This window comes from Lissotriton vulgaris, chromosome 1_2 (genome assembly GCF_964263255.1).
Source record: "Lissotriton vulgaris chromosome 1_2, aLisVul1.2, whole genome shotgun sequence".
In the NCBI taxonomy this organism is placed as follows: domain Eukaryota; kingdom Metazoa; phylum Chordata; class Amphibia; order Caudata; family Salamandridae; genus Lissotriton; species Lissotriton vulgaris.
In genome coordinates this window covers 364,380,710-364,524,888 of record NC_141686.1, presented here as the reverse complement: position 1 = coordinate 364,524,888, position 144,179 = coordinate 364,380,710, and the positions used below count along the sequence as shown (strand labels likewise).

Sequence of the window (144,179 nt, the reverse complement as noted above, 5' to 3'; positions counted from 1 at the left end):
CCCACGAAGCGGGACCCGCGAAGCGGGTACCGCGAGGAGTGGCGTGAAAGAACCAAGAGCGCCGAGTCCCAGCAGGTAACAAAAGATGCAGCACAGCGTCCCAAGTTGTGACCAAGGGCTAGGGGTTTTAAACACGTTTGGAGGGCGGGGAAAGCAGGGAGAGCGGCCCAGGTGCCGGTAATGCGGGCTGGCGGGTGATCCTGGGAGTTGGAGTCCAGGACCCGCTACTCGCTCGCAGCCCTGCCTGCTGTTTCAACACACCCTCAATCAGTGTCCAATGGCCGCCTCCAGCAATGGCCTCAGGTCGGACGAAGCACAGAAGTCTCCCCACGAAGCGGGACCCGCGAAGCGGGTACCGCGAGGAGTGGCGTGAAAGAACCAAGAGCGCCGAGTCCCAGCAGGTAACAAAAGATGCAGCACAGCGTCCCAAGTTGTGACCAAGGGCTAGGGATTTTAAACACGTTTGGAGGGCGGGGAAAGCAGGGAGAGCGGCCCAGGTGCCGGTAATGCGGGCTGGCGGGTGCTCCTGGGAGTTGGAGTCCAGGACCCGCTACTCGCTCGCAGCCCTGCCTGCTGTTTCAACACACCCTCAATCAGTGTCCAATGGCCGCCTCCAGCAATGGCCTCAGGTCCGACAAAGCACAGAAGTCTCCCCACGAAGCGGGACCCGCGAAACGGGTACCGCGAGGAGTGGCGTGAAAGAAACAAGAGCGCCGAGTCCCAGCAGGTAACAAAAGATGCAGCACAGCGTCCCAAGTTGTTACCCAGGGCTAGGGGTTTTAAACACGTTTGGAGGGCGGGGCAAGCAGGGAGAGCGGCCCAGGTGCCGGTAATGCGGGCTGGCGCGTGCTCCTGGGAGTTGGAGTCCAGGACCCGCTACTCGCTCGCAGCCCTGCCTGCTGTTTCAACACACCCTCAATCAGTGTCCAATGGCCGCCTCCAGCAATGGCCTCAGGTCCGACGAAGGACAGAAGTCTCCCCACGAAGCGGGACCCGCGAAGCGGGTACCGCGAGGAGTGGCGTGAAAGAACCAAGAGCGCCGAGTCCCAGCAGGTAACAAAAGATGCAGCACAGCGTCCCAAGTTGTGACCAAGGGCTAGGGGTTTTAAACACGTTTGGAGGGCGGGGAAAGCAGGGAGAGCGGCCCAGGTGCCGGTAATGCGGGCTGGCGGGTGCTCCTGGGAGTTGGAGTCCAGGACCCGCTACTCGCTCGCAGCCCTGCCTGCTGTTTCAACACACCCTCAATCAGTGTCCAATGGCCGCCTCCAGCAATGGCCTCAGGTCGGACGAAGCACAGAAGTCTCCCCACGAAGCGGGACCCGCGAAGCGGGTACCGCGAGGAGTGGCGTGAAAGAACCAAGAGCGCCGAGTCCCAGCAGGTAACAAAAGATGCAGCACAGCGTCCCAAGTTGTTACCCAGGGCTACGGGTTTTAAATATGTTTGGAGGGCGGGGCAAGCAGGGAGAGCGGCCCAGGTGCCGGTAATACGGGCTGGCGGGTGCTCCTGGGAGTTGGAGTCCAGGTCCTGCTACTCGCTCGCAGCCCTGCCTGCTGTTTCAACACACCCTCAATCAGTGTCCAATGGCCGCCTCCAGCAATGGCCTCAGGTCGGACGAAGCACAGAAGTCTCCCCACGAAGCGGGACCCTCGAAGTGGGTACCGCGAGGAGTGGCGTGAAAGAACCAAGAGCGCCGAGTCCCAGCAGGTAACAAAAGATGCAGCACAGCGTCCCAAGTTGTGACCAAGGGCTAGGGGTTTTAAACACGTTTGGAGGGCGGGGCAAGCAGGGAGAGCGGCCCAGGTGCCGGTAATGAGGGCTGGCGGGTGCTCCTGGGAGTTGGAGTCCAGGACCCTCTACTCGCTCGCAGCCCTGCCTGCTGTTTCAACACACCCTCAATCAGTGTCCAATGGCCGCCTTCAGCAATGGCCTCAGGTCCGACAAAGCACAGAAGTCTCCCCACGAAGCGGGACCCGCGAAACGGGTACCGCGAGGAGTGGCGTGAAAGAAACAAGAGCGCCGAGTCCCAGCAGGTAACAAAAGATGCAGCACAGCGTCCCAAGTTGTTACCCAGGGCTAGGGGTTTTAAACACGTTTGGAGGGCGGGGCAAGCAGGGAGAGCGGCCCAGGTGCCGGTAATGCGGGCTGGCGCGTGCTCCTGGGAGTTGGAGTCCAGGACCCGCTACTCGCTCGCAGCCCTGCCTGCTGTTTCAACACACCCTCAATCAGTGTCCAATGGCCGCCTCCAGCAATGGCCTCAGGTCCGACGAAGGACAGAAGTCTCCCCACGAAGCGGGACCCGCGAAGCGGGTACCGCGAGGAGTGGCGTGAAAGAACCAAGAGCGCCGAGTCCCAGCAGGTAACAAAAGATGCAGCACAGCGTCCCAAGTTGTGACCAAGGGCTAGGGGTTTTAAACACGTTTGGAGGGCGGGGAAAGCAGGGAGAGCGGCCCAGGTGCCGGTAATGCGGGCTGGCGGGTGCTCCTGGGAGTTGGAGTCCAGGACCCGCTACTCGCTCGCAGCCCTGCCTGCTGTTTCAACACACCCTCAATCAGTGTCCAATGGCCGCCTCCAGCAATGGCCTCAGGTCGGACGAAGCACAGAAGTCTCCCCACGAAGCGGGACCCGCGAAGCGGGTACCGCGAGGAGTGGCGTGAAAGAACCAAGAGCGCCGAGTCCCAGCAGGTAACAAAAGATGCAGCACAGCGTCCCAAGTTGTTACCCAGGGCTACGGGTTTTAAATATGTTTGGAGGGCGGGGCAAGCAGGGAGAGCGGCCCAGGTGCCGGTAATACGGGCTGGCGGGTGCTCCTGGGAGTTGGAGTCCAGGTCCTGCTACTCGCTCGCAGCCCTGCCTGCTGTTTCAACACACCCTCAATCAGTGTCCAATGGCCGCCTCCAGCAATGGCCTCAGGTCGGACGAAGCACAGAAGTCTCCCCACGAAGCGGGACCCTCGAAGCGGGTACCGCGAGGAGTGGCGTGAAAGAACCAAGAGCGCCGAGTCCCAGCAGGTAACAAAAGATGCAGCACAGCGTCCCAAGTTGTGACCAAGGGCTAGGGGTTTTAAACACGTTTGGAGGGCGGGGCAAGCAGGGAGAGCGGCCCAGGTGCCGGTAATGAGGGCTGGCGGGTGCTCCTGGGAGTTGGAGTCCAGGACCCTCTACTCGCTCGCAGCCCTGCCTGCTGTTTCAACACACCCTCAATCAGTGTCCAATGGCCGCCTTCAGCAATGGCCTCAGGTCCGACAAAGCACAGAAGTCTCCCCACGAAGCGGGACCCGCAAAACGGGTACCGCGAGGAGTGGCGTGAAAGAAACAAGAGCGCCGAGTCCCAGCAGGTAACAAAAGATGCAGCACAGCGTCCCAAGTTGTTACCAAGGGCTAGGGGTTTTAAACACGTTTGGAGGGCGGGGCAAGCAGGGAGAGCGGCCCAGGTGCCGGTAATGCGGGCTGGCGGGTGCTCCTGGGAGTTGGAGTCCAGGACCCGCTACTCGCTCGCAGCTCTGCCTGCTGTTTCAACACACCCTCAATCAGTGTCCAATGGCCGCCTCCAGCAATGGCCTCAGGTCCGACGAAGGACAGAAGTCTCCCCACGAAGCGGGACCCACGAAGCGGGTACCGCGAGGAGTGGCGTGAAAGAACCAAGAGCGCCGAGTCCCAGCAGGTAACAAAAGATGCAGCACAGCTTCCCAAGTTGTGACCAAGGGCTAGGGGTTTTAAACACGTTTGGAGGGCGGGGAAAGCAGGGAGAGCGGCCCAGGTGCCGGTAATGCGGGCTGGCGGGTGCTCCTGGGAGTTGGAGTCCAGGACCCGCTACTCGCTCGCAGCCCTGCCTGCTGTTTCAACACACCCTCAATCAGTGTCCAATGGCCGCCTCCAGCAATGGCCTCAGGTCCGACGAAGGACAGAAGTCTCCCCACGAAGCGGGACCCACGAAGCGGGTACCGCGAGGATAGGCGTGAAAGAAACAAGAGCGCCGAGTCCCAGCAGGTAACAAAAGATGCAGCACAGCGTCCCAAGTTGTTACCCAGGGCTAGGGGTTTTAAACATGTTTGGAGGGCGGGGCAAGCAGGGAGAGCGGCCCAGGTGCCGGTAATGCGGGCTGGCGGGTGCTCCTGGGAGTTGGAGTCCAGGACCCGCTACTCGCTCGCAGCCCTGCCTGCTGTTTCAACACACCCTCAATCAGTGTCCAATGGCCGCCTCCAGCAATGGCCTCAGGTCCGACGAAGGACAGAAGTCTCCCCACGAAGCGGGACCCGCGAAGCGGGTACCGCGAGGAGTGGCGTGAAAGAACCAAGAGCGCCGAGTCCCAGCAGGTAACAAAAGATGCAGCACAGCGTCCCAAGTTGTGACCACGGGCTAGGGGTTTTAAACACGTTTGGAGGGCGGGGCAAGCAGGGAGAGCGGCCCAGGTGCCGGTAATGCGGGCTGGCGGGTGCTCCTGGGAGTTGGAGTCCAGGACCCGCTACTCGCTCGCAGCCCTGCCTGCTGTTTCAACACATCCTCAATCAGTGTCCAATGCAGGTAACAAAAGATGCAGCACAGCGTCCCCACATCTGTGTCAATTTTTACAACTTAAAGAAAATTGACTTGTGGGGACCTGTATTTAACCAAGTGTGTTTATATTTGTGCTCAGCTCTGCCCCCGTAGACAGGTGACGGTACTGCAGTCTTAAATACACTGCATTTAAACACACTTTGTTGACCAGAATTTCATGCTAGAAGCAGAAAGGACAGACATTTCAAAGGGAAAGCTGCATAGTCCTGTAATTATTCAAATATTTTCATGAAAATTAACCTTTCTATTTATTAAAATTCATTTTTTATTTACATGAAGATATTTAATTTAGACTTTTTGTGTCTGAAAATAGTTTGTGGTTTATAAATATTGCTAAAAGCAATTAGGGTCAGGGTCGAAACCCAAAATACTTCACGATTGCCTTTTGATCCGTATCTGCAATTAAAGAATGATGGTGCACTGCACTGAAATAGGATATAAACTGATCTGTTTGTTTTTTGCAAATACCCCTGCAGCATCAATGCCTTTTGTTACGTTTTAATGCTTGTATCAGGAGTTCAGAAATGTTATGTTGCTTAGCCTTTGTTCACATACTAATATGCACTATGGAATATGTTCTTTTAGATAAAGGCTAGATGTGTGAGTGCCTAGAGCTGTATTGTGCTATGGACTACGTACTTGCAGACAGTGAACGGAAGCAATGTTATGCCCACAGCATGGGGAACTATATTTTTAACAGAAGAGGGATGTTCTTATAAAATTTGTGAACTTCTTAAACGATATATTCGAATATCACAATAATATTTATTTTGAGTGATTCAAAGAGCAGAACAATATGCAGAGAATAGAGCGAGCACCAGAAATGTGTGATATGGGACAGTGCGGGAGGTGCGGATTACCATTGTGCCAAGTTGCAGTAGGTCAGCGCACCGAGCATCTTTTTATGACTACAGAGTTAAACAGAATGTTAGAATTTCTGTCTTCACATGTATTATGTTAGAATTGTGAAAATTATGGGTTTCTTTTGAAGGAACTGATTTGATTATTTTGACTTAAACAAAGTAGGATTAAATGATGAAGCTTGGCTGAGTGTACCACATTTATGTTCAGCCAGACTAGAAACATGCACTGCTTTGTCATGATGACATATTCATACACAGACGCCAAGCTGTCGGGAGAATTTGACTCCTACTATGGCACTTAAACCTCACCTTGTACGAACACTGCAAATTATTTAACTAAGTTACTGTTTGCATAGCGACTGAGACTGGTGCACAATTAGGCTCCTACAGCCAGACACACAACTTTCCACCATAGTGCAAAGGTGTCTGCGTCATGTCTGTCACAGGTTTTTTTTCTGGAAGTGCAAAATGTTTGCCTAGACAAACTTAAAAATGTTTCCACTTTGGATGTGAGCTGCACTGTAAAGGTTTGGAGAAATAAACGCATTCCTCTTATTTACCCCTTCCTCCAAGATGCATTATTTGTTTGGGTAAACTCTGTCTAATATTGATAGCAGAGAGGGTTTTACATCAAAAACCATCTCCATGTACTACCCATGGCATGCTCCCTTGATGCAAAGTGATGCAAAACATTGCATTGTGTTACTTACAGGCAAAATTCCATGACAAATCACTTTTTGAGCAGGATAGTAAATTCAAAAAACTAATTTTGTACTGGATTGCATCATTGTTTGTGAAGCAAAGCCAGTGAAAAATGTTGGTACACCTGCCCATGTCTTCAAAAAGCAACATAGTCGATTTATAAAAAAAACAAATCCTATCCAGAGGTCTATTAGGATGGCGGTCGGAAAACCTCCCCGACGGCCATGGCAGCGGGAAAAGTTCGCCTGCAGGGACCGCGGCATAACCACTAGTCCATTTAGGATACTTCGCAGGCCAAATCCAACGGGGCGGTCGGATTCTAACGGTTAACATTGCGGTGGTCGCTGCTGCCAGCAGCACCGCCGCGTTGAGAAAAGGACCTTGTCCTGCATCACCCTGCCTGCAAGACAGGCACTGCACAGTGCCTGCCACCTGGCACAAGGAAATGTAGGGGGGGTCATGGATACCCCCCCAGTGCACCTACCCCTCCAACACATGGAAGGCCCGCAATGGGCCCCCGGAACATGCCTAGACCACCCTTTCCATGGCGGTCCCACCGCAGCGGAAAGGCTGGTTACCGCCGGCATCATAATCATGCAGGTGGTGCTTGACCCTGATCTGCCACAATTGTAGTGGTCCAGCTCACCCACCAGGCAAGCAGGTGGACTGCAACAGCTGGAAAACTGGCGGGCGTAAAATCACACCTCTGCGGTTACGACCGCAATACTAATCAGACCGGCGGTTTTCCGGTTTTCGATCACGGGTGGAAGGCCACCAGCGGTGGCCATCCATCTGCCATCCTAATAGACCCCTTAATCATTAACATTTTAACTAATACAGACAAAATTCCCCTTCAGATGATATCTTTATAAAGTTGCAAATTAGTCACAAACAGTAACTACTTAACCATGTCGGAATGAATGTAAGTATCCCTGCTTTAGAAATCGAGTTTTCACAAGATTTGTATACATTTTTAAGTTACTTTTGTCATTGGCTTCTTCCTCCTACACATTTATTGGTTATCTTTCCAAATGCGTTTGTTTCATATCATGAACCATAACATAAAATATCAAATGAAAACAAAATTACAAAAAAATGCTGTTTTGACGGTGCCTTTCACCTGTCATTAAAAAGATGGTTATAGCTGATCCCTGATTTCCCTCCGAAGAAGAATGCTGTTTGTAAACTTGTATTTCTTCTCAGGCAGTAAAGTCCACAGGCAGAATAGCCCTGATGTTTTCATTGAGATAAAGCACTGCAAACTCAAGTGATTTTGGTAAGGAGTAGACTACTTTGAGAATATCTGTCCTTTCCTTTAGTCAGTTTCACAAATAATAATGATTAGAATGGTGTGGGAGCTCAGAGGGTTAACATGCGCTCCAGAGATTCTAATGTAATGTACATTTCCAAGTGTACATGTGTGGTTGGGCTCACTCCACCCTTGTCCCCTTGATACCATTGACTTATGTCGCGCAGTCATGTTCATAATAGTGCTGAGAGCTGGATGCACTTTAGGTAAATATCTATTTAAAAAGAGGTATTAGTAATTATGTGAAAACATGATATTTCAAAATGCACTGTTCCTTGTAAACCTTGGCTGAGACCGACCACATTTTTAAAACCAAAAAACTGGGGCATACCATAACCATAAAAGGGGAGCTACAATTTAGCAGCCACCATTGTCACAGAATGGATTTCTGGGTAACACTCACCAATATAGAACACGGATGGCATGGAGGCACTAAGCATGAATTAAATGTAACTTTTACACACAGTATCATATTTAACGGCCTCATTTCTTATAAGGCCTCCTAACTCATCGTGCCCTGGTGCATGTTAAGCCTTCCTGTGTGTTTAGTTGACAATCTTTGAAAATCAGGACAGGAGCTGAATTCATAGATATTTGCCAGGACACATGCTGGAAAAACAGAACTTTCCTGGCAAATCTGGGATTTCTGGCACCGTCCCATACTTGAGCGAATGTTTCATACAATCTGACAGTTGTTCCTTCTTGCATAAACATTTGTATTCATAATAGATGCCACACTCTTCACTTTTGCTTTAGGAGCTCCCAGCTGTGAAGTTACTTTGTGCAGCTGCCTGTATACAGGGAAATGCAGAGCAGCCTCTCAGCTAAACTAACAGTTTCAGGCTGAATGAAGACGTGCGCTTGGTATCCGGTGCTGCAGGAGATAGTACGGGCTACATAGCACGTTGAAGATGTGGTCCTTCCCCCAGCAGACAACAGGTCTCATGGGATTTGTAGTCCCTTTACCAGGCAGCTACAGTGGCGTGGCATCCAGCACTGCATTTGATAGTCCGGCACGATATAGCGTGTAGAAGATCTTGCCCCTCCTCCTCCAACTGCAGACAAACAGGTCTCCTGGGATATGTAGTCCCTTTACCAGGCAGCTGCAGTGGTGTGGCATCCAGCGCTGCATTTGATAGTCCGGCACTATAGAGCATGTAGACGATGTGACCCCTTCTCCTCCATCAGCAGACAAGCAGTTATCATGGGACTAATAGTCCCTGTAGCAGGCAGTCTGTTGACTGGGTCCCAAACTGGGGTGGCGTGGTGGGCAAAAGAACAATGGATTTAACCCAGATCTTTTGACTGGGGGAGAATGGCTGCATTGACAGCATTCCGTCCATCATTTGTTTGCGTAACACTTTTCACCCTAAGTTGGATGGGTATGCCCAGACGTGGGTCCCTTGCTCACTGTGCCGCTAGATTCAAGCTAGCCTGGCTGAAGAAGGGTGACATACCTGAATCGGTCCCGGGTTGCTTGTTTCCGGTCCAGGGAGGACCTGACCTGGCAGTTCGGTCTGGATTGTTCCCAAGGGGCACAGGGTCAAGACTGATTTGCATATGAATAGGACTAACTAGGGTGGCATAGTGGGCAAAAGAACTATGGATTTAACCCAGATCTTTTGACTGGGGGAGAAAGTTTGCATTGTCAGCATTTCGTACATCATTTGTTTGCGTAAGTATGTTGACAGTTCGCATGACTCTTTGTTGATAATTAAAGCTTGGCACAGTGGGGTGCTCTCCAGATCAGGCCGAACAGGGTTTTTCAGGTGGTCAGTCATAGCTCCGATCCTGTGCTTTCCTGTCTCCTCGGATTCCATACTCTTGCATGGACACGTACTGACTGGGTTGTTAATACTTTGGCGTTTACCATAGGAGAGCAGAGCCACAGACAGCACAGTCCCTAGAGACTGCCCCTTCCCTAGGGGCAATAGCCAGGCTAAGGTGTCAAGCACAGCAAATACATGCCTATAAGAAATACTTTGCTTCGGCAGGCGTTCCTGATAGAGCGCGCAGGTCACCCGGGTCACTTAGTTTACCAAATTTCCACGCACTGGGCCCTGGCGTGCATATGACAGTGTTTTGCATGAACCGGGTGAAAACCTTTCCATGCTACTATGAGTAATTCGGGGGGTGACTCTTACACCACTTACTATTCATGTACCTGACTTACCACAGGCACATTACTCCTGATGGATACAGGAGCTAGCAGTGGACAGGCAACAAGATTCCTAAAAAGGGAGTAAAACTTTTATGTACTTAGTACATTTAGCCACACTTTATACTGTAAAATGACCACAGACACCTGATGGGTTTTTAAAGTTTATATAAGAAATTTCAGAATGAATATGCCAGGATAATGAGGCAAATACAAATCAGCACATCAATAATTAGAATTAATGCCACAATGTAACTATGGATTAGGGCAAGTACCATTAGAGTAATTGGGAACACTACGGGGTATGAGCATTGAGGAACAAGCTATTCAAACAAGTTTAAACTAGGACAAGGGACGTGGGAAGGACCTAACATGTGCACTTAAACTAGGCTTCTTATGCTATTCTTACTAAGTTCACTGCAACCATGCTAAAGGGAGGGAAAAAAGGAACACACCAATATAATATGACAGTTTAATAATATCCTACAGGTAGGGAGAGAAGTGGAACATCACTAATAAACAATTGCATATAAATCGCTTTAAGGTGGTAGGACAATATCACAGGCAAGAGTGCTTTATTAAGAAAGGAAAGGTAAGAGTATAGTCAGACAGACACCCACAGAAGATATTTACCTAGAACGAGAATGGAGACTAACCCTGGCCACGGGTCAGTTGGGACAAGATCAGGGACAGGACCCTCAAGGATTCAGGAATACCAGAAGGTGAGCAGGTACAGCTCACGGACAGTCAGGACAGGATACCCCTCAGGATTTGGGTCAGGACTGGGCTCACAAAAGGGCACGACCAACCCCGGCAGCTTCGGATGCAACGCCTGCGTTACCCCTTCTCTGCACAGAATCCGCCAGTAACCCCGATTGGGTTTTCGAATTTTCCCAGCAAAGTGCTTCGCCAGCACTTAAGACTATTTCCACCCCTTGGAGCTTGTGGAAAGTATGGACAGAGTGCTCCGCAGCTCTCTGTATCAATCACCTATAGAGTTCGTAGGGTCAGTGACAGGTCTGCTACTCGGACAAGTCGGACAAATTCTCTAAGCTATACTAAGCTAGTTATACTGTTTGGGACCCCTAGACCACCCACAAATGTTGCAAGTGACAAATTCCCACATTATGATTGGTCAGGAGAGGTGACTCTGTCATTGTCACCACCTATAATTCAGTGTTCCCACATGAATATTTAATTTTTCATACCCGCCCCTTGGGTTTACGTTCCCAGGCATAGGAATATGGAAAACAATGAGAGTGTACAGTATATAGAAACATTGTTGCACAGTCAAGGTGGACTGCAGCATCTTCTAGGTGGGTTCCCAGGCGCATCGTGCTTCGGGAGCCAGCTGGCTTGTTTCAGCTTCTGCGCAGTGGGGTTTCTCCCATGTCACGTGACAGGGTTTAGAAGAGCTTCAATATGGAGCGGCTCCCCGTCCCCAGGCCCATAGATACGCGGTACATGAAAAGTAAGCGAGAACAAATTAGAATCACACGTAAAAATGATTACACTGTACACCGTTAAAAGCTTCACTGCACCCCTTACTTTATAATATCTATAGCATTAAGGTTTAGTGCAAAAAGACAGATATGCAGAAGCAGCTTAAGCTAGCAGAAAGCATGGTTAGAGACAAGCGGCCATGTTTGCGACACTGCGCATGAGCAACGATATCCCTCCAAAATGCGAGTGCGTCACATCACGTGGGTATGACCGACGCATGCGCAGACTGGATTTCTGCGAAGCGGCCATTTCCGTAGTGCAAGCATGGTTAGGATGAAAAGACACACAGGCAAGCCTCCTAGGGACACCCGCGTGTTGGGGAAAATGCTAAATAAATGACGGACATGTTGAATTAATATTGTTACAAGTTGGGCGAGGTTCTTGAATCAGAGCAAGTCGCTTTACGTGCGAATCCTTGCTCCATCAATCCCCTCTTTGATGATATTTACTATCATCACTATAAAGGAAACAGATGCCAACTTCATTCTTCCATATCATCCATCTCAATTTCAACAGACTTATTGTTGAGTTTTCTTTCGGCTTCTCTATGAGAGTGGTGATTCTTAGCTTTCTTATAAATCTGGTTTCTCAATTCTTCTAATTCCAGCTCATCAATATTTCTCTTCACTCCTCTCTTATTCACAGTGTACTTCTTTTTGCATTTTTGACATTTACAGCAAATGAATATGATCAGTGCAACCACACCTATTCCAGCTATTGGCATCAGTATTTTCCATAGAAGATTTTTACCTAAGTTAGAAAACCAACTACCTATAGAGGAGAGACCTCCAGTCAGTCTCGTCCAGGCACTGTCAACCTCTAATGGTTTGAGTTCTTTTTCCAAATTAGTTATGTTCCTTACATATTTCTTAAGTTCGATACTTTTGTCAGGTATGTAGGTGCAACAATGTTGCGCCTTCAGCATCCTGCAGACTCCGCCCTCTTTTGCCAATAAGGTGTCAAGAGCAAGGCGATTCTGTAAAACCATTGATCTGATCGCAACCATTTCAGTATTGACCAGCAGGAATCCAGCAGCAGTGTCAGTTGTTAACCGATCCACTACTGTAGACAATTTGCAGATTCTGTGAGTATTCAGAACTACCCCCATTCCAGGTATCAGTGCACTAAAAATATCACCTATAATTTCTCCTACACTTTCACGTTTTCTACGCGCTAAGCCATTAGTCTCTTCATTGCTTCCAGCAGCATTATTCACATGGTATATTTTTGGGAAGACAATGCCAAAGTAGCAGCTTCCATACCAGTGATCCGGCAATTTGAAATAAGCCTTGTTCCCACATATATAATAAATTCCGGGAAACACAGGCTCTGACCCATTTTTGAAACCCCAACCTCCAATTACCTTGTAATTATGTTCACACTAGCAGGGACCGATGAATACATTGTTATAATAACTAGTCTTTTCTCTATGGAGACAAAGTTTCCCTTTCCGTTCAAAATCCAGCAACAAAGCAGGATTAGCTTCGCCTTGTGAGGTGTTGTCCATATGTTCTGCCCACCTAGGGACTCTATCCTTTTCGTCATTTGCCTTTTTCTGAAACTTTTCCCTCCTTCTATCTGCCATTTTTATAAACATATTTTCCTGCTCTTGCAAGGAACAGGTCAGATTAGCTTGTCTTGCTTCATTTAAGTCTATTTCGCCTATGGTCAGGAAATATTCTCCCATGTAGCGGGTCACCTCACTTCTAATATGTGCAAGGTTCAGGTTTCCTCGAATAGGGAGTTCTGAAAAGATTACGTCAGTGTTTGAGTAGTAGTACTGTAAAGTGCTTCTATAGAATAAGCTTGCTAAGATACTACAGGAAATTCCGTAGGTTAGGGGTAAATGGTGATATGTCACACCTTCAGCTACAGAAGTGGGTAGCTTCATGCAGACATAACAATCTTCTATTTCCATAGCTTCTACATAGTGCACTAAAAGGTTAGCAAAAACATTTAAATGTGTCCTGTTTCTCATTTTGTGGAAATGTAGTCCACCCTCATCTGATGCTTCTAATTTAGGTCGTGTGTGTCTCAGACTAACTGTATTGTCACGTTTTTCTAAACTTCGTGGTGTTTCTTCAGTCTGTACAACGTCTGTGTCTAGTATCTCAGGTTCAGTAGGGGACAAGTTAGGATCTTTACTTATCATAAAAGGTATAAAGACTGTTAGTCCTATCCATATCACTATCAACATAGCTATACTACATAAGCATATTTTACAGCAGGTTTTGCAACAACTAAATCTGGATCTTCCATTGACATTTGAATCAGACATTATAGCTTACAGGTGGCTTTTGCACCCCTCTTTGTCTCTTTACACCAAAGGCTCACTCGGGTTTGTCTCAAGGAGGGTCTTCGTCAGAACTCTGATCAGCAATGGACTCTTCGTCACTTTTGCCACTGTGATTGGGCTCATCAATTTCTTCCAATACCAAGTAAGTCCACTCAGGGCTCCGATACAATCTGTTCTGTTTCTTTACTCTGTCGCCTTTTCTGATAGACTTTCCTCGGGCTTCTTTCCTCTCACTTTCAGCCCTTTTTCGGTCTTTTAGTTTTTCTTCAACTGTTTTTATTCTAAGTCTCAGTCTTTTGATGTATCGGGGTTCACCCTTGTTCTTGTGGCTTTCAGTGGTCGAGGAAACTTGACCTTCCTCGTGAACTCTTTTGACTTCACTTCGTTTTTGTTCTTTGGGCTTGACAGTGTCTATTTCCCTTCCTGTCTGACTAGTTCCAGGTCTTTCATCTATTTCTTCTGCCTGGTTTCTAAGCTGGCCTTGTTCAGGTTGGGGTTGTATTTGTTCTTTACTTTCAGGCGATCTGGATTCTGCTTCCTGAACACGTTCGTCTATATCTATCTGTTCCTGTTCATGCACTTCGATTCCTTGTTTTTCTTCCGCATGAACTTCAGCTTTAATTACTATCTGACCCTTTCCAGTTTCTGGAGTTTCAGGAGGAGTGTCGATGATTTGATCTGTCCCTACTTGGCCTATTTCCTGGTCAGGTTTGATGTGAGTCTCGATGACCTGACCTTCGTCCTCTAATTCTGTCTTACCTGCACTGTCCCACTCACTATCTAGGTAGGAATATTTTCTGGTTCGTATTGGATCAAGAACCTGGTCGTCGGCAGGGAACCAATCAACGTCTTGACTTGTGCTCGGTAGTTCGATGTCAGCGAGATCCGGACCCTCTTCGGGATTCTCCTCAGCTGGACTGCCTTCAGCTTCAGTCGCGTTTTCTCCAGCTACCCGCTTCATGTGGCTGGCATGGATCCACTTCGGTACGCCAGCACACTTTACAGCAGTTGTGGTGACAAGGATCACTTGTCTTGGCTTTCCCCACTTTGGTCCAAGGCAACTCTTCCGGGTGTGTTTCTTTAACACCACCCAATCACCTGGTTTCAGTTTATGTGCTGGAGTCTTGGGCCAGTCGTCAGCTGTCTCTCCAATCTGGTGAGAGATAGAACGCACTTGGTCACCCAGCTGCTTGCAGTATTCTAGTTTCAAATCATCAGAAATACTTAGCAGTTTGTGTCCAGGTACCCATGCCTGTCGCATCACTCTCCCCATTAGCACTTCATGGGGGCTCAGGCCTGTTCTTCGGTTCGGAATACTTCTCAAACTCATCAGCACAAGGGGCAAAGCTTCTATCCAGTTCAATTTGGTGGAATCACACATTTTCGCCAGTCTGGATTTTATCGTGCCATTTATCTGTTCAACTATTCCAGAAGCCTCTGGATGATAGGCACAGTGCAGCCTTTGCTCCATCTTAAATGCTCTACAGAGTTCTTTTAGGACATCGTTGGCAAAGTGCCCACCTTGGTCTGTTTCAATAGTCTCTGGAATTCCATACCTAGGTAGCAACTCCCTGAGTAACAGTTTGGCTACAGTTATGGCATCATTTTTCTTTGCTGGGTAGGCCTCCACCCATCTAGAAAATAGGCAAACTATTACCAGGACGTATCTGTATCCCTTGCACATAGGCAACTGGATAAAGTCCGCCTGCATCCTGACAAAGGGACCTACTGCATTTCCAATTGTACTTTGTTCTACTACAGTCCTCTTTCCTGCGTTGAATTGCTGGCACACTAGGCACCTCTGGCAAAGCCTTTCCGCTTGGTTCCTGAATTTTGAATTATAGAATACCTTTTCAAACACACGACACATTGCATCCCTCCCCATATTTGTGGGTTCATGTATCATTCTGACCATTGGGTCTACCAGGCTGTCTGGGAGTACGGGCACACCAGTTTGGTTAACCACCACACCATCATTCCTGATTCTGCATTCGTTCGTCCTCCATCTGTCTTTTTCTTCCCTGCCTGTTGCCTGTTGTAAGTCTCTTAATTCTTCCCACGTTGATACATTTTCAAACAACATCAGTTGGCAGCTGTTTCTACCACCCCATAACCCAATTTGGAGGGACATTTTGTGTCGGGCACAAAACTGGGCGATTTGGTCAGCGTATCGGTTTCCGGCTGTCACATCATCATTTCCGGATCTGTGAGCCGCACACTTGACCACAGCCAATTCTTTGGGCAATTGAATAGCTTCCAGTAAGTTTTGTACCACCTTTCCATTTCTGATAGGGGTACCTGAGGAAGTCATGAATTCTCTTTGTAACCATAGTTGGCCGAAGTCATGAACAACCCCATAACAGTACTGGCTGTCGGTATAAACAGTTACTCTTTTGTTTTTACCCCGCTTACAAGCTCGTCAATGCGATTAGTTCTGCTACTTGTGCAGATTTCACTTCGCATAGGTAAGATGCTTCCAGGGTTGTCGTCAATGTGACTACAGCAAAGGCAGCACTCAGACCTCCATCCTCATGTCTTAAACATGAGCCATCCACAAATATTGTAAGATCCCCATCAAGTAAGGCTATTTCTCTGATATCAGGACGTGGCTTAGTGCTGAATTCTGTTAAATCGATGCAGTTATGCTCCATTTCACCCTCTGCTTCTACATCCAGAGGAACAGGTAACAGGGTTGCAGGGTTTAAGACATTGCACCGGGAAATAATTACATTTTCAACACCAATTAAAATTCTCTCATATTTAGTCAGCCGACTAGGTGTGAGATACTGGGTCTTGGTTCTCGTCAGTAGGATTACAACAGAATGTGGAACATATACAGTGACAGGATGTCCCATAAACAATATTCTCACTCTGTTCCAGACTAGTGCAAGTAGCAGCTACTGCCTTCAGGCATCCGGGTAATCCAGCGGCCACTGGATCTAAAGTGGCCGAAAAATAGGCCACGGGACGCCTGACCAGCCCATGCTCCTGTGTCAGGACTGAGAGTGCACAATTGTCTCTTGTGTCACAGAACAGTTCGAAGTTTTTGGAATAATCAGGCATTCCTAATGCAGGAGCTGTACATAGACAATTTCGCAATTTTACCCAAGCGGACATGCTTTCACTGTCCCAACTGACTGGATCTTCCACTCCTTTCTTGGTCATTTTTATCAAAGGTTTGGCTAGAGCTGCGAATCCTACAATCCATTGCCTGCAGTACCCCACAACTCCTAGGAACATTCTTACTTCTTTCTGAGTTCGGGGTAGGCCCATTGTTTGAATTATCTTGATCCTTTCTGTAGTGACTTTTCGGATCCCTTTTTCTATCTGGTGCCCCAGATATTTTACTGAGTTCCTACAGAACTGTAATTTGTCTGGTGAAACTTTATGTCCTCCCTTTCCTAGGTGATTCAGCAAGGCAATGGTGTCCGTGACACAGTCAGTTTGAGTTTTAGACGCCACCAAAAGGTCGTCTATGTACTGTACCAAAACGGACTCTCTTGGCAGTACTAAAGATTCAAGGCATTTCTTTAGGATCTGATTGAAAATCGATGGACTTTCAGTGTACCCTTGGGGGACACGATTCCAGACATAGACATGGCTGTCAAATTCAAAACTAAAAAGGAACTTGCTTTCTGGATGCAATGGGATGGAAAAGAATGCATGGCACAGGTCAATGGCAGTGAACCACTCCGCATTCCAAGGAATCTGATACAGTATCACTGCGGGGTTGGGCACAATGGGACAGCAAGGTACAACAATTTGGTTTACCTTGCGCAGGTCCTGCACTACCCGGTACTTTCCACTAGGCTTTTTAATTCCAATGATGGGCGAATTGCAGGGACTGCTCATTACTTCCTGTATGATGTCTGCTTCAAGTAACCTGTTTATCTCAATTGCAACTCCCGCTTTTACCTCTGCACTCATTTTGTACTGTCTTGTTCTGGGGTATACAGCATTTGTTTTTATTGCTATTTTAACTGGGTCCACATTTGCCATTAAGCCTACATCTCTTCCCGTGAAATCCCATACTTCGGGTACCACTCTTAACTGCAGTTCCTCAGGTAAGTCTTCAACGGACAAGGGTCTAATCTCGGTGTCAGGTCTTACTAACATCAATTTGTACAAGCCATCTTCATCTGGGGTCTGAATTTCGACACCATTTGGTGTGCAAAAGATGGTACAGTTCATTTTGCACAACAAATCACGTCCTAACAGGTTCACGGGACTGGAGTCACAGACCACAAACCTGTGCATTTCTTTGAAATTTCCTATGGAAATTTCCATAGGTTCAGTTACTGGAGTACTGATTATCTGATTGGAGACACCCACTACTTGGATTGCTTCTCCCGAGAGGGGTAGGTTAGGAACATCCACTGTTCTCACAGTGGACCGGGTAGCACCAGTGTCCAACAGAAAGGTGACGTCTTTTCCCTCAACCTTTCCTTCAATGTATGGTCCAGTCTGGTCTACCGGTAAGGAGGCGCCAAGTACGCACTCCTTGTCCTCCCCCCTCAGGCCCCGTCAATCTTGATCATCACAGAGGAAAGAATCATTCAACAAGTACTGTGGAATTGCTGCATTTCTCTCATTCTCTCCTTCCCATACCTCCGCCCTTTCATTCTGCTGACCCTGATTTTTATAATTCGATCTAGGAGCGCGAGGCACTGGAGGCAGCTTTACCTGTTGCTGGTTCTTTCGAGTCCCCTCTTTCTGCACCTGTGGATTTAAACCATTTACAGGGGCATTACCGGCCTGTAGGTGTGGACACTCGTCTCTCCAATGCCCTATCTGACCGCACCCGTGGCAGGGGAACTTCTTCATAGCCTCCTCCCGACTCATTTTTACTCGGGGCTTCCCTCCTCCCCCAGCATTGGTATTTTGGGCATTATTATTAGAATTCAATTTACTTAACTGTTTTTCTTGCTGTTCAGCCAATTTCACTTGTGCCCACATAACCTTCTCCTTGAGGGCTTTCTTCTTGTTTTCTATCTCATCCTCACAGTACTTCGCATACTTGAGGACATCATCTATGGGCTTTCCCTGCCAACTGATTTTATTATCTCGAATCCATTGGGATATTTCGGGCCTTAATCCTAGCACGAATCTGTAACTGAAATGGGTCATGTCCTTCATGTCCACATTATCGATTCCACTGTAAGTTTTGAATACTTGCAGCAACCTTTCATAAAAGGAGTGGACGGTTTCATCGCGCTCTTGGGTAGTTCTAGCTATCCGGGTCCAATCGGTTTCTTTTGCGGGCACCTTTTTCTTCAGGTATTGTATGACTTGATCATACTTCCTCATTACTTCAGGTGAGGGAGCTCCAGTTTTGGCATCCCTCGCATATTCGTCATTGGGCCAATCAATTTCAATTTTGCACTCGGTCCACAAATCTACAGGTACCACAATGTCGAAAAACCCATCCAGGTCTTTCAGGAGACATTTCTGAACTTTTATGAAGCGTTCGACCTGTCTGTACCAGTCGACTGGCTTCTCTCGTAGTTTTGGGAAGTCATTAGTAAATGACACTATGTCTTGTCGGCACCAAGGAACATGGACGTATTTTCCCCCAGGGACCTCTCTCATGGGACACAATTTTTCTGCGGGACCTACTTCTTTAAGCACGTATTCTGAAGTTTGGGATTTAGCCCTACTGTCTTCCTTTTTCTTTGCCCACCGGGTTTTCCATTTTTCTACACCCCCCCATTTCTGTAGGAGTTTCAGTAATTCTTTTATCTGGATTTGTTTTCCTACTACATTCAAGCTCTCTAAGTCTTTGTCGGAAAAATCGGCTCTGTAGGGTTTCTGAAGGACTTTGGAACGACTGACATCGATTCCGATGTCTGCGGCAGTGTCCATTAATCTCTCATGGAGCAATCTAGCGTTCCGGGTAAGGTTTTTGCTAATGAACAGTAACTCTTCTTCATTAAAGGAGTTGAACCGGTCCAATCCTACATTACCAGCCATTAGTTCCTCTATTTCTATCCTTAGTCTATAGATTTCTAAGGGTTTCGGTTGGGGTGTGGTCTCTTTCTCTAACTCTTTGGTCCATCTGTCCAATTCTTCTGGAGATACTACAGTGGCACTCCTAACCCCAGATGTGCTTTCAATCAGAACCTCCTTTGTCCTCGGTACACTGCTCCCATGTTCTCTTATGGGCAGATCCATTAAGACCACTGACTCACATTCACTTTCTTGATCATCGACTATGAGCGTCTCTTTTCTTGGGGGTGGAATACTTGGGGTTGGTATAATCGGGGTTATAACAGGAGGTCGTGGACTGGCCAGTCTATCCCCGTAAAGAGGAATAGCTGGGCCAATAGTTACTGGGATAGTCAGTGAATCTGGATGGGGATGTATCTGGGCTATGGTCCGTACTAAATCATCTCGCTGTCTAGCCAGGGCTTCCTTCTCTCGCTCACGCAAAGCCTTTTCTGCGGAATTGTCATGCAATACTTGGGGTACCAAGGGAGGGTAAATACTTGGGGCTGTCGGAGTAACTAACCGAGGTGGGTCTTCTCCAAATGGACGGTAATTCGGGACCGTAGAACTAGGTCTGCAAAACCCATCCCCATCACTGGTTTTACTATCCGTACCCGTTCCATCTGTCTCACTATCCCTCCGACATCTAGGATATTTAGAAAACGGGTTTGGTGAACTCAAAGGCTCTGACTCTGCAACATAGGGAGGGGGGTTTTTCATCAACAAATCCTCTAGGTGTTCATCTTCAGAGTCCCCCACGGCCATTAAGTGATGGGTCTTCTCTGTACGTTTCCCTTTCCCTTGTTCTAGTACCCCATCATTGGAAACAATCCCTCAACCATCATATTCTGTCTCCACTGTTTCATTTTCTGCTCTTTGGACCTTCGGATACCATTTGCTTACTCCCTTGTCCATTCGGGGTCTATCTCCCATTCTTCTAGGGCTTCGCACTGGGTTAATCTGGGTCTGGGATGTAATTCGTTCATGCGGGTTCTCAAGTTAAACAGGATTCTGCCATAAAAAGTACCATCAATAGGGAATGCTAGGACTCCGTCATCTGCAGTATACTTTGCCCAGTTTTCTAACCATACACAGCTATGATACCCTTTTTCAAACATCATGAAGGAGTCAGGAGTATTTGGTGGGGGAATGATCACACCCTCCCGAGTTCTAATGGGCTTGTCTGTTTAAAAAAAATTCTTTATTTTATCGGAAAATGACATTTTTCTTTTTACTCCATACATTATGCGCGGTCTACCTCGTAGAATCTGATCCTTATGAAATCCTAGGTACTGTGGATTAGGTATAAACTCGGGATACCACATACACCTTTCCAGACTAGCTTCTAACTCGGCTTGATTAATTTTGTTTACATTTGTGCTTCCAATGCTAGCGCGACTTTTATTTCGCGACAACCAATCAACACTGTGACCACAAAAATCCTTGTTCAATGGGTGCGCGGCCTTTCGCAAGACGAGGTCTCACGCTCCGGCACTCACCCCTCCCTTACAATTTCAGCTTCACTACACACCCGCTGTCTCGACCAATACCAGCGCGGCACGGAGTGACGTCAGAGCAGTCTTCCGACTGACTCCCTCCTTCACAAGGTAACGAAAACTTTTAATTTTTCCTAAAGTGCGAGGGCAAATTTTAGTTAACAACACGCAACGTTCGCCACTGTGTCTGAGTGTTCTAAATAGATAGAAAATGTTTTCTCACTACAAGTAAACCACTTCTGTCTACTTTTCATTCACTCCGGATAGACTTCTCTGCCTAACCTCCCACACGAGCAATATAGAACCTGCTACTCCTCTGACTTCTTTCTGGGATATATACTAAGTCAGGCTTTCACCAGCGGACTATTTTGCTTACCAATCAAGCCTCGGAGACCCTATTACTCCTTCCGCATGTGACCCTTACTAGGTGATATCACAATGGAAGTTTTATACCAAAGGACTCGTAGCTATCATTTATTCAGATGCAAAAAGATCCTAATTAGTGCTTCCGGTTATTCCTAACCCTGCACTAATGACTCACGACAAGTGACCTCACCAGCTAACCGAATTCTGCTCACCGTTAGCTATAGACTTCCCCGGGGATTCGGACTATACTGAACGCTCACACACAATTTTGTTAATATCACATATAGTACTCATAGCAGCAATGTAAAAATCATTTACATATACATAAAAAATCCTTTAAAACATTTGCGCAATAATTTGAAGCAATGCAATCAATATAGCAGCATAGAATTTTCAGCAGCAGATTTATTTTCACGGTTTGTTTATTAACTATCCTGTCTACCTATCTTAACTAGTCCTAACCATACTACTGCTACCAGAAAATTACTGATAGAGCGCGCAGGTCACCCGGGTCACTTAGTTTACCAAATTTCCACGCACTGGGCCCTGGCGTGCATATGACAGTGTTTTGCATGAACCGGGTGAAAACCTTTCCATGCTACTATGAGTAATTCGGGGGGTGACTCTTACACCACTTACTATTCATGTACCTGACTTACCACAGGCACATTACTCCTGATGGATACAGGAGCTAGCAGTGGACAGGCAACAAGATTCCTAAAAAGGGAGTAAAACTTTTATGTACTTAGTACATTTATCCACACTTTATACTGTAAAATGACCAGAGAAACCTGATGGGTTTTTAAAGTTTATATAAGAAATTTCAGAATGAATATGCCAGGATAATGAGGCAAATACAAATCAGCACATCAATAATTAGAATTAATGCCACAATGTAACTATGGATTAGGGCAAGTACCATTAGAGTAATTGGGAACACTACGGGGTATGAGCATTGAGGAACAAGCTATTCAAACAAGTTTAAACTAGGGCAAGGGACGTGGGAAGGACCTAACATGTGCACTTAAACTAGGCTTCTTATGCTATTCTTACTAAGTTCACTGCAACCATGCTAAAGGGAGGGAAAAAAGGAACACACCAATATAATATGACAGTTTAATAATATCCTACAGGTAGGGAGAGAAGTGGAACATCACTAATAAACAATTGCATATAAATAGCTTTAAGGTGGTAGGACAATATCACAGGCAAGAGTGCTTTATTAAGAAAGGAAAGGTAAGAGTATAGTCAGACAGACACCCACAGAAGATATTTACCTAGAACGAGAATGGAGACTAACCCTGGCCACGGGTCAGTTGGGACAAGATCAGGGACAGGACCCTCAAGGATTCAGGAATACCAGAAGGTGAGCAGGTACAGCTCACGGACAGTCAGGACAGGATACCCCTCAGGATTTGGGTCAGGACTGGGCTCACAAAAGGGCACGACCAACCCCGGCAGCTTCGGATGCAACGCCTGCGTTACCCCTTCTCTGCACAGAATCCGCCAGTAACCCCGATTGGGTTTTCGAATTTTCCCAGCAAAGTGCTTCGCCAGCACTTAAGACTATTTCCACCCCTTGGAGCTTGTGGAAAGTATGGACAGAGTGCTCCGCAGCGCTCTGTATCAATCACCTATAGAGTTCGTAGGGTCAGTGACAGGTCTGCTACTCGGACAAGTCGGACAAATTCTCTAAGCTATACTAAGCTAGTTATACTGTTTGGGACCCCTAGACCACCCACAAATGTTGCAAGTGACAAATTCCCACATTATGATTGGTCAGGAGAGGTGACTGTCATTGTCACCACCTATAATTCAGTGTTCCCACATGAATATTTAATTTGTCATACCCACCCCTTGGGTTTACGTTCCCAGGCATAGGAATATGGAAAACAATGAGAGTATACAGAATATAGAAACATTGTTGCACAGTCAAGGTAGACTGCAGCATCTTCTAGGTGGGTTCCCAGGCGCATCGTGCTTCGGGAGCCAGCTGGCTTGTTTCAGCTTCTGCGCAGTGGGGTTTCTCCCATGTCACGTGACAGGGTTTAGAAGAGCTTCAATATGGAGCGGCTCCCCGTCCCCAGGCCAATAGATACGCGGTACATGAAAAGTAAGTGAGAACAAATTAGAATCACACGTAAAAATGATTACACTGTACACCGTTAAAAGCTTCACTGCACCCCTTACTTTATAATATCTATAGCATTAAGGTTTAGTGCAAAAAGACAGATATGCAGAAACAGCTTAAGCTAGCAGAAAGCATTGTTAGAGACAAGCGGCCATGTTTGCGACACTGCGCATGAGCAACGATATCCCTCCAAAATGCGAGTGCGTCACATCACGTGGGTATGACCGACGCATGCGCAGACTGGATTTCTGCGAAGCGGCCATTTCCGTAGTGTAAGCATGGTTAGGATGAAAAGACACACAGGCAAGCCTCCTGGGGACACCCGCGTGTTGGGGAAAATGCTAAATAAATGACGGACAGGTTGAATTAATATTGTTACAAGTTAGGCGAGGTTCTTGAATCAGAGCAAGTCGCTTTACGTGCGAATCCTTGCTCCATCATTCCCATCTCTGGTTCAAGGGTTCCTTTGCGATCAGTCCACTCTCTCAAACTCAGATGCCTTTTACACCATCTTTAGTACTACAGCTGCCTCCAGGCCTCCCTGTCATGCTGGTTCTCGCTCTTCCCACAACGTACGATACAGAGTTGGTATACATAATATCCTACCAAGTGTCTTTTCAGTCACTGAAAGGGCTCCCGCACTACCGCAAATACTAGTCTGTTGCCGTCGACGCCAGATGGCTGCTCCTCGGTGTCTGTTGGTGCCTGCCTACTGCCGCTGCCGCAGTCACTGAAAGCCTCAATCTTATTAAAGACAGCATTACTCCTCCACTACTGTGACTTATAGTCATAATGCTGTCCTTGTTGTTCAGAAATAAAGACTTGATAATAATTCCGTGTTTGTCGGAAAACTGAGGACGTTATCCTGACAATAAATGCGTACATTAAATAAAGGTATACTTATTTACACTAATCGTAGGCTGAGACATAATGCCAAAATTATTGATACACAACATAAGTTTGAGACTCCTACATTGATTCAGCACAAGTATTGTCAATTAAATTAATCTATAAGATATTTAGGGCTAGTGCAAAATATATTACTGTTTAAATCAAATGCTTTATGGAGAAATATTAAATATGAATGGCTATATATTTAACAGAGACAAATCCTGTGACATAAATTTTAGTTTCATATTGTACTAAGAAAATAATTAAATTAAATGTGCAAAGGTTTAAAAGAATATCAGGGATAATTGATGTTTTGATAATAAAATGCTTGGCTTGTGTATGTATTATGGTCTTGAAGATACGGTCTTACGTGAAGCAAGGTGAAACATATGATAACTGTTTGCCTATCGGTCTTTTTTGGATTGAAGATATTGTTTATGATAACCCAATAATCAAGTAAACAATATTGTTGTGTTGCATAAACTAGGGATCTGGCCAAGCAAAATAGGCTTTGGCTTTCCCACCCACGGGTGCCTGGACTAAGTTCAGTGCTCCATCGCTTAAACAGAATTCCAAGTTATTGTACCCCCACACACACACACACACACACACACAACCCCACAGGGCATACGTGTGGCGTGGCGTCCATGCTTTTGCTTTTTGTATTACTAACAGTTCTGCGAAGGGGTCAAGGATGCAGCGGTAATTCAAACCCAATTTTGTTCTTTAGCATAGCACTCACAAGTACTGTGCTAAGAAAAGACACTAAATATGTTTAAAAGTGTTTATTTCAACCGTCTAATCCTGTTGCTTATTACTTGATTAATAACCACACAGAATATATTTAGAACAGCGCTCATGTATGTTACTAGCAGCAAGAATAATACTAACATTTGTAACAAGAGTGGAATGTTCCTTGGAGCTTAGCAACTGGAATACTTCTTCTATGTGCTACAGTATGAGAGTTTGGAGTAGCTAACTTGCCTATAGAGTTTCTTGGACCTTGGAACACTGCATACGTATTCACATTTGAGAAGATGTGACTATCAGACTTAAGTTAAGAAAGAGTGTTCCTTTGGAAGGAAAACACACATCAGCTGGGCTTAGATATGCTCCTCTCTGATTGGCTCTCAGCATAGGAACAGATGCTGCAGCCGTCTGGCAGGAGCTTTTGTGGTAAATTGGGACGAAGACCTCCCTAATTCAGTGGTCAATTCATGAGGTACATAGAGTGTTAATGATTGACTTTTACTCTACAGTGGGGTACTTTCCATTAATCCGAGACTTAACTGCTATGAACTAGCATGATAAAAATATTCCAACAAGACAACATGTACATTTTTCGCATTCACTGTCTGACCTTGAAAGGCAGATATCATGGAGCTGGTAGCAGACTTGTGTCGCCTTGTGTGGTAGCAAAGTTATTGTTTGGATAAATTGAAACATTCATGAGTTCTCGGAAAGATAATGACAAGCTGCATATCGGCCAAACACAGACAAGATAACGTGTTGGGAGTTTACAACAGTTGTGTGTCTAGTTATTTATTTGGGGAAAATAACATTGTCTGTGATAACCATATAATCATGTAAACAATGTTTAGGTAATATATGTATTTGTATTTTTGAGATTGAAGATTGTTCTAATAAAATATATGTTCTTTAGGATATAGGACAATGCAATTTCCTAAATTAAATAAGCATTTTGAGACCAGATGTTCAAGCTTCCTAGTCTTTAAGACATGTAGCTGCACAGAGATTTGGTCGCTCAGGAAAGGCAGGATAATCCACTGGTGTTAAAAATGTTTTCTCCAGCAGGAAATTGAGAACAGAATTCCAGGAGATCACTGCCTAGCCAACGCATCAAAAGGATTGATGTCTGAAACGCAAAAGCATGGTCAATTAGACTTGATAGACCCATCAGAGAGAGTTCATGTAAGGCTCTTTAATGAAACAACAGGAATCCTTGAAGGATAAAATGGTTGAAGAGGTTACCCCAGAAGGACTAAAGCAGGCAAAGAAGAGGCCAAGAATCATAGAGACAACCTCCTGATCCCTTATGCATGAGTAAGAGAAGAAGGCATGGCCGTGGTTCTCATGTATAATTCATTAGCAAGTTGTATTAAACGGATTATAAAAATAAATTGGAGAATTTTGGAGGTTAGTGAGAAGAAGCTATCACTGTACCCCTCTGTTTGAACAGAGGTCAGAACCTCAGGAACCCTCACAACAATGACTGACAACCTGGGGCCGTTGGTGTACGTACATCAGACCATCCGCCCTACTTATGGTAGGCATTCTGACCTACTTGTTTCTCTTCAGCAACACAATGAAAAGACTGGTTGTCTCAAACAGAAAAAATCTAGGAGAAATGACCTAGACTCCCTTGTAGAAAGCTCTCAGTGTATCAAGTACATTATTTATTGGTTTTACAAAAAGCAAACTCTCACTTTAGGAGTAAAACAAAAAAGTCTGTTGGGCAACCGTGTGAAACATGGCAACGACTCAGCAAACTTTAGGTGCTTTTAGAGGAGCTCCTGTTGCTCCTTGAAGACACAGGGATAGCCAGGTTGGTGGAAAATGCTAAATATGGTAGATGGTAGTCCAACGGGGTACTGGAAGTTGTTACGACTACTCCTCTGACAGACCGTGGACCACCTGTCAAACTATAAATGAGGGGAACAGTCTTCAAATGTAACTCAAAATAGAAAAATCACTAAAGAAAGGCGGGCTGGATTGAGGGTGTGGTGGACAGGGCACGCTATAACTCTATAAAAAATGCAGCAAAGCATTATACCAGCCAAACCACCGGTCTTCCCTCCAGCCCTGTTTATAGTTGGACAGATTGTCAGCCTTTCATAGGAATTCTCCCTGGATCTGTTGATGGAGAACTTCTTCTGAAGGGGAAAGGGCTCTGGAAGAAAACCCATCAGACATTATTAGATAAAGCAGCGCTATATAAGTACCTTAAAAAAATACAAAAGTACATTTTGTATTTGACAAATTCATGTTTAAATCCCTTGTGTGGCACGCATTGATTGAAAAGTCATTTAATCAAAACATTTCACTTGAATGTATTTTTGTAATGGTTTTAATTAATCAAAAACAATAAACGTTACTTACTTACCTTGTGTGGCACGCTGCTTTCACATACTCAACATTCTGTGGAATTTTTATGGATTATTAACAAGAGAAGTGCCAGGAGACAGACATATTTTTAGGTTTCCTAAACAAATCGGGTATGAATTGGGTAGAAACTACTGAATTATGTTCCCAAAACAGGAGTGAATCCCAGATCTCAGTATTACAGGTGGCACTTCTCTCTTCATTAACACAGAAGGGAGGTAGTACCATCTCAAGCAAAACAAACATTGGCATAGCCAATAGGTCTCACCTTTGGGACCTTATAAGTTTTTAGCCATGCAACAGTTGATGTTATAGCACCAAGGATATTGTGCTGCGTAACTAAATACCTATAAGGTCCCAAAAGTGAGACCTATTGGCTATGCCAATGCTTGTTCTTTTTAGTTACTTATGTGTTTGATGGGTAGCTAAAAAGACGTGCATTGGTAAATGCAATTGCTTTTAATTAATTAATAATGTTTTGCTGTAGTAAGTGTTAGCTTGGTGAGCTATTGTGCAATATAAATTACTGAAACTCTGTTAAAGAACTTAAGACAGGTAAATGTCGAGCCTGGCTATCTACGGTGCTGTGACCAAGGACTGTCTCTACCTGGTTTGTCCCTCATCTGACACTCTTTTCTAGCATTGCCTTTGTATGATCGGTCTCTCCTATAGTTTGGGCCATAGGAATTATGCGGCAGGGGAGTCAAATTATGCAGCAGGGGTGAGTAAATTATGGCCAAAAATGCAAATTATGTGGGATTATGCAGCACATTTTGCAATAATTTAACTTAATTAGTTAGCAATTTTTAAATTGAACATGGTCTGTGCATTAGTTGTACCTTATTGGTACCACTTTAATACCCAAATATAGCAAACAACTATAGAAATCCGTCACCCTTTGTAAAGAGCCTTCCACTGTGCTGACTAGTGACAGCTCTTTTACCTGTTGCAGCAGTGCCTGCATGGAGCAATCTTTTACCTGAGCTGTTACCTGAAAACAACAGGCAGTGTGCAGCCCAGATGCACATACTGCAGAGATACGTCAGGCTGTGCGCTTTATTTATGTAAATCAGTAAAGGCGGCACTAAGGCAAATAACTTGGACGGTGGTTGACTTATTCAGAGGCAGCCCAGCTGGCTGGGCTTGAATGATCAGAAATCCAGGCCCGCCAGGAAAAGACTGAACTTCTGAGACAAACGAATAATGGCCGCTGTGTTTACTACATGAATAAAGGCGGTGCTGTGGGAGGTGCTAGCGAGAACTCAGTTTCGGCTATTGAAGAGGGGGAGGGGATTGCGAGACCAATGGTTGTTTGCAAAAGTGCCCAGTGCAATGCTTTCACTTTAATGACGGCCATGTCCCTGGCCATCATTAACATGAAAGCGACGCGTGCGCTTTTACAAACAAAAGTTTAAAAACGCGCATGCCAGAAACTGGAGAAGATATGGCTCCACGAACGCACACCGGACAACCACGCAACAAGGACACCACCCGCAGACATCACCACCTCATCAGATTAGCCAAGAGATCCTCCTTCAAAGACTGCTTGGATAACAACGTACACGACAGCAAGGAGCTCTTCAGCATCGTAAAGGAACTCTCCAACCCCAGCGCCAACGCCAACGACATCCTGCCCTCACAAGAACTGTGCGCCTCACTAGCCATCTGCTTCCACCGCAAGATCGCTGATATCCACGACAGCTTCAACACCATGACCACCCCGACTACGCCAGACTCCACCTCCCCTGTGAACACTACCAACGCCAACAACCTGACCTCCTGGTCCAACCCCAACGACGACGAGACACGCAAGGTCATGAACTCATCCACTCAGGATCTCCGTCAGACCCGTGCCCACACCACATATTCAACAAAGCAGACGCAGCCATCGCACCCCAACTACTGAAGGTCATCAACATCTCCTTCGAAACAGCGACATTCCCGGAAAGCTGGAAGCACGCCAAAATCAACGCCCTCCTCAAGAAGCCCAAGGCGGACCCCAAGGACCTCAAGAACTTCCGGCAAAGGTCATCGAGAAAATCGTCAACATGCAATTGGCCCGCCACCTGGAAGACAACAACATCTTGGACCCGTCCCAGTCCGGATTCAGACGAAACCACAGCACCGGAACAGCCCTCATCGCCGCCACAAACGACATCAGGTGCCAACTAGACAACGGCGAAACATCAGCCCTCATCCTCCTGTACCGGTCAGCCGCCTACGACGCGGTCTGCCATCCCACTTTAAAGACACGCCCCCTAAAAGCCGGAATCCAAGAGAAGGCCCTTGACTGGACCACGTCCTTCCTCTCCGGCAGAACCCAGAGCGTCCGCGTCCCACCCTTCCGATTCGAAGCCACCGACATCATCTGCGGCGTCCCCCAGGGCTCATCTCTCAGTCCGACGCTGTTCAACGTCTACATGGCCCCCCTCACACAAGTGGCCCACCATCACAACCTCAACATCATCTCCTACAACGACGACACCCAGCTCATCTACTCTCACCAAGGACCCACACACCACCCAAACCAACCTCCACGAAGTAATGAAGGCCGTCGCCGACTGGATGAAGAGCAGCCTTCTGAAGCTGACTCGGACAAGACGGAGGTCCTCATCCTCGGACCCACCCCCTCAGCCTGAGATGACTCCTGGTGGCCGACCACACTGGGAACAGCACCAACACCTACTGACCATGCATGCAACCTAGGATTCATCCTCGACTCCTCCATGTCTAAGCAGGTCAACGTCGTCTCCTTCTCCTGCTACAACACCCTCGGCATGCTCCACAGGATCTACAAGTGGATCCCGACCGAAACAAGAAGAACGGTGACACAGGCCCTCGTCAGCACAAGACTGGACTACCGCAATGCACTCTACGCAGGAATCCCAGCCAAACACCTACAACGACTACAACGCATCCAAAACGCCTCCGCCGACTGATCGTCAACGTCCCCCACCGCAGCCACATCACCCCCCACCTGAGAGACCTACACTGGCTCCCCGTCGACAAGAGGATCACCTTCAAGCTCCTCACCCACACACACAAAGCACTCCACAATACCGGACCACACTACCTGAACAGCAGAGTCAGCTTCTACACCCCCACTCGCCAGCTCCCCTCCGCCAGCCTCGCCCTCGCCGCTGTCCCCCGCATCCAACAAACGACCTCCGACAGCAGATCCTTCTCCGACCTCACCCTCTTTACCCACATACGGCAGACCCAAGACCTACTCGCCTTCAGAAGACTCCTCAAGACCTGGCTCTTCGAGCAGTAGCGGCACCCCCCCTCCCCATAGCGCCTTGAGACCCTCACGGGTAAGTAGCGTGCTTTATAAGTACTCTGATTGATTGATTATTGATTAATTGAATAGAGAAAATAAGCATTGGCCACGCGGCCGCGAAATGAAATAACAACAGTAATTGTATAAGTGTTTCTGCACGCAGCAATGACTATCTGAGGATGTATGTATGCAGTACTCACCCACAGAGGAGTGGGGGATGTTTTGTGTAAGAGCACACACATGTGACAGCCAAAGAGAAGTTCAGGTGAGACTTCCCCGACTCAGGGCGTGTGAGAACGCACACATGAAGGGCATTGGGCTGCTGATTGGGTTAGCACACACTCTCCGTGATAGTTGTGAACTCACCGACTCATACATTGCACCAGGATACTCACTCGATGAGCATTCACTCACGAGAACCAAGGATAGCACTCATACAACCGCACGCTCGGGGCAGAGGGGAGGCAAAGTGTTCGGTGCAAGTGACTGATGCTGGGCGGGGTTCACCCTCTTGTGAACAAAGCAATTATGATGAGCGTACACTCATAAAGAGTCATTCCTGGATGCAAAGCGAGCGAGGACAACCTCATAGACAACCCCAGAACACAGGAGTATGCACAATCAGTCTAGAACTGCTGAGGGGTGTGGGCTGTACCCCTAGACTCCTCCTGTGTCAGCACACATCATTGAACTCTCTTTGCGTGTGTTCTTACACTCACGCAAGACGCATGTATATGCATTCATTAAATATCTCTGGACGCCACCAGGATGAGTTCATTCTCCCGAACAGTCCATGGAACTTGTAATGATGAGGGGAGCCACCTGAATGAAGCTCACACGACTGGGGAAAGGTTTGAAGTATTTATTAATTATCACAAGAGAGCGCTGGGGACCTGTCCGGATCGCTCGGGTCTGGGTGCTGGAATGCGCTCCCAAAAAGGCAGCCGTGCTCTACGTTATCGCGTAGTACCGCGAAGACTAGAGCGCGACACTACATATCTCCCTTCTTTATATAACAAAAAGCAAACCATAAACAGTCTCTCTAGGTTCTGGATATTTACCTTCGCCCAGTTCATAGTCTCTGTATTTGGCAGGCCTCACTACTGTTCTCCCAGCCCGCGTGCGTCTTACCGGAGTGAAGGCGAAACTCTCCGAGTTGCTCTCTGCCTGGATCACCAGTCTGCTTCCAGTTCCCTTAGGAGTCTCTCTCTCAGAAGTCTCACCTGCCTCCTCCTGATGTCCCTCTGCTATGGGATTGTCTCCTTCATCGTGCTCAGCTCCTCCTCCTTCTACATCCGAGTCTTCTTCCCCTCTGCGCAGTAACGCGCTGTCTGTAGGTGAGCTTTGGCTCTATTGTGTCCTTGATCTTTCTTCACAGGTCCATGGCATTATCTTACATTTGGACATGCGATCCTGTGACCAGACATTAGCATCGCTAAGCAATGCTGATCTGTCATATACCTCCTTTACTTGCATGGGCAGGCTGTATTTGCTGTCCCCTTTCCTTCTCAACTGGGCAAGTTTGACTATGACCCACTCTCCTCTTTCTATCGAGGTGTCCTTCACATTGCGTCTCTTATTGTAGTACTCAGTGTATATTCTTTGTGCTCTCTCCAAGTTGTGCTGAACCACTGCTGGTGACCATTTACTTGTTACTGTCTTTTCCTTCCATGCCAGATTGTCCTTGGTGAAAGGGTCAGGTCCTCTTAGGATTTGGAATGTACCGTACACTGTGCCAGTGAGTGTAATGTGGTAGGCCCAAAGCATTCTCCGCAATTCCTTTTCCCAATCCTTGCCCATTGCTATGGCGGCTTGTGTGGAACCCATTGTGACACGATTAAACCTTTCGGCTAGACCATTTCCCGCTGGATGTATGACATTACAATGCATGCTTTTACCACGCATGCTTTTACATCTCAGTTTTTACAACGCATACCATTACAACGCATAGCGCTTTGGGGTGCTGGATTGTGAATAGTTTAATTTACTATTCCAACTCCAGTCCCTGTGGATAGTTGGGAAGGTGTTGGATAGTAAATTAAATCTATTCCCTATCCTAGAGCTCCCCCAGCGCACTGTGTTGTAATGGTTTGCGTTGTAAAAGTTGCTATGTAAAAGCACTACGTGGTAAAAGTTGCGTTGTAAAGGATGTTTCCCTTTCCCGCTACGTGGTATATGGATGTGTGTTTTATCTTGATTCCGTTTCGTTCCATGTATTTGTACCACTTTTCCAAGGTCAATTGGGGTCCATTGTCACTCAGAATGGAGCGGGGTATGCCTTCTCTGAGGAAAGTGGCCGTAAGAAATCTGAGGACTGTCTCCGTGTCCATCTCCTCCTGTAAGTCTACTTCTTAGTGGAGGAGTGTGGCTCAATGGTTAGAGCGATTCAAAAGGGGGGTGGTGATGGACAGAGTATCTGAATTAAGCAGAACACTCCTACCCAGTCAATAGATCAGGGCTTGATCCATCACCGTTTTTTAGCTCACTGCACCATCCCAGTTCAGAACCTGGCTATATGCAAATTAGTCTGGCCCTGGCCCAGTGCATCATGGGAACAGGGCAGACCAAACTACCAAGCCAATTCTTTACTGGAAAGGAAACAAGCTTCCGGGGACCGGTTTCTGGCATTGCAGCCGTCTTCGGCCTGGCTTGCTTGAATCCTGATGGTGCAGTGAGCAAGGGACTCACATCTGAGCATACCCTTCCACACTTGTGGTGGCTAAAACGATTCAAAAGGGGGGTGGTGATGGACAGAGTATCTGAATTAAGCAGAACACTCCTACCCAGTCAAAAAATCAGGGCTTGATCCATCACCGTTTTTTCGCTCACTGCACCATCCCAGTTCAGAACCTGGCTATATGCAAATTAGTCTGGCCCTGGCCCAGTGCATCATGGGAACAGGGCAGACCAAACTACCAAGCCAATTCTTTACTGGAAAGGAAACAAGCTTCCGGGGACCGGTTTCTGGCATTGCAGCTGTCTTCGGCCGGCTTGCTTGAATCCTGATGGTGCAGTGAGCAAGGGACTCACATCTGAGCATACCCTTCCACACTTGTGGTGGCTAAAACGATTCAAAAGGGGGGTGGTGATGGACAGAGTATCTGAATTAAGCAGAACACTCCTACCCAGTCAAAAGATCAGGGCTTGATCCATCACCGTTTTTTAGCTCACTGCACCATCCCAGTTCAGAACCTGGCTATATGCAAATTAGTCTGGCCCTGGCCCAGTGCATCATGGGAACAGGGCAGACCAAACTACCAAGCCAATTCTTTACTGGAAAGGAAACAAGCTTCCGGGTAGGGGTGTTTTTGCTTAATTCAGATACTCTGTCCATCACCACCCCCTTATATGAATCGTTTTAGCCACCACAAGTGTGGAAGGGTATGCTCAGACATGAGTCCCTTGCTCACTGCACCACCAGGATTCAAGCAAGCCGGGCCGAAGACGGCTGCAATGCCAGAAACCGGTCCCCGGAAGCTTGTCTCCTTTCCAGTGAAGAATTGGCTTGGTAGGTTGGTCTGCCCTGTTCCCATGAGGCATGGGGTCAGACTAATTTGCATATAGCCAGGTTCTGAACTGGGGTGATGCAGTGAGCTAAAAAACGGTGATGGATCAAGCCCTGATCTTTTGACTGGGTAGGAGTGTTCTGCTTAATTCAGATACTCTGTCCATCACCACCCCCTTATATGAATCGTTTTAGCCACCACAAGTGTGGAAGGGTATGCTCAGACATGAGTCCCTTGCTCACTGCACCACCAGGATTCAAGCAAGCCGGGCCGAAGACGGCTGCAATGCCTGAAACCGGTCCCCGGAAGCTTGTCTCCTTTCCAGTGAAGAATTGGCTTGGTAGTTTGCTCTGCCCTGTTCCCATGAGGCATGGGGTCAGACTAATTTGCATATAGCCAGGTTCTGAACTGGGGTGATGCAGTGAGCTAAAAAACGGTGATGGATCAAGCCCTGATCTTTTGACTGGGTAGGAGTGTTCTGCTTAATTCAGATACTCTGTCCATCACCACCCCCTTATATGAATCGTTTTAGCCACCACAAGTGTGGAAGGGTATGCTCAGACATGAGTCCCTTGCTCACTGCACCACCAGGATTCAAGCAAGCCGGGCCGAAGACGGCTGCAATGCCAGAAACCGGTCCCCGGAAGCTTGTCTCCTTTCCAGTGAAGAATTGGCTTGGTAGTTTGCTCTGCCCTGTTCCCATGAGGCATGGGGTCAGACTAATTTGCATATAGCCAGGTTCTGAACTGGGGTGATGCAGTGAGCTAAAAAACGGTGATGGATCAAGCCCTGATCTTTTGACTGGGTAGGAGTGTTCTGCTTAATTCAGATACTCTGTCCATCACCACCCCCTTATATGAATCGTTTTAGCCACCACAAGTGTGGAAGGGTATGCTCAGACATGAGTCCCTTGCTCACTGCACCACCAGGATTCAAGCAAGCCGGGCCGAAGACGGCTGCAATGCCAGAAACCGGTCCCCGGAAGCTTGTCTCCTTTCCAGTGAAGAATTGGCTTGGTAGGTTGGTCTGTCCTGTTTCCATGAGGCATGGGGTCAGACTAATTTGCATATAGCCAGGTTCTGAACTGGGGTGATGCAGTGAGCTAAAAAACGGTGATGGATCAAGCCCTGATCTTTTGACTGGGTAGGAGTGTTCTGCTTAATTCAGATACTCTGTCCATCACCACCCCCTTATATGAATCGTTTTAGCCACCACAAGTGTGGAAGGGTATGCTCAGACATGAGTCCCTTGCTCACTGCACCACCAGGATTCAAGCAAGCCGGGCCGAAGACGGCTGCAATGCCAGAAACCGGTCCCCGGAAGCTTGTTTCCTTTCCAGTGAAGAATTGGCTTGGTAGTTTGCTCTGCCCTGTTCCCATGAGGCATGGGGTCAGACTAATTTGCATATAGCCAGGTTCTGAACAGGGGTGATGCAGTGAGCTAAAAAACGGTGATGGATCAAGCCCTGATCTTTTGACTGGGTAGGAGTGTTCTTCTTAATTCAGATACTCTGTCCATCACCACCCCCTTATATGAATCGTTTTAGCCACCACAAGTGTGGAAGGGTATGCTCAGACATGAGTCCCTTGCTCACTGCACCACCAGGATTCAAGCAAGCCGGGCCGAAGACGGCTGCAATGCCAGAAACCGGTCCCGGGACGCTTGTCTACTTTCCAGTGAAGAATTGGCTTGGTAGTTTGGTCTGCCCTGTTCCCATGAGGCATGGGGTAAGACTAATTTGCATATCGCCAGGTTCTGAACTGGGGTGATGCAGTGAGCTAAAAACCGGTGATGGATCAAGCCCTGATCTTTTGACCGGGTAGGAGTGTTCTGCTTAATTCAGATACTCTGTCCATCACCACCCCCTTATATGAATCGTCAATGGTTAGAGCGGCAGACCCTGATGCAGAGTTTTGGCCAGGGACCAGGGTTCGATTCCCGCCTCGGCGGGGTCTCTGGCTCAATTTCCTCTGACCTGTTAATTCTCGCCTCAGTGCCTATTCTAATCACGGGCCCCACGCTGCAACTCTGGGCAATAGCTTGCTTAGCCTCCACACTGGCCCCAACAGCGCTAAGGATGCCTGCTTCACCCTGGGGAAGCCCAGGAGTGGACACTTCACAGGGAAAGCCAGGAGGGGTTCCACAGCGGTATAAGTATCAGCGCCAGGAAGCCGAATAGGCGACACCGCAAGGTGACCGTCTGGTGACAGTGTGCTCTATAAGTACCATGACATTCACATTTACATTTACTGCTGGCCACTTTGAATACCGATCGATGAGAACGCACACATACTTGGTGGTTCCCTGTGCATCTACCACTGGCCCAAGAATATCAATAGACAACTCCTGCCAAGGGTTAGCAGGGTTGTCGAACTTCCCCAGTGCTGGCTGTAGTAGGGTTTGAGACTTGTCCGCTCTCTGGCACTGGTCACATTCCCTTACATGCCTTTTCGATTTGGATATCCATTGCCGGCCACCAGTACACCTGTTTGGTTCTCATCTTCATTTTCACGAGGCCCAGGTGTCTTTCATGCAATACAGCTAAAAGGTGCGGCATAAATGACGTTGGGGGAGACGACTTTATTCCCTCTAAACAGGAATGTCCCCTGATCTCCAATGGACAACTCCTCACGCACCTCGAAGAATTTCGGGAGTTCTTCTCCGAGATGCTTTTTTTCGGGCCATCCTTGTAGCAGGAAGTCCTTAACGTCTTTGATGCCTGGATCATTTTCGTAGGCTTTTCCCATTCTTGACAGCTTATCACTTTCTCCGGGTCTTCTGCAAAAGCTACATGGACTTCGTCCTCGTCTGCGCTTCCTCCATCGCCGAGGCTCAGCTGAGATAATCAGCTACCTTATTCCTAGTTCCTGGGATGTACTCCACGTAATATCTGTAGTCTAACAGCTTCAGAGTCATCTTGGCGATGCGAGGTGTAGCGCTAGCGTGACCGCAGGACGTGAGAACTTTGACCAGGGGCTTATGGTCTGTCTTGAGCTGAAACCTCGTACCCCATAAGAATTGGTGGAATTTCCCCATGGCCCGCACAACTGCCAGCATTTCTTTTTCTATCACACTGAATTTCTGTTCTGTTGGTGATAGGGACCTGGACGAAAAACTGATGGTCGCCATCTCTTCATTTTTCCTTTCTTGCATAAGGACTGCTCCTAGTCCTTTTTCGCTTGCCTCTGTGGTCAATACGGACTGTCCCTGTGAATCATATCCTTGAAGAGGCACTGCTTTGCTGATCTCTTCCTTGATTTTCTGAAAGTCTCCTTGTGCCTCTTCTGTCCATGTTAACGTTGTTTTGTCTCGTATGAGCTTGCGCAGATGGTAAGTCTTGGTGGCAAAATGCTGCACAAACTTACTGTATACTCGGCCATCCCTAAGAATGACCTCACTTCCTCTTCGTTCTTTGGTGCTGCTGATTCACATATCACTTTGACGTTAGCTTGCTTGGGTGTAATGCTCTGTTCACTGATCTCATGACCTAGGTAGGTGACTGACGTCTTACCGAAATGGCACTTTTCCCATTCGGCCGTCAGGCTATTTCCTTCTAGGACTTGCAACACCTTTGCCAACTTTTTTTCATGGTCGGTTTGATCCTTGCCCATCACCAAGATATCATCTTGGAAGTACTGTACTCCCTCTATGTCTCCGAACAGTTTGTGCAAACGTTTTTGGAACACTGCCACTACTGACGCCAGGCCAAAGGGCATCCGGCGGAACTGGTAGCATCCGAAGGGTGTTATGAAGGATGTCAGTTTACGGCTCGTGTGATGCAGGGCTATCTGGTGATAGGCTGAAGTGAGATCAAGGGTGGAAAACCATCTTATCCCTTTTGTTTTTGCCAGCATCTCTTCTATCCGTGGTAACGGAAATTTCTCCACAATGATGCACTTGTTCAATTCGCGTAAGTCCACGCAAAGCCGGACCTTGCCATTAGGTTTCATCGCCACCACCAACGTAGAAAGCCATTCTGAGCAGTTTACCGGTTCGATGATCCCATTGTCTTCCAGTCTTTGCAACTCCTGTTGTACTGCTTCCCTGACCGCTATAGGTATATTCCTTACTTTGTGGAAAACCGGCGTGGCGTTCTCCTTGAGATCTATTCTGTGCGTGAATTTCGCTAGTTTACCCACTTTTCCTCCAAACACTGTGGGGAAATCGCTTTTCATCTTTTTGAAGTTCGGTTGATGCTCCGTGCTGGTCATCAGGACTTGCGTGTCCCCTCCTGGGTTCAATTGTATGCCCAAGTCGCCTTGATCCATCCACACGAGGACAGACAGACCCTTCTCTGCTACATATAGTTTGCACTCTGCACTGCGATCTTTGAACTCGAACTTCAGGGCTCGATACCCTACCATTGGAATGGGTTCTCCTGTATACGTTACAGGAAGTATGTCTGGAGGTTCGAGGTGCGATCCCAGGCTAGGTTTGAAGCTTTCGCTCCACACTGTCCATTGTACGATGGTGTACGGGGAACCCTAATCTGCCACTATCCTGATCGGTACACCTCCTATTACCATGTCACATTGTGGTTTCCTGGAGTGTCAGCAGTCAATGCCTAGCACTTGTTCTTCCACGCACAGTACATTGTCTTCTTCGTGCACTCCTCCTTCTTCTTCCGTTCCCAGGTCTTGCGTCACGTATTTCACTGTTGGTCTCTTCAACTTGCGACAACACACCTTTTCAAAGTGTCCTATGATTCCACACTGCATGCATTTTGCTCAGAATGCAGGGCAACGTTTGACGTATGCCGCGTGGGACTGGCTTCCACATCTGTAGCACATGTTTGTGCCCTCTTTTTCGGTTTCTTTGGCTGTGTGGGTCGTGTGGTCCATTTGTTTTGCGTCTTCCCTTCCGCTGTCGTCATTTTGCCTCTCTCTGGTGGCTCTGCTTCGTTGACTTTGTTGACCATGTGCCTCGTGGCGGTCTCTCTCTTCGCTGCTTCTGCGCATCTTTTGGAAAGTTCCGCCTTTTTCACCATGGCTATGACTTTCTTCAGGGTACCGTCACCGTTCACCCCTAGTTTGTCTTGGATCCTCGTGTTAGTCGTGTGCATGACTATTTGGTCTTTGATAAACTCATCATGCAGGGCGCCAAATTTGCACGTGATTGCTAGTTTCCTCAATGCTGCGACATAGTCATCTATCGATTCACCCGTCGCTTGTTTCCTCTGTTGGAAGTTGTATCTATCTATGGACGTGCACACCGCCGGTCTATAATGGTTGTTAAGGCCTTCTATCGCGTGCCGAAACACACGTCGTCATCCGCGGCATGTTGTGGAGTGGGGACTAGATTCTGGAAGACTCTGATTCCTTCTTGACCTAAGTTGTGCAATAGTATTCTCTTCCTCCTCTTGCTGGGAAATTCTTCTCCATCTTCATCCTCTAGGGCTTCTAAGTAGTTCATGAAATATTCTCTCCAATCCTCTCACTTCATCAAGGGCTTACCCGGTTTGTGTAGGAATGGGATTGGAGTCGTTAGTGAAGACGCCTGCACACACATTTCAGCGCGTCTTTCTAATACTGCCTCTTCTCCCCTGGGACTGCCTGGCGCGCTTGCGTTTCTGGTTCTGTTGGGGCTCCCAGGCACCCTCCTCTCCGTGCTGCACTTGTTCTAACTGGGCCCTGGATGTTCAGTAGGCGCTTTAGTGAGTGACGATGCTCTTGGTGGGGCGTGATTCCTCTCTGCTTTTCTCTTTCCTTCCTATGGTTGTTGGTCCCCCTATGTGAGTTGCCTCCCTCTTTGGCGCGCTCTTGTGGTGCCTGGTCGTGCCTGTTCCTCCCCCGTGGGGTGCTAGGTCTGCTCTGCTTGTGATGGGGCTGCCCTCCTACCTCCGTGTTCTATGAGGTTTCCTGCCCCTTTTTCCTTTCTTGCACTTGCTCTTGGTGCTTGCCAGTGGTGGTGTTGTCTACTGCCACGCTCTCTTGCTGCCTGCACTGCCTCCCCTGGGTCACTGCTCCTCGTGTCTTCCCTGGTTCTTTTACTTTGGTGGTCCTGGTGTTTCCTTCCTTTTTTTTGTTGAAATTGCGACCTCGTCTCCACTGTAATGATGAGGGGAGTCACCTAAATGAAGCGTACACTACTGGGGAAAGGTTTGAAGTATTTATTAATTATCACGAGAGCGTCTGGAACCTGTCCGTATCGCTCGGGTCTGGGCGCTGGAATGTGCTCCCAAAATGGCACCCGCGCTCTACGTCATTACGTACTACCACGAAGACTAGAGGATAATCTGTTGTCCACTAAGATTCCTAAATAGGGGTATTCCCTGGTGCATTCTAGCCTAACATCATCAATAAAAATTGGTTTAGAATTCTTCGCCCTGGGGCCAAAATGCATGACAAAGGTTTTGTTTTTGTTTACTTTTAAAACACAAGGAAAGCATAAATTGACAGCATTTGTTTAACTGTCTTTGTAACTGGTTTAGGGTTCTAGCTAAAATTACAGAATCATCCGCATATAACAGAGCGGGAATGGGGCGATTGATAGAAGGAAGGTCCTGACTCCCTTCAAGCATAGCCACTTCCAACCCGTTGGTGTATAGGTTGAATAAGAAGGGAGCCAGGACGCAGCCCTGTCTAACACCTTTGTTGAAGGGAAATGAGGGGGATAATTCACCGTCAATACCGTACCTGACACATGCAGAGGCGTCTGTGTAGAGCTCAAGGAGAAATTGAATGAGAGGGGGATCTACCCCAATTTCTCCGAGGATGGACCACAGCTTTGAGTGAATAACACAGTCAAATGCTGCGCTAAGGTCAACATAGACTAAATACAGGTTACCACCTTTAGCCCCCACATATTTACCAATCAGAAGGGCGAGGTTCAATGCCTGCTCGACAGTACCAAGACCCTCCTGGAACCCATACTGGAGGTCTGTCAAGATGTTATTTGTAGACGCCCAGTCCTGGAGGCGTTCCAGGATCAGCCGACCAGCGACTTTCCCCAAGGAGTCCAGGAGGGAAATGGGTCTGTAGCATGCTGGATTGTTGCGTTCGCCCTTCTTAAAAATTGGGAGCAAGATGGAGGTGGACCATGAATCTATTAGGCCTATTTTCGTGACTGCTGCCATAACCTGGGTGACAAGGGGTGACCAAAGTTCCACAGTATGTAGAAAGATATCTAGTGGAACCCCATCTGGACCGGGGGCCTTGCTGGTTTTAGAAGATGTCAACGCATTGATGACCTCCTTGTGATCAAAGAGAAGATCAATGGGAAAAATCGGGTCCCCAGGACGGTCACCTGCCACGTGACCCTCGTTGGTAATGTCCTCAGGGGAACCACCAAATATTTTAGAAAATTGAGCCACCCACTCGTCAGCTGTCACTGCCACATCGAGATGTTGAACGGATGAGGCGTCTACCAGGAAAGGAGATTTTATTGTACGCCAGAACAGAGAACTGTCATTACGTTGGCAGCTCTCATGTAATTGTGCCCACAAATTCTTCTTTATTTCGGCTCTACGATTACGCTGTGCTATTTTATAGGCCTTTCTAAATTTAGTGATTTCGACGCGATCTCTTACTTGCTTATGAAGTGCTCTTTTTAAGTCTGTTAGGGCTTTACGACAGGTTGAATCGAACCAGCCCATGGCGTTCAGTTTTCTAGATTTTTGGGTACGCGTCAGTTCAGCCCGTATGGTTCTAGTAATTTCTAAGAAGCTAGCTATGATCATCTGAGGAGAGGAGTCTAGTGCTAAACAGTTGTTCATCCAGGGGAGGGCTCTGGAAACCACTTTACTGGTAATGGCTGCTGGGTCGATTTTAGACCATTTCACAGAGAAGCCATTTACTTTATCCATGGACAGCATATGTTGATTCAGTAAACTAGTCCTAATTTGATAGGGTGAAGCCTTTTTAATTAATAGGCTAACACTATTAGGAAAGTGGTCGCTGCTGATATCTGAGCCTGTCTTAAAAGTTAGCAGTTGTCCCTTTATTGTCTGAGAACATAGAATATAGTCGATAACACTTGATAGACCCCTACCATGAAATGTAGGCAAGAAATCAGCAGGTGGGTCTACAATGTTATTCGCATATTCCAGCTCTAGTGAAAATAGACACTCATTCAGGCAGTTACCTAGCTTGGTATGTGAGAAATGAGTCAGGCAGCATCCATTTTTATCTTGGAGACCACAGATACCTTTCTTATAGTTGCTACATAATGAAGCATTAAAATCCCCCCCCCCCCCAAATCACATAGGAAATAATAGAAATATGTTTGTTCCGCTGATCAATTAAGAAAGAAGTAATTTCGGATAAAACTTTTACACATTCAGTTAACTGGAGATTGTTGTAAAAGTTAAACAAAAAATACACCATACATTTATTGAAAGTGACCTTTAGGATTTGAAAATTTTCGCCAGACTGGAGAACAATGATGTCCATAGAAGGTAAGTTGTTTGCTATATATACTACAAGACCTCCCTTAGGTCTGCCAAGAGTTTTGGAGCTAGCTGGAACATGGTATGTTTTATAGCCTACAATATGCAGTGGGTCAATGGCCCAGGTTTCCTGCAGGCATATTATTTGGTGTACTCTAACTGTGTCTAGCCATGGTTTGTGTTTTAACTTGGAACGGAGCCCCGCAACGTTCCAGAATAAAACGGAAAGGGGCCAAGTAAGGATTGTCGGGTCGCTAGTTTCAGAAGAGGAAATGGGGACTAGTGGACCAGAAAATGCATTTAAATCTAACTCCGGGACAGTAGGATGTATTTTGGAGGATACATCAGCAGTTACAGAGTTCACTTGGGGTGAGCCTACTTCTGCATTCTTTGCGGGAGCTACCTTCCCCACAATACAAGGTGGCTTATTTGATTCGGTGATAGAGATTGGGGACTCTATTACGTCAGGGATTATTTTTGAGGGGGAGTCAGATAGTTTTGATTTTTGTACCCTGGTCTTGTCAGGGCTTATTTTTATGGAGGAGGATCTCAAGTAACGTGATGGTGGTTGAGGGGGTTGTAGGGGTTTAAGCCCTAAAAGCATTTGACCCCTAGTTCCCTGACCAGTACGCGATGGTAGTCAATCGACCATTTCTAAACAGTTAAATCTGTTTGCAACTGGTATCCCTCTCCAGCCTACAGTAGGGCCGGGATCTCTACTACCGTACCCTGACCAGTCAACCCAGTCCCTTCTCGTGTCCCAGCTTCCTACTTGGGTCCAGTTCCATTCTGGACCCTCATTGTAGCGGGGTGTTGGGGGGTAGAAGTAGGAGAGTCTTTTTGTATCAATCCCATCTTTCGTTGCAGGCGTACCCCAGGAGCAAATGTGCTCAGCTGTATCTGGGTCATCAAAGTTGACTATAACACAGTCTCCCGAGATTCACAAATTATCTTTATAGTTTAGGGAATACATCACATTTAAGATCTCCTATACAATTAGTAGTCAAATACCATGAATTCAAATAAATGTGATGTTTTATTACATATCTAAAAACATACATTTCGTATTAATATGTAAAATCTAGTCATCATTGTGTAAATTTCATATCCTCATGATTGTTCTTGCTGTATCATAATTTTGTTCATGTTACTGTTACAGTAAATTGAGTTTGATCCGGGTACATACGTCTGTAGTGTGGTTTTTAAAGGCTCTTGGATGTCTATACATGGGTGGTGTTTGGATGTTTGGTTATGTATTGTTAATACAGATTAATAAAGTTTCGGGTTTCAAATTTCTTATGCCACTAATGGCCATGCAAACCACTTGTTCAGTTTAGAACTTGTTGCTGTTAACATGAAAGTAAAGTGAGTTTGGCCCTGGGGTAAACCCCTGTAGTGTGTAATGTATAAGGATGGGTGTGCTGAAGAGCAGTCTCGTTCCTGTTACTGACTTGCTGTGTGGTGGTGTAGTGATGATGATGATGGTCGACAGCAGAAAGAACATCCTAGACTCAACAATTTGTTAAAATGAACTTGGTGGAAAGCATTAGTTTCTACTACCTTTGGCTACTGGAGATGTATCCTCTCTTCTGATGTGCATATTATATCGGTGAACTCCTTCCTCTAGGCAAGTCTGGGCTATAAGAACACTGTTTATTTGACAGCTACAGCAACACAAGAGCACCTTACAGATGATTCAGAATGTTACGATCCAGCTTATTTGTGGTCGGAGGACGTCCCAACTGCATCACAAAGTTTCACTGCTTGCTCACGAGGCAGCACATACTTTTTATGCCCATTCATTCACCGGCAGTTTATGAAACAAGAGTTTATTTTTACTTGTAAAAACAAACCTGAATATCATTTGTATCAAAAATCAGTATCTTTTGTGTTCCTTTACTTCCAAATCCAGATTGTTTTTCCAGTGACAAGGTTCAACAAATGTAAAGTAGGGAGTTGATAGATCTGGACTGTAAGTGCTGGAATTCTTTACTGCTCAAGATTCTTTACTTATCTGTCAATCTTTCAGAAACGTATTAAGAACTAAACTTTTCGTCAGCTCTCTCTCTGATCAATACTTTCACCATCATGCACAGATTCTGTCCTTTCACCAGTTAGGAGTTGGTTGGTTGATTCTCTGTAAATAAGAAAGGTCTCAAATATATTCATATCAAATTAATCTGGCTGTGAATCATTTACAGTCAGTGGTGAGCCAGCAAATTTCCCAAGGGTCCCAGCTTGATATTGGACACCTCTGGGGAAGTGCTACTATGGTGGGTGCATTAACAGATGCATGTGATGAGTGAATTGAGCATCATGTCTCCCAAGTCAGTGCTTCGGAGGTAAATGTTGTGCGCTGCAAGCATTAACTCTCAGTTACTGGTCATAATTTCCTACTTTGACTTCTTGTGCCTTTGGACGTTGTTCTCTAGCAGCTGTCATTGAACGAGTTATTGCACAAAATTACCAAACATCAAAATCAGCTAGAATTATTCTCCAGTCTGTGCTTGTTAAACTTATTCATTTGTGCTGTGTTTATAGATTTTACCACTAATCTCTGTAGTTAGCTATAAATTCTTCCGATAACACTTCCAAATCCACTACAATGGTATGGTTTCTCTCCTGTTTGTGTTTGTGTGGTGCACTTGAATGGCATTTCCCCTAAGTGGGTTCGCTGGAGATTTCTTAATGTTGAAGGGGCACTAAAACTACTTCCTCATTCACTGCAGTGGTAGGGGTTTATCACCTGGGTGTGTATGCTCATGGTTCCTTAATGCTGAGTAACTACTAAAACTACTTTCACATTCACTGCAGTGGTAGTGGTTTATCACCTGTGTGTGTTCGTTGTTGTCTTTGTATTTCTGATAATTGACTAAAGCACTTAACACACTCACTGCACTTGAACGTTTTTCCCCTGTGTGTGTTCGCTGATGATTCCTTAATTTTGAGGAAAGACTAAAACTATTTCCACATTCATTGCAATCAGATGGTTTTTCCCCTGTGTGTGTTCGCTGATGTCTCTGTAGAATTGATAACAGACTAATGCTCTTCATACATTCATGGCACTGTAATGGCTTTTCACCTGTCTGTGTTCGCTGCTGACTCCTGAGATTTGAGGAATCACTAACACTACTTCCACATTCATTGCAATGGTATGGTTTTTCCCCAGTGTGTGTTTGAATATGTCCAGGTAGGTCGCTCCCCCTCCGCACAGCACCGCCTGTGCCCGTTCTCTCCCTCGCTGCCCCCATGTCTCTCTGCCCGGTTTACCTTCTTCTCCCCTCACTGCCCCAGTGTCTCTCTGTCTGTTTTTTCTTTCTGCTCCCCTTGCGGCCCCCGTGTCTCTCTGCCCGTTTCTGCCTTCTGTCGCTTAGTTGTCCCTGCATTTCTGTGACCTTTCTGCCTTCTGTGCCACTCGTTTCCCCCGTTTTTTGTGACCTTTTCTGCCTTTTCTTGGGACTTTTCTGCCTCTGTGCCACTCGTTTCCCCCCGTTTTTGTAACCTTTTCTGCCATTTCTTGTGACCTTTCAGCCTCTGTGCCACTCATTTCCCCCCGTTTTATGTGACCTTTTCTGCCCTTTCTTGGGACTTTTCTGCCTCTGTGCCACTCGTTTCCCCCTGTTTTTTATGTGACCTCTTTCTACCCTTTCTTGTGACCTCTCTGCCTCTGTGCCACTCATTTCCCCCTGGTTTTTGTGACCTTTTCTGCCCTTTCTTGTGACCTTGCTGCCTCTGTGCCACTCGTTTCCCTACGTTTTTTGTGACCTCATCTGCCCTTTCCTGGGACCTTTCTGCCTCTGTGTCACTCGTTTCCCCGTCAATTGTTGTGCCTTTTTGCCTTCTGTTTCCTTTGGTGACCCTCGCCGCTGGGTCCCCTGCGGCCCGCCACCCTAACTGCCCATTCTCTGCCCCCACCTCCCGCCTCCAAGCTGCTCCTCCCTCCCACCTCCCCATATAGGCCGGCCGCTGCACGGTGAGGAGAGCGACCCTTGATCCTTGCAGGTAGATCGCTCACCCTCCGCACAGCACCGCCTGTGCCTGTTCTCTCCCTGGATGCCCCCTTGTCTCTCGGCACGGTTTTTCCTTCTGCTCCCCTCGCGGCCCCCATGTCTCTCCGCCCGTTTTTGCCTTCTGTTGCTTAGCTGCCCCTGCATTTCTGTGACCTTTCTGCCTTCTGTGCCACTCGTTTCCCCCCGTTTGTTGTGACCTTCTGCCCTTTCTTGTGACCTTTTGCCCTCTGTGCCACTCGTTTCCCCCGTTTTCTGTGACCTTTTTGCCCTTCTTGTGACCTTTTTGCCTTCTGTGCCACTCGTTTCCCCCTGTATTCTTGTGACCTTTTTGCCCTTTCTGTGACCTTTCTGCCCTTTGTGCCACTCGTTTCCCCCTCAATTGCTGTGCACTTTTGCCTTCTGTTTCCTTCGTGGCCCCTCACCGCCCCGTCGCTGCGTCCCCTGCGGCTCCGCCCACCTGACTGCCCATTTGCTGGCCTTGCCTCCCGCCTCCCAGCTGCTCCTCACTCCCACCTCCCTACACATGCCGGCCTCAGCGCGGTAGCGCCGCTGGTGCATGACAAGCCCGTCTGTGCCCGCCCGCATCTGGACTGCGCCCAGCGCCAGAACCCCTGGCCCCCGTACCCACCACAACGACCGCCGCCACTACGACGCCGCACTCTGCACGCTCTCAACCCTGGACGTACCCACAACTGCTTCAAGGTCGCCCCGAAACGCACACCTGCCTTAAAGCAGACGAACCACCCACCAAGAAAGACCTCGATCACCTCCGATGCATACTACTGAACACCAGCTCTGCACGTAAACACGCTTTCGAGCTCTTGGACCTGCTCAACACTACCTCCCCAGACGTCGCCTTCCTGACAGAGACCTGGTTGAACAACTCCTCCGCACCCGACAACGCCATAGCCATCCCAGACGGCTACAAGATCACCCGCAGAGACCGCACTAATGGAGTCGGAGGAGGAATCGCTATCGTCCACAAGAACAGCATCAGGGTCTCGACTAGCACAGATGACGCGCTTAGCACCGCCGAACACATGCATTTCCAGAGCCACACAGACCCCAACTCCACCCTCAAAGGCACCCTCGTCTACCGACCCCCTGGACCCCGCCCCCAGTTCAGCGACTCCATCGCCGACTTCATCAGCACACACGCCCTGACCTCCACTGACTACATCCACCTCAGAGACCTGAAATTTCACCTTGAGAACAACAACAACAACTCCACAACCCTGATCGATAACCTCGCCAACCTCGGACTGAGACAACTCGTCACAAAGCCCACCCACTCCGCCGGCCACACGCTCGACCCCGTCTTCTCCTCAAGCCCGCACGTCTCCGTCAGCCACACCACTGAACTCCTCTGGACCGACCACCGCTGCATCCACATCACCTTCCAGAAACCCACCACACACCACCGCACCCAACAGATCCCCCGCCGCTGCTGGAGCAAAATCACCGAAGACATGCAAACCTCGCTCTCAGCCCACCCACCAAACCCTCCAACACCGACGTCGCTGCCCACAACATCAGACGCTGGATTGAGTACTGTGCCAACACCCTTGCTCAGCTTAAGAAGCCCCCCCACAGAGACACCAGCAAGAGGGCCAGCTGGTTCACCCCAGAACTCCTAGATTCCAAGCAAGCCTGCCGGAAACTAGAGAAGAAATGGCACAGTGAACAAACTCTGGACAGCCACGCAGCACACAAGGACGCCGTCCGCAACCACCCCCACCTCATCAGGGCTGCCAAGAAGACCTCCTTCAAAGACGACCTTGACAACAATGCACACGACAGCAAGGAGCTCTTCGACATCGTGAAGGAACTCTCGAACGCTAGCTCCAACACCAACAATATCCCGCCGTAACAAGCCCTGTGCGACTCCCTCTGCACCTTCTTCCACCGCAAGATAGCAGACATCCACGACAGCTTCAACACCGAGACAGCCCCAACAAACAGCAACACAACAGACCCTCTGCACACCATGGACCACGTCCCCTTGCTAGCCTGGACCAGCGTGAGCGTCGATGACACCATCAAGACCATGAGCACAATCCACTCCGGCTCTCCGTCAGACCCATTCCCGCACCACGTCTTCAACAAAGCAAGCAGCTCCATCGCACCCCACCTACGCAACATCATCAATCTCTCCCTTGAGACCGTGACTATCCCAGAGAGCTGGAAACACGCCGAGATCAACGCCCTACTCAAAAAACCCAAGGAAGAACCAAGAGACCTCAAGAACTTCCGACCCATCTCTCTACTCCCCTTACCGGCCAAGGTAATCGAGAAAATCGTTAACCGACAGCTAACCCGATACCTTGAAGAGAACAGAATCCTGGACCCTTCCCAGTCAGGGTTCCACAGCAACCACAGCACCGAGACCGCCCTCATCGCCGCCACCGACGACATCAGGACCCTGCTAGACAATGGGGAAACTGCAATGGGGAGACCTCTCCGCCGCCTTCGACACCGTCTGCCACTGCACACTACGCGCACGCCTCCACACCGCAGGGATCCAAGACAAGGCTCTGGAATGGACCACCTGCTTCCTCTCTGGCAGAACCCAGAGCGTCCGCCTCCCCTCGTTCCATTCCGAAGTCTCCGAGATCATCTGCGGCGTACCCCAAGGATCCTCCCTCAGCCCGACACTGTTCAACATTTACATGACCCCGCTCGCACACGTCGCCCAACAGCACAACCTCAACATAATCTCCGACGACAATCAACTGATCCTCTCCCTCACCAAGGACCCCATCACCACCAAAGACAACCTCCATGAAGGAATGAAGGCCGTCGCCGACTGGATGAAGATCAGTCGTCTGAAGCTGAACTCGGACAAGACGGAGGTCCTCATCCTCGGCTCCAACCCGTCAGCCTGGCACGACTCCTAGTGGCCAATGGCACTGGGGCCGCCCCGACCCTCATCGACTACGCACATCCTCGACTCAACGCTCTTAATGACCAAGCAAGTCAACGCCGTCTCTTCCTTCTGCTTCAACACCCTCCGCATGCTCCGCAAGACCTACAGATGGATCGCGACAGATACAAGAAAGACAGTTACCCAGGCCCTCGTCAGCAGCAGACTCGACTACGGAAACGCCCTCTACGCAGGAGCCCCGACCAAGCTCATCAATCGACTACAACGCATCCAAAACGCCTCGGCACGACTGAGCCTCGATATACCACGACACAGCCGCATCACCCCCCATCTGAGAAACCTGCACTGGCCTCCCGTCCATGCACACAAAGCACTCCACAAGACCGGCCCAGCCTACCTAAACAGACGGCTCTCCTCCTACACACCCAACTGCCAGCTACGCTCTGCCGACCTCTCACTCGCCACCGTCCCGCACATCAGAAGAACAACCACCGGCAGGAGATCCTTCTTCCATCTCGCCACCAAGACATGGAACACACTCCCACTGAGCCTACAACAGACCCAAGACCTGCTGACCTTCAGGAGGATACTAAAGACCTGGCTGTTCGATCAGTAGCGGCCCCCACCTCCCCCCAGCGTCTTGAGACCCTCTTGGGTATGAAGGGCGCTTAACAAAGGATTGGTTGATTGATTTACTGATTGACTGATTGATTTTTGTAGGTCTAATGACCCACTACAGCTCTTTACACATTCACTGCATTGGAATGGCTTTTCCCCAGTGTGTGTTCATTTATGTTTTTGTAGGCCAATAACCGAAAGAAGCTCTTCACACATTCACTGCAATGCTATGGTTTTTCTCCTGTGTGTGTTCGTTGATGTCTTCGAAGATTTGATAACATACTAAATCTCTTTACACATTCATTGCAATGGTATGGTTTTTCCCCAGTGTGTGTTTGAATATGTTTTCGTAAGTCTGATGACCCACTGAAGCTCTTCACACATTCACAGCACTGTAATGGCTTTTCTCCTGTGTGTGTTCGCTGATGAATCCTGAGATTTGAGGAATCACTAAAACTACTTCCACATTCACTGCAAGGGTACGGTTTTTCCCCAGTATGTGTTTGCTGATGTCTTTGTAGGTGTGATAACCGACAGAAGCTCTTCACACATTCAGTGCAATGGTATGGTTTTTCCCCTGTGTGTGTTCGCTGATGAACTTGAAGAATTGATAACTGACTGAATCTCTTCAGACATTCATTGCAATGGTATGGTTTTTCCCCAGTATGTGTTCGCTGATGTCTTTGGAGGTGTGATAACCGACTGAAGCTCTTCACACATTCACTGCAATGGTATGGTTTTTCCCCAGTGTGTATTCGCTGATGTCTTTGGAGATTTGATAACAGGTTAAAGCTCTTCACACATTCATTGCAATGGTATGGTTTTTCTTCCCCAGTGTGTGTTCGCTGATGAACTTGGAGTTGTGATAAATAACTGAAGCTCTTCACACATTCATTGCAATGGTACGATTTTTCCCCAGTGTGTGTTTGCTGATGTCTTTTCAGGTGTGATAACTGACTGTAGCTCTTCACACATTCACTACAATGGTATGGTTTTTCTCCTGTGTGTGTTTGCTGATGTCTTTGAAGAATTGATAAGTGACCATTGCAATGGTATGGTTTTTCTTTCCCAGTGTGTGTTCGCTGATGAACTTGTAGTTGTGATAAATAACTGAAGCTCTTCACACATTCAGTGCAATGGTGCGGTTTTCCCCCAGTGTGTGTTTGCTGATGTTTTTTCAGGTGTGATAACTGACTGAAGCTCTTCACACATTCATTGCAATGGTATGGTTTTTCCCCTGTGTGTGTTCGCTGATGAACTTGGAGTTGTGATAACTGACTGAAGCTCTTCACACACTCACTGCAATGGTATGGTTTTTCTCCTGTGTGTGTTCGCTGATGTCTTTGAAGAATTGATAACTGACTGAATGCCTTCCCACATTCACTGCAATGGTACGGTTTTTCCCCTGTGTGTGTTCGCTGATGTCTTTGAAGAATTGATAACTGACTGAATGCCTTCCCACATTCACTGCAATGGTACGGTTTTTCCCCTGTGTGTGTTCGCTGATGAACTTGGAGTTGTGATAACTGACGGAAGCTTTTCACACACTCAGTGCAATGGTACGGTTTTTCCCCCATGTGTATTCGCTGATGATCTTTTAGGAGTGCTAACTGACTAAAGTTCTTCACACATTCATTGCAATTGCACGTTGCTTTTCCTGCGTGTGTTTGCCTATGGCTCTTTAGTAGTGATCACAAACTAAAGCACTTGCTGCTTGTGTATGATTTTTCTTTCTTGGTTAGTGTCCCTGGGTCGTGTTTATATTTGTCTGCATCCCATGACTGCGTTTCCCGAGGAGCTAACATGGTTGATAAAGCACTTGTGTTATTCTCATATTCCCTGTATGTCTGTGGTATTTTGGATGGTTAATATCAGATTTCACAATGAAATGCAAGACTCACCAACTACATATATTATAATTGTGGCAAGTAAAGCTTCTTTGTAGGTGGTTATGTTTTTATATTGTGGAATGGCTTCGCATGTTCATGAGTGAAGATCAGTCTTCTTCGGGTCGAAGCAAATTGGGACAGTCTGTTGTAGATCAGAGACCCTCTCTTTCCTGTACCCTTCAGTTGTCTGGCTCCTCTCCCTTGTGCTTTTCTCTTGTTCCTGTGGTTTGGCCAGAAACAGTTTACAATACACCTAGCACGCTGAATGGTGGTCTGCCATCATTACAGGAAGCAGAGAAATGTTGTGTCTACCTCATACCGAACACATGATCAAAGCTGGTTGTGGAGGCCTGTTTATACAGGAAGTGGTTTGTTAGTGTTGTTGCCTTAATTTTCTAGAGGTCATTTCTTAGTCCTGTTGCGTGGAGGTGCACAGCTCAGACTCTTACATCCACTGAATTGCTCTTGACTGCCTCTTCCAGGATCTATCAGTTTATGTTCAGGTTCCTCAGTCTCTATGCAGATCTTTTCCTAAACATTGGAGATTTTTTTTTCTAACCACTTTTTTTCAGATTTTCACGATTACTGTCATTATTCACGATCATTTATGCATTCAAGGCTGGTTTCCTATTGGATGTAAAGAGATTTAAAATCACTAAATGGAAATGTAAGAGCATGTGAATACACAATACTTAACTAGTTGTAAAAGACATCTGGTCATTACCATTAACGAAAGTTACCAAGAGATATTTCACCATACACAGATATTTAACTAAATGTTCTATAGAACATGTCACATTTTACCTAATTCAGAAAAGGAGGTGATTTTTCGGTGTTTACAAGGTAAATTAGTACAGAAAGAGCACACATGGAGTGCCCACTTGCTAGAGGTACAGCTTTACGAAGACGCACATGGCTAAGATTTCATTTAACCCCTCCCGTGCTCATGACGACATCAGCTTGTCATGAGGCACGGTTGCGCTGTGCTCATGACGAGCTGAGCTTGTCATGACCCGCGCGGCGCTCACACTTGGGGATAATTCCCCTGCTGTGCTTAGCGTTCCACGGAAACAGGTGTGGCCATGACGAGCTTAACTCGTAATGAGCACAGCACCACCGTGCAGCGTGACAAGCCGAGCTCGACACAAGCACCGTGGCGCTGCGTGCACCCTCCCTCCCCCAGCGCCGTGGGGGAATTAACCCCGCGGTGAAGGGGTTAAACAAGAAGGGATTGTGTAAGAAGAGATGGTTCAGGATGTGTTGCTGTCACTTCAGTTTTAGGAATTGTATAACAGCAGTAACACTTTCAAGGCTACATTACAAAGCAAACTCTTCATGAAGTATATAATAAATATAACGCTCCAGGAAGTATATAATAAAGGTAACGCTCTAGGAAGTATATAATAAAGGTAACGCTCCAGGAAGTACATAATAAATGTAACGCTCCAGGAAGTATATAATAAAAGTAACGCTCTAGGAAGTATATATTAAAGGTAACGCTCCAGGAAGAAAATAATAATGGTAACGCTCCAGCAAGTATATAATAAAGGTAACACTCCAAGAAGTATATAATAAAGGTAATGCTCCAGGGAGTATATAATAAATGTAACACTCCAGGAAGTATATAATAAAGGAGTATATAACAAAGGTAACGCTCCAGCAAGTATATAATAAAGGAGTATATAATAAAGGTAACGCTCCAGGAAGTATATAATAAAGGTAACACTCTAGGAAGTATATAACATGCAGGTACATGCTCCATTTTTGGTCTGTTTCAGGCCTTTACTGGGCTGGGAATTGGTGTGCACTATATATTAATACTGCGGCTGATAAAGGCACTTGCTGCAAGGGTGTTACCACGTTGACCCTTTACAAGAGGGGAGCCGAGCCTTTGAAAGCACAACACCTGAAGGCAGCCTGGCCTGAGGGGAAGGTGAGGGTCCACCTGTCAGACAATATCATCAAGGGACATAAAAGAATCCTAAGAAACACAGTGGCAGAGAGGCAAAATTGTCAGTCCAGATGGAGAAGAGCTGTGTCCTCCACTGTTTCCGGAAAAGCTTTCTAAGGTTAGGAGGCATAGAATTCCATCGGGTCGGAGCTAAGACATGGAAGGAGAAACCTCCCGTTCTGGCTCTGCTGTGACGAGGGATGTGGGCCAGGTATAGATTGGTGGAGCGTAGTGTTCTGGAGGGCATGTAAAATTGCATCCAGGCAGCTAGGCTGGGTACTCCTTGGATCTCTGTTTTTTTAGTTCAGTTTAAACAGTTGTCGTGCATCCATTTGGCCATATTCCAAAATATTTCACTACCTCCACCAGAGGTCTGATGTGAATAATAAAAAGGGTAGGACTGAGCTCCGAGCCCAGAGGGATGCCAGGAGCCAGTCCTCTTTGTGATGAGACGAAAGGGGAGTATAACTTTAGAAGACCACTCCGTTAAAAAGAAGGTAAACCAGGCCAGACCTTTGCCCTGTACCCCCAGGTCAGTGAGGCGAGTTAATATTATTGCATGTGAGACAGTGTTGAAGGCCACACTTAAATCTATGAGTATCAGAGCCTGGGATTTGACAGCATCTGCAGTACTGCAAAGGGATTCAGTAACTGTTAAAAGAGCAATTTCGGTATTGTATGTTCTAAATCCATTTTGGGAACAATCTAACATTTTATATTGTTCTAATATTTTGGTTAGGAGATTGTTTACATGTTTCTCTTCATCCTTGGACAGAAACGACGGAAGAGAAATGAGTTAATAGTTTTCTGGCTGAGTGGCATTTAGCGAAGGCTTTTTTAGAAGACGGATAACCTTGGCGTGTTCCTATGATATTGATACTTCTTCAGTGCTCAGCAAGTTTGGCTAATTTTAGAAATATGGGTGTGACACTCTCTTGAAATTTTTAAATATATTCAGGTTTAAATGGATCATCCAGAGATCCAGATTTCACTTGATGCATTAAGGTAGAAATAGAATCTGCGTCAAGTAGAGCCAATTGGTCCAAGGGAGCCCATTGCGAGGGGTAGGTCACTGTATCAAGAGAGACAGGTTTGACTGTTTTCGCACCCCTGTTAAAGTAAAGATAAAGATAATTGACCAAGCTTGCTGCAGTGGCTGTTAGAAGTTTCTGCTAATCCAGGAGTGGAGGTGGGTTTAATCAGGTTGTTCACAATAGAGAATATTTCCATGCTTTGGTGGAAGTCTCCGCCCGTTCTCTATTGGAGTCTAATAGAGGCACACTCCTTTCGATAAACCTTGAAAAGGCAAAAGGGTCCAGTTTATGCTACTGCTTTCTCATTGTGGGGTTACCGGTAATGTTGTTTTCAACGCTAGGTGTATCAATGGTCATAGGCACCATATAATGGTTTGATCGGGTCACTGGAACAGGGGGAGCAGTTTGAAGGGTGGCCAGGTTGGAAAAAAAGGGTCCAGAAGATGGCCGGCCTCGTAGCTGAATGTTTTACTAACTGAGCTAATTGGAAAGGGGCCAGGTCATTAGTAAAGTCCTGGATTTCTTTCTTGTTGACTAGATCAAGATGAAGAAAAGATTCAAGTCTCCAATTATGCTTAAGTTGGACAATTGAAGTGAGTGCAAGGTAGAGCATTCTATTAGAGATTCCCTGGGGATGCATCAGAGCAGGGACACTGACTACAGGTCAGAGGCTCCACCACACTCTGCGTCACTCTTCCTGTGTGCGGAGGCACTTAAAGGCAGCAGTGAGGTCCAGCAGTGGGGGACGCATCGGAGCAGAGCCATGGCAGTGACTACAGCCTCAAGGCTCCACCACACAATGCATCACTCTTACCGCAACCCGGAGCCGCTTAAAGGCAGCAGTTAGGTCCCGCTGTGGGGGCCGCATCGGAGCAGAGCCAGGGCACGAACTACAGCCCCCAGGCTCCACTGCACAAAGCATCACTCTTCCGGCACCCAGAGATGCTTATAGGCAGCAGTGTGGTACCAATGCATGGGCCTCGCTCGGGCCAAGGGCGGACCCTCCATGCCCGTCGGAGGCTGGGCTGGGCCCCCCCCCCCTCTAACTTCTACACTCCCCCATTACAGGCCCACCTTGGGCAAGAAAAAGCTGAGAGCAACAGAAGCGGTAACTGTTACCTCTTTAGATACCTTTCTGGCCAAGGCAACATCGATAAATCATACTTTCAGAAAAGAGAATTTCGTTAGAGTCAGGGATAGGGCAGTCATCTAATCAAGTTGTTTCTCCAACTAAAGGCGGTGTAAAGAAACTATATGGGGTTTCTCTTCCAGAATTTCCGGCAGTCTCTGTACCAACCCCCGAACATTCCCAGCCTGCCTCTACATTTAGTGGGAAACCGACTGACGCTACCTCTGTAAATGGTAAATGAAAAAGAGGTTATGCGATACTGCCCTCCATGTGACCAGCCACCAAGATCAGAAAGGCCGCTATGCCAGCGAGTTCCACATGTATGAATGGCCAGCAACATTCAGAGACTACATTTCCCTCATATTGGTGTGATCTTCTTGATAACTTTAAACAACTTTTGCAACCAATCTATGCCCGTTTAGATTCTATAGATTGCACTTAAGGTCATCCCCTCTGATGTCTGTAAAACTCTTAAAAAACTATAATTGTGAAAGTCATAATTTGCGTTTTAATTGTGAAAACATGATCCTTGGTCGTGAGTTAGCTAAATCACCCTCTACTTCCATTGGTCATCCTTGTGTTGAAAATCAGTTGGCCCCCAGCAGGGATCCTATAGGTCCAGACCATGTAGATTTGGTCCCTAGGTGTTGCCCACCGCAGGTGACCATATCAGATTCTATGCGTAAGGGGCAATCACACGACTTATCAAGACCACAGGTTATGGTAAATCTCCTGTCTACTCAGGCCAATAGCAGATCAAATCAACAATGCATGAACTTCCCTCCTGCAGCTTGTCACTATGTTCAAATTTTAGTCAACGTGCCTTTATTACGTCCTAATCTTAGAAAATCTTCACTTCAGCTGATGGCCAAGGCTCGACACTGGATGACTCAAAACTCTAATCAAGGTCATCTCATCCAAAATCATTTGATAATGGCCAGAAGAACGCAGTGAATTGGGTCTGATGTAAAAACAACCGATAATGACTGGTTATTTTAACCTTTGATAATGAATGGCTAGTGAGAGACCCATTAGGGAGTTTACCGGTTGCCCCTTCACTCCATTCTCAGATTTATGCAGTCTCGTTTGGCATTTTTTAAAGGTCTGCACCAGTATGTATTTCCACCGTACTCACTCAGGTCCTTTCTTTAGTGAGAACTGGTCATAAGCCTGCCCAGGTGGCTTTTGATGCCCTTGCTCTATCAAATAGGTACCCATTGTTGGACGATATGGAGGCATGTGATTGACTGAACTTTCCACTAAATTATTTGCCTCCTCAGTCTGTTCTTTATAACGATTTTCAAATGGTTTCTGGTTTGGTACCCGTGGAGAGGGTTCAGTTGGTTATTTTAGATCCACTAAGCAGTATTACATCCTTACCAATTGACCCTACATCATCCTTCTCACAAGTACCAACAGCAATTTGGTCGCAGGAGTCCCTAAGTGATATAAAGTTTCTCTCTAGGAATATAGCGGGCTATGAAAACAAAAAGGATAATCAAAATTGGCATAAAGTGTTTACGAATTCTGATATTATCTGCTTTCAGGAAAATTGGACAGAGCAGTCTATCTATAAACGGCTACAGCTCTTTTGTTACGCCAGCAGTTCCATCAGCAGCAGGCAGATCTAAAGGAGGCTTACTCAGAATTGCAGCAAACACGATCACCCTAGGTACGTTGACCTTTATCAATAACTCGCCCCATTTTCATGTCATCGTGGCTGAAGGTTCTGGGAAAATTGATTTGTTATGCATCCATTTTTATAAAGATAATTTTAAGAATTGTACACAGGTGACAGATGAGTTGGCAGGAATATTGGAAACTCTGTTAACATACCAATCATGTTCAATTTTTTTTATTCGAGCTCTGGATTTTCATGTGTACTGTAGCCCCAATTCCGACCAATGTATTTGTGGGGTAACTGACACTAATGATTTGTTGCTAGTCCATTTTATGCATCATAACTACGCAAACATTTCAAACTGTTTTTCATTAACTTGGGACCTAGTTGTAATAAACCTGTATCACCCCATGACTGGTCAACCCCTCCCCACTTTTCAACTTACTGGAGTTACCTTGACATCTGATTTTACAATTATTCAGACTAATTTTAAGAGATGAATTAAGTCCTCCATAGCCGCGTTGACAGAGTTCAGTGATCATGCTTTTTTTGTTCTGTTTGGCCTCTTTCTGCTAAGTCAAGCTCTATATTTGCCCCAAAACTGATTCGGAGTAGGAAGAGTGGATCTACTCTTAAATGGGAGAAAATGAACCCTATTTCCTTTCTCCCAAAGGATGTAAAGGAGCTGTTACCTGACACTGAATCCTGCTAAGACACCAACACTGATAGTCATCAAGTAGTAATAGCATTTAGTAAAATTCTAACATCTATAAGTTCTAATCTTTTACATCCAGCTACAAGAAACACTCCATCCACGATAAGGGGGTTTGAGACAAATTACTCAAATGCCTCCAAAGATCTTCGCACTGCTCTTAAAACAAGTCCCAGAAACAAAGATTTGATAAGGAAGCTACGAGCTGACTATGAGACAGCTAGGGCGGTGAGCCAAAAGAAGTTACAGGATGAATCATGGGTAAATTTGTGGGAGGCTTCGAGGAGTAAAGATAGCAAGGCATTTTGGAGGGTGGTAAATGCCTCTTTTCAGCAGGATCAGGGCAGCCTCTCTCTTGATATTCATATAGATCAATCCACCCGGGTGTCTCACTCCCAGAGCATTTTTATTGTAGAGATGAATAGCGCTACAAAAAAACCTTAGGACTTGATGACTGCCCATCTGGAGATAGAATTCTCATTAGAGGAAATTGAGCTTGCACTCTCTCAATCGCCTGCCCTAAAGGCAGCAGAGTCAGATGGGGATATTTTCTTTGTACATAAAAATGTTTGGGTTCCACTCTTGACCCAAGTTTTTAATACATTTTCCAAAGTGGGACCCCGGTAGCTTGGAAACAATCCGTGATTATACCCATATATAAGAAGGGGCATCCCTCGAATCCGGTAAATTACCGCCCAAACTCCCTGCTGGATAGCGCTGCCAAACTAATGGAGAGATTGCTCCAAAATAGACTAGAGGAGTGGGCATTTGTTAATAATGTTGTAGCTGAGACACAATACGGTTTTAGAAAGGGGATGGGTACGATCGACCACGGACAAAATTAACCCTTACTTGCAGCAAAATATGTTCGTGCAAAAAAAGGCCAGTTTTATATGGCTTATGCGGACTTATCCGCGGCCTTCGGCTGTGTAAACCACTCAAAATTGTGGGTTCTTTTGGAGGCGATGGGCGTGGACAACTCCATAATTCTTTTTATTAGGGAGACCTATAGAGAGGCAGGGGCAGTAGTCAGTTTTGGTAAACAGAGGGAATGTTCGGAAATATTTAAAATTAAAAAGGGGGTGCGACAGGGGTGTGTCCTTGTCCTTGTTCTTTTTTCCTTGTACACCAATAAATGTAATGAAGTTTTGACTGCACAGTGCAGAGATGTTCCATCAGCAGGTGGCTTATCGCTGACTGCTCTCTTCTATGCAGATGATGCGGTTTTGATGGCCAGGACACCCCTGGCCCTAGAGCGCTTGATTGGCTCTTATTCAACTTTCAAGGCTGAACTGGGTCTGCTTGTTAACAAATCAAAAACCTTTGTTATGAAAGCGGGACTGGGAATGAAAATGTATTTTTCATTTCATCTAGAGTAGTCTCTGGAACGGGTACAGTCCTTTACTAGGTCGAGCCTGAGCCAGTGTGCAGGCGCTTGTCTGCGGAGATCTGTGGTAGTTCTGTACGGTTCGGAGAGAAGCTTCACTCAATCTCCCGCCCTAATTTTTTATTAGCTTGTGTATTTGTCCTTCATAAATGCTGGCGTCTGATTCATTATGAGGCTTATTAGTCCATCCTTAGTATGGGCATGTTGCCATTTGTATCCTCCCCTGGCTACTAGCACCTTTACTTGGTTGTAACATGGTGCATGCTCTATTTTCTGTAATGAGTTTTTCCTAATGCAGGCACAACTACGAGCCCACCTGGGACAATGGTGCTGCCAATTTTCCAAGCGCCGCACTTTCATTTTATTTGCAGCATCAAAGCTTCATCTGGTATCCCTCTAGCCCCACCCATGTCTTCATCAGCGGCAAAAGACTCTTTGAGCCATAGTAATCAGCCGCTGAGCTGGGCTCCGACTGGCCCGCCTCCCCAACTCCCCTGCAACAGCTGACCAGCCCATGTGGCTGCCAGGAACCTGATGCATGCGATAATTGATTTTGTTAAATTTAAAATATCCGTGTACTTACTTACATTGACTCGCAAATGGTACACTTATGATGTCTACACCTAGTGTACACGTTAGTTTTACAAAATGCATCCTACTGCTGAAAGTGTTACTATGGAACAGAGGAATAGGACATAAGATTTTTTCTTCACTAAAACGCTTCCAAGTTGGACATAAAGCCTAATTAGAAAGCTACCGTTTTCAATAAAGGTTGTTGAAGACAATGGGCAAGAGCTCTCTTGCAACCAACCTTGTTAATCTCCCCACCTCTGAAGCTATTTTGGCCAATCAGCAAGGAGGTTGTTGTCCTGCAACCAGCAATCATGGTGCTCGTTCCTCATGTGCAGGTGATGCGGGGAACGCAAAGGTGATGGCTGCCTCCTATTGCTCCAACACAGAACTACAACATCTCTGGACCCCCGGGATCGTGGATTCTGGAGAACCGGTCGCTCTGCAATCTGGCCTCCCTCCCGTGCTGTTCCAAAGAGCAGTCACCAGGATCAATAGCTGCATAAAAACAGCAGCAGCACCAGCAGCAGGACTTCCAGGACATCTTACTTGCCGAGGATTTCGAAGCAGTCATGAAAGACAAGTAATGCCTTGATCTGAACAGCCAGAAAAGTCTGAAGGAGGGTCAGGGAGTCTGTGGATGGACAGTGGCGCGAGTGCAAGCCATGCAGACAGGCCTTCAGCCTGGACTGAAAATCCTCTGCATTAGATGGTGTCTGTCTGCCCCAGCTGCACATTCCTGCCCGCAGTTCACACACCCCACCCCTTCCCAGACCTATACAGATCAACCAGCCACACCCGGGTCCTATGTCAGCAGCCGGAGAGCACGTAAATGTTTTCTGTAAAAACACACGAGACAGACAGACAGAAACACACACACACACACACACACAACTTGTTGTGTTTTATATATAATGCTACGTTGGAATAATTTGTCTTTCAGTTTCCACCTTTCCACCTCATCTAATTAAATGGCTCCTTCATCTGAAGTGATTATTGTTTTGTGATTCTGAACCAGCAGCTGTGATTAAAAGTCTGTCCCAACCAAGCTCAGTCTAATGTGCGAGAGTCAAAAATCAGTATTATATTCTGCTTTCTCCTGGTGAATATTTTTTTGCTAATTTGTACTATCGGTTACTTGGTTTTTGCAGGAAGTGTTATGCTGTATCCCGGTGCCGCCGTGCAGCACTCTAGTTTCTGTCGGCACCCTGCTGACGAAGCGCTTGTAAACACAAAAAATTTAAGGTATGGTGAAGCATTAAATAGGCCATTCAGTGAATTATGTTACACTGGATATCCACACCTCAACTGATTTCATCGAACAAAGGAACATTCTGGAAGGCCTATTGATTAAGAAGTATAATTGGGCAGAGTGACCCTTTATCAAGAAACACAACACAGTTGACCTCTGTTCATCCCTAGCCCTTACCGTGATGGAAACACCAGACATGGAACAAGCCTCAAACACACCAAGAAGATTGCAACAGAAAAATCACATGTGGTCCCAGGATCTAGTACCTAAAGAAACAAGTCCGATGCACACACTCAAACACAAATAAATTCACAGCTGAGAGCATGCACTCCGTCCAAGGACGATGCCAGAGCAGCCGGTCAGTTGCACTCATCAGCTAAAGTCCAAACAGTGCATAGCAGGAAGCACACACAACACACCTGGACCACCTCAGAATGTGACATCCAGTTGGTATTTATGGTCCCTTCTATAAGAGTGGGATAAATTATCTAAACACAATTTTTATGACCCACTGTACCAGAATTTCCTGCCCAAAGGGGCACAAGCTTCCCTTTATTGCACCGGGCGTACAGAATAAAGCATGCCATGTACCGAATGCAAAGTGAATTCAAGAAAAAGCTGTAGATGTGGCTGCAATTCCAGGACATTCTTGTTTAATTAAGTTAAACTGTTCCTGATTGCCCAGCCCCGCTGTTCTACTTTTTGATAACCCACAGCTGCTTCAACACAGCAATGGTTACAGCATTCCACATTATCTGCAGTTAAGGAACATCTAATATTTCCTTTCCGATGACATGGATTTACAAGATTTCTTCTTGGGTCCTTGGTCATGTAGATTCATATACGCCACTTACAATGAACTGTGGAAAACTTCTCAGCAGGACGCTGCTGAACGCTTATGACAACTTGACAGGATTAATTTGGAAAATGCATTGGCTGTTGTGGACAATGGCATGACTGCATTGTCAAATCACAGATATTCTCTGAAAAATATTGTATCATATGCATTTTATGTTACACTTAATGGCAAGTGTCTCTTAAAGCATGGGCAACGTCAACTGAGAACGATCATGCAATTGAGTGGAAATTGCAGGTTTTAAAATCAAACCGTGTGTCGTGGAAATATCTAAACGGAGCAGAATTGTTTTTGTCTTATAATTTAACACACACTGAAAGACTGTTGCCAAAAAGATGGATGCTAACCATTCTACACAGGTTGGGTTAGTGTCCCATACCTGACAGGACAGTCAGGTATGGGAGCTTAGGCTATCTCAAGGTATCTGACAAGTATCCCACTATGCTCTCAATAGGATAGGTAGTGTTAGGTAGGAGTAGAATAATATAATCATATAACCACACAGTAATAATGGTTGAACCTGTTGCACAGATTGCGCTGGTAAAGCAGAACTGTGTGTTAGGATGATAGGATGACAGGATGTCAGAGTTTAGGGACAGAGTCTCTCTACAATGTCTGCACCTCTTGGCCTAATCCTGCAAGCTCACAGTGCCTCACCTGAACTCCTAATCTTCCCGGAGTAACAGGTGATTTCGGCAACCTCAAACACGACCATCTATCCCCAAGGGCACTGTGGAAACGGACCCTCCCCTTTTGTTACTCACTTACGTACTCATGCATGCCCATAGTAAACGTAAGAAAGACTTAAAGAAAGTTTACAATACATTTATTATAATTATTGTGGTCTAATATGAAGCAAATGTGCTGCAATCATTAGGCAGATGCACCTAAACAAAGTAATTTGAGGCATTTTGAAGGGGGGCGTGGCCTGGCACACTAAGATGGCGGACGTGCCTCCTTAGAGCTCTGCCTGCGCTATCTGCGCCCATCGATGCCGAAACACTCCGCAAACTTGCTAGCCAAGATGCCCACCTGGACAATACCCCTCAGCCCCTCTCCTCACCCCGAAATGAGAGGCGGAGCGGCATCCCACACCGAGTAAGTGGCCACCCCTATGATCCAGCAGCGGAGTCAAGATGGCGTCCCCCACCAAGTGCCAAACGACCTAAAGCTGTGGTGTCGAGGCACCGGCGGCCCACTGCAACAGCCTGGGGGGCCGCCCACTGCTGTCCCGTCCAGTGAAGGCAGACATACTGGGCCACCGTTGCAATAACTGGGACCCAAAGGTGAGACCGCAATGCCGGACCCGAGCGGCCTTGAGAGACCCCGCAGCAAGAGAAGGCCCCGTACCTGGGCCCCGTACCTGAGACCCGGCCTGTGGCGGTCATTGGCCCCCCACGGTAAGGAGTCCAACTTGCCTGCGACCAGCTCTGCGCAGCAGCGATCGCCCTTCCCACTCGGTACTGGAGCTCACAGTATCAGCCATCGAGCCTCTTGCACCCTTTTCTTCCCTGGTAGATCAAAGAACTACTAATCCCAGAATGCCTTGTGAAGAATCCTTACCTTGTATGCCTTCCCAGATTGCCTAGTGGCGATCAGCTGACCCATTCCTGCATGTAGGCAGTCAGCTTACAACATTGATTGCTTGGCTTCTCTTTCTGCATGGGACCACTCCCCTTTCCTGTTCGAGTGATCGAGTGAAGACGGGAGACTTCGCTGCTGGAAACTACTGTTCTGGACCTCCTTCATATTTGTTCCCTCCTTGGCTCGAGTTCTGGCTTCCCAGCGCTTCCTCAAAACTTCCCTTTTGGATTTGCCACCTTCGTGAAATGCTAATTATTTTTCCCTTTCTGATCGCGTTCTGTTGCCTGCTCACGTTCGGCATGACGCGATTGTTTTCTTGAACACGACGCTGCTTTCCAAACTCCGCCTCCAGCCGCCTCGGACGCAAGGCGAGTGTTGCTTTCCCTTTCTCCTTCGTGCTGACGCTGGACGCGTTGTGCTGCCTTTTTTTTTAAGGGATTGTTCTCCTCACTTTGTGAATTGTTTTTTTCACTCGCAAATTGTTTTCTTCATTTGCGAATTTCTTCACTTAATGCAGAGTGTTTTGGAAACACTCCTGAGGCTCAGGTACTTTCTTTTTTATTGTTTGCATGCATTTATTTTTATTTATTTTGTTGAATCAAGCATAATATTTGTGTGGAATATTATGAGGACTTTCATGTTTTTGTAAAGGATTAAGTCATCCTCATATAAAGTATTTCTTGCTACTCTTGAAGGTTTGAAAAACTCATTTTTTTTTTAACATCAAAAATCTCTGGGAAGTTGGATGCTTTATTCATATTGGATTACAGCAAGTCCTTTTGGGCCGAAGTGGATTTCTATAATTATTTTTGGCAAGACAATCCCTAATTACAAAGAATCAAAAGGGGGAGTGAAGAGGTAGTGCTAGAAAGCACTCAGGTGGGCGGACCCTTCTCCAGTTAATGGTATAAATAAACAACAAGGTCCACCTCTAGAAGGTTTCCTGTGAGCCAGAGTATATCAGGCATACACAGTATTTGTTAAAATACCCCTCACACACCAAAAGGGCCCTTGGTGTCATGCTTCATCATCATTATTAATCCCTAATTACACCCTGCCCAGCTATTCTGCGACCCCCTTTTTCTTGAAAAATCTTGGAAGATCACTTTTTACTTCCATTCTGTTAAGAACCTTTGCACTTGCTCAAGGCAATTTACTCTTTGTAAACATTGCCCTCATACAAGGAGTACGGACTATGTACCACATTGTCGAAGATGTATATGCATTGGTATTCAAAGCTCTTCTTCGCCAGATGATGGTAAGTCTGGGTTTGCATACAAAGTGAGATAACATTTATGCTGCACAAATGTATGCCTTTGATTAATTACCTTTCTTTCAATTCTCTCGTCCCTCTGCAGGATTGCTCTTCCTAGACCCACCTCTCCTGAAAGATCGCCCAGGTGGTCCTTCCTTGTCTCTCCACTCCTTGCGGGTAGTGGAATCCCCAGTTAGTCTCTGTGGTCTGGGGTTGCTGTGCCCTATTGGAGTTGGATTACCTTGTCCTGACACTTGGGACAGAAGGTAAGGTTCTGATACACAGTGCGCAACGAGAGGCAATTCAACACCCACCGCGCTAGGGGGACGATCATCGACACTGAGGATCCACACATCAGCCGCTATACCTACACAGCCCCACACCGCGGATCACCCTGATCGTCGTCTGCCCGCATCTGGGAGCTGTGGTCCCCCCAATTCGGCACCATGAATCGGAGTGCAGGGGGGAGAGGCCTAGGCGTGGAGGTATTGACAGGGAGGTGGCTCGCGCCATCCTGAGGGAACCGAACACGGCTGTCTGGACCTGGTGCCCCTCGCCGCACCGATCTGCATCCCTTTCCTGCCGGGGCCCCATCTCACCGATCCCTCTGGGGCTGGGGTGGATGGTCAGGCGGGCGGCCATTAACTTCAGAGCCGCAAGCCCACAAGAGTGCAATTGTTAGCAGCACAGCTTCATCACCCAACGTTCGCGGCCGCCCATCAAGCGAGCTACAAACCTGCTGCCAAAGTCTGCCGCCGACCCACCGGATATTAGCAGAGGCTATACTACGGCCCGCCACAGTCGTTGACTGGCGCCAGGCCTCAAAGCATGCTTCGGAGGGCCCCAGAGAGACAGACATTGTAATAAGGTGACCGCAGGAGTGCTGTGCAGTTAAGCAAACAGTCAATAGTAATAAGGCCACGGAAGTGACCAGTAGTTGAGGACGCGGCCGCCTGTACTGCACTCACCATCGGCAGGGAACCCATCAAGTCGCCATACAAGAGCAGCAACTAAAGGTACGGTCCCTAGAAAGCAAAACGAACGATATGGAAGGCCGCTCTCGAAGGAACAAAATATCCGCATTTTAAACCTGCCAGAGGGAGCGTAAGGGGCTAACCCTGTTAGACACATGGAAACATGGATGAAGACATTCACCTGGACGGCGGATCTGCCTCCATATTTTTCCATAGATAGGGCACATTGAGTGCCGGCCCTTAAACCACCACCAGGCTCGCCACCCCGGCCCTTCCTCCTGAAATTGCTTCACTATCAAGACAGAGACACTATCCTCAGAGCGGCCAGACAGAAGGGACCACTTCAAGTGGAGGATAAACACGTAATGCTATTCCCAGACTACTCTTGCGCCGTTCAACAGCAAAGAGCCACCTTCTTGGCAGTCAAGCGCATTTTATGGTAGAGAAACGTACAATGCACTCTCCTCTTCCCGGCCCGCTTGAAAATCCTGCATGATGGAGCTGCTCATTTCTTCACTGACCCAGCGGAAGCCAGTGACTGGGTGGAACAATGGCTCTCAGGACCTGATGCTCGCAGCAACCACAGACCTGTGAGCAGCCACAGACGTCAACACAGGAAAGTCACCCTTACACAGCTGAGCTCACACACGTATTCCCTCACCCAGCGCTCCCCTGACCTGGAACAAATAATAGCAGAATGTAGGAGAGCACTGCAAGCAGCAGCAGCGGGGAGATCGAAAGAAGACAACTCGGATGCGGAAAAAGGCCCTCACCCGTTCACCTCCGAAGAAGAAATAAGTGACGCCCGCTCTTCCCGGGACGGCTCAGTCACACCCCCATTGTCACTCCACAAACAGCAGATACGCAGATATATGTCCAGAGGTGACGGAGGAGCCACCATAACAACGTGTTACACAAGCCGGCCTTAGCCCCTGCACCTAAAAAACGAGATCATGAGCGCTTGGGATGATAAGTCCGGATCCTAGAAGCGACACAGCAGGACAAGCTGGACTAGGTCACGACACGCAATCATCGATACACGAGGCACTCTCTGCAATATAGACTCAGCATCATCCAGCAGGCAGTCGGGACGCCAAAGACAGGTGCCTCCAAGCGACCACCCTTCCGCAAAGAGCGAAGACAGTACATGAAGTACAGTTTGGACGTACCGTCCCTGGCGATATGTCCCCTCAGTTGGGAAATCCCGCAGCTATCCAAGTTTCCCTATCCCTTGTTTCAGGTTCACCCAATACCCTCAGCGGAGCAAACTGGTGAGATTGCACTTCACAAGTGGACACGTGTCAGCTGGTGGGAGAGGGTCTCAGAAAGAGATGGCGGGCTAACACACAAACACGAATTGTCCATACTCATTGAGTGCAATGGCCAATAAAGTTCCCGGCACAGATAAAATTATCACATTAAACGTCAGAGGCATGCACACTGCTAACAAGCGCTATGCCGTCTATGCCTATAGAAAGCGGCAACAAGTGCAGATAGTGCTCCTACAGGAGACACATATATCAGCAATCGAAATGGGCCGTTTACATAGAATACTCCACTTTCGCCAGGGGTACGCTCATTTGGATTAGGCCCGGGATCCGCTTTAAGGAACAGACACGAGTCATAGATAAAGACTGTCGATACACCCTAATGGCGGGAATACTGGAGGGCCAGTCCTTCCTATTGGGCAGCATATATGCTCCCAATGTAGACCAAGATCAATACTGGAAGCGCATAACGGGAGAGCTCAGCACACCTCAGTCCCTTGGCTCCTAGGGGGTGACTATAATTGGGTTTTGGATATCCACCTCGTTCGGTCCCATCCCCCACACCCGTACTACCCGGCAAACAAACAGACAACCCAATATCAAACCTGGGTGAAACACTGGCAACTAGTAGACCTGTGGCGAGAAAGAAATCCAGGCATTAGACTGTACTCCTTCCATTCTGCCCCACACAACTTACATGGACGCCTGGATAGATTCCTCTGCTCCATACCCATGCTCCCGGGAGAACAACAGTCCGATTATCTGGGTAGAGTACTCTCAGACCATGATGCCCACATGCTGACCCTCAGGTGGAGGCCCCCACACTCAACCATACCCACCTGGGGACTTCCGGAGGACTGTTTCACAGATCAGGTGTTTCAGCAGGAGCACGGAGAATACATCCAGGACCACTTTGCCCTAAACTCTGGCACAGCGGAATCTAGACTTACAGAATGGGACGCATTTAAAGTCGCTGCAAGGGGACACTGCATAAAGCACATAGTGGGAGTGCGTAAAACACTCGAAAGAACACTAAGAGATTCGGAGGAGACGCTAGCAGCACTAACAAAACAAAGCGACACCACCGGAGCCCCCAACCACATAGCAGCAGCCAAAACCTCCCATGCAGAAGCACTGAAAGACCTGCACGAATACGATTTCCGTGCCTACGCCGCCAGAGTACACAAAGAGGGGAACAAAGCGGGCCCACTGTTAGCGTGGCTGGCCAAACAGGACATGGCTACTAAACCGGTCACGGAGCTCCTAGACAATACAGGGACCTCGAGACATTCACAAATAGAGATCCTACACATTTTCTACGATTAATACTCGGGTATTTATCAAGCCCCAACACAAACAAATCACTGGGTAATCACTCAATTTCTTAGAAACGCACATATCACGAGCTGACAGAAAATAGTTGGAGACCAAGATAAAAGCCCCAGAGATCACTCACGCCATCAGAGAGCTAGCACGTAACAAAGCCCAGGGAATGGACAGCTTCCCGCATGAATATTACAGCACATTCTCCGCTCACCTTATCCCCAGGGCAGTCGCCATGTATGAAGACGCACTAAATAGAAAGGAGCTCCCAGGTTCACTCCAAGAATCCATCCTAGTGACATTCCCCAAACTCCATAAGGACCCCACCCTCCCTGCCTCATACAGACCAATAAAGCTGCTGAACGCAGACTGTAAAATATTAGGGAAACTTCTGGCGGACCGATACACCCAGAACCTAGCGCCACTGATTCACCCTGATCAAAATGGATTCATACCAAGGCATAACACCTGGCTAAACATATGTAGACTATTCCACATCCAAGACAGGGCGTAGGTCCAGTTCCCAAAAGCAGCATGCCTGATTTTAGACCTCGAAAAAGCCTTTGATACTCTTTTATGGCCGTATCTATTTGCCGTTCTTCGTAGTATTAGGGTGGGCCCCATAATGATGGAATACATGAAACTTCTCTAAAAAGGGCCTAACATCTTGAGTGAGGATAGGTAAATACATCTCTGCTCCCTACCCAGTAGAAAGAGGAACCAGGCAAGGACGCCCCCTATCCCACCTCCTCTTCGCCATAGCAGTAGAAACCCTGGCAATAAGGTTGCGACAGGAAAGCGAGGCATGGAGTATACCAATAGCGGTTACAATGCATTGTGTGTCACTATATGCCGATGGTCTCCTGATCTATGTCCGAGATATTAATAGTGACCTTACCCCTATTTGGTCGGCACAGAGTGACTTCGCGATAGCATCAGGCCTCAAGGGTAATTGGGCCAAGTACACGATATTCCCATTGAGCCCGCATTTGGCCCGCGGGACATATCGATAGGAGCCCACACCCTCATCTGGAGCACTTCAGCTCCTAGATACCTATGTGTACAACTTTTTCACTCACCCACAGACCTGTACGATGGGAATCACCGTAAGGTAGTAGCTGGGCTACGCACATTTCTGGAAGACACTACCTCTCGCCCCCATTGGTCGAGTGGCCCTTGCAAAGATGATAATGGTCCCGAGGCTCCTTTATCATTTCACCAACCTTCCAGTGATACCCCACACTCTTTCTACAGAGAGCTAGACATGATCCTGCCCACAACCCAAAGAGGGCTAGGCGCCCCATCATTTGAAGCATACTTCCTGGCAGCGCAGCTTCAATGCTTGTCATACTGGACAGCAGAACGATACACTGGAGAGACAATCACAGAGCAGGGACGGATACCCCTCCCAGCCATACGGAGACTGCTTCTCCCGGGCACCAAACCTCTCCGCACTTACCCCTTACAGGTGACAATAGCACGCTCATGTATGCTGAAAATACATTACATGTCCAAAGGGAAACCCGCGTACTCACCTTTATTCCCGTTGGTAGGATTCCCCCGTACTGACAAAATTACACTACCCGTGCCCTACAAGTATGGACCGATTCCTCTATCACAGAAATGGAATCCCTGTTTGAAGATGGACAGCTAATGACATACGCCAGCTTGACAGAACTATATGACCTTCCCCCAGGGCAGTTCCTTCTGCATCTGCAGCTAATAGACAATAGCGGCCCATTTTGGGATCCACATGCGGGAGAACCCCCTACGCACCCAGTAATACATGCCATACTTCATATGGGGGTGGGCAGACACTTAGTGACCTGGCTATACAAAGCTGTTCGGGAACTGACCCTCCGCCCACTGAGCACATTACGACCTACATGGGTGGATAAAATAGGTCATAAAGAATTGGAAAAAGCCCTAGAGTACCCCAAGAAAGTCTCCAGAAATGCATGCTTCAGGAACATCCAATTCAATATACTTCATAGGGCATACCTCACCCCAAAGCGTCTTCAACGCTTCTACCCTGACACACACTTTGCCTGCCCTCGATGCCAGACTCCCAAAGCATACTTTAAACATATGTTCTGGGATTGCCCAATTATTCACCACTACTGGGACCGTGTGCACCACACACTTCGGGAGACAAGAAACAATCTGACCCTCTCCTCATGGGAAGCCAGTGCCCTATGCATGTCCCGCAGGCGTAAGGGCCCCCTGAGGCTGCCTGGATAGGGGCCATGAAGAAATGGGGAGCAGCAGAGGAGGATGTGTTACGGGAGGAGGAAGTGAGGGGAATACATAAACACCCCATTTCCCGAGAATGGGCACAACTGATGCACCGATTTATTCACGAAACAACGTAACCATCCTCATTGACACCATCCCCTGCGCAGACTCCACAAGTATCTCCTCAGAGGCAGGTAGGCGATAATACATGACCAGACATCGACACATAATACGGGCAATACTGTGTGACTGTCACAGACCCCCATAGAACACATACAACATGCTCTACACGGTCCCCCCCCAGGTGGCTGACATAGTACCATGGACAGTAACCACAACCAATCACCTTCCACCAGTAACTCCGCACCAGATCCCCCCAGTTCACCCCCATGGTTTATGGTTTTTTCCCCAGACTGACGATCCAGAATCCGATGAAATCTCAATGGAAACATGCTAATCCAACACCGAGCGAGAACGCACCATAAGGGAACACAGAAGGGGCAGACGAAGATCTCTGACTCAAAAACTGAAGTGCACAGCCGAGGGCTCATACCCGTCCTTTCACCTCATCAGAGGTCGGTCATGAGATAACCCTCGAGACGACTATCATGCCGTGTCTGCAATGTTAAAACATGTACAAGTGATTTTTTGATGTGATTTCTCGATGACTATTAGACAAAGATCAATGTAATTCCAAGATGAAATAATTTCTGTTGTTGGTATACTCAATGTGTGGAAATGTAAAAACCAAATAAAAAAATGTAAAACTAAAAAAACTAAAGTAATTTGAATTACTACCAGACTGTATAGGACAAACATCCCACCCATTGCAAATTATATATCTGTCTAGTTGTACCCTTATTTGGTGAGCATAGGGATATATTTGCGATCTCTGGGATTGGCCTAAGTCCCCATACCTGGTGCAAGCAGTAAGGTGGTCTGCATGATGAGTGTAAACTTAGTTTACGCAGGGTTGCATGTCAGGCACTACTGTAATTCCAGAACAGTCCTCTCTGCCGGAATTCTCCTCTCTGCATCCAAGGGGACGGAACACCATTTATAGGATAAAACTATTGTGCTGGAGATGCCACCATGTTATGGCTAAATATTAGGCTCTGTTGCAAAACGAGCAAAGAAAACAGTTTAACAAGTTATACATTCTAGACGACCTTGTACAAAATGTGTAGGTAAAATCCCACGAAGAGTAACCGAATAACAAACATGGGAACTCGTTGACTGGAGGCCAGTCAACCAGCCCTTGGAGAGTGCTTGGAGACCCGGGCCACAACAGTTGGCAATTAGCTGCAGGCCAGCAACATCTAGGCAAAATCCACCAAGTGATAGTCCCCTTCCTAAAGCACAACAAGCCCCAGGCCACCACAAGTTTGCAGATAATCCAGTTGCAGCCCCCCTCCCCAATAGTTCTTCTTGTTAATGTCCCAGCATCGAACCAGCGTAGTATGTTTCCAATCCCCAAAGCGTCTTTAACTCCTAAAGGCACATCCCCAGTGGTTATACCCACAATGACCTATGAAGATGAGGCCACCTTTGTAATGCACAGGCCCTCTCTAAATGTTGTCATGTCTGACATCCTACACTGGCAGGCTTCAACAGTATCTTTAGAGGGGCCACAACCCTGCCACTTGGAATGCAGGTGCCAATTCCACCCCCTCTTAACCAACACAGGAAGGCCCCTCCTAGTGAGAGGTCTACAGTATACCCTGAGACCCTAGTTTACAGCTGTCTTATCATAAATTGCACAGAGGTAGCCATCGCCCCAGCAGCCAGCTGTGAATTGGAGACAGGTGGATAGGCATAAAGAGCCATGAGTACAAACATTCCCACTTCCTCAAAGTGGTATTTCCAACATCATAAGGTCAAATTCACTCCCTCCACCGGAGCAGGTTCGCCATTATGAACTCATCGATACCAAACACTATACGGACACTCTTCTGCATGCAGGAAATCCAGCTCAATAGCCTTTCCACAGATCCCTCAAGCCAATCCAATACGAGGAGCAGGCCCTACTGTAACAAACAAACTACTCGGTGCCATTCACAACCAGTGTATGTAGAGTACACACGCACATGCCCTACCTCTTCCTGACACCCCACCATGTCCCCAGGGAGTACTCAGATATAATAACACACGAAAGATACCAAGGGTCTTTAAAGAATCTTGTAATTAGCACTCAAATGTAGTGTCTAGGGAAAGAACAAAGATGGAACCGTAGGAGAGAACAAGAAAAGAAACCGACAAATACCCATCAGCCCACCCATTGGCGGAACTTCGTCATCTGAGTTTTTTAAGAGGAGACTGGTATCCGCTGGGCACCTCAATAAGAATGTTTTGAGAGGTGTTAGTCACGGATCCTCCAGTTAGATTGACAGCCAGTAGATGGAAGTAGTGAGCTGAGGGTACAGGTTGCAGTGTTTTTAACAAGTGAAACAAAGGAAAAAAGTGATTTTATAAAAATACCTGTTGTGACGTCTAAAGGTACTTTATTAGATGTGACCATCACAACGGCATGGTTAAAAACAGAGTGAAGATAGTATGAAATAATTACTATCCAACAAAGATATTAGGTGGTCGACATGTTTCAGCCCCTACGGGCTTTCATCAGGACCTATGCTGTACACTACTGAGACAGTGAATGATAACAGAAGAACAAATATGTAGACCTACCAGTACGTTTCAACTTTTAGACAGTCTCATATTAAAGTGACTTGAAATCTGCTACGGAAGGGAAGACACAAAAGAAAATACAAACAACAACGCAGATATCAAAATTACAGAACATCTGATTTGTTTAAGTAAATGTGCCCAGACATATTTTATATTGCACTCACCCGTATTTGAAGGGGAGAAAACCTCACCTCGCCTGGCACTCGCTCAGGATACTGAGGCCACGCTCTAAGCCAGGATAAAAAACATAAAAATTTACAAGGAAAATTTTATATGTAAGTACCTTGCCTGAAAGTGCAAGGATGTTCCTACAGTGACTTACAACAAAAAGGGGGTTGTGATCAATGGCAGAATTACATAATTTCAATTCCGATAGTGGCAAGCCTCTGTGGTGTGAAAAAGGGTTTTCAAGCGCTTTTGTTAAATAGAAAACAAACTATATATTTCAAACACCAAACTGTGTATCAAAAATAGCATGAAAAGACACCCATTGCTTAAATAGTATATTATCAATTTTTAATTTATGATATTCAATCAGGTGGTGAGTCCAAAACAGGAATGTGCATAGAGGACTCCCCTCCGACTTCTTCAGAGCGCATTGATCAAGCGATAAAGAAGGTTTATATGATACCAACAAAGAGAAAGAGAATAGACACACAGAATGTATCATACTCAACATAAGGACAAAAAATTATTATCAAATAGTGGCACGAAGAGAACAAGCTCACACTCACCTTTTCGTCGTTGCCTTGGGCTTGTAACTGAGCCGAGGGGAAGGTGGTGAGAAAACCTGTCTCTTCGGGTTAAGACGGCCCTCAGCGGACCAGAATGGAAGCATTGTATATTACTTCAAGTATGCCCTGATAGGTTCCAGTCTTCAGCCGGAAACCGGAAACAGTTACGCGTGTCTGGTAAAAGCAGACACTGCGCAGCTGTTCCGTCTACACCAAATGCGGACCTATATGAAAGCTCTGATCGTTTCCGCTGGAGCACAATGATTGGTTATTTTAACCGGAAATGCTTGAAGTGAAATGATGCACAGGAAACGATAACGCGTGTTGCGTTATAGCAAACACTGTGCAGGTATTACGTCTTACATCCCTGCGGACCTGTATGTAAGCTTTGTGAGTTTCCGCTAGAGTGCAATGGTTGGTTAGTTTCACGAGGCTGGGAAAACGGAAGCATCATGATGCACAATTAGCGTACACTGATTGGCTGTTTTAACGGGACCTGGAAACCGGAAAAGTACTCAACTCTGTTTCACGGTCTGTAAGCTATCAGGAACGAGCCTCAAATGTATAGAATTAGTGATAGCCACTGGTGACTTCAGGGTCAGATGCTCGTTGTAAGATCGAAAAACACCTGGCATTATTGCGTTTTGTCGACCCTCAATGCATAGAGACACTGTGTCTTCCGGAGCACATCTGAATGCTCTCGTGCAACAGAAAGCTAAATCCCTTTTTATGCGCAATGTAGCGCAACATCATTACATTGGTATAAGCAATCGAACGTACCAAAGTTATTTTGATTTAACAAAGAAGGGAGAAGAAACCATAATCATGAACAACAAGCATTCTGTTATGCTGAAAAAGCGGACAGAGTGTCAGTCAATATCAGATATCAGTCATGTACAAAAACATTATGTTACGCTGTGAGAGCGTCCAAGGTGTCAGTTAGTACTTAAACTGTGTGCACTCACTAATAGATGGGGATCTTATAAAAAAACTCGTGCTCATCAAGAGATTTCTATAGGAGCAGACGTCAGATGGAGGAGAACCGTCTGTATAAGTGTAGGCTCTCCAATCGCCAGTAGCTGCCGCATCTACTGATCTCCAGATGGAGAAAAGGTAATAAGATAGTAATGACTCCTTTACATAATGTTCTTAAAGATGAATTCACGGTATCTCATCATTTAACCCCATGGTATCACATTTGAGTTTAAAAATCCATTTCTGTTCTTTTGTTAACAGAAAATGGGAGATGTCACTCACATGTGGGGGTATAAATGGTTGCTCAAGTACGAGCCATTCAAGATCGTCAGCTGTATGTTTCGTTGTGATGAAATGATTTGTCATCCGAGTCGCTTGTTTGTTGCGTCTGATGGTACTTTTATGTTCCTGTATTCTTAACTTTACTTTTCTTGTCGTCATCCCTCTATACCAAGGGCACAAGGGCAGGTGATTTGGTATATGACTCTCTCACTATTACAGTTTGTGTGTCTTTTCAGAATCCAGGGACGTGGTGTGCCAATATCTACTGATGCTGTTTTTTTAGTCTGTGGGCACACGGAGCAGTTCCCACACGGGTGATGTCCCTGCACAGGAGAGAGGTTCCACAATGTGGTGGTGTTGTCCTTAGCAATGTGTGGTGGTCTTGTGTGTACCAGTTCCTCTCGTAGATTAGAGATTCTTTTAAACGAAAAAAGTGGCAGGGATGACGATGAGAAAAGTAAAGTTAAGAATACAGGAACATAAAAGTACCATCAGACGCAACAAACAACGAAACATTCAGCTGACGATCTTGAATGGCTCGTACTTGAGCAACCATTTATACCCCCACATGTGAGTGACATCTCCCATTTTCTGTTCACAAAAGAACAGAAATGGATTTTTTTTTTAAATTTTTTTTTTAAACCTTTATTTAACATTTGCAATCAAATACAGACAAGGGCCTACAACCCCCAGGGCTGGCCGCTAAGCGTTTCAGTAGGGTATTACAGTCCAACTTCAAACCCGCCTCCCTTGGGAGCATAGGAACTCCATCCACAAAGCACATCGGTTGCAAAGGCAGTTCAATACGGAAACAGGATGGGAGGTTTTCATTTTACAATAGTAAGTAGAAAGGATCAGGTGTCGTACAGTGTCTCGGATCACAAAGGGGGGCGAGCAAAAGAACAACGTGTCCAAAATAAGCTCGCTATAATGTAAGTCTACGGCGTTAAGACATACGGCAACAGGATAAACTAGCACATTATTATTCATCTGCGCCATCATTATTTTCCGCCCCATAGCACCAAAACCTCAGAAAAGTCAAGGTACAGATGTAGAAACAAGGATGCAAGAAAGCCGAACCCACTACACTAACCCGGAAAAGGAAAAAGAAGAAGAGACAAGGGAAGAGAAGAAAGAAAAGAGGCCATAGAACAAAAATAAAAACGAACACCATCCCCACACCCCCCCACCCTGCACCCCTGCTGATGACTAAGGCCACCCCCCTCGCAGCGTGCCTGTCGCCCGGTAACCAGAACCCGAAATATAGAAGAAAGGGAAAGGAAGGAAAAGGCAAAGAACCCCACTCGATGAGGGAAATCGGAGGAGGGCATATTTCTACGGACTCCCAGTCTCCTTCCCCCGTCTTAGCCAGCCCCGCCCCGGACTCCGTTAGGTCAATAAAACAATCCTGTTAAACATAGTGCCACAATGAGAGACCCAAATAAAATCTCAACCCTGGCCCCGTCGATCAAATTCATTGAAGTCGTCAATTAAGGAAAGCCCATTCCACAAAATACTGCAAAAGTCTGCGGAACAGGAGGACACAGATGAGAAAAGAACGGCCGGTCCCAACGTAGATGGCTGGTACCAATGTTGCCCCTCCCTGCCTTCGAAGCCAAGCTTTACCCCATCCGCCATCTTGAAGGACCGACAGGGGAGGGGAGTCGACATGGTCCGAAACAGCAAAAGATAGAAAGTAGAAAGTTCCAAAATGGGGACGACATGTAAATGTTCCGAGGGATACTCAATCGGGGGTTCCAACGGTTCCATTGGGTGACCAGGTACAGTACAATCAGGTAGATCCATTACAATAGGGGCAAACCCTGCTTCCGGCGCCGGGCCAAAATACGTCTCCGAAACATCTATTGAAAAGCGGGCTGGTTGCCGGGTAGCGGGTGTTGAGTCAGGATCCGGTCTCAGGCCTGTGAGTCCATCCGTCGCAGACAACAAACTGCAAGTCTGGACTTCAATAGTCCCCTTAAGTGCCATGAGTGCCTCCAGCACCGTTCGCAATGACGGGCCAGTTCGAGCCTGCTCCGCTAGATGCCTTTCGTCCTCCAACATGGTGGTCCCCACGGAGAGGCGCCTTCTCTTGGGCAAAATTAGGCGGAGCAGGAGTAAGCCATGAGGGACTGACGGTTAGCGAGCAGTAGTACGCAGCGAGGCACCGACCCGGGGGAATCGGCTATGTGAATGCCGAACCCCCGGTCAGGGACCCCCGCGACACAGCACCGTACGTCACTCGTCACCTCACCTACTGTAGGGCACCAGGCAGCTGTTGGTAGCGGAACAATCAAAAAAGTCTGAGTGCTCCAGAGACCGGACCCAACCACATTCAGCAGTCCGTTGTTATTCAACTCGGACCCGGCAGAGCCAGAACTCGAGACCCCAGCTTCCCTGCTGGGTTAGGCCTCAATGCGACACTCGACGTAGCTCCGCTCCGCAACGGCGGAGAAACTCCGGGATTGCACCCCTGGAATGCGGGTCGGATCACACACACGGATCCGGTGCAGGTAATCAGGATAAGCAACAGGATAATAGAGCGAAGGACGGAGGTCAGCGGAGCCGGGAGACTATGCGGCCATCTTGGTTGGTGTCGTAGCTCCTCCAAGAAATTGATTTTTAAACTCAAATGTGATACCATGGGTTTAAATGATGAGATAACGTGGATTCATCTTTAAGAACATTATGTAAAGGAGTCATTACTATCTTATTACCTTTTCTCCATTTGGAGATCAGTAGATGCGGCAGCTACTGGCGATTGGAGAGCCTACACTTATACAGACGGTTCTCCTCCATCTGACGTCTGCTCCTATAGAAATCTCTTGATGAGCACGAGTTTTTTTTATAAGATCCCCATCTATTAGTGAGTGCACACAGTTTGTTAAGTACTAACTGACACCTTGGACGCTCTCACAGCGTAACATAATGTTTTTGTACATGACTGATATCTGATACTGACTGACACTCTGACCGCTTTTTCAGCATAACAGAATGCTTGTTGTTCATGATTATGGTTTCTTCTCCCTTCTTTATTAAATCAAAATAACTTCGGTACATTCGATTGCTTATACCGTTGTAATGATGTTGCGCTACATTGCGCATAACAAGCATTTACAATGCAATGGTCTCGGCATCATTAAAGGTGGAGCTATTGGCATTGCTCATGACATTTCTTTTTTTCTTTAAATCATAAATAGATGGCATTGTCATTTACATTGCCAATACAGCACTCTGCACTCAGCAGCACACACCACTCTGCACTCAACAGCACACACCACTCTGCACTCAACAGCACACACCACTCTGCACCTGCACTCACTGCTCTGCACACTCACTCTTCACTCACTACTCTGCATTCCGCACTCACTACTCACTGCTCTGCACTCACTGCTCTGCACTCACTACTCTGCACTCACTACTATGCACTCACTACTCTGCACTCACTACTCTGCACTCACTACTCTGCACTCACTACTCACTACTCTGCACTCACTACTCACTACTCTGCACTCACTACTCACTACTCTGCACTCACTACTCACTACTCTGCACTCACTACTCTGCACTCACTACTCTGCACTCACTACTCTGCACTCTGCACTCACTACTCTGCACTCTGCACTCACTACTCTGCACTCTGCACTCGCTACTCTGCACTCTGCACTCACTACTCTGCACTCACTACTCACTACTCTGCACTCACTACTCACTACTCTGCACTCACTACTCTGCACTCACTATGTTGCGTGTTTATCTAGGTTCCTGATCGATACTGCGACCTTATGCCCCTATTCGGCTATAAATCCATTTATTCCCTATATTGGCATAACCGTTCAAGTGCGATATTCAGAAAGTCATCTCTGGCCTCACACGAACAGAGCCACATTCCAGAATAGTTTTCTGCCACTTCCTTTGCAACCAATTAGTGCAATGACAGAGCAGAAGTCACTATCTGATATTCCTAGATTAACACTCCGAGTTCTTCAACAAGATAAAAACTCAGCAAACCTGGAAATCCCTGCTTGCTGTGTTTTGATTAGTAATGGAACTCTAATGAGCAACTGATAGCTATCACTTCCTAGTGACATCTTTAATTGACGTCTTATGTCCAGCAAACTTGCGTCAAACCAGGCACCTGTCAGGTATAAATATTACCAACGTTGCCTTAAGCAATAGCCTGTTGCTGCAGCCTGCTACCCTGTTGCTAGCTGTTGTATGCTGTATGCACCCTGCTGCTGCAGCCTGCTGCCCCGCTGCTGTTGGTGAAGCTACTGATACCATTATCGCTGCTAAAGCGCGAACGATGGTGTGGTAAGCTTAGGAGCTGAACAGCCGTCCCTCTGCGAAGAGCCCAGCAGATGCCAAGCTGCCCGCGGACGCTGTCCCCCCTCCTCCTCCTCGACGCGCTGAACAGAGAAATCCAGCTCCAGCGCTTCTAGTCTGCCCTCGCGGGTGACTGGGATACCGAGTTCCCCCTGAAGGAAATACCAGATTCCCATCATTCTATTCAGAGGTATGGTGTTGACTAAACCCTTAGAAGAGAATTCTTGAAGCAAACCTTGGCAAAACCAACTTAACTTAAAGCTACTTACTTACTCCCCTTCCACGTGTTAGGCTTAGGTCAGGCACACCGGGGTAGGCTTAGCTAGAAACACCAGTTGAGTATTTTAGCCTAATGTATATATGACTGTATATATGTTTTATTACTTTTAAACCATTGTATGGCTAAGAAACCATATCAATGCTTTTACAGTATTATCTTGCAATACTTATCTTACTGTACGTACTTTTTATAATAACAAGTCTTGCAATTGTGGCAATACATTTCTCTTGTACGAGAAGAAAGATTGTTCAATAAATGTTAACCCTTTATTGACAAACGCCCGTCTCTCTATTCTCTACATATTGTGAAAGTAAACAGCACTAACCTGACTGAGTGAAATACATGTCTATTGTTTCACACGACCCTAGAGATTGACTCTTGATCTGAGGAGCAAAGTTGTCATGTTGCACGGTTGTTGGAAAGCTGAATCTCTTCTTATCTATGCCAGGGAAGCTGATCACTTCCATGCAGAGAAGAAAGTTTCCAGTGACCTCTGAGCTAGTTGGTAACACACCCAATTAAGTTTAGCATAGTCAGTGGAGGCCTGGAAGATCCGCACTTCTACGTCGATACTACTGTTTATGTTATTCCAATGCGCAGGGCCTAGTGGGAAACTAGGAACTACACTACATGGCGCCCAACGTTTGGTAAGGCGATAAACTAACGCAAGACGTTAGAGTAACTCAGTCGTGCATATTTCACACAGACCCCTTTCTCCCGTAAATACTCCAATAGACGTCTGGAGTGGGTGAAAGGTTAAAATCCGCCCGACCTTAGTAGGAAGAGATTCCTATGTAAAGCTCTTGTTTATTCAACGTTGAAGGATACAGTGTTCCAAAATATTGTGCACCTAATCTTTGTCTCCTTGGAGACCAACTCTGCAAACCTTGCATTTTAAATACACTACTCACTACTCTGCACTCACTACTCTGCACTCACTACTCACTACTCTGCACTCACTACTCTGCACTCACTAATCTGCACTCACTACTCTGCACTCACTACTCAGCACTCACTACTCACTACTCTGCACTCACTACTCTGCACTCACTACTCTGCACTCACTACTCTGCACTCACTACTCACTACTCTGCACTCACTACTCACTACTCTGCACTCACTACTCACTACTCTGCACTCACTACTCTGCACTCACTACCCAGCACTCACTACTCTGCACTCACTACTCACTACTCTGCACTCACTGCTCACTACTCTGCACTCACTACTCTGCACTCACTACCCACTACTCTGCACTCACTACTCTGCATTCACTACTCTGCACTCACTACTCTGCACTCACTACTCACTACTCTGCACTCACTACTCACTACTCTGCACTCACTACTCTGCACTCACTACTCACTACTCTGCACTCACTACTCTGCACTCACTACTCTGCACTCACTACTCACTACTCTGCACTCACTACTCACTACTCTGCACTCACTACTCACTACTCTGCACTCACTACTCTGCACTCACTACTCTGCACTCACTACTCACTACTCTGCACTCACTACTCACTACTCTGCTCTCACTACTCACTACTCTGCTCTCACTACTCACTACTCTGCACTCACTACTCACTACTCACTACTCTGCACTCACAACTCACTACTCTGCACTCACTACTCTGCACTCACTACTCACTGCTCTGCACTCACTACTCTGCACTCACTACTCTGCACTCACTACTCTGCACTCACTACTCACTACTCTGCACTCAATACTCTGCACTCACTACTCTGCACTCACTACTCTGCACTCACTACTCACTACTCTGCACTCACTACTCACTACTCACTACTCTGCACTCACTACTCTGCACTCACTACTCTGCACTCACTACTCACTACTCTGCACTCACTACTCACTACTCTGCACTCACTACTCACTACTCTGCTTTCACTACTCTGCACTCACTACTCTGCACTCACTACTCTGCACTCACTACTCTGCACTCACTACTCACTACTCTGCACCCACTACTCACTACTCTGCACTCACTACTCCCCACTCACTACTCTGCACTCACTACTCACCACTCACTACTCACTACTCTGCACTCACTACTCACTACTCTGCACTCACTACTCTGCACTCACTACTCACCACTCACTACTCACTACTCTGCAGTCACTACTCACCACTCACCACTCACTACTCACCACTCACTACTCACTACTCTGCACTCACTACTCACCACTCACTACTCACCACTCACTACTCACTACTCTGCACTCACTACTCACTACTCTGCACTCACTACTCACTACTCTGCACTCACTACTCTGCACTCACTACTCTGCACTCTACACTCACTACTCTGCACTCTACACTCACTACTCTGCACTCTGCACTCACTACTCACTACTCTGCACTCACTACTCTGCACTCACTACTCTGCACTCACTACTCACTACTCTGCACTCACTACTCACTACTCTGCACTCACTACTCACTACTCTGCACTCACTACTCTGCACTCACTATTCTGCACTCACTACTCACTACTCTGCACTCACTACTCTGCACTCACTACTCACTACTCTGCACTCACTACTCTGCACTCACTACTCACTACTCTGCACTCACTACTCTGCACTCACTACTCTGCACTCACTACTCTGCACTCACTACTCTGCACTCACTACTCACTACTCACTACTCTGCACTCACTACTCAACAACTCACTACTCACTACTCTGCACTCACTACTCACTACTCACTACTCTGCACTCACTACTCACCACTCACTACTCTGCACTCACCACTCACTACTCACCACTCACTACTCACCACTCACTACTCACTACTCTGCACTCACTACTCACTACTCTGCTCTCACTACTCTGCACTCACTACTCACTACTCTGCACTCACTACTCACTACTCTGCACTCACTAATCTGCACTCACTACTTTGCACTCACTACTCACTACTCTGCACTCACTACTCTGCACTCACTACTCACTACTCTGCACTCACTACTCTGCACTCACTACTCACTACTCTGCACTCACTACTCACTACTCTGCACTCACTACTCTGCACTCACTACTCTGCACTCACTACTCACTACTCTGCACTCACTACTCACTACTCACTACTCTGCACTCACTGATCTGCACTCACTACTCTGCACTCACTACTCACTACTCTGCACTCACTACTCACTACTCTGCACTCACTACTCACTACTATGCACTCACTACTCTGCACTCACTACTCTGCACTCACTACTCACTACTCTGCACTCACTACTCACTACTCTGCACTCACTACTCTGCACTCACTACTCTGCACTCACTACTCTGCACTCACTACTCACTACTCTGCACTCACTACTCTGCACTCACTACTCTGCGCTCACTACTCACTACTCTGCACTCACTACTTCGCACTCACTACTCACTACTCTGCACTCACTACTCTGCACTCACTACTCTGCACTCACTACTCTGCACTCACTACTCTGCACTCACTACTCACTACTCTGCACTCACTACTCTGCACTCACTACTCTGCACTCACTACTCTGCACTCACTACTCACTACTCTGCACTCACTACTGTGCACTCACTACTCACTACTCTGCACTCACTACTCACTACTCTGCACTCACTACTCTGCACTCACTACTCTGCACTCACTACTCACTACTCTGCACTCACTACTCACTACTCTGCACTCACTGCTCTGCACTCACTACTCTGCACTCACTACTCACTACTCTGCACTCACTACTCTGCACTCACTACTTTGCACTCACTACTCACTACTCTGCACTCACTACTCACTACTCTGCACTCACTACTCACTACTCTGCACTCACTACTCACTACTCTGCACTCACTACTCACTACTCTGCACTCACTACTCACTACTCTGCACTCATTACTCACTACTCTGCACTCACTACTCTGCACTCACTACTCTGCACTCACTACTCTGCACTCACTACTCACTACTCTGCACTCACAACTCTGCACTCACTACTCACTACTCTGCACTCACTACTCACTACTCTGCACTCACTACTCACTACTCTGCACTCATTACTCTGCACTCACTACTCTGCACTCACTACTCACTACTCTGCACTCACTACTCACTACTCTGCACTCACTACTCTGCACTCACTACTCTGCACTCACTACTCTGCACTGACTACTCACTACTCTGCACTCACTACTCTGCACTCACTACTCTGCACTCACTACTCTCCACTCACTACTCACTACTCTGCACTGACTACTCACTACTCTGCACTCACTACTCACTACTCTGCACTCACTACTCTGCACTCACTACTCTGCACTCACTACTCACTACTCTGCACTCACTACTCTGCACTCACTACTCTGCACTCACTACTCTGCACTCACTACTCACTACTCTGCACTCACTACTCTGCACTCACTACTCACTACTCTGCACTCACTACTCACTACTCTGCACTCACTACTCACTACTCTGCACTCATTACTCTGCACTCACTACTCTGCACTCACTACTCACTACTCTGCACTCACTACTCTGCACTCACTACTCTGCACTCACTACTCTGCACTCACTACTCACTACTCTGCACTCACTACTCACTACTCTGCACTCACTACTCTGCACTCACTACTCTGCACTCACTACTCTGCACTCACTACTCTCCACTCACTACTCTGCACTCACTACTCACTACTCTGCACTCACTACTCTGCACTCACTACTCTGCACTCACTACTCTGCACTCACTACTCACTACTCTGCACTCACTACTCACTACTCTGCACTCACTACTCACTACTCTGCACTCACTACTCACTACTCACCACTCACTACTCACCACTCACTACTCACTACTCTGCACTCACTACTCACTACTCTGCACTCACTACTCACTACTCACCACTCACTACTCACTACTCTGCACTCACTACTCTGCACTCACTACTCTGCACTCACTACTCACTACTCTGCACTCACTACTCACTACTCTGCACTCACTACTCACTACTCACTACTCACTACTCACTACTCTGCACTCACTACGCACTAATCACCACTCACTACTCTGCACTCACTTCTCACTACTCTGCACTCACCACTCACTACTCTGCACTCACTACTCACTACTCTGCACTCACTACTCACTACTCTGCACTCACTACTCTGCACTCACTACTCTGCACTCACTACTCACTACTCTGCACTCACTACTCTGCACTCACTACTCTGCACTCATTACTCACTACTCACTACTCTGCACTCACTACTCTGCACTCACTACTCTGCACTCACTACTCTGCACTCACTACTCTGCACTCACTATTCACTACTCTGCACTCACTATTCACTACTCTGCACTCACTACTCACTACTCACTACTCTGCACTCACTACTCTGCACTCACTACTCTGCACTCACTACTCACTACTCTGCACTCACTACTCACTACTCTGCACTCACTACTCACTACTCTGCACTCACTACTCTGCACTCACTACTCTGCACTCACTACTCACTACTCTGCACTCACTACTCACTACTCTGCACTCACTACTCTGCACTCACTACTCTGCACTCACTACTCTCCACTCACTACCCTCCACTCACTACTCTGCACTCACTACTCACTACTCTGCACTCACTACTCACTACTCTGCACTCACTACTCTGCACTCACTACTCTGCACTCACTACTCACTACTCTGCACTCACTACTCTGCACTCACTACTCACTACTCTGCACTCACTACTCTGCACTCACTACTCACTACTCTGCACTCACTACTCACTACTCACCACTCACTACTCACTACTCTGCACTCACTACTCACTACTCCCCACTCACTGCTCTGCACTCACTACTCTGCACTCACTACTCTGCACTCACTACTCTGCACTCACTACTCTGCACTCACTACTCACTACTCTGCACTCACTACTCTGCACTCACTACTCACTACTCTGCACTCACTACTCACTACTCACCACTCACTACTCACTACTCTGCACTCACTACTCACCACTCACTACTCACCACTCACTACTCACTACTCACCACTCACTACTCTGCACTCACTACTCACTACTCTGCACTCACTACTCACTACTCTGCACTCACTACTCACTACTCTGCACTCACTACTCACTACTCTGCACTCACTACTCTGCACTCACTACTCTGCACTCACTACTCTGCACTCACTACTCTGCACTCACTACTCACTACTTACTACTCACCACTCACTACTCTGCACTCACTACTCACTACTCACCACTTGTTAGACGGGGACCGGGAGGGTCGGCCGAGGACAAGGGGAGAGGCCTCCGGTGAGGGCCGTCTCCAGCGATCGTACAGACAAGTAACTTCCCCCCCACAGATGGACACCACACAAGGATAAGGTTAACGTTCTTTATAGGCAATTCTTGAACTACGGTAGTACGGTACAATGAGATCAGGACACGAGGATCCTCTCAATTCTAGTCTCTGACAGGGAAAAGGGGTAGCAGGACAGTCTTTGTTACCAATCTGGTACTGCGATGAGACGATGGTAGCTCACAATCCTCGAGCTCGGCGTTCGAGAAGGACGGGCCGCGGCAGCGCCAGCAGGTCCCGAGGTGGTCGTAGATAGGAACGGGCCGCGGCAGCGCCAGCAGGTCCCGACGAGGACGAAGGTTGCAAGAAGGCCGCAGCAGCGCCAGCAGGTCCAACGAGGATGAAGGTTGCAGAAGGCCGCGGCAGCGCCAGCAGGCAGAACGACAGTTCACAAGGCAGGGCTGCGGCAGCGCCAGCAGTCCGTCAAGGATGAGTTCTTCACGGTGTCTCTCGACTCCAGGATACAACTGCCTTCCTGCTCTGGAGCTGCCCCAGTTATAGGTCTGGCGCCCTTTGATGTCCGGACCCTCGCACTTGGAGGTTGGGAGGTCCGGGATGAGGGAGTCCAGACACCCAGCAGGGGGGTGGAGCCAGCGCCCGGGGAGGCTGGGGGCGATCGGCACCTGGCGGGGGAGAGCCATCGACACTCCTTTCTCCCATTGACCTTCCAAGTGGTCCGTTCACCTCCTGGGTGGATGGTGGTGCCGGGATGTCGGGGCCTGGCCAGGCCCAGGGTTAGGGTCGAGCTGAGGCCACGCGGCCTCGTGGTGCAGTGTCCAAGATGGCGGCCGGGCCGGGCAATGGTGCTGACAGTGGCCCGGGCCAGTGATACAGAGATGTCCGGGAGCAGGAGTCCCGTAGGGGACGGTTTGCGGGTTGCTTCTGTGGGTAGCACCTGGAGAGCCGGTGTCCGGGCCCTGTCATGCGGGGAGGGAGCAAGCCCTTCATGTGGCCTGTCCAACATGCTTCCCCCCCAGCTGAAGGCGGGGAGAGTCACCCATCCTCTTGGGGACTTTCCTCGTCGAGGCGGAAAAAGCGTGACAGGCCATCCGCGTTGGCGTGATCCTGGCCAGGTCGGTGCTCCACAGTGAAGTCCATCCCCTGCAGGGAGATGGACCATCGCAATAGTTTGGGATTTTCCCCCCGCATCTGCATTAGCCATTGCCGGGGGTGATGATCTGTTTGCACCCGAAAGTGGGTACCGAAGAGGTAGGGCCGGAGCTTCTTGAGGGCCCACACTACTGCGAAGGCCTCCCTCTCGATGGTGCTCCAGCGCTGTTCTCGGGCCAGTAGGCGTCTGCTGATGAAGGCCACTGGTTGGTCAACTCCATCGGGGTTCAGCTGGGAGAGGACGGCCCCAATGCCATGGTCGGAGGCATCAGTCTGGACGATGAACTCCCGGCTGTAGTCGGGAGCCTGGAGCACAGGGGCGGTGCACATGGCGGCCTTCAGCTTCTCGAAGGCCGCTTGACAGTCTGGAGTCCAGTTGACCATTTTTGGGTGCTTCTTGGATGTGAGCTCTGTGAGGGGCCCCACAATGCTGCCATAGTCCTTCACAAACCGCCGGTAGTATCCAGTGAGCCCCAAGAAGGCTCGGACCTCGGTTTGCGTTACGGGGGGCTGCCAGGACTGTATGGCAGCGATCTTGAGCTGGAGTGGGGCCACCAGACCGCTTCCCACTTGGTGTCCGAGGTAGGTCACGGACCCCTGGCCAATCTGGCATTTGCTGGCCTTGATTGTGAGGCCGGCCCGTTGGAGGGCCTGCAGGACCTCTCGGAGGTGGTGGAGGTGGTCTGACCAGTGGCGGCTGTATACCGCGATATCGTCCAGGTAGGCGGCGCTGAACTCTTCAAGGCCCGCCAATACCTGGTTCACCAGTCGTTGAAAAGTGGCTGGAGCGTTTTTCATGCCGAAGGGCATCACTTTGAAATGGTAGTGTCCATCCGGGGTGGAGAAAGCGGATCGTTCTTGGGCCCTGGGGGTGAGGCCGATCTGCCAGTAGCCCGCTGTCAGGTCGAAGATGCTGAGGTAGCGGGCAGCCCCCATGCGGTCGACCAGTTCATCTGCTCGGGGAATGGGGTGAGCGTCGGTTCGGGTGACAGCGTTCAGGCCCCGATAGTCGACGCAGAATCGGAGTTCAGGGGTGGTGCCTGGGGCATCAGCTTTGGGGACCAGCACGACTGGGCTGGCCCAGGGGCTGTCCGAGGGCTCGATGACTCCGAGTGTGAGCATTTTTGATACTTCTTCCTGGATGCAGGCGCGTACCCGATCTGGTACGCGGTACGCCCGGTGTCGGATAGGGGGACTGTCCCCAGTGTCCACGTTGTGCAAGCACCAGGGGGTGACCCCGGGGGTGAGGGAAAATAGGGTCGCAAATTGCAGCAGGAGGGCCCGACAGTCTTGGCGCTGCTCCGGGGTCAGGGCATCGGAGAGTCGGACCCCGTCCACTGAACCATCTTTCTCACGGGTCCTCAGTAGGTCAGGGAGGGGCTCGGAGTCTTCTTCCGCTCCACTGTTTGTAGCCATCAGTAGGCTGAGCTCCGAGCGCACAAAGTGGGGTTTGAGTCTGTTGGCGTGGAGGACCCGGAGGGGGTTCCGGGGAGATTCCATGTCGATGAGATAGGTGACGGGGCTCTTGCGCTCGACCACCTTGAAGGGCCCCGTCCATTTGTCCTGCAAGGCACAAGGTTCGATGGGGGGACATCACCCATACTTGCTGGCCACGTTCGAACTCGATGGAGGAGGCATTTTGATCGTACCATTTCTTCATGTCCTCCTGACTGGCCTCAAGATTGGCTTTGGCGATCTCTCTGAATCATCTGGTCTGATTGCGGAGGGTCAGGAGGTACTTGTAGACGTCTGGAGGGGTTTTCAGGGGGGCCATCTCCCAACCTTCTTTGACTAGGCTGAGGGGCCCTCGAACGGGGTGTCCGTACAGGAGTTCGAAGGGGCTGAAGCCGAGGGACTTCTGGGGGACTTCTCGGTAGGCGAAGAGGAGGCACGGGAGTAGCACATCCCACTGGCGGCGTAGGGGCTCTTCCAACCCCATAATCATCCCCTTGAGTGTGCGGTTGAACCGCTCAACCAGTCCGTTTCCTTGCGGGTGATAGGGCGTTGTGAATCGGTAGATGACCCCGCACTGCTGCCAGAGGGATTTCATATACTTTGAAATGAAGTTCGTGCCCCTGTCGCTGACGACTTCCCGGGGGAAGCCCACTCGGGAGAAGATCCCCATTAAGGCTCGGCCGACCACTGGTGCTGTTACAGTTCGAAGGGGAACGGCCTCGGGATAGCGGATGGCGTGGTCCACCAGGACCAGGATGAATCGATGCCCTTGTGCTGTTCGGGGGTCCAGGGGCCCTACAATGTCTATTCCCACCTTTTCGAACGGGGTGGTAAACACAGGGAATGGTTGCAGGGGTGCCTTGAGTTTGCGGCCGCTCTTCCCGCTGGCCTGGCAAGTGGGGCAGGACCGGCAGTGGTTGAGGACGTCATTTCTCATTTTTGGCCAGTAAAAGTGGGTCACCAGGCGGTTGTAAGTTTTGTCCTGTCCCAAGTGTCCAGCCAGGGGGACATCGTGTGCCAAATTCAACAGGAAGTCTCTAAAGCGGAGGGGCACCACCAACACTCGACCGGCTCCCAACTCCGCGATTCTTTGTTCGCTGTACAACAGGTCATTGTCCCAATAGATCCAGTGGGCCCCGGCGGTATCTCCCGCGCTCTGGGCGAGGGCTTGCTGTCGCAGTCCCTCGAGGGAGGGACAGGTCTTTTGCTCTTGACGGAATTGTTCCTGGGTGGGTCCCCCTTCTTGACGCCACTGAGCCAGATCTGGAAGGTCTTGGGGCTGAGCGAGCCCTTCTTGGGTTTGTTCCGGGGGGTCGGTAGGGTCGGCGTCTCCCACTGGAGCGATCGGGGGAGGAGGTGCTGGCCATTCGGGTTCTTCAGGTCTGGGGATGGTGCGGGCGGCCATGGACCGGGTGGTTACGCATGCCGAGTCCGGGAGGCCCAACATCCCCAGGTGCTCTCTTCTTTCCACGGCGGCCCACGGGGAACTCTCGAGATCGTTCCCCAGGAGACAGTCCACGGGGGCATCATCGCGGACAGTCACTTTCAACATGCCGGATACTCCTCCCCATTCGAAGGGGACGCAGGCCATCCGACACAGGCTCTCAGAATTGTCGGCTGAACGGACGGGGCAGAGGACGTTCGGCAGGATTTGTTCCGGGGTCACCAGGTGACAGCGGACGGCCGTCACACTGGCCCCCGTGTCACGCAGGGCTTCAGCCTTGCGCCCATCTATGTTCACCCACTGGCTGTATTTTCTGGTGTTGGCGGGTAGGGGAGCCCGCAGGATCATGTCTCTTCCCCCTAGGCACGCCAGGACCATGGCGGCCGGTTCCCACTCTGGTTGCTCCTGTTCGTATTCCTCATGCTCTTCGGTGACTTGCTCTTCTCCTAGGGCGGCGGCAGCTACCTGGCGTGGCCCAGGAGTCTGGTTCTTTGGGCAGTTCGGGTCACTGGCGTAGTGGCCGACTCGCTGGCATCGGTGACAAGTGACATTGGCTCAGAACCCCGGGCGCATCGGGGGGTTACCCCGGCCGGCCGGGGGCGGGGTGTTGGTAGCGGGAGCGGCCGGGACGGCGTCTCTGCCCCGGCCCTGGCCTCCTCCTCCTCCTCGGGGACGTTGATGACCTTGGTTGTTTCTATTCTGTTCGTTTGGCCCACTCCGGCCCACTCGGGTGCTCTCCCATCGGTCAGCCTCGGCGGCGAGCTGCCGTGGATCAGTCAATTTACTGTCGAGGAAGTGCTGCCTGAGCTCGACGAAGCAGTTGTTGGAGAGGTGCTCCCACACAATGAGGTTGAAGAGCTGTTCGTAGGTCGTTACGTGGCTTCCCTTGATCCATCCCTCGAAGGCTCGGCTGAAATAGTTCACATATTCCACCCAAGTTGTACCCGGGATTCGGATGCAGTTGCGGAACCTCTGGCGGTACATTTCGTGTGTAAGCCCATATTGAGTGAGGAGGGCGGCCTTCATGTGGTCATAGGACGTCATTTGATGGTCCGGGAAATGTAGCAGGGCATTGCGGCCTTCATTGACGAACCTCCCCCATAGACCGGCTCCCCAGTCACTTCGATCGATCCGGTGGGAGGTCATGGCGATCTCGTAGGCCTTGAACCACTGTTGTATGTCGTCGTTTCGGAAATATTCTCGGACATCTTTGGGGATGTGGACCTTTGGTTCTGTAGCTCCTGGGGTGCGCGGTTGCTCGGGCACCCCCAGGTCTTTGTTCTGCTTCCGTAGTTCTATCTCTGCTAGCTTGCGCTCGTGTTCGTATGCCAGTCTTTTTTCTTCGAGCTCTCTTTGTCTTTGCTTTTCTTCCCGCTCTTCTTGGAGCCATAAGTGTTCTAGGTTCATTTTTTGTTCCGCTACTTTTAGTTCTCCGTCCAACTTGAGCCGTGCCAACTCTAATTCGTGCAGTCTGCTTTTTTCTCGTTCTTGGATCTCTTCCCGGGAGAGACCCGCTCTCCTTTCTTCGGACGGAGCGGTGCTCGTCTCCGGTGTTTCGATGTTTTGGTCCCGGGGTCCGGCGGCATTTGCTTCTGCCCACGATTCTAGGGCGTGTTTAAAGTCATCTTTTGTGCTCAGACCGGTGGTAGCAATGCCCAGTTCCATACAAAATTGTTTTAATTCTCGATGGCTGTACTCCTCCAGTTTTTCCATTTGGAATTTCTCTGTAGATCCGCTCTCTTTGGTCGACATTGTGGTTTAGTCGTGGGGTGAGTTACTTTCTGTACGATTACGCGTTGGTTCGGATCGCTCCGCTGGCCACCAATGTTAGACGGGGACCGGGAGGGTCGGCCGAGGACAAGGGGAGAGGCCTCCGGTGAGGGCCGTCTCCAGCGATCGTACAGACAAGTAACTCCCCCCCCACAGATGGACACCACACAAGGATAAGGTTAACGTTCTTTATAGGCAATTCTTGAAGTACGGTAGTACGGTACAATGAGATCAGGACACGAGGATCCTCTCAATTCTAGTCTCTGACAGGGAAAAGGGGTAGCGGGACAGTCTTTGTTACCAATCTGGTACTGCGATGAGACGATGGTAGCTCACAATCCTCGAGCTCGGCGTTCGAGAAGGACGGGCCGCGGCAGCGCCAGCAGGTCCCGAGGTGGTCGTAGATAGGAACGGGCCGCGGCAGCGCCAGCAGGTCCCGACGAGGACGAAGGTTGCAAGAAGGCTGCGGCAGCGCCAGCAGGTCCAACGAGGATGAAGGTTGCAGAAGGCCGCGGCAGCGCCAGCAGGCAGGACGACAGTTCACAAGGCAGGGCTGCGGCAGCGCCAGCAGTCCGTCAAGGATGAGTTCTTCACGGTGTCTCTCGACTCCAGGATACAACTGCCTTCCTGCTCTGGAGCTGCCCCAGTTATAGGTCTGGCGCCCTTTGATGTCCGGACCCTCGCACTTGGAGGTCGGGAGGTCCGGGATGAGGGAGTCCAGACACCCAGCAGGGGGGTGGAGCCAGCGCCCGGGGAGACTGGGGGCGATCGGTACCTGGCGGGGGAGAGCCATCGACACTCCTTTCTCCCATTGACCTGCAAAGTGGTCCGTTCACCTCCTGGGTGGATGGTGGTGCCGGGATGTCGGGGCCTGGCCAGGCCCAGGGTTAGGGTCGAGCTGAGGCCACGCGGCCTCGTGGTGCAGTGTCCAAGATGGCGGCCGGGCCGGCAAATGGTGCTGACAGTGGCCCGGGCCAGTGATACAGAGATGTCCGGGAGCAGGAGTCCCGTAGGGGACGGTTTGCGGGTTGCTTCTGTGGGTAGCACCTGGAGAGCCGGTGTCCGGGCCCTGTCATGCGGGGAGGGAGCAAGCCCTTCATGTGGCCTGTCCAACATGCTTCCCCCCCAGCTGAAGGCGGGGAGAGTCACCCATCCTCTTGGGGACTTTCCTCGTCGAGGCGGAAAAAGCGTGACAGGCCATCCGCGTTGGCGTGATCCTGGCCAGGTCGGTGCTCCACAGTGAAGTCCATCCCCTGCAGGGAGATGGACCATCGCAATAGTTTGGGATTTTCCCCCCGCATCTGCATTAGCCATTGCAGGGGGTGATGATCTGTTTGCACCCGAAAGTGGGTACCGAAGAGGTAGGGCCGGAGCTTCTTGAGGGCCCACACTACTGCGAAGGCCTCCCTCTCGATGGTGCTCCAGCGCTGTTCTCGGGCCAGTAGGCGTCTGCTGATGAAGGCCACTGGTTGGTCAACTCCATCGGGGTTCAGCTGGGAGAGGACGGCCCCAATGCCATGGTCGGAGGCATCAGTCTGGACGATGAACTCCCGGCTGTAGTCGGGAGCCTGGAGCACAGGGGCGGTGCACATGGCGGCCTTCAGCTTCTCGAAGGCCGCTTGACAGTCTGGAGTCCAGTTGACCATTTTTGGGTGTGCTTCTTGGATGTGAGCTCTGTGAGGGGCCCCACAATGCTGCCATAGTCCTTCACAAACCGCCGGTAGTATCCAGTGAGCCCCAAGAAGGCTCGGACCTCGGTTTGCGTTACGGGGGGCTGCCAGGACTGTATGGCAGCGATCTTGAGCTGGAGGGGGGCCACCAGACCGCTTCCCACTTGGTGTCCGAGGTAGGTCACGGACCCCTGGCCAATCTGGCATTTGCTGGCCTTGATTGTGAGGCCGGCCCGTTGGAGGGCCTGCAGGACCTCTCGGAGGTGGTGGAGGTGGTCTGACCAGTGGCGGCTGTATACCGCGATATCGTCCAGGTAGGCGGCGCTGAACTCTTCAAGGCCCGCCAATACCTGGTTCACCAGTCGTTGAAAAGTGGCTGGAGCGTTTTTCATGCCGAAGGGCATCACTTTGAAATGGTAGTGTCCATCCGGGGTGGAGAAAGCGGATCGTTCTTGGGCCCTGGGGGTGAGGCCGATCTGCCAGTAGCCCGCTGTCAGGTCGAAGATGCTGAGGTAGCGGGCAGCCCCCATGCGGTCGACCAGTTCATCTGCTCGGGGAATGGGGTGAGCGTCGGTTCGGGTGACAGCGTTCAGGCCCCGATAGTCGACGCAGAATCGGAGTTCAGGGGTGGTGCCTGGGGCATCAGCTTTGGGGACCAGCACGACTGGGCTGGCCCAGGGGCTGTCCGAGGGCTCGATGACTCCGAGTGTGAGCATTTTTGATACTTCTTCCTGGATGCAGGCGCGTACCCGATCTGGTACGCGGTACGCCCGGTGTCGGATAGGGGGACTGTCCCCAGTGTCCACGTTGTGCAAGCACCAGGGGGTGACCCCGGGGGTGAGGGAAAATAGGGTCGCAAATTGCAGCAGGAGGACCCGACAGTCTTGGCGCTGCTCCGGGGTCAGGGCATCGGAGAGTCGGACCCCGTCCACTGAACCATCTTTCTCACGGGTCCTCAGTAGGTCAGGGAGGGGCTCGGAGTCTTCTTCCGCTCCACTGTTTGTAGCCATCAGTAGGCTGAGCTCCGAGCGCACAAAGTGGGGTTTGAGTCTGTTGGCGTGGAGGACCCGGAGGGGGTTCCGGGGAGATTCCATGTCGATGAGATAGGTGACGGGGCTCTTGCGCTCGACCACCTTGAAGGGCCCCGTCCATTTGTCCTGCAAGGCACAAGGTTCGATGGGGGGACATCACCCATACTTGCTGGCCACGTTCGAACTCGATGGAGGAGGCATTTTGATCGTACCATTTCTTCATGTCCTCCTGACTGGCCTCAAGATTGGCTTTGGCGATCTCTCTGAATCATCTGGTCTGATTGCGGAGGGTCAGGAGGTACTTGTAGACGTCTGGAGGGGTTTTCAGGGGGGCCATCTCCCAACCTTCTTTGACTAGGCTGAGGGGCCCTCGAACGGGGTGTCCGTACAGGAGTTCGAAGGGGCTGAAGCCGAGGGACTTCTGGGGGACTTCTCGGTAGGCGAAGAGGAGGCACGGGAGTAGCACATCCCACTGGCGGCGTAGGGGCTCTTCCAACCCCATAATCATCCCCTTGAGTGTGCGGTTGAACCGCTCAACCAGTCCGTTTCCTTGCGGGTGATAGGGCGTTGTGAATCGGTAGATGACCCCGCACTGCTGCCAGAGGGATTTCATATACTTTGAAATGAAGTTCGTGCCCCTGTCGCTGACGACTTCCCGGGGGAAGCCCACTCGGGAGAAGATCCCCATTAAGGCTCGGCCGACCACTGGTGCTGTTACAGTTCGAAGGGGAACGGCCTCGGGATAGCGGATGGCGTGGTCCACCAGGACCAGGATGAATCGATGCCCTTGTGCTGTTCGGGGGTCCAGGGGCCCTACAATGTCTATTCCCACCTTTTCGAACGGGGTGGTAAACACAGGGAATGGTTGCAGGGGTGCCTTGAGTTTGCGGCCGCTCTTCCCGCTGGCCTGGCAAGTGGGGCAGGACCGGCAGTGGTTGAGGACGTCATTTCTCATTTTTGGCCAGTAAAAGTGGGTCACCAGGCGGTTGTAAGTTTTGTCCTGTCCCAAGTGTCCAGCCAGGGGGACATCGTGTGCCAAATTCAACAGGAAGTCTCTAAAGCGGAGGGGCACCACCAACACTCGACCGGCTCCCAACTCCGCGATTCTTTGTTCGCTGTACAACAGGTCATTGTCCCAATAGATCCAGTGGGCCCCGGCGGTATCTCCCGCGCTCTGGGCGAGGGCTTGCTGTCGCAGTCCCTCGAGGGAGGGACAGGTCTTTTGCTCTTGACGGAATTGTTCCTGGGTGGGTCCCCCTTCTTGACGCCACTGAGCCAGATCTGGAAGGTCTTGGGGCTGAGCGAGCCCTTCTTGGGTTTGTTCCGGGGGGTCGGTAGGGTCGGCGTCTCCCACTGGAGCGATCGGGGGAGGAGGTGCTGGCCATTCGGGTTCTTCAGGTCTGGGGATGGTGCGGGCGGCCATGGACCGGGTGGTTACGCATGCCGAGTCCGGGAGGCCCAACATCCCCAGGTGCTCTCTTCTTTCCACGGCGGCCCACGGGGAACTCTCGAGATCGTTCCCCAGGAGACAGTCCACGGGGGCATCATCGCGGACAGTCACTTTCAACATGCCGGATACTCCTCCCCATTCGAAGGGGACGCAGGCCATCCGACACAGGCTCTCAGAATTGTCGGCTGAACGGACGGGGCAGAGGACGTTCGGCAGGATTTGTTCCGGGGTCACCAGGTGACAGCGGACGGCCGTCACACTGGCCCCCGTGTCACGCAGGGCTTCAGCCTTGCGCCCATCTATGTTCACCCACTGGCTGTATTTTCTGGTGTTGGTGGGTAGGGGAGCCCGCAGGATCATGTCTCTTCCCCCTAGGCACGCCAGGACCATGGCGGCCGGTTCCCACTCTGGTTGCTCCTGTTCGTATTCCTCATGCTCTTCGGTGACTTGCTCTTCTCCTAGGGCGGCGGCAGCTACCTGGCGTGGCCCAGGAGTCTGGTTCTTTGGGCAGTTCGGGTCACTGGCGTAGTGGCCGACTCGCTGGCATCGGTGACAAGTGACATTGGCTCAGAACCCCGGGCGCATCGGGGGGTTACCCCGGCCGGCCGGGGTGTTGGTAGCGGGAGCGGCCGGGACGGCGTCTCTGCCCCGGCCCTGGCCTCCTCCTCCTCCTCGGGGACGTTGATGACCTTGGTTGTTTCTATTCTGTTCGTTTGGCCCACTCCGGCCCACTCGGGTGCTCTCCCATCGGTCAGCCTCGGCGGCGAGCTGCCGTGGATCAGTCAATTTACTGTCGAGGAAGTGCTGCCTGAGCTCGACGAAGCAGTTGTTGGAGAGGTGCTCCCACACAATGAGGTTGAAGAGCTGTTCGTAGGTCGTTACGTGGCTTCCCTTGATCCATCCCTCGAAGGCTCGGCTGAAATAGTTCACATATTCCACCCAAGTTGTACCCGGGATTCGGATGCAGTTGCGGAACCTCTGGCGGTACATTTCGTGTGTAAGCCCATATTGAGTGAGGAGGGCGGCCTTCATGTGGTCATAGGACGTCATTTGATGGTCCGGGAAATGTAGCAGGGCATTGCGGCCTTCATTGACGAACCTCCCCCATAGACCGGCTCCCCAGTCACTTCGATCGATCCGGTGGGAGGTCATGGCGATCTCGTAGGCCTTGAACCACTGTTGTATGTCGTCGTTTCGGAAATATTCTCGGACATCTTTGGGGATGTGGACCTTTGGTTCTGTAGCTCCTGGGGTGCGCGGTTGCTCGGGCACCCCCAGGTCTTTGTTCTGCTTCCGTAGTTCTATCTCTGCTAGCTTGCGCTCGTGTTCGTATGCCAGTCTTTTTTCTTCGAGCTCTCTTTGTCTTTGCTTTTCTTCCCGCTCTTCTTGGAGCCATAAGTGTTCTAGGTTCATTTTTTGTTCCGCTACTTTTAGTTCTCCGTCCAACTTGAGTCGTGCCAACTCTAATTCGTGCAGTCTGCTTTTTTCTCGTTCTTGGATCTCTTCCCGGGAGAGACCCGCTCTCCTTTCTTCGGACGGAGCGGTGCTCGTCTCCGGTGTTTCGATGTTTTGGTCCCGGGGTCCGGCGGCATTTGCTTCTGCCCACGATTCTAGGGCGTGTTTAAAGTCATCTTTTGTGCTCAGACCGGTGGTAGCAATGCCCAGTTCCATACAAAATTGTTTTAATTCTCGATGGCTGTACTCCTCCAGTTTTTCCATTTGGAATTTCTCTGTAGATCCGCTCTCTTTGGTCGACATTGTGGTTTAGTCGTGGGGTGAGTTACTTTCTGTACGATTACGCGTTGGTTCGGATCGCTCCGCTGGCCACCAATGTTAGACGGGGACCGGGAGGGTCGGCCGAGGACAAGGGGAGAGGCCTCCGGTGAGGGCCGTCTCCAGCGATCGTACAGACAAGTAACTCCCCCCCCACAGATGGACACCACACAAGGATAAGGTTAACGTTCTTTATAGGCAATTCTTGAAGTACGGTAGTACGGTACAATGAGATCAGGACACGAGGATCCTCTCAATTCTAGTCTCTGACAGGGAAAAGGGGTAGCGGGACAGTCTTTGTTACCAATCTGGTACTGCGATGAGACGATGGTAGCTCACAATCCTCGAGCTCGGCGTTCGAGAAGGACGGGCCGCGGCAGCGCCAGCAGGTCCCGAGGTGGTCGTAGATAGGAACGGGCCGCGGCAGCGCCAGCAGGTCCCGACGAGGACGAAGGTTGCAAGAAGGCTGCGGCAGCGCCAGCAGGTCCAACGAGGATGAAGGTTGCAGAAGGCCGCGGCAGCGCCAGCAGGCAGGACGACAGTTCACAAGGCAGGGCTGCGGCAGCGCCAGCAGTCCGTCAAGGATGAGTTCTTCACGGTGTCTCTCGACTCCAGGATACAACTGCCTTCCTGCTCTGGAGCTGCCCCAGTTATAGGTCTGGCGCCCTTTGATGTCCGGACCCTCGCACTTGGAGGTCGGGAGGTCCGGGATGAGGGAGTCCAGACACCCAGCAGGGGGGTGGAGCCAGCGCCCGGGGAGACTGGGGGCGATCGGTACCTGGCGGGGGAGAGCCATCGACACTCCTTTCTCCCATTGACCTGCAAAGTGGTCCGTTCACCTCCTGGGTGGATGGTGGTGCCGGGATGTCGGGGCCTGGCCAGGCCCAGGGTTAGGGTCGAGCTGAGGCCACGCGGCCTCGTGGTGCAGTGTCCAAGATGGCGGCCGGGCCGGCAAATGGTGCTGACAGTGGCCCGGGCCAGTGATACAGAGATGTCCGGGAGCAGGAGTCCCGTAGGGGACGGTTTGCGGGTTGCTTCTGTGGGTAGCACCTGGAGAGCCGGTGTCCGGGCCCTGTCATGCGGTGAGGGAGCGAGCCCTTCATGTGGCCTGTCCAACACCACTCACTACTCACCACTCACTACTCACTACTCTGCACTTACTACTCACTACTCTGCACTCACTACTCACTACTCTGCACTCACTACTCACTACTCTGCACTCACTACTCACTACTCTGCACTCACTACTCTGCAGTCACTACTCACTACTCTGCAGTCACTACTCACTACTCTGCACTCACTACTCTGCACTCACTACTCAGTACTCACTACTCTGCACTCACTACTCTGCACTCACTACTCACTACTCTGCACTCACTATTCACTACTCTGCACTCACTATTCACTACTCTGCACTCACTACTCACTACTAACTACTCACTACTCACTACTCTGCACTCACTACTCTGCACTCACTACTCTGCACTCACTACTCACTACTCTGCACTCACTACTCTGCACTCACTACTCTGCACTCACTACTCTGCACTCACTACTCTGCACTCTGCACTCACTACTCACACTCTGCACTCACTACTCTGCACTCTGCACTCACTACTCTGCACTCTGCACTCACTACTCACACTCTGCACTCACTACTCTGCACTCACTATTCACTACTCTGCACTCACTACTCACTACTCTGCACTCACTATTCACTACTCTGCACTCACTACTCACTACTCACTATTCACTACTCTGCACTCACTACTCACTACTCACTACTCTGCACTCACTACTCACTACTCACTACTCACTACTCTGCACTCACTACTCACTACTCTGCACTCACTACTCTGCACTCACTACTCACTACTCTGCACTCACTACTCTGCACTCACTACTCACTACTCTGCACTCACTACTCTGCACTCACTACTCTGCACTCACTACTCTGCACTCACTACTCTGCACTCACTACTCACTACTCTGCACTCACTACTCACTACTCTGCACTCACTACTCTGCACTCACTACTCTGCACTCACTACTCTGCACTCACTACTCTGCACTCACTACTCTGCACTCTGCACTCACTACTCACTACTCTGCACTCACTACTCACTACTCTGCACTCACTATTCTGCACTCACTACTCACCACTCACTACTCACTACTCACTACTCTGCACTCACTACTCACTACTCTGCACTCACTACTCTGCACTCACTACTCTGCACTCACTACTCACTACTCTGCACTCACTACTCACTACTCACTACTCTGCACTCACTACTCTGCACTCACTACTCACTACTCTGCACTCACTACTCTGCACTCACTACTCACTACTCTGCACTCACTACTCACTACTCTGCACTACTCTGCACTCACTACACTCACTACTCTGCACTCACTACTCTGCACTCACTACTCACTACTCTGCACTCACTACTCACTACTCTGCACTCACTACTCACTACTCTGCACTCACTACTCACTACTCACTACTCTGCACTCACTACTCTGCACTCACTACTCACTACTCTGCACTCACTACTCACTACTCTGCACTCTACTCTGCACTCACTACTCTGCACTCACTACTCTGCACTCACTACACTCACTACTCTGCACTCACTACTCTGCACTCACTACTCACTACTCTGCACTCACTACTCACTACTCTGCACTCACTACTCACTACTCTGCACTCACTACTCTGCACTCTGCACTCACTACTCTGCACTCACTACTCTGCACTCACTACTCTGCACTCACTATTCACTACTCTGCACTCACTACTCACTACTCACTACTCTGCACTCACTACTCTGCACTCACTACTCTGCACTCTACTCTGCACTCACTACTCACTACTCTGCACTCACTACTCACTACTCTGCACTCACTACTCTGCACTCACTACTTTGCACTCACTACTCTGCACTCACTACTCTGCACTCACTACTCTGCACTCACTACTCTGCACTCTGCACTCACTACTCTGCACTCACTATTTGCACTCACTATTCACTACTCTGCACTCACTATTCACTACTCTGCACTCACTAATCATTACTCTGCACTCACTACTCACTACTCTGCACGCACTATTCACTACTCTGCACTCACTACTCACTACTCTGCACTCACTACTCACTACTCTGCACTCACTACTCACTACTCTGCACTCACTACTCTGCACTCACTACTCTGCACTCACTACTCTGCACTCACTACTCTGCACTCTGCACTCACTACTCACACTCTGCACTCACTACTCTGCACTCTGCACTCACTACTCTGCACTCTGCACTCACTACTCACACTCTGCACTCACTACTCTGCACTCACTATTCACTACTCTGCACTCACTACTCACTACTCTGCACTCACTATTCACTACTCTGCACTCACTACTCACTACTCACTATTCACTACTCTGCACTCACTACTCACTACTCACTACTCTGCACTCACTACTCACTACTCACTACTCACTACTCTGCACTCACTACTCACTACTCTGCACTCACTACTCTGCACTCACTACTCACTACTCTGCACTCACTACTCTGCACTCACTACTCACTACTCTGCACTCACTACTCTGCACTCACTACTCTGCACTCACTACTCTGCACTCACTACTCTGCACTCACTACTCACTACTCTGCACTCACTACTCACTACTCTGCACTCACTACTCTGCACTCACTACTCTGCACTCACTACTCTGCACTCACTACTCTGCACTCACTACTCTGCACTCTGCACTCACTACTCACTACTCTGCACTCACTACTCACTACTCTGCACTCACTATTCTGCACTCACTACTCACCACTCACTACTCACTACTCACTACTCTGCACTCACTACTCACTACTCTGCACTCACTACTCTGCACTCACTACTCACTACTCTGCACTCACTACTCACTACTCACTACTCTGCACTCACTACTCTGCACTCACTACTCACTACTCTGCACTCACTACTCTGCACTCACTACTCACTACTCTGCACTCACTACTCACTACTCTGCACTCTACTCTGCACTCACTACTCTGCACTCACTACACTCACTACTCTGCACTCACTACTCTGCACTCACTACTCACTACTCTGCACTCACTACTCACTACTCTGCACTCACTACTCACTACTCTGCACTCACTACTCACTACTCACTACTCTGCACTCACTACTCTGCACTCACTACTCACTACTCTGCACTCACTACTCACTACTCTGCACTCTACTCTGCACTCACTACTCTGCACTCACTACTCTGCACTCACTACACTCACTACTCTGCACTCACTACTCTGCACTCACTACTCACTACTCTGCACTCACTACTCACTACTCTGCACTCACTACTCACTACTCTGCACTCACTACTCTGCACTCTGCACTCACTACTCTGCACTCACTACTCTGCACTCACTACTCACTACTCTGCACTCACTATTCACTACTCTGCACTCACTACTCACTACTCACTACTCTGCACTCACTACTCTGCACTCACTACTCTGCACTCTACTCTGCACTCACTACTCACTACTCTGCACTCACTACTCACTACTCTGCACTCACTACTCTGCACTCACTACTTTGCACTCACTACTCTGCACTCACTACTCTGCACTCACTACTCTGCACTCACTACTCTGCACTCTGCACTCACTACTCTGCACTCACTATTTGCACTCACTATTCACTACTCTGCACTCACTATTCACTACTCTGCACTCACTAATCATTACTCTGCACTCACTACTCACTACTCTGCACGCACTATTCACTACTCTGCACTCACTACTCACTACTCTGCACTCACTACTCACTACTCTGCACTCACTACTCACTACTCTGCACTCACTACTCACTACTCTGGACTCACTACTCTGCACTCAGTACTCTGCACTCACTACTCTGCACTCACTACTCTGCACTCACTACTCTGCACTCACTACTCTGCACTCACTACTCTGCACTCTGCACTCACACTATGCACTCACTACTCACACTCTGCACTCACTACTCATACTCTGCACTCACTACTCACACTCTACACTCACTACTCACACTCTACACTCACTACTCTGCACTCTGCACTCACTTCTCTGCACTCACTACTCACTACTCTGCACTCACTACTCTGCATTCACTACTCTGCACTCACTACTCTGCACTCACTACTCTGCACTCTGCACTTACACTCTGCACTCAACTCTGCACGCTGCATTCACACTCTGCACACTCACTCTGCACTCACTACTTCACACTCTGCACTCACTACTCTGCACTCACTACTCTGCACTCACTACTCTGCACTCTGTACTCACTACTCACACTCTGCACTCACTACTCACACTCTGCACTCACTACTCACACTCTGCACTCACTACTCACACTCTGCACTCACTACTCACACTCTGCACTCACTACTCACTACTCTGCACTCACTACTCAGCACTCACTACTCTGCACTCACTACTCTGCACTCACTACTCTGCACTCACTACTCTGCACGCTGCATTCACACTCTGCACACTCACTCTGCACTCACTACTTCACACTCTGCACTCACACTCTGCTCACTCACTCTGCACTCACTACTTCACACTCTGCACTCTGCACTCACACTCTGCACTCACTACTTCACACTCTGCACTCTGCTCACTCTGAACTGTGCGCACTCTGCACTCACACTATAATATTCCTTATGCAGAATTCCTCTAAAGTATAAGCAGCTTGGGTTTTTCCTATAGGCGCCAAAGAGTCAATGATAGGAAAAGAGGGCAGAGAGTGCTAACCCCATCTCCCCACCAACAGACAACCAAAAATTATCTTCTGCGTTGCTTTGTTCTAATAATATGAATAAGGAATTTAAAGTATATGTATGGGCGAGTGGAAGGTGATCAATCGTATTCAATATATTTTAACACAATTGGTGTTCATGGTTACCTTTACAAACGTGAGATGAAGATGATGCTCACTTTTTAGTTATATAAGGATATTTTGTCGAGTACATTCAAGTTCAACCCACTTACTGTAAGCAACAAGCTGAGGATCAACAGGCGCGAAACAGCGTGGCGGGCGCGCACGAGACGAGACGCAGCGTGGGCGTGCACATCAGCTGAAGATCCCCGGAGAAGACACCGAGTCTGCCTGCTGCCATGACTGACCCACTGCGAGGGAAAGAGCCCGGTGAGTGGGGATCGAGGGGGGGCGGCAGAGAGGGAGGGTGTGTGTGTGTGTGTGTGTGTGTGTGTGTGTGTATGTATGTGTGTGTGTGTGTGTGTGTGTGTGTGTGTGTGTGTGTGTGTGTGTGTGTGTGTGTGTGTGTGTGTGTGTGTGTGTGTGTGTGTGTGTGTGTGTGTGTGTGTGTGTGTGTGTGTGTGTGTGTGTGTGTGTGTGTGTGTGTGTGTGTGTGTGTGTGTGTGTGTGTGTGTGTGTGTGTGTGTGTGTGTGTGTGTGTGTGTGTGTGTGTGTGTGTGTGTGTGTGTGTGTGTGTGTGTGTGTGTGTGTGTGTGTGTGTGTGTGTGTGTGTGTGTGTGTGTGTGTGTGTGTGTGTGTGTGCGTGCGCGAGTGTGTGCTTCCGTGAGTGTGAATGTGGAACAAGAGATGTGCACGGCTCCAGGAGGCTCGGCGTGCGCGTCCACGAGATGCAATCGGCGCTCGTTCACCGCTCTGGCTCCGTTGAGAGTGAACTCCGTGACAATAGGTCTCGAAGCCGAGACCTAAAAAGGGATTTCGCTTTCTGTTGCACGAGAGCATTCAGATATGCTCCGGAAGACACAGTGTCTCTATGCATTGAGGGTCGACAAAATGCAATAATGCCAGGTGTTTTTCGATCTTACAACGAGCATCTGACCCTGAAGTCACCATTGGCTATCACTAATTCTATACATGTGAGGCTCGTTCCTGATAACTTACAGACCGTGAAACAGAGTTGAGTACTTTTCCGGTTTCCAGGTCCCGTTAAAACAGCCAATCAGTGTACGCCAATTGTGCATCATGAGGCTTCAATTTTCCCAGCCTCGTGAAACTAACCAACCATTGCACTCTAGCGGACACTCACAAAGCTTACATACAGGTCCGCAGGGATTTAAGACGTAATACCTGCGCAGTGTTTGCTATTACGCAACACGCGTTATCGTTTCCTGTGCATCATTTCACGTCAAGCATTTCCGGTTAAAATAACCAATCATTGTGCTCCAGCGGAAACGATCAGAGCTTTCATATAGGTCCGCATTTGGTGTAGACGGAACAGCTGCGCAGTGTCTGCTTTTACCGGACACGCGTAACTGTTTCCGGTTTCCGGCTGAAGACTGGAACCTATCAGGGCATACTTGAAGTAATATACAATGCTTCCATTCTGGTCCGCTGAGGGCCGTCTTAACCCGAAGAGACAGGTTTTCTCACCACCTTCCCCTCGGCTCAGTTACAAGCCCGAGGTAACGACGGAAAGGTGAGTGTGAGCTTGCTCTCTTCGTGCCACTATTTGATAATAATTTTTTGTCCTTATGTTGAGTATGAGACATTCTGTGTGTCTATTCTCTTTCTCTTTGTTGGTATCATATGACACCCTGATTTCCAATTCTGAATATTTGTCAGAAACCTTCTTTATCGCTTGATCAATGCGCTCTGAAGAAGTCGGAGGGGAGTCCTCTATGCACATTCCTGTTTTGGACTCACCACCTGATTGAATATCATAAATTAAAAATTGATAATGGAAATTGAAAAATGTAATATACTATTTACGCAATGGGTGTCTTTTCATGCTATTTTTGATACACTGTTTGGTGTTTGAAAAATATAGTTTGTTTTCTATTTAACAAAAGCGCTTGAAAACCCTTTTTCACACCACAGAGGCTTGCCACTATCGGAATTGAAATTATGTAATTCTGCCATTGATCACAACCCCCTCTTTGTTGTAAGTCACTGTAGGAACATCCTTGCACATTCAGGCAAGGTACTTACATATAAAATTTTCCTTGTAAATTTTTATGTTTTTTATCCTGGCTTAGAGCGTGGCCTCAGTGTCCTGAGCGAGTGCCAGGCGAGGTGAGGTTTTCTCCCCTTCAAATACGGGTGAGTGCAATATAAAATATGTCTGGGCACATTTACTTAAACAAATCAGATGTTCTGTAATTTTGATATCTGCGTTGTTGTTTGTATTTTCTTTTGTGTCTTCCCTTCCGTAGCAGATTTCAAGTCACTTTAATATGAGACTGTCTAAAAGTTGAAACGGACTGGTAGGTCTACATATTTGTTCTTCTGTTATCATTCACTGTTGCAGTAGTGTACAGCATAGGTCCTGATGAAAGCCCGTAGGGGCTGAAACATGTCGACCACCTAATATCTTTGTTGGATAGTAATTATTTCATACTATCTTCACTCTGTTTTTAACCATGCCGTTGTGATGGTCACATCTAATAAAGTACCTTTAGACGTCACAACAGGTATTTTTATAAAATCACTTTTTTCCTTTGTTTTACTTGTTAAAAACACTGCAACCTGTACCCGCAGCTCACTACTTCTATCCACTGGCTGTCAATCTAACTGGAGGATCCATGACTAACACCTCTCAAAACATTCTTATTGAGGTGCCCAGCGGATACCAGTCTCCTCTTAAAAAACCCAGATGACGAAGTTCCGCCAATGGGTGGGCTGATGGGTATTTGTCGGTTTCTTTTCTTGTTCTCTCCTACGGTTCCATCTTTGTTCTTTCCCTAGACACTACATTTGAGTGCTAATTACAAGATTCTTTAAGGACCCTTGGTATCTTTCGTGTGTTATTATATTGGCTAGTTGGGGGACAAGATACATGTAGGTCTTTAAAAATATCACTTCCCCTTGGACCCCACCCATATTCTGTTCTTAGTAGAACTCAGATATGACAAAAGACATGCAGAACCATGGCAAGTGTCTTCTTAAATGCCAAGTCTAGTGACAGTAGCCTGCACACACAGGCGCCGCCATGGCAAAGCTGTGGCACATTTAAAGAACTACCTCCATGGGTGGCACAACCAGTTCTGCTGGCCCCAGCCAGGAGGTGCCCTAGGTATATGTCTTACCTCTAGACAAGGTACTTACAGCTAACTTAGCCAATCATGTATACACTAATCACCAGTATGTATATGACAAGCACATCACTTTGGCACTGAATGGCAGCGTAAAAAGCGATCAAAGTCCTTAGACTAGTACATAGATCAGCGGAAAACGGGGAGGGACAAAAGCAAAAAAAAGGGAAAGCACTCTAGAAAGGGCCACCTGCAACAGAATTTATTAGTATTGGTATGTTTGATACAAAGGTAACACAGATCTGGACAGAATGTGCATAAACACATTTATAAAGGAGGACGGTTGGAACCTGGGACCTCTTAACTATCTCACTTGAGCTGCGATTAGTAACCCGAAAATACATTGATTCCTCCCTTTGGTTCATTTACACCATTCGGTGATTGGGATTATATCCCAGATCCGTGGCTATAAAGTTGGTTCACGTATTGGTACAGCTAAACAGCACATTACACCTATAACACTTGAAGACTCACATTCCAGTCACACTTAAATCACATTTTTAGCTCCTAAAATATAATTCAACATTTGGGGCAAGATGTAGGTAAATACTATTTACCGATTCTAAAATACCGAATTTTACCAATTCGTTATTTTAGAATCGGTAAATGGTATGTAGCTAATGATTCTGTAAAATTTACCGAATCGGTAGCATTTGGTATTTACCGATTCGGTATTTACCGAATCGGTAATTCCTATTCATTCCTATGGGCCCGAATCGGTAATAGGGGGAAGACTTACAAGGGTGGCAGGGTGTCACATTGACACCATGTTGCACCCCTGAATAGTGCATGGGTGCAGATGTGGCACACATACATGCCATAAAGGCATGTATGTCTGCCACATGGCACTGTTAAAAAAGCACAAAATTGCTTTTTTAACGGTTTTCGTTATTTACCACCAACTTGTAGTTGGTGGTAAATAACGAATCCTTAACTGAGAAAAGCACTCACTTGAGTGCTTCCTACATTAAGGATTCGGTAAATTACCGAATTGGTGCCTTAATGTTATGTTATGTTATGTTAATTTCGATCTATATAGCGCCAAATCACCAACAGGTCTCTTAGCGCTTGCTTTGGGAACCCGTCCTAGCTTTCCCTGCGAGATAACCCCTACTGGGCATCTCCAAGGTGAAGACCAGGCATCCCATCGCGGTAGGGCCGTAGTGGAGATTAAGCAAGCTATTGCCCAGAGTTGCAGAGTGTGAACCCATGATTCGAGTAGGCACCGAGAAGAGAATTATCAAGTCCGTGGACATTTTGAGCTCAAGACCCTGCCGCGTCGGGAATTGAACCCTGGTCCCGGGTCTGACCTCTGCATCAGGGTCTGCCTCCTCTAACCAGTGAGCCACACTTCTCCACATTCGGTATTCGGTATTCCTCATTCGGTAATTTACCGATTCCTTAAAATACTGATTCGGTAAATTACCGAATCCTTCATTTTGGCCTCCTACATCTGAAAAGCCTAATACCGGTCGGTAATGGACGAAATTCGGTAATTTCGGCCGTTACCGACCGGTATTAGGCTTCCTACATCTGGCCCCTGGTAATTTATAAATAGGGCTCCCGGTTTTATGGTATTTATTTTTTCCACATTTCCGTCTGTATTTATCCATATTTATTTTTTGGTCATTTTATCTGTATTTATCCACATTTATTTTTGACGCAAGAAAAAAAAACGCTAAAGGTAGTATTTTTCCACATTTATTTAAGTTGGCATGCACACTTGCACTAGGTTGTTATAGCTGTTTTTTTAATTGCTTCACTCCGTGTAGATGTCTTCTTCAAAGCATATTCTACCTGTTACAACTCTCTTTTGCAGTTCCAATTTTATATCAGGCAATTCTCTCCCTCTGTGTACATAATACAACAAAACTGTCTCCCAACTTGTTTGGATTTATGTGCATTTCTGTATAAGTCAGTCACAACACAGCCTTTAGGCTTGGCTGGGTATCGCAGTGGGCGTGGATGGTCTGTGTGACACACGACATCAGCTCCCCATGGAGATGTTCGGCACCACCTGTAAAAGGGGTGGGGAGATTTAGGAATGACCCCCTGCGGAAATGGACCACCCCGAGCTCCCGGCCCAGCTGCTGGGCACTGGGAAAGCTCTGAATCATGAAATCTCAGTGGGAGAGGCATGTATGGGTGTCCCCTCAGCCTCTGCCTGTCTGTTGTTGTTTACCCCCTATTGAATATCCTCGTGTCAACCCTGCATTTCCTGATGTCATCAATAGTTTTGTTTTGTTGTGGATAGAAAATTAGTTCATGCTCTGAGCACCCTACATGCATAGCTGCCTGTCTCATTTACTTATTTCAGGGTTATTAATGATGGTATAAAAATGTGAGCAGATAGTGGCACGCACTAACTTTTTTTGCTGCTACCTGTAGATGTCAGATATTACAGCGTCCACGAGGCAAGGGTACTCCGTGCTAAATTTGAGTTGGTGGTTTCCAGTGATCAGCAGCAGCACTTTATCACCCCCAGCGCATTTATTTAAGGGGAGATTAAGTGATTGCACACAATCACAGGATGTTGAGCCCACCCCAGACTCAAACCTGGTTCCTCGGCCTGAAGGCAGCTCTGCCTGTTAAGCCACCCCCCACACGCTTTCATGATTAGTAGTTGGTCCTATTGTAGGTGGTGTTAACAGGAGAAATGGGCTGCTGCCAGCTGCCTTTTCACGAGCGCCCCGGCACTAATTTTCTTTACAAATTAATCACTGAAGCGACCCACCCTTCTCACCGGCCCACTCCGATTTGTGGCAAAATACTCCCAATTCAAGTTGTGCCCTACATCCCCCACACATGAGAGCTAAAAAACAAAAGGTTGCTGGAGCTTCAGCCGATGTCCTGGGGTGTTTTCACACCTCTTAATGGACATCGGCTGCTTGGCACTGGGCCGACAATTATCTTGCGTGAACTGCTGCTGTGAGGGGGTATCCCTCTTATTTCTCTTCTCTGGCCTCTTCTTGCTTTTTCTGCTCGCTCATCTTGTTCTCCCCTTCCTGCTGAAGTGACAACTAGAGCAGAATGACTTCAAGAGTCTCTTGGAATCCTTCATGAAGGCTTCATATCATAGCACAATCCTCATCAACACACCGTTGATGAGAGAGCGCAGCAACCCCTTGTAGCATTGTCATACAAGTAACCCTGGGTGCCTGTGGCAGTCACATCTTTGGAGGTCGTGCTGAAGTCTCACTCAAAGCTGCCTAATTCTTCCAAACTATGGGGAAGAAATAGAACTTCACATGTGACTTTGCTCAGACGTCTACAGTGTGCCGAGTAGTACCGGACTATTCTGCACCGAGCAGACCCTCTTACAGCAAGTGATCATAAACATTTCGGTACAGAGAGGGAAGGGCAAGAAGAGTGACTGACAGACCCTCCAACATCTGCTAAGACAAACCCACTTGAAAAAGACACATTGTAGACACGCCTCATACACACACACACACACACACACACACACACACACACACACACACACAGCCTGCAAAGACAACTCTACCCTTTTCAGATGCACACACATCCAACCTGCAGAGGTACATTAAAACACAGACCTGTACGTTCCACTGCTTCAAAGGCTTCCTACCTGGCAGACCCAAGGTCAATACACACATCCAGATTCCCTGCAGCAGACACACAACCTCTGCAGCAGATAATGCAATAAGCCAACCTATGCAGCTGAAAACTATTGCAATGACTGAGGTTTTACCTAGACTGAGATATAAAAACAGGGACAACAGGGCATGGGGCAGCAGGGGAGCCTTGACGTTCAGCTGGCTGGTGGACATGCTTCTGACACAGGGGGCAAGTCAACAAACTAACAGCGAAAGCCGAGAAAAGAGTGTGCACAGATTTCTCATAGAGAGTTAAGATGCAGTGCAATGTGAACACATTTTTCACAGTGCAGTGGCACAAATTCCTCAGTACAGTAAGATGGATTGTAGTGACACAGATTCCTTATAGTGCTGTAAAGTGATGTGTGCAATGATCTGTCACAGTGCATTAAGATGCAGTGCATCGTGCACAGATTCCTCATAGTGCAGTAAGATGCAGTGCACATATTCCTCTTAGTGCATTAAGATGCAGTGCAGTGCACAGATCCTCTCCTTAAAACAAAAGATGACCACAAACACCCCCAGGGCAGAACGGAAAGCCCCCCCCCCGAGGTCCCTGGATAGAAGAGTCCGGCTCCTGAAGGAGATTTCCACCAGGATTATTCAGTCCATTTCTACAAAGTAGCTCACTGGGTGGCTCACTGGGTGAAGTAGTGTGGCTCACTGGTTAGAGGCGGCAGACCCGAGAGCAGAGGACGGCCCGGGACCAGGGTTCGATTCCCGGCGCGGCAGGTTTCTGGACTAGGGTCAGCGGACTCGATAATTCTCTCGCCTCGGTGCCCACTCTGATCAGCGATCACACTCGGCAACTCTGGGCATTAGCTTGCCTCATCTTCACTAACGGCCCCACCAGACCGCCGGGGATGCCTGGTCTCACCCTGGAGATACCCATTAAGGGACCATCTCTCAGGGAAGCCAGGAAGGGTTTCGCAGCGGTCGAAGCGCCTTGGGACCCTACGGGTAAGTAGTGCGCTATATAAATGCCTATACATACACATTTACAAACACAGCACAAGGTGCTGACAATCTCCTACCTGAGCAGAAACCTGTGTAGACATTTCCAGGCTCTCTCCTCCTCCTAGGGCTGGGGTGGGGCAGGTGTGAGGCTCTGAAGAGGAAGATTACTGCACAGACAGACAAGGCGACCATCCTCCCCTGCAGCAGGCTGGACACAGAGGGAGAGGCCGGAAATGATGTCAACATCTGCTGCTTGTACTGTCTCTGCCACCGCTGCCCTGGAACAGGAAACCCTTCTCCCTTTCATACAATGTGCTCAGAGGATTTCATCAGCAGGCGAGGCGCGCCCTCTGCTGGCCACTTAAAGAACCATCACATCCAGTCTCGAGTGAATATACACAAACAAGCATTTTGTGTCAGGAAATGCCTGGGTTTTTAGATGTCTCAGAAAGTATTTACAATTTCACTTCACATGTGCGACTTCAAAACACTGATGCAGAGGACTAAAGAGTATTTACAGAAAGTTATCAACTGGGAGAGACAGTTTATATTTCATTAAATATATGAGAATATGTGATAGTGGTGCAATTAAACTGGACAGCGTATTCATTTTTCATTGATTTTTTTTTAATGCTTTATATATCTGGTTTTTCAGATGCTCATCACGGTACATAGCAAAGTAAATAGGGAAAAATAACATGCAATTTCATACACCAGTCCAAATACAGTGTGGCAGAAGTCAGACTTTTTCTAATCTTCCTGTGTTTTTGGGTTATTCCTTATCATAGCTGCTAAGTTTTAGATTGCTATGAGTGACATTTCAATGACTAGGAGTGACACTTTCTGGCCAGCATAATTAAGCGAAGAGGAAGAGGAAAGCGTATAAATATCAGAAATTACACCCATCTGATGAACAAGAAAGTAAAACGTTTAGTGCTGCAAAGCACCAGAAATGGAATGGCACCAACCTAGTGCCCTTGTACAGTCAGAAGCACAACACTACTGTTAACTGCTGCAACTAGTTCTTGTAGGATGTGATAGGCCCCAACACAGATTTCTGCTGCCTCACCATTCATAATTATAGTCAGCTAACAGTAGTCTGGGTCACAGCCTGGCAGGCTGCTGTATTTCAAAACACACTCACTAACAACTCTCAGAAGCAAAATAAAAATCACTCATTATAGCTGAGATTCCGACTGCCACGTAAGCTGGAGCGCCACGTACCCACGACCTCAGTTTAGTTGCATCAGTATGGCCAGCCCTGCCACTTACCACGCATCAGGCATTAGACTAACTCATATCAGTGTGGTGGTCCGCATCACTGTACTGAAATCCAAAGTCACACATTATAGCGCCTCCTCAGCTGCTATAATGCACCATGACTGAGTGGCAATGCATGCTGCGCGATGTTCCCCTCGGAGCTCTCTACTTTGTTACAATGGATTGGGACTGGACACACCACGGGCCGATACAACGCGGCATCACTGAGGAGTAACTACCCAATGGCATGGCTACTTAGATACTTAAAATATAATTGTGAAGCCTTGAGGCATTTTAATAAATGGGGGGCTGAGTCACGGGGTAACCCTGCAGTTCTGCCGGCCCACGCTACCCGCAGCGTTGCGAGTGCGTGGCATTTCAGGAAGTGTTCACTGACACTTGTCAGTGTGTTGGGCAAATTAATGGTAGCTCAGGTCCTCTTTGCCGCTCGCACCACGTCATTGTGGATGAGGATCGATTCCCAGACCCAAAGTTGGCCAGGCCTGACTTGCCATTTTGGTGAAGCTGGCCAGCACTGCCATATGCTCCCCAGCCCAGCGGTATGGATTCCGTGAGTTACCATGTCACACACAGGCTGAGCCTACCAGTGCTGGCAATAAAGCTGATGCCAGTCCGAGTCTGCAGCCTGCCCCCCTGCCAGAATGAGTACTGTTACCGCAATAAACACAAAGGAGTACGAAAGTGGATAGTAAAAGTTGGCTCGTGCTCATTGAGAAAAAACTGCCCTCACTCACAAAATGGTGACATGCTTCATCATTGGGCTTACTTACTAACAACCTTGTGTTCCATGATGCTCCCTCGCCCCATGAGCATCTATTTGTGAATAAACAAGAAATTCAAACAACTATGTGGCAATAGAAAAAACCTGATGAAGGAAAACGTAGGAGAGACACGAGTTAATGCGAACCTTAGGAGTAAGAAAACTGAAGTACCATTCAATGCCAGAAATCCAATACAAAGTTAAATACACACTACCTAGAGGAACCCCACACAGTAAAGGACCTATCCTGGACGGTGCTGGACTAACCCAGAATCAGACCATCTACAGGAGATAAAAAGAAATTACTCCTGATGAGGGAACAGAAGTGGGTGTACAGAATAAAAAGCCACATGTTGGGATTGACTTATGATATTCCTTGGAACACCCTAAATATATAAAGTTGATCACTGGCTCCCTGCCTCGCCTGGTATCGTAGCGCTTACCGCCAGACTGCTGCCTTGCACCCACAACTGTTCTAGCCTGTATAATTATTCATTAGAGTTGGTAGCACTAGATTGCCTCGCTTGTTTATCATAATTTATTAAATTGCTGATGTTAAATTAGATCGTAGCGCTTGATCGCCAAGGTGCGCTTGTACGATTTGTTAACTTGTGCAGTGCTGCCTGCAGACTTATTTGTGCCTGATTGTGCCGGCGCCACTGCCATCTGCATCGCGGTATTTACAATTGTGCCCCAATCCTGTTGCGATATTGGCTTGCTGCCATTTTGTTTTTCTTGTCGTTGTTGTGCCTCCCTTGCCCTGATCTCCACCCCGCTCCCGCCTCCCAGCTGATCCTCCCTCCCACTGATACTGTTTACCCCCGCTCTGCCGCGATAACGCTGTGACTGCCCTGCTCCCAGCAGAAGAGGTCGCTCCACACGCTGCTCCCTGCCTCGCCTGGTATCGTAGCGCTTACCGCCAGACTTCTGCCTTGCACCCACAACTGTTCTAGCCTGTATAATTATTCATTAGAGTTGGTAGCGCTGGATTGCCCCGCTTGTTTATCATTATTTATTAAATTGCTGATGTTAAATTAGATCGTAGCGCTTGATCGCCAAGGTGCACTTGTACGATTTGTTAACTTGTGCTGTGCTGCCTGCAGACTTATTTGTGCCTGATTGTGCCAACGCCACTGCCATCTGCATCGCGGTATTTACAATTGTGCCCCAATCCTGTTGCGATATTGGCTTGCTGCCATTTTGTTTTTGTTGTCGTTGTTGTGCCTCCCTGCCCTGATCTCCACCCCGCTCCCGCCTCCCAGCTGATCCTCCCTCCCACTGATACTGTTTACCCACGCTCTGCCGCGATAACGCTGTGACCGCCCTGCTCCCAGCAGAAGAGGTCGCTCCACACGCTGCTCCCTGCCTCGCCTGGTATCGTAGCGCTTACCGCCAGACTGCTGCCTTGCACCCACAACTGCTCTAGCCTGTATAATTATTCATTAGATTTGGTAGCGCTAGATTGCCCCGCTTGTTCATCATTATTTATTAAATTGCTGATGTTAAATTAGTTCGTAGCGCTTGATCGCCAAGGTGCGCTTGTACGATTCGTTAACTTGTGCTGTGCTGCCTGCAGACTTATTTGTGCCTGATTGTGCCGGCGCCACGGCCATCTGCATCGCGGTATTTACAATTGTGCCCCAATCCTGTTGCGATATTGGCTTGCTGCCATTTTGTTTTTGTTGTCGTTGTTGTGCCTCCCTGCCCTGATCTCCACCCCGCTCCGCCTCCCAGCTGATCCTCCCTCAGCCCTCCCCTTCCACTATCCAAATATGACAAATGCATTTGCGTGCAGCGTTCACGCGCAGCGGCAGCGCCCCAAGCGCGCCGATGGTGCGCCAAAGGTAAGCCCGTCTACGCCCGTCCACGCCTGGACCGCGCCCAGCGCCAGACCCCCTGCTCCCCGCAAATCCTCCCGCATTACTTATGACGCCGCTACCCTCTCAGCCCTCAACCCGGGCCGTCTCCCAAACTGCTACCATGCCGCCCCAGTTCACACCCACGGACCCTTCGCCTGCCACTCCTGCAAGTTCGGCTGCATCAGGACCCACACCAAATCCACTAACTCCAAACAGAGCTCCGACACTAACCATCTAAAGTGCATACTGATCAACACCCGCTCAGACACTCCATTGAACTTTGGAACCTACTCAACACTACATCGCCGGACGTCGCCTTCCTCACAGAAACATGGATGAACGCCTCATCAGCGCCCGACATCGCCATAGCCATCCCGGACAACTAAAAGATCATGCGAAAAGACCGCACCAACCAAACAGGAGGAGGCATCGCCATCGTCCATAAGAACACCATCCGCATCACGACCAGTTCCGACGACAACTTTGCTTCCGCCAAACACCTTCACTTCCAGATTCACACCGACCACAAAACCACACTCAGAGGCACCCTCATCTACAGACCGCCAGGACCCCGCACACAATTCAGCGAAGACATCGCTGACTTCATCAGCCCACATGCCCTCCCCTCCGAGAATTACATTCTACTAGGAGACCTCAACTTTCACCTGGAAAAAATCAACGACAGCAACACCTCCACCCTTCTGGATAATCTGGCCAATCTAGGACTCAAACAACTCGTAGACACCCCCACCCACAACGCCGGACACACGCTCGATCCTATCTTCACCTCCAGTAAGCACATCTCCTTCAATCACACCACAGCTCTCCACTGGACGGATCACAGCTGCGTTCACTTCAACTACAAAAAGTCAATGACCCACAACCCCCCACTACCTATTCCGCGAAGAAATTGGAACAAAATCACCACCGAACAACTCTTCACATCGCTTCACCAAAACCCCCCCACCAAATCATCGGACCCAAACCAAGCAGCCACTAACCTCACCCAATGGATTACCCAGAGTGCTGACGAACTTGCACCCTTGAAAATCCATCTAATCAAGCAAGGTAGCAATAAAGCCCCCTGGTTCAACGATGACCTTAAGAAATCCAAGAAGCTCTGTCGTACTCTCGAAAAAGCCTGGAGAAAAAACCCAACCACCGATAACCTCGCCACCTTCAAGAACGCCACCCGCAAACACCACCAACTAATCAGATCCACCAAGAAATCAGCATTCAAGGATCGACTTCACTACAATACTCAAAACAGCAAAGAACTATTCAACATTGTCAAAGAATTCACTAACCCCACCGCTGGCACCAACGACATCTCTCCCTCCCAAGACCTCTGCGACTCTCTATCATCATTCTTCCACAACAAAATCGCCGAAATACATAACAGCTTTGAAAACCAGGACGAAGACCTGTCCACCCCACCCTTCTCCGATCCAACACCGTCCTCTAACAACCTTTGCGCCTGGAACCCAATCTCCACCGAAGACACCATCCGCCTGATTAACTCCATCCACTCAGGATCCCCAACCGACCTATGTCCCCACCACATTTTCAACAAAGCAGGCCCCACCATCGCACCCCATCTCCGCGATGTCATCAATTGCTCCTTCAACTCTGCCACTCCTAATATTCATTAGAGTTGGTAGCGCTAGATTGCCCCGCTTGTTTATCATTATTTAAACATGCCGAACTCAGCACCCTTCTGAAGAAACCCACAGCAGACTTCACCGAACTTAAGAACTACCACCCCATCTCACTCCTCCCATTCCCCTGCAAAGTCATTGAGAAAGCCGTCAATAGCCAGCTAGCCGCCTTCCTCGAATCCAATAAATCCCTCGACCCTTCTCAATCTGGCTTCCGAGCCAAACACAGCACCGAAACCGCTCTCATCGCAGCAACAGACGACATCTGTACACTACTGGACAATGGAGATACAGTTGCCCTCATCCTACTTGACCTCTCCGCTGCTTTCGACACAGTCTGTCATAGCATCCTCATACAACGCCTCAGCAACGTCGGAATACAAGGAAAACTCTAGACTGGATCATCTCGTTCCTCGCCGGAAGAACCCAGAGAGTCCGCCTCCCCCCCCTTCAAATCAGAGGCCACCGAAGTCATTTGCGGCATACCACAAGGATCATCACTCAGTCCCACCCTCTTCAACAAATACATGAGTTCCCTTGCATCCATCGCACGCCAACACAACCTCAACATCATCTCCTACGCAGACGACACCCAGCTGATCCTCTCCGTCACAAAAGACCCGAACACCGCCAAAACCAATCTACACGAAGGAATGAAAGAAGTAGCCGAGGGGATGAAGAACAGCCGTTTAAAACTGAACTCGGATAAAACGGAAGTCCTCATCTTAGGCTCATCCCCCTCAGCCTGGGATGACTCTTGGTGGCCACCAGCCCTGGGAACCGCACCCACACCAACGGATCACGCACACAACCTGGGTTTCATCCTGGACTCCTCCCTCTCGATGACCAGACAAGCCAATGCCGTCTCATCATCCTGCTTCAACATCCTACGCATGTTCAAAAAAGTCTTCCGTTGGATCCCCAATGAAACAAGAAAGACGTTCACCCACGCACTGGTCACCAGCCGACTGGATTATGGAAACACCCTCTACGCCGGAACCACAGCCAAACTACAGAAAAAACTCCAAAGCATTCAAAACGCATCAGCCAGACTCATACTGGACATCCCTCGTCAAGCTCACATTTCCAACCACCTGAAAGATCTCCACTGGCTCCCCGTCAACAAGAGAATAACTTTCTGTCTCCTCACCCACGCACACAAAGCCCTCTATGACCTAGGACCCGAATGCCTCAATACTAGACTGTCCTTCTACACCCCCACCCGCCAACTTCGATCCTCCAATCAAGCCCTCGCCGCAATTCCGCGGATCCACAGATCCACCATGGGGGGAAGATCCTTCTCCTATTTAGCGGCCAAAACCTGGAACTCTCTCCCCACCCACCTTCGCCTTACTCAAAACCACCTCTCCTTCAGAAAGCAACTAAAAACTTTGATATTCGATAAGTAAATGCACCCGCCTCCCCAATCGCCTTGAGACCTTCTGGGTGAGTAGTGCGCTATATAAATTTCTGAACTTGAACTTATTAGTGGCTACCTTGCTAACTTGAGGAATAGACAAGCATTCAATAAAGTTATCTTTACAAAAACCTGTAAATAAAATCAAAGTATAGATCTGAACATCGGACACATGACGCCGTAGACGGCGAGATCATGTGACTCCTACGTCCCCCGTGTAACCTGAACTTCTCCAGTCTTAGGATAGGAGGAGGATAGCAACTCGACACCTACATGGTAAGAGTTGGAGAATGTCCACCTCTTACCCACCTTCACGAAGTAAGGAGCTAGGGATGGGGTCTGGGACGGAACATCTAAAAGATGTGGACATAGATTACAGTACTGGGTGAGTAGTTATACCGGCAAGTTAATACGTGATCTCTTACTTTAATTATGACCATTTGTGGTGGTATATGCAAGTATATCGCGAACTGGAGCATTGACCCTTACGACTGCGTGTAGTGGCACTTTCAGTTGTTTCCAGATGTATTGATTTCTCCCATTTATACATATTAAATAAGCATGCCTATTTATAACACCATTATGCATATGCTTCATCTCCTTATAGAGTTTGACTAAAGAGGGTCCCTCCCAACACCTCGCTAATTCTAGCGATTCAATTGGTGAAACTCAGTGAGTGAGAATTTCTTGCGCAGCATTAGTGGGAGCATTTGATTGAAATGGATTTTGGTGACGGTAAAAGCGTTTTCCTCAGTGTTATGTGGTGTGGACACTGTTCCACGATAAATTTTTAGTCCGATTTGGATGCAATGCTCGAAATATTATACCTATGGGGTACTGTGAGCTTTGAGGTGGTGCGTGGATGTGGTGCAAAGAGGGAAGAAGCACCCAGGGGGTTTTATTTTCCACTCCCTGATACTTCGTGAAGGATCAAATGGCAATCTAGTAATAATTCTCTCCCCTCCGTGTGCTTTTCCCACAGATTATAAACTGTGCTTGAAATAGGGAACCCCATGTTGGAAGGAATGCATTCCATAGATACCGAAACCAGGATCCGAGGGTGCTACGTTTTGTGATCCGGAGTGTCCTGATGAATGCCGAAGTGACCCGACACTGTGGGCATGAGTTAAATGGCAGAAACATGTCGCCACCTTGGCAGTAAGGAGCGGTGAAGGAATCTTAATCTTCTCCTGTCACCACCTTCCTTCACATTTTAAAAACTAGCCAATGACCCAGGAATAAAGTTTCGAGTAGGTACACATCCAAGCTAGTTTTAACTTTCACTAGCTGCACTTTTCTTCGATGATCCCAAATTGTCATTGTTTGTATTGTTATCCCCTCACCTTTGCTCCACACCAGGCGTTGTGTTAGTAAGCAAGCCCAAAGATGAAGCATGTCACAATTTTGTGAGTGAGGGCAGTTTTTTCTCTACCCGAGCATGTGCCACCTTTTATTATCCACTTTCCCACTCCTTTGTGTGTTTTGCAGTCATACATTGGGGAGGTCGGAGTAGGGATGTCACCTCTCCCCCCTTCAGGTTGTGTTAAAGTGAGTGCTGTCACCACCAGTGTGTGTACAGTAGCTCAGGACCATGAATCATGCAGGGGTGGTGTTGGTTGCACCACAGGCCCGGGAGTCCACGACGAGTTGTTGTAGGCTGGCCATGCAGGGGGTCCGCCTGTTGCAGCAGCACCAGTGTTCCGTTGTAGAAGTAAGTACCTGAGAGTGAGCCAGCATTCATTCCTCTTCATGTAAACTTGTGCCATATCTGTTATTTGCTTTTAAAAGACTATCCATACATAGCTACCAAGGTTTCAGGTTGCTATGTGTGACATATTTCATATTTTCAGTCTAATTATGAGTGACATTTCAATGACTATGAGTGACACTATCTCCGTCACCACTGACCAGAGTCACCCGACATCACAGGCATTGCCAAAGACACTTCTGATGCAGATAGATAAAAAAATTAGCATTTGCACGTGGCATTTCTTGAGACCAGTTGTGAGTAGCCCCGTAGCTTGTCCCATTTCTCCTCAGTGAATTGTTTGCTCTATATTTCCTTCCATGTTCTATATTTCAATTACCTAGTATCATTCAGTCACAGCCTTACATCGATTGACCAACCTATAGTTGGGCTTACTGGTGGGCTTTTAGTAGGGTATTTGTCACATATAAAATAAAGGCATTTTTTGCTTACAAAATCATGAGTATCCCACCAGAATCAGGTCTGTCGATATGTATGTTTCTGTTCATTGGTCAGCGCATTCTACCATGCCATGTCGTCTTGTGTCATTTATGACTTTCCTTGAAGCATGCCATGGTACTTGTGTGTTCTTCCACTGTTTGGGTTGTGGGATATACTTTTCCCTGCTCCCTTGATGTCTGCTTGCAAACACTTTTAGCCTCACAAGGATACTCTGTGTGAATGTATTTCGATACCAGAGTTTTTTTAAATACTTCATTCAATAGTTTTATTTTAATGATATTCACTCATATATTTTAAACTTGCCTTGTAACTATGCTCTTAGCAGATGCAAGTATACATACATTACATGCACATCCAGACTGCATACTTTAAATATCTTTCTCAACATGCTTTGTTTATTTCTTAATTTCAATCACACTTACACTATAAACTCTCCCTGTGACTGTATGTCACTGACAGATGCACATCCTGGACGCATACATTTATTTCAACCATTTAAAACCAATTTCCATCCATACTAATATTATAAAGAGAGAGCCCAAACCTTTGAGGCGGGTAATCTCAGGAACCACAGCACCAATCACAACACCCAATACAGCATTGGAAAGGACAGTTGCAGCAGAAGGACAAAGGCTATACAGATGCCCAGCATATACATCTGAAAGGTAAAAGAACCTTACCAGGAAAGTAGTCCCTTGTGGGAGTGGGCGTGGGCGGGGCGCGGCCTGACGAAAAAAAAAAGAAAGCGTGTGTGTTGTGCTGGGGGCGTGAACAATGCCAATGGGCGCGGCAGCAAGGGGTGTGGCCAATGGGCACGACAACCGGCAACAATCGAGCGTGCCTTGAGGGCGTGTGGAAAACAAATGTGTGCATTGGGCCGAGGGCGTGGCCAAGGCAAATGGATGCGGCAATTGCGCGGGAGCAAGGGGCGTGGCCAATGGGCGCGGCAATTGCCGGGGCTTAGGCGGGGGCAGACGCGACTGATCGTTCCTGCGGGGACAATAACTGCACAGTATCCTGCGCGCTGTCAGCCACTCAACTCTCTGCATAAAGGACCGTGCCTGCGGGGACACTAACTGCAGCGTCTCCTGCGCGCTGTCACACACTTAACTCTCTGTATAAACGAATTGACACCAGGCGCACAACATCGACCAGGGCTGGAGCCAGGGTCAGGCGGCGGATGGCGCGACTAAGCGCGCCTGCTGGGACACTAACCTATGAACTGACTGCACTTTCCCACACGTGCAGCGTCTCCAGCGCGCGCTGTCACTCACTCAACTCTCTGCATCAACGACTTTACACCACAAGCACAACATCAAACAAAACTGGAGCCGGGCCTCAAGCGGGGGATGACGTGATTCAACATGCCTGCGGGGACACGAAATTTACAACTGAATGCACTTTCACACATGCTTACCTATGGAAGTGGAGTACATACACACTAGAGACATCTGCTAATACTTCTTACTCCGAGGTACACACAGTATCTGCACACACATGCCTAACTATTGTGACACTTCATGCTAAAAATGTTGTCTACCGCGAGATTTTAGAATAAATTTCCCTTGCCTATTACACACATTGCACACATTCTGTTTCATACCCGGACAACGTCGGGACGGGCTGCTAGTATTATACATTTTTACAGACTTGAATTACAACAGATTTTTACTTTTAAATATATATACTTACAGAGCTAACTATACTTATAATGCTACATCTTACCCTAACAACCTGCCGTAAGAAAATAAACAGCTAAGATGCACCCAGTGCTTGCCACGTCAGAGCGCTTTTTTCCCAACTGTACTATTTGGTTTCGTTTTTCGTGAAATCGGTTGATGTTTGCACACTTTCGAGACAACAGTGTTGCGTAATAAAAGCTGTTTTCATAAACTGATATTTAGTTTCTTTGGCTGCTATACAATAACTTACGTTTGTTTGACAGACCCAATGGGCCCGATTCACAGAACTAACTTAAGACAAAATCCTAAACTTGCTTCTTTTGGTATTCACAGAAGTTAGGATTTTGTCTTAAGTTTGTCTTAAGACAGACTTAAGACAAAATACTAACTTCTGTGAATACCAAAAGTAGTAAGTTTAGGATTTTGTCTTAAGTTAGTTCTGTGATTCGGGCCCAATAGATTTTTAAAAGCTCACAAAGTACCTCAATCTGTTCTTTCACAATCTTTTCCTTTAATTATTTCAACTGACCTTACTGCTGCAAAGAACCCAAATATAAGTGAGGGCACTCATGAGAGGCCCCTGCGGTGAGCGAGCCTGAGCCAGCTTTATGAAACTGAACAGAACTGAACTTGTTATGAAGACAGTCAGTGACTGCAGAGCTCTGAGCTGTGTCACTTTCACAATTACCTTAGGGGCTCCCAGCTGTAAAGTTACTTTGTGCAGCTGGCTGCATACAGGGAAATGCAGAGCAGCCTCTCAGCTAAACTAACAGTTATAGGCTGAATGAAGACGTGCGCTTGGCATCCTGTGCTGCAGGAGACAGTAAGGGCTACAAAGCAGGTTGAAGATGTTGTCCTCCTGCCCCAGCAGACAACAGGTTTCCTGGGATTTGTAGTCCCTTTACCAGGCAGCTGCAGTGGTGTGGCGTCCAGCGCTGCATTTGAGAGTCTGGCACTATATAGCATGTAGAAGATGTGGCCCATCCTCCTTCAACAGCAGACAAACAGTTCTGTTGGGACTAATAGTCCTTTTAGCAGGCAGTCTGTTGAAAGTGCGCGTGGCTCTTTGTTGATAATTAATGCTAGGTAGAACAAGGCCGAATGGGGTTTTCCGGGTAGTCCGTAGCTACGATCCTATGCTTTCCTGTCTCCTCTGATTCCGTACTCTTGCATGGACACGTACTGACTGGGTTGTTACTACTTTGTCCCTTTACCATAGGAGAGCAGAGCCACAGAAAGCACAGTCCCTAGAGACTGCCTGTCCCTAGGGGCGATAGCCAGGCTAAGGTGTCAAGCACAGGAAATACATGCCTATGAGAAACACTTGGCTTCGGAGGGCGTTCCCACCTCTGGTCCAAGGGTTCCTTTGGGATCAGTCCACTCTCTCAAACTCAGATGCCTTTTTCAGCACCTTAAGTACTACAGCTGCCTCCAGGCCTCCTTCCTGTCATGCTGGTTCTCTCTCTTCCTACAATGTAGGATACAGACTTGGTATACATAACACCCTACCAAGAGTCTTTTCAGACACTGGAAGCCTCAATCTTATTAAATACAGCATTAGTCTTCCACTACTGTGACTTATAGTCATAATGCGGTCCTTGTTGTTCAGAAATAAAGATTTGATAATAATTTGGTGTTCGTCGGAAGACTGAGGACGTTATCCTGACAATAAATGCATACATTAAGTAAAGGTATACTTATCTACACTAACCGTATGCTGAGACATAATGCAATCATTAATGATACACAATATAAGTTTGAGACTCTTACATTGATGCAGCACAAGTATTGTCAATTAAATGAACCTATAAGAAACAGGTATATATTAGCAGAGTTTACACTTTTTCTCTAGAAGTTAGGAGTAGGAATGTATTTTTAAGATTCAAAGACCTCTTTTTTTAATGAGATAAATTAACAAAATAAAACTGTTCCGTTTAATAGAACTTGTATCTCTACTCTAAAGAGTTAGTGAATATTTTGGGATTGAGCAAACTATATTATTATTTAAGGCAATTGCTTTAAAGAGAAATGTTAAATATGAATGGCTTTATATTTAACAGAGACAAATCCTGTAACATAACCTTTAGTGCCATATTGTACTAAGAAAATAATTAAATTAAATGTGCACAGGTATAAAAAAATATCATTTAAGTGATCAATATAATTGTGTGGAAATTTATTGTGAATTTATACTATATATTTGCGATATCATTCTCATTTACAATTGTTTTGATATCTCAAATGGTTTTTATGTTCTCTTTTTTTAGAGATAATTGAAGTTTTAATTATAAAATCTTATGTTTGTGTATGTATTATGTGATACCAAAGGGGATGATGGGAGGAGCGTTTGAGCAAATCAAACACTAACCCCCAGTCAACAGATCTGGGTTTAATCCATCACCATTCTTTAGCTCACTCCGGCACCCCAGTACAGACATGGCCATATGCAAATCAGTCTGACCCTGTGCCTCATGGGAACAGTCCAGCCCAAACTGCTAAGCCATGTCTTCCCTGGACCAGAAACAAGCATTCTGGGACCGGTTTCGGGTTCGTTACCCTCATCAGCCAGGCTATCTTGAATCCAGTGGCAAAGTGAGCAAGGGATTCACTTCTGAGCATACACTGCAAACTTATGGCGAAAGAAGCGATACCAAAGGGGATGATGGACGGAGCGTTTGAGCAAATCAAACACTCACCCCCAGTCAACTGATCTAGGTTTAATCCATCACCATTCTTTAGCTCACTCCGCCACCCTAGTTCAGACATGGCCATATTCAAATCAGTCTGACCCTGTGCCTCATGGGAACAGTCCAGCCCGAACTTCCAAGCCATGTTTACCCAGGACCGGAAACAAGCATCCTGGGATCAGTTTCGGGTTCATAACCCTCCTCAGCCAGGCTATCTTGAATCCAGTGGCAAAGTGAGCAAAGGGCTCACTTCTGAGCATACCCTGCCAACTTAGGGCGAACAAAGCGAGACCAAAGGGGATGATGGACGGAGCGTTTGAGAAAATCAAACACTCACCCCCAGTCAACAGATCTGGGTTTAATCCATCACCATTCTTTAACCCACTCCGCCATCCCAGTTCAGACATGGCCATATGCAAATCAGTCTGACCCTGTGCCTCATGGGAACAGTCCAGCCCGAACTGCCAAGCCATGTCTTCCCTGGAGCGGAAACAAGCATCCTGGGACCGGTTTCGGGTTCATAACCCTTCTCAGCCAGGCTATCTTAAATCCAGTGGCATAGTGAGCAAGGGACTCACGTCTGAGCATACCCTGCCAACTTAGGGTGAACAGAGCGATACCAAAGGGGATGATGGACGGAGTGTTTGAGCAAATCAAACATTCAGCCCCAGTCAGGAGATCTGGGTTTAATCCATCACCATTTTTTAGCTCACTCCGCCACCCCAGTTCAGACATGGCTATATGCAAACCGGTCTGACCCTGTGCCTCATGGGAACAGTCCAGCCCGAACTGCCAAGCCATGTCTTCCCTGAACCGGAAACAAGCATCATGGGACCGGTTTTGGGTTCATAACCCTCATCAGCCAGGCTATCTTGAATCCAGTGGCAAAGTGAGCAAGGGACTTACGTCTGCCAACTTAGGGCGAACACAGAGATACCAAAGGGGATGATGGATGGGGCGTTTGAGCAAATCAAACACTCACCCCCAGTCAACAGATCTGGGTTTAATCCATCACCATTCTTTAGCTCACTCCGGCACCCCAGTACAGACATGGCCATATTCAAATCAGTCTGACCCTGTGTCTCATGGGAACAGTCCAGCCCGAACTGCTAAGCCATGTCTTCCCTGGACTGGAAACAAGCATCCTGGGTTCATAACCCTCATCAGCCAGGCTATCTTGAATCCAGTGGCATAGTGAGCAAGAGACTCATGTCTGAGCATACGCTGCCAACTTAGGGCGAACTTAGCGATACCAAAGGGGATGATGGACGGAGCGTTTTCAGCGAGTGGTGGCCCCAGGAAGATGGGGTCACCACTATTTGTTGGCAAAGGTGCAGGGGGAGCTGCAGGAGCAATGCAGACTCCCCCAGCACAAAAGTAGAACGTCCCCACCCTCAGTCTCTGGGGATTGAAGGAAAGAACCCCTCAAGGGTTATTCATGTTTAATCAAGCCTACCTAATGCTGGAACCTTTGTTCTTGAGCTGGGAGCTGATGCTCGGGACTACACAGAGGTGTGAAAGGCTGAACATGGATTGTCTTTGTGGAGAGATCCCCTAGAGGTGTAAAGGTGCAATTGCACAAGTGGTGCATTTACATAATGTAGTTTCTTTTGGGGATGGGAAGTCACATGCAATATGCAAAATTAGGGGGGCGCTAGCGAGCCGGAAGCAAGATGGCCGCACCTTAGTGCAGCTCTGCTGGTCGGGGCTATCATCCTGCAATTATCCTGTTTTTGGCGTGACATCCACACCTCTAAGTGCAGGCTTTTGAAACCCCAAGCTGCTGGCATCACATTGAAGGCTTTACGGTGCACTGACGCGTTTACCTGGCGGTGTACCGAAATCTGGTAGACTGCGGCCTGCTCATGTTGTGCCTGAGTGGCCGACTGCTGTCGCGGAGCGTTGTGGCAGTAATTGGATCCTCGACTGCCTGCTGGGTCCCCTGGGGCTCTTTGTTGCTGACCATGCCGCCGCTGTTGATGAGGAGCCGACGCTGTGTGCAGGCTCCTGGTGATCGCGGCCAGTGAGGAGGTCTGTGGGTGGGTTGCCTGGCAGCAGCGGAGGGACATAGGTCGGTGCTGGGCGGCCGCTCCGTACTCCAGGGCCGGAGGGCAGGTAGGCCGCGAAGCGGTGCCGAGCGGAGCTGTGCTGCAGCGGCCATTTTCTGGCTCACCGGGGTGCTGGTGCGGCGTGTCAGCGGGGGAGGCGGTTACCGTGACACGCTGTGATGCTGCTTGGTGCGATTGCTGTGGCTATACTCCGGGTACGCTACAGTACTGTGGACCTCTGGCCTGATTCTGGTGCTGGGGCGCGCCGCCACCTTGTGCATATCGTCGCAGGTCCTTGCTGGCTGCTGGCGTGACCATTGGAGCGGCTGGAGAGGGTATTGGGCTGGTGCTCATATCGCAGCCTACTATATCCATAGCGCTGAAGTCGACTTGCCTAGGAAACACTGCTGGGGAGCTGGAACTGTTTATGGGGCCATCTGTGCTGGATCTGGGCTAGATCATGAGGGGTTGTGTGCCCCACAGTGGAGCCTGGTGACATATTGTTGAGTCCCTGCTGATTTTGATATTGCTCTGCCTCTGGAGTCAGGTGTCACTGTGGTCCTGCTCCCTGGGTGCCACGGTGTGCATGTGGCACCCGCAGCTTGCATCTGCTCTAGTGGAGCTACGTGGAGACTGTAAGACTGCTTTGGCGCCTGCTGGCCAACTGATGAGCTTGCGCTGGGGCTCTCCCTCACGGTGCTAGTTGGACTCTGCCGGTGACCAGTAGGTGGACGCTGGGTGGTGGTCCTCGCTGGGGAGGAGTGCTGTGCTGGTGGGTTCGCGACAGGTGGAGTGGGTGTGGCTGTTCTGGGGAAAACAGACAGGCAGTTGCAGTCCAAGTTGTCCTGAGACAACAAGAGACAGAAGAAATCCACTGCCCCTGCGGAGTCGGACGCCAAACAGGACATGGAGGCTAGTGGCTGAAGTAAGCTGGAGGGCATGGTGCTGGCCATGCAACAAAGTCTGCGTACAATAGATGGGAAAATAGATAATCTGAACCTCCGCAAGGATACAATGGCGTCCAAGTTGGACAAGCATGGTGCTCGCTTGACGGAGGAGGAACAATGTATATCCACAGATAGGGCAGAAGCGGTCACCACTTTGTGTGCACAAATGGATAAGTTACTTGCAGTAATACAGTCCAAGAATGAGGATTTGGAGGCCAGGTCGAGCTGAAATAATCTGCGCATTATGGGAGTGGCGGAGACGACCAATGTGGGGAAGATGGAGTTGTACGTCGAGGAGATGCTTAAGTCTATATTTGGAGCGGAACACTTCTCCTCGCTTATGGTGGTGGAAAGAGCGCACCGCTCCCTTGCGCCACGACCTGTCCCGGGAGCTCCTCCTAGGCCCTTCATCACCCGGCTCCTTAATTACTGGGACAGGGACACCACTCTTCGGCTGGTGTGTGAGGTGGGCAAGGCTCAGTATCAAGGGATGGAGATTGCGATTTATCCTGATTTTACTGCAGCCGTACAACAGGCCAGGAGGCAGTGTCAACCGGTAAAGAAAAGGCTTCAAGCGTTGCACATCCAATATGCAATGCTCTATACGGCATAATTGTGAATACATCATGGTAGCAAGCCGAGGTTCTTCTCTACGCCTAAGGATGCCTTACAGTTTGTTAAACAGCTGGAACGTCAGGAGAAGGCAAAGGATGCGGGGACCGTGGAGGATGGTGAAGACTGATGACTCTATGGGATGCCGGTTTACTATTTTTCGACTCTAATGTGTTATGAACTAGAGACTGTTGGCCTCTGTGTGCTCATACATACCCCTTTTCCCCTTCTAGAAAAGCTCTGGTGCTCTGCCTTGCGGAGCTGTACGCTTATTGCTGAAGTGTTGATAAATGTGATTTGCCAGGGCGCATGGAAGGGTATGTCACTGTTTTTCTTTAATTGTACCCTCTTGTGCTTTGATTGCTTAGGCTTTGTTTGGGTGGCAATGTTGAACTGCGCACAGGGGTAGATTGGTGTATTTAGATACATCTTGTGTTCTTTGTTGCACGGGGGGCCTTGATCCTAGTTTGGGGTGTTGAAGGGTATATGGTCTGTTCAGAGGTCCGTTTGGAATGGTTGAGTCATACACATGTTTGGCTGTGGGGTACTTTGATGGAAAAGAGCCCTGACCGCCCCTCTCTTTTCTTGCTTGAGGGGCTCAATGGGCCGCTGCTGTCCCTCATGTGGAATCACCCCAAGATGTTGTGTAGTGGGGTTCAGAGGGGTGAGTGTGTTTGTGCACCTCGGTGGGAGGGTGGGATTTGGCTTTTTGGTTCTCTGTTTTTTGGTTTGTGTTGTTTTGGTGGGCCTGGGAGATTGGGGGGATTCGGGAGGGCTAGGGCTGTCCTTGGAATGGTTATGATGCTAGGGAGGGAGGGGGGTGTCTGCGGTTGGGATATTTTTCTGCGCATCTGTACCAATTGGAGTGTTCATATTTCATCTCATATGTCTGGTAGTGCAGAGGTTGTTGATATGCTCTTTGGGCTGTTTCGATTTTGCATGTAATGGAAGGGGCAGGGAAGATTACTTGGATTACCTGGAATGTCAGGGGGTTAAATAACCCAAAGAAAAAGAGGCAGGTACTGGCGTGTTTGGATCGTCACAATGTTCAAATAGCATTTCTTCAGGAAACTCATCTTCGTCAGCATACAGTCTCAGCTGTGGTGAAATAGTGGGCGGGGGTGCGTTTTGCCTCTACTTAATCCTCGTATGCACGGGGCGTGATAGTGTTGGCAAAAAAGAATGTACATTTTGGATGTAGCTTTGAGGAGGTTGATGCTGCCGGCAGGTATTTAATTGTACAGGGGAAGCTGTGTGGTACTGTCATCACAATAGTGAATATTTATGGCCCGAATATTGACGACATTGAGTTTTTTAAAGTGCTATGGAACAAAGTCTACACAGTGCCGACATCTGCCATACTTTGTGGGAGGGGGTATTTTAATGTGGTGTTAAATCAAGGGCTGGATAGGAGTGTGGGAGCCTCTGTATCTGTGAAAAAAGCTGTGCAGGCTGTGCTTGACGGCATGAGAGATTCAGGACAGCATGATGTTTGGAGGTCGCGACATCCCGGGGTAAGGGAGGGTACATGCTATACACATGCACATATACATGGTCCCGTTTAGATTACTGGCTCGCGACAATAGATGTCAGTACCTGTGTGAAGCATTTACCCGCACTCTGTCGGACCATGCTCCTGTGTTGCTGGGTCTGCAGGTGCCCACTTATGCTCTGGCCCCGTTCCGATGGATACTGCAGCCCTCGGCTTTACTAGATCCCGTGTTTAAAGAAGGCCTCCGGTATGCCGGTGAAAAGTACTTTAGTGACAATCTTGGCTCTGTACAGAGTATGTGCACTTTGTGGGAGGCATTCAAGGTCACTATTCGGGGCGCATGTATCGGCCTGCGTGCGGGAGTGCTTAAATCTATGAACACTGACGTAAAAATTATTTCACCAGATGGATCAAGTTGCTATATACTGAACCCATAGCCCGAGTGCGTATCAATGGTCATACGTCAGAGTTGTTTTCAATTAAGAGGGGAACGCGACAAGGATGTCCGCTCTCGCCTTTGATTTTTGCAGTCGTGTTGGAGCCACTCGCATGTGTGTTGCAACAACGGCATGCTGGATCTGCCTTGCGATTTTATCAACAGCCTTTGGCAGTGTCCATGTATTCTGATGACATGGTTTTGTACTTGAGGGAGCCGGAGACACATCTTGAGCCGGTCATACGGGAGTATGTCAGTTTTGAGTGGTTCTCTGGATTAACTATTAATTGGAGCAAGTCGGTAATATTTACGCTTACAGATTGTACCAACCCCTACGTGTTGAACTACCCCCTGGAGTGGGCTGAAGACCCCGTAAAGTATCTTGGGGTCTGGATTCATAGGGACCCCCAGGTAGTCATTCAGGCCAATTTTGGAACGGCAATATCAAAATTGGAGGATCAGGTGGCTCGCTGGATTCGTCTGCCCCTCACATTCGCGGACAGAGTAGCAATAATTTAAATGGTAGTGCTGCCAAAGTTTTTATATTTGTTTGCTAATGTCCCTATTCCTTTTTGCAACATCTTTTGACTACCTTACACTCACTGTTGATCACTTTGGTTTGGGGGGGCAAGAATTCCCGCATTGGCTGGGACACTCTGACAAAACCATATATACTGGGTGGGTTTGCAGTACCGCACCTGCAATTGTATTATCTTTGTGCTCAGGCACAGTTTGCGTTTTATTGGCAGAATGCGCCGCATGTGGTGGTTGTAGCCAGGGCGGTCCACCCCTTACCTCTAAAGGCAATGGTTACGAACCCACATTCGGTGTTTGAACTTGATGAGGTAGATACGGTTCAATACACGGCAAGGGCGTTGCATGTATGTGATGGGTCGGCGGGCGAGGCGGCTTCCTCTGTATGCATTGGCGATGCCTCTGCTACATCATGTGGCATTGTCCGTGACGGGTGAGGCAGGTGCCCTTAAGGTATTGCAGGCAGCTGGGGTGCGAACCATGGGGGATGTCTTTCCAGGGGGGACATTTCTCTCTTTACGGGATTTTATGAGCGAGGGGACGAGTGAGGCAATGTCCACGTTTATTTATGCTCGGCTCCGCTCTGCTTTACTAACCTTATACCCATGCTTTCCTGAGGAACCCTTGGAGTTGGGGGCCTTGCAGCTACTTTACACTACACAAACCCAGACGAAACAGGTTACACGTTGTATCATACTTCGCAACTAGAGGAGGGTGCTGTGCAGGTTACCTTCAAAGCAAAGTGGGTTGCGTGTCTTGCACAGCTTCTTATGGCTGAGGAGTTAGAGGAGTGTTGTCCAATGACTGGGAGCTTTGTGATTAATGGGAATTTTAAGTTCCTTCATTACAAGTATGTACACCAGATGTATTATACGCCTGTCCAACTGCACCGATATGGGCTGCGGGACTTATCGTCCTGCAAGCGCTGTGATACGGGCGCTGCAGACTTTATGCATTTAGCCTAGGACTGTACTAAAGTGGCCACTTTCTGGGATGGAGTGATCACTACGTTAACTGAAATGGTGGGTGTGTCGCTTGAAAGAGATGTGAAAATGTGTCTATTGGGCAATGTTTCCAAGCTACTGTCAGGGGCCCGCAAATTGGTGGTGTTGACTTTGCAATTGGCTAAGCGAAGGGTGGCATTGAACTGGGATGGTAAATCTGCCCCTCTGTTGAAAAATTGGTTACAGGACATTGTTTATTGCCGTGATCAACTACTTTGCTACGTAGAAGAGCTCCCGAGTGCGTCACAGCCTCAGGATGTGTGGGGACCATACACCGCCTATATGCTGACCCGCTCTACAGAGGATTGAACATTGTGATGAGGACTGGCTGCTAATGCTGCGTTGTTTGCACTTCCTGAATCCTTTTTCCCTTCCTTTTTGTCTTTTTTTTTGTTTATGTTTTTTGGTACACTATTCTTAGTATGAATTTCCTTTGGAGCCTAAGGACATGAATGAGATAACCATTGTATGTATATTGGTCAGATGCACTGCTTTTGTGGTTTGAAAACTTATAAATAATATTTATAAAAAATATATATATATATGCAAAATTGGATTTATGTTGCCATGCATTCTTGCCATGGTGCCTGGTTATAAATTCATAATCAAGTGATTATGAATACGATGCCTTTTATGGGCTGTGATTGACTTGCATTGATCATGTTACCAAATATGATAAGTACCTGTCATTCCAAGTGATGCTTAGGCATGTATTCTTGCTAATGCGTTAATTGAACAACCAGACTGTCAGCCACTGTGATTTAAATATGTATACTGTATGGTCAGTATGAGACGCTCTCAGTCAGGTTAGGAGTTTGATTCCCAGTGAAGGACAAATGTAGACCCATTATTTGAGCAGGCCTCACAACTAATGCCTTGTTTTACAACAAGGTGTAAAACAAAAAAGTCAGTTGGGCAACCATGGGAAACAGAGCAGCCACTCAGCAAACTGTAGGTGCTTTTAGAGGAGCTCCTGTCGCTCCTCTGAAGACACAGGGAGGAGATTACTAAATATGGTGGACGGTAGTACAACAGGGTAGTGGAAGTTGTTACGCCTGCTCCTCTGGCAGACTGTGGACCACCTGTCAAACTATAAAGGTAAGGGACAGTCTTCAAATGTAACTCAAAATAGAAAAATCACTAAAGAAAGATGAGCTGGATTCAGGGTGTGGTGGACAGGCCACTCTATCAAAAATGCAACTAAGCATTATACCAGCCAAACCAACGGTCGACCCACCAGCCCTGTTTAGAAATGGACGGATTGTCAGCGTTTCATCGGAAATCCCATTGGGTATGTAGATGGAAAACCTCTGAAGGAGAAAGGGCTCTCGAAGAAAACCCATCAGACATTATTAGATAAAGCAGGGCTTTTTAAGAACCTCAAAAATAAAAATTAAAAAGTCCATTTCGTATTTGACAAATTCATGTTTAAATCCCTTGTATGGCAGACTGCTTTCAAGTACTTAACAGTCTGTGGTATTTTTATGGATTATTAACAAGAGAAGTGCCAGGATACAGATATATTTTTAGCGCCTCTCACTCTGAGAGACGGCATACTGGCGAGAATAGTCCCATCGAATACCACCTGCGTCAGACTCCCTGCTAAAAGCAGTCATGCTATCGAGATTTGACCTCTCTATTGCCAAATAAACTAGGCTCCTTGCTGAAAGCACAAATTATCTTTATAGTTTAGGGAATAAATCACATTTAAGATCTCCTATACAATCAGCAGTCAAATACCATGAATTCAAATAAACGTGTTGTTTTATTACATGAAAAGTAGCGTCTCCTGGTTAGGGGCCGTCCCCCTGAGCACAGCGTGGGACCCGCTAAGCGGGTATTATGAATCTGTGAAGGATCATTCAAGGACTGCTATGATCTTGAATGGTGCGTTCATGAGAATTTATTCATGATTGATATTGGTATCTCATATCAAGGGATCAAGTTCTAAACTTGAGTGCGACCATCATTCATATAAACATGTTTTCCTGATGCATTTCGGGCTATTACAGCCCTTCGTCAGGGTGCATCATCTACAAAAAATAAAGCAATGATACTTAGAGGGAACCTTTAAATGTATTGTCAACTAACAATCACATTATCATGTAAAGCATGGGTGAGTCAAATTATGACAATAACCTAAAAACAAGTGCCAACTCAAATCAACATAAACGTGTGACCCACAATAAACGTTGAAACATTGCAAAAATATTACAAAAATAATATGGGCAGCGAGTCCTTGACTCGTGGGTCATGCCATCTAGTGTAGAACATCATGACCACTATGATCATGCCGGGTGAGGTGAGTACGTGAACCGTAACACGATAACCAAGTGTTTAACTAAATCATAATGGTCTAGAACTGCGTGCTGCAAATAAACATGCCGGATGTGCAGAGTGCACAGAAAAGCCATGGAGCGAAACTCATGATGAACGGAAAACACAATATCACAACAAACGTAACCATAGGGTGTACAAAGAATGTGAGTGCCAAGATCTAAGCCCGAAATGAGCTGGTGTACTTTCAGCAGTATTGTTGCAAGGATATTGAGCATGATCCCAGACGTGTAACCCAAGCGGGAGGCTGGGTGTTTAACAAGTGAAGATTAACAAGTGAAAGGGGACTGAAAGGTCGGAGTGTGGGTGCTCGCGGGTGGGTGCCATCTTGTAACATGTGTAAATACGGTGTTTAACCCCTTAAGTGCTGCGTCGGGGCGTTGGCCGACGGCAGCACTACCTCCCCAGTGCTGCGCACGACCATTGGACGTCCATTCAGCACTAGTTCCAATGGACAGCGCAGCACTGGGGAGGGATGTTTACGAGCATCTATGAGGTTAACACAATGTGAATATGCGAGTGCAAATACCAGAAATAACAGGATGCATATCAAAATGACAAAATCTGACCAGATGACATGTAACTGAATAAAAAGGACACAATCTGTATACAAAATATATACCATTCTAATGTGAAAACACACCAGGAAAAAGCACCCGTGTTATGATGCCCATATTTAAAAAAAGTTCCTATATAGAAAATGGAAATAACAATAAGAGTTGAATACAGCAGGGGCTGCACAAGATAAGAAGCTGAATGGAGAAAAAAAAGATACAATAATGACAATGACAATAAAAAATGATTACACTAAGGGTTGTGCAATGGTAAAATGAGCTGAAGAGTGAAAGTGGAGCAGTAAGAGTGAAACTAACATGAGAGACCAGTGAAGTGGAGAGGAGTGAGTGTATTCAAGAGTTGATAACCTAAAGATGCAAAAGGAATTCACCAAGAACAAAGTGCGCGAACAAAACGTTAGAATAAAAAACGGTTTTCTGAACATATAAGAGTAGTAAGAAAAATGTGTAAGTAGATAAACGAGTGTGATTGGTGGTGAAAGTAATTACACTCAAGCTACAGAAATTACTATGAGATGATATCATTAAATGAAAAGAGAGCATTATAAGAGTCCATGCTGGTGTTACAGATAACAAGAAAATTCCATTCTGTCATTATAGCCATTGGGCTTGAGTGAGTTGAGAAATGTAATCTAATGATTTCCTCTTTGAAGAAGACAACAACGACAGTTATTATTATCTCTTCCTTCCAATTTCTCCACTGTAATGTTCGAGAAAGTGAGCAGCAATCACTGATTCCGTGTTTTTGGTCCAAATGTTGCTTTTGTGCTCTTGGATTCTGGATTTGATTTTTCTTTCAGTCTTTGCCACATATACTAGGCCACAGGGGCATTTCAAAAGATAAATGACATTGGTGGTATCACAGTTCGCTGTCACTCTGAGATTGATTCTTGTCCCCTTCATTGGATGCGTCATCCAAGCTCCTTTTACAACATTGTTACAAATGCTGCAGATGTAACAGGGTGTGGATCCTTGTAAGTATTCTTATTGACAACTTTGGGTTGTTGTGTGAGCAGCTCTTTGATATTTTTGCCTCTACTGTATGCAAAGATTGGTCTCTCAACGAAGAGTCCCTTGAAATCTGGTTCCATGGCTAGAATCGACCAATGTTTATTAATGGACTTCTTATAGCGAAGGCTCATGGTGGAAAATTTGGACTCCACTACCATCCTCTTCTGATCTTTCTTTTGAGTAGATCAGCCCGGGTTCTAGCTGCACTTCGTAGTTTGGTGTGTTCCAACACGTTTTGAAGGTGTCCATATATCTCAAATCTAGTTAACATGTTGTTGACTTGTTCAGAGCAAGTTACAGGGTATGACACTATCCGTTTGACTCGCAAAAGTTGCGAGTATGGTAGGTGATTTTTAAAGAATTATTGGGGAATGCAGTTGTAATGCAGCATGTTGTTCATGTATCTTTCTGAAAATGTTGGTTTCTAGCTTGTTAGAGACTCTGTTGATTTTAACGTCTAGGAATGCCATCGTATTTTCATGAACCTCATAAGTGAATTGAATTCTGTCATGAATTTCATTCAAAGAATTGAGTGCAGTGATTAGACTGCTATGTGACCCTTTCCATAAGCTGAAAATATCATCGATGTATCTCAGAAAAACTAATGAGTGTTCTTTCCAGGTAGTCAACCTCAAATTATTGTTCTCCTCAAATTTGTGCATGAAAATGTGAGCATAAGCTGGAGCGGCACAATTGCCCATTGAAGTCTCAGTGAACTGTAAAAAAACACTAGTATTCCCACTTGAAATAACTTTGATAGAGCGTGAAGTGTAACAGTTCCATGAGGAAACGTTCATGGTTGAAGTCGAAGTTGGAATGTAACAAAGTGTCTTAAGTGGCTTAAGATCCAAGTCGTGTGGTATGGAGTGGTATGGGAGTATTTAAGGATTTCATATCCACTGCGCATAGCCACATGTCGTCATCCACAGCAAAGAAGATTTGATTAATTCTGGAAATAAAATCTGTAGTTTCTCTAATGTAGGTTCTCATACTTTGAACAAAGGGTTGTAGATGTTTATCAAAGAATTTGCGTACGGGTTTGTGTATGCTCCATCTTGTAGAAACAATAGGTTTAAATTGAGGAAGGTGCAGATTTTTATGTACTTTGGGTAACGTACATTACGGGCGACTTGGGAATGGTTTACGTAAGATATCTGCTCACTTTCTCAGTGAGGACTCCGTTGTCGACTGCTCTCTTTAACAAACATTTGAGGATGTTGGAAAACTATTAAGTGAGATCGTAGTCAAGCATAGAATCAGTATCAGTGTCCATAATATGATTTTGAACCTGTTCTCTACAAAAACTAGTGTCCATGGTTACCAATGCCCATCATTTATCTGTATTTTGACATGGGCTGGTTGGGTTGTTGGCTAAACGTTTCAACACTTCCGTTTCTTTGATGGTTAGATTGCGTTGTTTTGATTTCTATTGGAAATTAAATGACTGTAAATCATGTTTAACTAAGTTCTCAAAAATATCAAGGCTTTTGTGGCTGACCGGAGCCATATGGGTGCTTTTGGGTCTTAGGTCCCTTAACAAGTCGTCATCTTCAGCGTCATGTTGCACAACAATATGTATGATTCTTCACAAATTCATAATACCTGCTTAGCGTGTCTCATGCTGTGCTCAGGGGGACGTCCCCTAACCAGCAGACACTACTTTTTCATATTCATTTCACACTCCTTTGACCAGAGAGTGAGACCCCAGAGGCACACGCAACAATTGGAACAACTTATCTATCTTCCGTTGTGCATGTTCTAACACATACTACGTTTGTTTTATTATATATCAAAAAATATACATTTCTTATTAATATGTAAAACCAAATCATCATTGTGTACATTTCATAGCATCATGATTGTTCTTGCTATATCATAATTTAGTTCATGTAACTTTAAAGTAAATTGGGTTTGATTTTGATACACACCTCTGTATGTGGTGTTTAAAAGGCTCTTGGATGTCCATACATTGGTGGTGTTTGGATGTTTGGTTATGTATCATTGTAAAGGTGCGAGGCGGAGCGCTACCGAGGAATGGTGGTCTCCCATTACTGATCCTGTCATACCTCCTTCCTTACAGACTGACCCCTGGGATACAGGACTGGACGACGTGGAAGAAGAGCGCGGCGCCTTTAATTGGGCGTACTCTGAGGAGGAGGTGACCCCTCCTCCTGTATTCGTCTGCGAGGCCAGATTGGATAAAGAGCTGGAAGTACGGACAGAAGCGTGTGACATCACCCCGGAGGAGGAGAAGGCGAGGAGCGGCGTCGGAGAGCGGTTGGAGAGAAGCAGAGAAGTCGGTAAAGAAGGACACCGAAGGAATTCCGAAGAGCAGGCCGAAAGAGACGAACCCCACGGAGAGCCAGGAGGCCAACGACCCTGTGAGCCGCCGTGCCACTCTCCCGGGGGAGGAGCGTGGCTATCCCAGGTACGGGACCGTATGGCGGTGTGGGTGGGAAAACGGCGTGCGTGTAAATAGTGTATAGAAAACCCCGTCTATGTTTCCTCGTATCCCTCTCCTCTTGTGTTCATTACCCCGCGTTTCACCCTCACTTTCTGTACCCTCCCCACGTCACCGACTACATAGCAGTAAGTTCAACACTGGTGACCTTTCCCCACTTCACACGGCCCCAAGGTGCAAATCCCCAAAAGACTGTAGAACTAACGGTTCCCTCTCTGTTGGTCTTCCTTTACATGGGCTCCGGAAAAACGAGACGCCTCATTGACCAGACCTTGAGGACAAGACCGGAAGACCAAAGACCCAAGAGAAGGAGAACACCACGGTTCAAAGACGGATCCCAGTCAATTTGCTAGGGAGAGACTAACGTTTAGGACCAAGAGAACTTTGCAACCAAACCCTAAACGTACTATACCAATAAAACCCTCCTTACTCCCAAGACCTGTTGTCCATTCAGTTTCTGCTTCAATACCGGGTTTGCCTATCAGTCCTGTCCCAGAGCCTATTATCGGACCTACGGTTAACCCCTCACCCCTACACCCGGTCACAATCATTAATGCAGATTTATGAGGTATTGGGTTTGTTCCTAACTAAAAATTGTCCAGTTTAGAACTTGTTGCTGTTAACGTGAAATTAAAGCGATTTTTACCCTGGAGCAAACTCCTGTAGTGTGTTATGTATAGGATGGGTGTGCTGAAGAGCAGTCTTGTTGCTTTTCCTCACTGGTTGCGTGGTGGTGGTGGTGGTGGTGGTGATGATGATGGTCGGCAGTAGGAAAAACTTCCCGGACTCAGCACTTTGTTAAAATGACATCAGTGGAAAGCATTAGTTTCTACTATCTTTGGCTACTGAAGATGTATCCTTTCTCCTGATATTCATATTATATCGGCGAACTCCTTCCTCTAAGCAGGGCTGGGCTATGAGAACACTGTGTATTTGACAGGTAAAGCAACACAAAAGATGATTCAGACTGCTACGATCTATCTTATTTGTGGTCTGAGGACGTGCCAACTGCATCACAAAGTTTCACTGTTTGCTCAAGAGGCAGCAGATACATTTTATGTCCATTCATTCACTGGCATTTTATAAAACAAGGGTTTCTTTTTGCTTGTTATGTTATGTTATGCTAAGGGGTTTCATAAAGTGCGCAGCTGCCCCAGCAACGGGGCGCCCCATCGCTAAAATGTCACCGCCATAAGCAAACCAAGAACACCCAGGAGGCAATTATGCAGGGAAGAGGGGAGTTGTGATGGATTTACGGAAGAGAAAATGATTTTGAATGTTTCTAATATGTGCAGGGAGGGAGTTCCAAAGCTTAGGGCACAAACGCGGAAGGAGCGCCCTCCGGCCCGTACTCTCTAAAACCGAGGAACAACTGCTAGATGCTGTACCATAGAGCGCAGCTGACGAGTAGGTCTATAGGGCACCATGAGGCTAGCCAGAATAGCAGGAGATTGGAGAAAAATGATTCTGTGGGCAATACATCTTAAATTAGATGCTTTTCTCCACTGGCAGCCAATGTAGTTTGTGGATGGAACTAGTGATGGAACAGATTCTTGGCAGACCTGTGTGTGTTCGCTGAAGGCTCCTTAATGTTGAGTAACGACTAAAATTACTTTTACATTCACTACACTTGAATTGTTTTTCCCCTGTGTGTGTTCGCTGATGGATCCTGAGAGTTGATAACTGACTGAATTTCTTTACACCTTCATTGCAATGGTAAGGTTTTTCCCCAGTGTGTGTTTGATTATGTTTTTGTAGGTCTGATGACCCACTAAAGCTCTTTACACACTCACTGCATTTGAATGGTTTTTCCCCTGTGTGTGTTCGTTTATGTAATTGGAGGTCTAATAAACGACTGAATTTCTTCACACACTCACTGCAATGGTACAGTGTTTCCCCTGTGTGTGTTCGCTGATGATCTTTTAGGAGTGCTAACTGACTAAAGTTCTTCACACATTCATTGCAATTGCACGTTGCTTCTCCTGTGTGTGTGTTTGCTGATGGCTCTTTAGTAGTGATGACAAACTAAAGATCTTGCTGCTTGTGTATCATTCTTCTTTCTTGGTTAGTGTCTCTGGGTCGGGTTTATATTTGTCTGCTTCCCATGACTGCATTTCCTGAAGAGCTAACATGATTTAAACCACTTGTTTTATTCTCACATTCCCTGTATGTGTGTGGCATTTTGGTCGCTTGATTTCAGATTTCACAATGAAATACAAGACTCGCCAACTACATATTGTGGAAAGTAAAGCTTCTTTGTAGGTGGTTATGTCTTAGATTGTATAATGGTTTTGCATGTTTACGGGTAAAGATTAGTCTTCCTTCAGGTCGATGCAAATTGGGAAAGTCTGTTGTAGATCAGAGACCCTCTCTTTCCTTTACCCTTCAGTTGTCTGGCTCCACTCCATTGTGCTTTTTTCTTGCTCCTGTGGTTTGGCCAGAAAGAGTTTACTTTACAACTAGAGCACTGACTGGTGGTCTGCCCAACAGGTTCTACATATGTAGATTGAGTGAGCCATGTTTCTGAGAGGAATAAGACGCTGAGCCTGTGATCCAGGACAAGGACTGGGATATCAGCAGAATGGCAGGTCAGTGAGCAAAAGTTAATGCTGTGCATTTTTTAAGTTAATGACATTGAGTTAACCTTAGAGGAAGTAGTAGCAGAAATAGTGAAGTTACCCTCAATAGTTGAAGCAAAAAGACAATGTCTGCAGTGCACTCCAGCCATGCCGTTTCCCCCAAAGGCAAACGGGTGTAGGCAAACCTTGGTACAAAGTGGTCTGAATAACAGCGGTTAAGGGGCAGAGTGGGTAATCCTAGGCGATACCAAGGGAGCAGGGGTTCTGGCCTCATGCACTGACAGGCTTGCCTTAGGTGCACCTTCAGCGCATCTGCGCAATGGAAGCCATTTTATAGCAGATCGGGCTCATAGAGCTTTCCCCAGGTGGCAGCCACTAGACTGCTAACCTCTCTCACTCTGTGGCTAGAACAAAATAGCTTCGATATCAAAAAGGGAGGGAAGAGGATACGGAGTCCATTCGGTTCCCCTGTATGAGTAACTGGCAATCAAAAAGAGAATGGACACTAGTTTCTGCAAAAAACCAAATAGTTTTTTATCGAGAACCCTCATAGACTTCCTGGAATTGTATCGTAGCGGTATATCTTTTTTCCGCCCCGTCAGGAGTCATGGCATAGTCATAGGGTTAACGATTAACGTGCAGGATGCCTGCCTCACCAGAGGCTACTTCTGGTATTTACAGAAGTGTCCAGAAATAAAAAGTGGGTTTAGAAAATTTTTAAAAAAAATAATGACTAGATCAAAAATAGACTTTATTTACAAAAACAGGAGACTAATCACTATACTTAAAACCGTTGTGACATATCGGTAGTCGAGTTATTGAACTACCATATCGTTTTCAAAAAAGGTGTCGACATGTTTCAGCTCTCGGGGCCCTACAGGGTCAGGGGAGCTTTCGTCAGGACAAGGACAAATAACAAACATACATGAAAGCACACACACTTGTTGTGTGGTTCGAATATTTGATGAAATGGAATTTCCAAGCTGTATTAAACAAAAAGGAAGAAAAAACCAACAATCAAATTGTAAGTTGGTTTTTATGTGAGGTACGGCATTCTAGAGCACACATTATGTACTAAGCATGATTGACGCTATATAAGACTACCCTTATTGTAGAAGTAATCTAGAGGAGAGGTAAAAAGGGAGAAACTACAGGTCTAAAATGAGGGGAGTGGGAACCAGGCAAATGGCCGTTAGGTGATCAATGTCTTAAAGACGGATGTCATGCAGAAGTCTTTATTTGGTGACCGAGTTGGGAGCAGAACATTGGGTAGTGATCATGATCCAAATCTCTGCTCTGTAACCACACCATACATCAGGCAATCAGTGACTGTTTACAACTGCCGTGTATAACGTATCCAAAGGATACCCATGTATTCATTAAAGTTTTACCTTTTTTAGTTGAGTTATTTGGCATCAACAGGGACTGGGAGTCGCTCCTGGAGTTTTACTGAGTGGGAGACAACAGAGGGTCTATGGTTATTAGCAGAGGCGTTCTTACCTGGTTGATGCAGGAAATGTCAGGAAACGCCATTCTTACCCATGCGGCCCGGATTTCGTGCCTAGTGCTGACTCTGCCCCTGGTTCAGGGTGGGTCTAAACTCTCTGCGCTTATATACTGGTCGCAGACACTAAAAAAGGACTCATGGCTGGAAAGAGAATTGACACTGTAAGGTGGTGGACTCGCTGGTGGAGTATTATGGTATCCTTTGGGTAAGATGATTGGGTCCGTGCGGTTATCACTCCATTGATTGGCAGGATTAACCGAACTGATGCCATGGAATGTGGTCATTCATACCTACTACGTCAGTTCTCAATCGATCGACCCATCTCTGTTCTTTGTTGAACATGACTTGCTCAGCATTTTGGTCTTTGAAGTCTAGCATTTCCAGAACTGTCCATTTTAGATCATCACACGTATGACCAGCTTCTACAAAATGGGCACACAGTTTGGTTGTGTTCTTTTTCAGCCTCACATTGCTCCGGTGTTCTCCTATACGGAGTTTGACTTTGCGGCAGGTCATGCCGATATATTGTTTTTGGCAGGGGCATGTGATTAAGTAAATCACATGTGTGGAGTTGCAATTCGTATGACTCCTTTGTGTCCAGAGTAGGTTATCATTCAATTGAAGAGTTTTCGTACAAGTGGTAAATTTGCAAACCCCGCATGTGCCACAAGGGTAATGTCCAGTGACTGGTATCATATTGATGTCTCTGATGTTTGACCTAGGTAAAGATTTTTTCGGTCTCGTGTGAACAAGAATGTCTTTTATGTTTTTCGTTCTTCTGTTTGCAAACCTTGGTTTAGGCCAATTTGAGTTTCCAGAGGTGAGTATTTGCCATTTTTTCTTTATAAGTTTTTGGACTTCGTAGATGGCAGGGCAATAGGTTGTTACACAGGTCACGAGATCTTTCACCGGTTCTTTAGTGACACTTTGTAGG

General features: G+C 47.8%; 1 protein-coding gene across 1 annotated transcript; it reads right to left on the bottom strand.

The window, feature by feature from the left end:
- Positions 1-50,156: 50,156 nt before the first annotated feature.
- LOC147736885 (uncharacterized) lies at positions 50,157-112,344 on the bottom strand. Its single transcript, XM_086953553.1, has 2 exons — positions 112,227-112,344; positions 50,157-52,577 (listed from the first exon to the last, which is right to left on the bottom strand). Exon 2 carries the CDS (start codon positions 51,636-51,638, stop codon positions 50,289-50,291), a length of 1,350 nt encoding a protein of 449 aa, XP_086809679.1. The 5' UTR covers positions 51,639-52,577; positions 112,227-112,344; the 3' UTR covers positions 50,157-50,288.
- Between the last annotated feature and the right edge of the window lie 31,835 nt (positions 112,345-144,179).

Bases quoted from the DNA above. Each gene is read 5' to 3' on its own strand.
- LOC147736885 (XM_086953553.1), bottom strand. From the start codon at position 51,638: ATGGGGGAAAAACCGTACCATTGCACTGAGTGTGTGAAAAGCTTCCGT.